We start from the raw sequence: 138,520 nt of genomic DNA on the forward strand, positions 1-138,520 counted from the left end.
GAGGGGGTACCCTAGTCCAGAGGTACCGACACACGTACATAGCCGTTGGGACCCCGACAGGTGGGCCCAGCATGGATGTATTAAATAACATAACACAGAGAGCATTATGGAGCTATGGTCAACGGAGATCTCATCCGGGATTCCTCGTGCTGCCGTCGTGGATTCTCTGACCGAGCGGATCTTCAAACCGGCGTGCTCGTCCCGTCTTGTCGGCGCGGTGCCTGTTGCTAGCGGAGCAGGATGCGGCACGCATACCAAACCGGCCGCGTAGCTTGCAGCGTAGATGACATAATGGGGTGAGCCATGCCGTCGCCTCCATTTAATGCGATGGACAGGTGCGCGCGCGCGGCGCCTGTGGCTGCACTGTGTGCCTCGGTAACGCGCGACCCGCTGTGCGGTCATTCGAGCTTACCTCGGTAACAGGCGAGCGACAGTGTTGTCTAGCAAAAGCTGCCGCGCGCGCAGCGCCGCCAAGGCACGTCTCAACCTACCGTATTTAATGCGGTAGGTGGGGGAGCTTCCAGTGGAAGGCTCGCGCCCGCGCCCGCGCTCGTGATGCGGGACACGTGGCGGTCCCGGACCTCCCCTGGCAGAGAGCTGGGCTCTGCGCGTTCCGGGGTCCGGATGGACACGTGGAGGTCCCGGACCCTCCCGCGGGGTCCGGGCCTCCGGCTGCTAGCACTTAGCGCTCCTTCTAGGGACACTTGGCGACGTCGGACCTGACCCCGAGGGGAGAGCGGTGAAAGGATCGATGGACCAAGAGGGGGGGTGAATTGGGCCTTTTTCAATTTCTAAAACACAATTAAGCAACCTTAACCTATGCAATGCTAGTAAGGCACCAATTCACCCACCGGATAACTAAGCTACCTACACAAGCTATGAGAGATAAAAACGAGAAGTAAAGCCTAGCAAGGTAGAGCTAAGTTATGATCTCTAAGTCAAGCACATGAATAAATTGCATGAAAAAAAATGCTTGAATAAAGAGAGTGGACAAGAGACGACCGGATTTTTTCCCTTGGTATCGATGTGTTGGCACACACCCCTAATCCACGTTGTGACACTCACAAAGAGTCTTGTCACCTCCCAAGTCACCGAGACGAGGGCGCTCACTAAGAGTCTCTGTTCACCATCCCGGCGTGGTGGAGATCAAGCCACGTACAATCTTCTTCTCCGGGCTCCCACAATCCTTGGCAAGCTCCGCGAGAAACACCTCGATCACCAAGATCGCCTAGGTGATGCCAATCACCAAGAGTAACAAGCTAAGGCCTTCACTTGAGCAAGAGCCGATCACCAAGAACGGATGCACACAAGCTTCTCTCTACTCAAGTCCTTAATCTTGCTTCTTGATTGATTGAATGAACAAGTATGCGAAAGATGAAGCTCAATGTGGCTCTTGACTATATTATGAGTGTTTGGATGTTGCCTGGTGTCAAGAGTGGCAAAATGACCCATTGGAGGGGTATATATAGGCAGCTCACACGAATAGAGCCGTTGGAGAAAAGCTGCCAGAAAACTGTGTAGCGCCGGTTAATCCGACGTCTCTCCAATAGCCAGCGTCGGTTTAACCGATGAATGTAAACTGCCTCTTCTGAAAACTAGCCGTTACAACTTGGGCAGATTAACCGACGTAGCATCGGTTTAACCGGTGAGTGTAGTTGTCCACTGATCAACTGAAAAACCAAGTCTCTGGACAACTGCACCGACGTTAACTCAAACCTATCGTCGGTTTAACCGGTGAGTACAACTTCTGAAATCCTTGGAAAAACCATCTCACTGGTCAATTGCACCGACGTCCCATTTCAAACAGCGTCGGTTTAACCGGTGTATAGAACTTGAAATCCCCTGGGAAAACCAACTCTGGACTAATGCACCGATGTTAAATTCAAACACGTCGGTTTAACCGATGTATTGACTTGTCCAGACTCTGCTGACTTTGTTTAACCGACGTATAGAAAATTGGAAGCGTCGGTTAAACCGGTGTTAAAGACTTTTTCTGATTTTGTCTTTTCTGATTTGAGTCTTGAATGAAATCCAAATATTCTTGAGATATAAGTTGAAAGCCACTTATTTGAACTTCTAGGAACCTGAGTGACCATGGTGTGCATCCATTTTTGATTGATCATGTCCATGCTCAAGTTACTTGACCTTAACCCCTCTTAATAGTGCGACCTCTACAAAACTATAAAACATATACTAACCTAAGTGTCCTTCTCAGCCTTATGACACTTAGGACTAGAAAGATCCTTAGTCTTGACATAATCTTGAGTTGAATATCGAGATCGCCTTTTTGAATAATGAAATTGAGGGGCCTCTTTTGACATATGACCAAATGAGCGATAATGATCTATTAAACTGCACAAACTCATTAGTCACAATAATGGTTGTCATTAATCACCGAAACATACCTTGAGGGCCTAGATGCTAACAATCTCCCCCTTTTTGGTGATTGATGACAACACAAACATAAATGACGAGAGAGCGAGAAAGATAAAACAAGATAAACACAAGCAAACTCGAAAGAGAACCAAAGAGCTCAACGGCTCAAACGAAATCCATAGATATGTCTCAAAGCATGGCATACTCAAGTGATAAATGTACATATCCATGAATTAACACCAAATGTGATACAAAGAATCAAAGTCCTGAAAAACTACGAGCTCTCTCTAACTTTACCCTCCCCCTGACTCCAACTCCCCCTGACTCTCTCCCCCTTTGGCAACAAAGCACAAAAAAGGCGAGCTACTGATCCGGCTGTCGTGGCACGGCAAGGAAGCGGTCCGGGTCGTCATCGTCGTCGTCGTCGGACGGTGAACCCTCGGTGACAGACGGGAGCTGCTGGTCAGAACTGCCTGCTGGATCTGAAGTGATTGGGGGTGTAGCTGTGGTAGAGGCTCTCATGCTAGCACTGCCTGGGAGAGGATCCGTAGATGTGGTAACCGGCTCAGCAGATGAAGTGTCAACATCTGACGTAGTGAGTGCTGAAGCTGCCGGCTGTGTCGACTGCTGAAGTAAGGACCCCTCTCCTCCTCCCCCTGAAAGTAGTGTCTGTGGAACGACGGGGAGAGCGACGGTCGACGGTGAGTCCTGGAAGAGTGTAGTCGCTGGCAGTGGCGAGAACAGTGGACGACTTGCAGACCCAAGTAGTGCAGACATCGAGAACGTGGTCTCCGGTGTCGCTGAGAGAGCAGGAGCTGCAGTAGTAACTGGAGGAGGAGCTGGTGTGACCGCAAGCTGAGGTGCTGCAACACCCTGAAGTCCTGACTGCTGCGGGGCGAGTCCGGTGTGAGAGTAAAGCTGTGAGATCATCCCGAACATTGCCATCATGCCCTGCTGCATCTGCTGGAACTGAGCGTCTGTCCTCTGAGAGACTCTGTCAATAAGCCCGACAAAACGCTCCTCGGTCGCAACCCGCTCTCGGGCGGCCTCCCTCTGTATAGCAGCAAGCTGAGCCTCATGGGCTCTCCTAGCCTCCTCCTGTGCAAGCCGGTCCTCTCTCTGTTGAGTCACGTGCTGCTGAAGAAGTGCGGTGAGATCGGACGGCTGAGACACCTGGGACTCAGAGACTGTAGCAGCAGCGGCTGACTCTGGGGCTGGCTCTCTGGACCCCCCTGCCTCGTGGTCGTGACTAGCTGGGGCTGCTGCAGGGAAGTACTCGACGTCCTCGGAGGAGTCTGACTCAAGCTCAGACCAGTGTATCTCATCATCTCCTCCGGGAAGCTGGGTCTCGGCAGCTAGCAGTGCCTCATCCTCCTGTGCCACTCGGGCCTGTGCCTCAGGCGACAACTGTGCCATGGCAGCTCTCTCTGCCTGTCTGCCCCTCCGCCGGTCCTGTGGTGCTGTTGGTCGGTACACAGGGAACCTGGGGGCCTCATCGTGACGGTAAGGAGCGCTGATGGGTGACTCTGCTGGCACAATCATAGAACATATATAGCTGATCCAGTGCGCATAGCGAAACTGTCACACCACATTCATCCCGTCGGTGATCACATCCTCTATCTCAGCCAGAATAAAGTCAACTATGTCAAACGGCTCGTGAGTGAGGATGTGTAGAAGCAGGAGCTGCTGCAGTCCTGTAAACCCCTCTGGGTAGCCACTCCTCGGTAGCAAAGTCCTCCAGAGTGCCATGTGTACTGCGTATGCCTCTGGGGTCAGCAGGCTGGGAACTCTGGCGTAGGAGGCAGGGAACGGCTGGCGGAAGCACTGAGAGATCGCCTCGTGAGAAGGTGCAATCCCGCCAATCATCGCCCTGCGGGGTGGGTCTGAGTCCCCGTAAACCATCTCGTGCAGAGAGACGTCAACCAAGTCAACTCCAAGTATCCCTGCTATAGTCGCCCTGGACAGACCAAAGACCTGGCCTCCAAACACGAAGTGTACTGCTCTGCGCTCTGGAGCTATCCAAGCTGTGGCATAGAACACTCTGACCCAGTCCTCGATAAATCTGTTCGGCTCTATCTGGAGTAACCTGGGCAGGCCTCTGAAGTGAGCGAAGTGCTCTCTGACGTCTGCTCCCCCTGCGGCTGTCCTCAGTGACACCCAGTCAAGCACTCTGTGTGGGAAGATCCTGTGGCCCCGCCTCTGGTAGGTCTCGTAGAAGCTGGCCTGAAGAAATGTCCAGAACCTACGATCGACCCTGCTGTCACGGGTCACGGGGAACCAGTCCTCCTCCTGAACACTCCACCTGAGCCTCTTGACCTTCGCCGCATTGGCCTTGGTCAAGTTCTGGAGCAGTACACCTGGCTCCAGACGCACAACAGTGTCCATACAGAACACTGCGCGCTCGGCCTCTAGGGCCTCGGCTCTACGAGCTGCTGCTGCTGCTGCTGCGGACGTACGAGGCTCCTGTGGCTGGTGACCTCCTCGCGTCCTCGGTCCAGTGCGACGCTCGGTCGCTGGAGAAGACTCTCCTGCTGGGGACGTCTGCCGAGTGCGGCCAGAACGTCATAGAGTCGGTGACTCCTGTGTGCCCTGCCCCTGTGACTGCTCAGACTGTGCTGCATCTGAATCTGAAGCTGAGTGATCTGACTCTGCAGCTGTCGGCTCCCCCTCAGACGTATCACCCTCAGTCTGCTGTGTAGTGGCCCTGGTGGCCTTGGCACCTCTGACTCGGCCCATACCTCGGCCTCTGCCCCTGCCCCTGGCTGGCGGACCCCTGATCGCGAACGGGCGAGCACGGCCTGACGCCTGCTCCTCGGCGGCCTTGGCCACCATCTCGACCCTCTCGGCCTCTCTCTCTGCGCGAGTCCGCTTGCGGACAGGCTTCTCCACAACCACCTCCTTCCCCTTCCTCTTTTCACGTCCCATCTCAACCAGGCAAAAACTCAAACACCTGGTGCGCAAGGCGTGAATGTGTACTGTGGCTGCGGCGAGTGGCGTGGAGGCGCGGCTGCAGCGTGTGGCGTGGATGCACGGCTTCGTGGGCGTCGGTCGTGGGCGGTGCTGGTGCACGGGCGGCGCAGGTGTACGGGCGGCACGCGGAGGCGGCGACTGCAGCGTGGATGAACGGGCGGCGCAGGCGAGACGGCTCTGGCGAGTGGCGCACGGCTGCGCACGGGAGTGCAGAGCGCGGCGGCTGCGGCGTGGCGGTGACGGCGTGAATCGGCGGCGGCGGTGGCGGCGTGAATCGGCGGCGGCGGCTCGAGTTGGGATGAATCGGGGGAAACAGAGGAAGAAAGAAACCGGCAGCGGGCATAAGACACATATATGACAGGTGGGTCCCGCGCTTTCCTTTAACACTGGTTGATCCGACGCTTAGGGTATGAACGCCGGTTGATTGCATCGGTGCAGTTCACCCGAGACTCCAGCAGAAATTAATCTGAACGCCGGTTGATCCGATGATTTGCAAATTGAACTCGCCGTTGAACGCTGCTAACACCGGTTGATTGATAGGTCAGATCTGTGTTACGTTCACCGGTTGATCCGATGCTCCGAAATTTGTATACGCCGGTTGAACGCCTGGTTTGACTGAGCTGAGGCTGAAACTTAGTAACGCCGGTTAAACCGATGGGTATAGATCTGTTCAGCGTCGGTTTAACCGATGAAGCCAAAAACCCCTCACTCTTCTATGCTAAGTCCAATAAACTTATAAAATTCAACTAAACTCAAGTTAATGGACTTGCATAGGCGACTTTACCCCTGAAAGCAAAATAGGAAAGCACACTTGCTTAAATAATTTTCTTTTTCAAACACAAGGAAAAGCCGCAAGAGAGACAAAGCGCCAAATAAAATGTATGAGCCATGTCATAGGAATATTGAAGATAGAAAGCTTCAAACTCATCATGACATTGCTCACTAGGCAATAATGCACCTAACACTTTGCTCTTTTCACTTTTCATGAATTAAGATCTTGTATATGAAACAAGTCTCATTTTCATCAAGTGATCTTCTTTGTGACCCTTACGCATGCAATGATAATGCAAACTACAACCACATGCGAAAGTAAAGTAATCATGAAGTGCACATCTATATGACAAGAAATGCATAACAAGAAATTAAATTCTACTTGTCAAGTTTGAACCCACGAGAAGCTTCTTCATGATGAGCCTTTCTACAAGCCTAGAGGAAAACAAGTGGACCACCACCTCTAGCTAAACCCTTACTCATCACTATCTTACCATGGTTAGACAAGTGTCCTATATGTATGCATTTTTCTATATGACAAGGCAACTTACATGACGTTTGCCGCATCTAACACATTAAGCTCATTCCTTAGCCTAACAAAGGTACTCTCGTCTAATGGTTTTGTGAAGATATCCGCCAATTGCTCCTCAGATCTCACACCTTGAAGAGATATGTCTCCTTTGGCTTCGTGATCACGCAAGAAATGATGGCGAATATCAATGTGCTTTGTGCGAGAGTGTTGAACCGGATTCTTGGCAATTTTTACGGCACTTTCATTGTCACAAAGGAGTGGGATCCTATCTAGTTTCACACCAAAGTCCAAAAGGGTTTGCTTCATATATAGGATTTGGGCACAACATGCACCGGCCGCTATATATTCTGCTTCCGCGGTGGACAAAGCCACGGAATTTTGCTTCTTACTCGACCAAGAAACTAGAGAACGCCCAAGCAAGTAGCAACCCCCGGAGGTACTCTTGCGATCCACACGGCTTCCGGCAAAATCCGAATCCGAGTATCCCAAGAGATCTAAGCTAGCGCCTTTGGGGTACCACAAGCCTATGCTAGGGGTGTGCTTGACATACCGAAGGATCCTATTCACAGCCGAGAGGTGTGATTCCTTTGGGTTTGCTTGAAAGCGGGCACACAAGCACACACTAAACATTATATCGGGCCTAGATGCGGTAAGGTAAAGCAAAGACCCTATCATAGAACGATAGAGGGATTGATCAATCGGTTTACCGTCCACATCCAAGTCGAGATGCCCATTAGTTGCCATGGGTGTCTTGATTGGCTTGCACTCATCCATCTTGAACTTCTTCAAGATATCTTTAGTATACTTTTCTTGATGGATGAATGTCCCTTCCTTCATTTGTTTGACTTGAAAACCAAGGAATAAGGTCAATTCGCCAATCATGGACATCTCGAATTCCCTAGACATCATGGTAGCAAACTCATGGCTTAGTAAATCATTAGTTGAGCCAAAGATAATATCGTCAACATAAATTTGACAAATGAAAAGATCCCCGTTGACGTCTTTTGTGAACAAAGTGGTGTCCACCCTCCCGATCTTGAAGCCTTGCATGATTAGGAAGTCACGAAGCCTCTCATACCAAGCCCTTGGAGCTTGTTTGAGCCCATAGAGTGCCTTGTGCAACCTATAAATATGGTTAGAATTCCTCGGATCTTCAAACCCGGGAGGTTGCTCAACATAAACAAGTTCATTAATAACGCCATTTAAGAAAGCACTTTTCACATCCATTTGATACAACTTAATGTTATGATGTGAAGAGTAAGCAAGAAGGATACGGATAGCTTCAAGTCTTGCGACCGGAGCAAAAGTTTCACCAAAATCCAAACCTTCGACTTGAGAGAACCCTTTTGCCGCAAGTCTTGCTTTGTTGCGTATCACCACCCCATGTTCATCTTGCTTGTTTTGAAAGACCCACTTTGTGCCGATGATGTTCTTGTCTTTCGGAGGAGCTTCGAGGACCCAAACTTCATTACGGGTGAAGTTGTTCAATTCTTCTTGCATGGCCATCACCCAATCCGAGTCCTCAAGCGCTTCCTCTATGCTAGTGGGTTCAATACAAGAAACAAACGAGTGATGTTCGCAAAATGAAGCATGCTTAGAGCGAGTTCTTACTCCCTTTGAAGGACTACCAATGATTTAACCAATTGGATGATCCTTGGAGATGCGACCATGCTTCACTAGCGGTACTTGCGTGGATGCTTATTGGGGTGGATCATGGGTGACTTGTGCTTGTGGTGGAACACTTTGCTCTTCTTGTTCTTGGACTTGGGGTGTTGGTGTTGGCACATCTTCTTGAGGTAGTGGATCATCTTTTTCTTGATCTTCATCCACTTGGGGCGCTGTAGAGGTGCTTGGTGTAGATGAGGAAGGTCCTCCCCCTTGATCATTTCCTTCATGCACCTCTTCTGGCTTGATATCCCCAATGGACATATTCTTCAAAGCTTCATCAATCTCTTCATCACCTACATTTTCATAGCCAACAACCTCCTCTTGGGAGCCATTAGATTCATCAAACTCCACATCACATGTTTCTTCAACTAACCCGGAGGTTTGATTGAATACTCTATATGCTTTGGAGTTTGATGCATAACCAAGAAAGAAACCTTCATCACATCTACTCTCAAACTTACCGAGCCTTTTCTTCTTATAGATGAAGCATTTGCAACCAAAGACTCGAAAGTAGGATATATTTGGTTTCTTCCCGGTGATGAGCTCATATGGAGTTTTCTTGAGGAGTCGGTGGGGATACACTCGGTTGGATGCATGACACGCCGTGTTGATTGCTTCCGCCCAAAACTTCTCGGATGTGCCATAATCATCCAACATTGCTCTTGCTAGGGTGATGAGTGTCTTGTTCTTTCTTTCCACTACTCCATTTTGTTGAGGCGTGTAGGTGGCGGAAAACTCATGCTTGATTCCCTCTTCATCGCACCATTCTTCAATCTTCATATTCTTGAACTCGGTGCCGTTGTCACTCCGGATCTTCACAATTGGGGAGTTGTACTCCCTTTGAGCTCTTCTTGCAAATGTCTTGAAGATTTCCGGAGTTTCACCCTTATCGCCTAGAAACATGACCCAAGTGTAACGTGAAAAATCATCAACGATTACTAGGCAATAGAGGTTACCACCAATGCTCTTGTATGTTGTTGGACCAAAGAGATCCATGTGTAGTAGCTCGAGCGGCTTGGAGGTAGACAACATCGTCTTGATGGGATGATGTATTGCAACTTGCTTCCCGGCTTGACATGCTTTGCATAACTTGTTCTTGTCAAAAGTGACGTCCTTCAAGCCGGTGATCATCCCTCTCTTGTGGGCTTTCTTAAGATTGCTCATGCCAATATGAGCAATTCTTCTATGCCAAAGCCACCCAAGAGACGACTTGGTGAAGAGGCATGTCATGGTGCTTGTTTGCTTTGAAGAGAAATCCACTAAATAGATGTTGCCATGCCTAAACCCTGTGAATACCATTGACTTGTCTTCTTCAAGAGTTACTACAACACCATTCTTGTCAAAAGTACACGTTAGTCTAAGATCACATAATTGAGCAATAGAAATAAGATTGAAACTAAGTGCTTCTACAAACAAGACATTAGAAATAAATAAATCTTTTGAAATTGCTATTCTACCCAAACCTAAAACTTTCCCCCTTGAGTTATCACCATAGGTGAAATGTTCATGATCGCCGGGGTCTTCAAGAGAGGTGAACATGCTATCATTGCCGGTCATGTGTTGAGAGCAACCGCTATCAAGTACCCAATGTTTTCCACCGGCTTTGTAGTTCACCTACACACATGAGAATTCACTTTTGAGTTTTAGGAACCCAAACAAGCTTTGGGCCTTGCACATGTGTGACAAGAGCTTTTGGGACCCAAAGTTGCTTGGGGAGCTTCTTCTTTGACTCCTTAGCAATTTTGCCAATGAAATTGGCCTTCACCTTGCCCTTCACTTTACTCAAGAGAAAATGGTTATTTTGAAACATTGATGAGTAATTCTTGGGTAATTTAGGAAGAGGACGTGATGGTAAAGTGCACTCCCTAGTGTGGTGCCCGGTGACTTGGCAATGTTGCCAATATGAACCAACTTCCTTGATGAAGCTAGTCTTGATCTCCGGAGAAGGAGTAGTGCCTTGACTTGGCTCCGGAAATGAACCAAGACCTCTTTTGCCATAGTCACGTGCATTGTTGAAGAGAATTTCCTTGTGGATGTATTCTCCTCTTGAGAGCTTCTCCACACTACTCTTGAGGCTTGCCACTTGATCCATCAATTCCTTTTCCCTAGAAGGAGCAAGCTTGGGCACAATATTAGTGGCATTAGCATTAATGAGTAGGTCATCACATGAAGTAGAAGCATTGACCTTTTCAATAGTTTCATGAGCAAAGTTCTCAAGACTTGGGTCAATTGCTTCATAGGCAAATTCAAGTTCTTGATACTTGTGAGCCAACTCCCTATGCTCTTGTTTGAGCTTTTTGTGGCTCTCTTCAACTTGCTTAGCAAGTACAAGTGACTCATTGTGCTTTTTAAGCAAGTCATTGTACTTACCAAGCAAGACGGAGTGGGCAAGCTCTAACTTGGCATGAGTGCTCTCAAGAATTTTGACTTTGCCCTTTTCCCTCTTGATGACGGATGTATACTCATTAATGAGGTTAGTGAATTCATAAGGATCAAGCTCTTCATCACTATCATCTTCACTATCTACCTCACATACCTTGGTGTTACCTTTTGCCATGAGGCACATAGGAGGCGGAGGTAGTGGTGGTTCTTCATTGGTGAGGGCGATGGTGACGATGTCTTCTTCATCACTTGAATCTTCGCTTGATGAGACATCGGTCACCCACTCTTTTTTTCCACCAAGAAGCTTCTCTTGGTGTGCCCTTTCTTCTTTGGGAAGAGCTTGATCTTCTTGTCATGGCTCTTCTTCTTCCCAAGTCTCTTGTTTTTGTTCTTCCTTTCTTCTTTTTCTTCATCATCGCTTGAATCATGGTGATGCTTGCTCTTGTTATCCTTGTTTCTTTTGTCCGGCTTGGGGCAATTTGGACGGATGTGACTTTTTTCTCCACAATTGTTGCAAATTTTGTTCTTTACATCCATTGGCCGGAACATTCCCTTTTTAGAGTCAAAGTTGAAACTCTTCTTATTGATCTTGTCATTCAAGCGTGTGAACTTTCTCATCATGAGAGCAAGTTCTCCATCATCTTTAACATCGGATGAGCTTTCATGATGATCATCTTCTTCATTGCTTGAGCTTGAATCTTGCTTGATCATCTTGAGCTTGCGGGATTTGTTTGCCTTGGTCTTTAGAGCAATTGATTTGCTTGAAGTTGGCTCTTTGGACATACCAAGGATACTCATTTCATGAGCGCGAATTTCGCCCATAAGTTCTCCCACTTCCATTGTGTCAAGATTCTCCTTTTGAAGCATAGTATTGATGATGTTATACTTGGGCTTCGGGAGGAGCATGAGAATCTTGCGATTGATGGAGGCACTGTCAATTTTGGATATTTCAAGTGCATTAATGTCCTTGATAATGACATTCAAGCGAGAATACATATCATTGCAATTTTCATGAGCTAGCATTTTAAAGGAATCATACTTAGCTCTAAACAAGTGATATTTTTGCTCATGAACTTTTGTGGAGCCTTCATGAATTTCAATTAGTTCTTTCCAAATATCACTTGCTAAGTCCATGCCATTTACTCTAGCAAAGACTTCCTCACTAATGGCTTCGAAAATTGCATTTCTAGCCTTTGCATTCCATTTTAATTGTTCCGTGGTGGGAGTTCTGGTGAACCCGGTCTTAGTTGCCAACCACACTTCGGGGGCAATCGCATCAAGGTATGCGGCTATACGAACTTTCCAATAAGCAAAGTTCTTGCCCTCGAAGTGAGGCGGCGAACCACCCATCTTGGCCATAGCTCTAGGCGGTGAGGCCTAATGATCCAAATGAGCAACGAGGCTCTGATACCAATTGAAAGGATCGATGGACCAAGAGGGGGGGTGAATTGGGCCTTTTTCAATTTCTAAAACACAATTAAGCAACCTTAACCTATGCAATGCTAGTAAGGCACCAATTCACCCACCGGATAACTAAGCTACCTACACAAGCTATGAGAGATAAAAACGAGAAGTAAAGCCTAGCAAGGTAGAGCTAAGTTATGATCTCTAAGTCAAGCACATGAATAAATTGCATGAAAGAAAATGCTTGAATAAAGAGAGTGGACAAGAGACGACCGGATTTTTTCCCGTGGTATCGATGTGTTGGCACACACCCCTAATCCACGTTGTGACACTCACAAAGAGTCTTGTCACCTCCCAAGTCACCGAGACGAGGGCGCTCACTAAGAGTCTCTGTTCACCATCCCGGCGTGGTGGAGATCAAGCCACGTACAATCTTCTTCTCCGGGCTCCCACAATCCTTGGCAAGCTCCGCGAGAAACACCTCGATCACCAAGATCGCCTAGGTGATGCCAATCACCAAGAGTAACAAGCTAAGGCCTTCACTTGAGCAAGAGCCGATCACCAAGAACGGATGCACACAAGCTTCTCTCTACTCAAGTCCTTAATCTTGCTTCTTGATTGATTGAATGAACAAGTATGCGAAAGATGAAGCTCAATGTGGCTCTTGACTATAGTATGAGTGTTTGGATGTTGTCTGGTGTCAAGAGTGGCAAAATGACCCATTGGAGGGGTATATATAGGCAGCTCACACGAATAGAGCCGTTGGAGAAAAGCTGCCAGAAAACTGCGTAGCGCCGGTTAATCCGATGTCCCTCCAATAGCCAGCGTCGGTTTAACCGATGAATGTAAACTGCCTCTTCTGAAAACTAGCCGTTACAACTTGGGCAGATTAACCGACGTAGCATCGGTTTAACCGGTGAGTGTAGTTGTCCACTGATCAACTGAAAAACCAAGTCTCTGGACAACTGCACCGACGTTAACTCAAACCTATCGTCGGTTTAACCGGTGAGTACAACTTCTGAAATCCTTGGAAAAACCATCTCACTGGTCAATTGCACCGACGTCCCATTTCAAACAGCGTCGGTTTAACCGGTGTATAGAACTTGAAATCCCCTGGAAAAACCAACTCTGGACTAATGCACCGATGTTAAATTCAAACACGTCGGTTTAACCGATGTATTGACTTGTCCAGACTCTGCTGACTTTGTTTAACCGACGTATAGAAAATTGGAAGCGTCGGTTAAACCGGTGTTAAAGACTTTTTCTGATTTTGTCTTTTCTGATTTGAGTCTTGAATGAAATCCAAATATTCTTGAGATATAAGTTGAAAGCCACTTATTTGAACTTCTAGGAACCTGAGTGACCATGGTGTGCATCCATTTTTGATTGATCATGTCCATGCTCAAGTTACTTGACCTTAACCCCTCTTAATAGTGCGACCTCTACAAAACTATAAAACCTATACTAACCTAAGTGTCCTTCTCAGCCTTATGACACTTAGGACTAGAAAGATCCTTAGTCTTGACATAATCTTGAGTTGAATATCGAGATCGCCTTTTTGAATAATGAAATTGAGGGGCCTCTTTTGACATATGACCAAATGAGTGATAATGATCTATTAAGCTACACAAACTCATTAGTCACAATAATGGTTGTCATTAATCACCGAAACATACCTTGAGGGCCTAGATGCTTACAAGCGGGTCTTTGGCCGTTGTCCCGCTAGTTGGATCTGGATCCTTAGGCCAGCTTTCCATCCTTTTAAGCGTTGTTGCAGTTAACCTCCCGTGTCCTCTACCTAGACACAGTAGGAGTGGGTACCCCAGTCACGGGGTACCGACAGTGGCCCCCAGGCCCACCTCGGGGGAGGTACGAACTCGCAGGTGGGGCCACTATCGTGACGTGTCTCCGTGCAACTTGGTTGCATCGGTATACTGCGATGCACAGTGGAAGTCTTGTCCTTTATTCTCCATCAATCGGTTTCTGCCTATTTGCGCCTCTACGGCTTACTGACCCATGGCCCCCACACGTAGTGGTGTACCTGGTCATGCGCATGTGCAGCCGGGGTAAATGGGATTTTACCCCAGCGCAGTTCCCGAAAAGATGGGTGAGGGCTGTGCGTTTCACGCACGCGTCTAATCGGATTCCATCTTGACCCCGCATCATGGCTCGTGCGACGGTTCAGTTCATGCCATCTTTCACCGCTACTGGCTACCCCTTTTCATGACAGGTGGCCCTAGGCCCCTCTAGTCATAGTCTGGGTCACCAGTGCTCGATGTGAGCGTAACCTGACGCTTTTGCGTGACGGTTCGGGGCCGCGTGGGAGAGCCAGGCCTTAATAAAGGACTCTGCCGCTGACCACGGTTACCTTTTCGCATTCGCCTTTCTCTCTCCAAGCCTTTGCGCCCCTTCGCCTTCGTGCTTCCCTATCCCCTGCATCCAGCACCATTGCGGCAATGGCGTCTCTTAGCCGCCCTCGCCATTTCCAGGCGGAGTGGGAACTGGAGCTGGTGCGCCGGGTCCTCGGGTGGACCTCCCCAGAGCTCGTCGAGCGCATACGAGCGGGCTCCGTGCCTCTCGGCAAGCTGCGCCATGGCGAGTTCGTTTTGTTCATCTCGTATGCGTCGGCCGGGCTCACACTACCGCTCTCCTCCTTCTTCCTGCTGCTGCTGGAGGGGTACGGGCTCCAACTCTAGCACCTCACCCCCCCCCACTCCATCCTCCAGGTGGCGATCTTCGTCCACCTGTGCGAGATGTTCGTGGGGGTGAGGCCCTGCCTCACTCTCTTCCGCAACTTCTTTGTCCTGGTGAAGTCCGGCAAGAGCAAGGATGAGATTGTGGTGTACTACTTCCAGACGAGGTCTGGATCGTCGACACCCTACCTCCATGCTCTCGCCAATGGCCCCACCTCCGACAGCAAGGATTGGAGGGCCAAGCCAATTCTGCCGACAGAGTTCGGCTCGGTCTTGGGCAAGATCAGGGAGCTGGTAGAGGGCGGCCTGTCCTCGATGCACGTGCTTAGGGATTTCCTGAAGCGCCGGATTGCCCCTCTGTAGCAGAGGCCGCGCCCCACCTGTAGCTACACCGGCCCCAACGATTGCGGCCGGGTACAGCACGGCGAGGATGCCGATCTGTCCCAGGAGGGCCTGGAGGTTCTGGTACAGGGGATGACCGGCGAAGGCTTCATCCCGGAGCACCTGATCCTCCCATCGGCCATCATCCCCCTTTGCGAGGACCAGAAGCTGAGGACGGCGGTGCTGGTGACCCTGCCGACCCTCGACGACATCGGGTTGGCGCCTCGGCAGCTGGGAGGTGACCCCGACCACGGGGTCCAAATTCCCGGCGTATCGGGGGACCGAACGCAATCCGGCGTCGCGAGCTCCGGCTCTTCAGACAAGGGGAAACAAGCTATGGACAGTGCATCTGCCCCGACTGGCTCCAGCCGGGCGATAGAGGAGGAAGGCATCGCAGGCTGCGCCGCAGTGACGGATCACTCGTCGGGGAACCCTCCGCGAAGCGCTAGAGGCTTGCGGAGGAGTCGGGCCAAGGCAGCTCCCGGGCACACAGCTCCCGGGTGCCCCCTGGTTCTGCAGGTTCGACGCCGCCGCCACCGTTGGGGCACGGTGTGACATCTCTGAGTTTTAAAATGCTAAGCAAGAGATATTAAATGTGGTTTCATGCTTAATAAACAAGAGAATTTCAATTTATGCATTTCTTTTTGGAAAATAACATATGTGTATGTATATGTATGTGTGTATATGTGCATAGGTCAGGAACCTCAAATAACTTTCAAACCAATGCAAATAGGCTTATGAAAATGAATAGACATGTTCACCATGAAAAGATTAGTAAATGTCTAGTTGATCTCTAGGGGTAAAAGTGGCAAAAATCACATGAAATGATAAGATATTTGAATTATAGTTTTCGAAAATTTAAAATAACTTTTAAACCATTGCTCGAATAAACTTTTTCTTGAAATAAAAGTTGTAGGATTTTAAATTCTCTACAACTTTCGTATTCAAAGTTTTCCATGTTTCAAAAGGAATTTTTGAGAAAAATTCGATTTTGAACCAGTTAATGTCTTTTTCTCTTTCTCTCTCTCTCTTCTCTCTCTCCCTCCCCTGTTCTGCGCCGCCGAGCCGAGACCGCCGTCCGAGTCAAGGCCGCCGACCACGTGCTGCGCCTTCGCCGCGCCCCGTCCTTGGCTCCTTCCGTAGCTTCTCGGCCTCTCCACGCGGCACTTTCCCCTGCGCGCACGTCGAGGAGGGTCGCCGAGGCGCCACGGCGACGCCGTGCCGAGCCGGCCGACCGTGCCTCGCCCCGTCTCGCGCCCTTGACCGCTCAAACCTTTCTCTCGAGCCCAGAGGCATCCTCATCGTTCCCTCCTCCACTCCGAGCCCGAGAGCCGAGCCCCTTGTGCCCTCTTTGCCGGGAACGGCCAGCGCCGCCCGCCATTAGCGCCGCCGCCTCCTAGGCCGCCGCTGAGCCCCTCCTCCGCCCTTCCTCGCGCCCATCCGACCCCGCAGCTAGCTCCCTCACCCTCCGCTGGTGCTCCCCGACCCACTCGCCGCCGCCCAGGCCCGTCGGACCACCGCCGCCGCCGCTCACCGCCACCGCCGGCCGCTGCTCTCCGCGGCGCCGCCCGCTCCGGCCATCCAAGCCCCAACCAAAGCCACCCCGAGGTAGAGCTCGCCCTCCTCTTGCTTTTCCCCCACCGGGCCCTCGCCGCCGACGACCCCAAGCGCCGGAATCCGGCCGCCCGACGCTCCCCTGCTCCAAGTCCGGCCAGGGGCCTCGTTTTGAAAAGGAACAAAAGTTACAGGGTGCTGTCTGCGAACTTAAGACTCATGGGAATAGTGCCTGTAGGGACTTCTTTGTTATTTCTAGCTGTAAAATTTGAAATTCAATATAAATTCGTAGAAAATTCGTAAAATAGTAAATCTAGTTGTTCTGGAATCCTTGTGAAAAGTTCTATGCAGTAGAATCAAAATATGATGGGTGTTTGTTGAAAATTGTTGCTGTACAAATTGATTTGTGTCACTAGGTACATAAAGACTAGTTGTTTTATCTTTTCCTTAACTATTGTTTGAAGCCATGTCTTGCTGTGAAATTTTTACGGTGAGATGTTCATGTTACTCTAGTGTTACTATAAAAATTTCGTGGTCAGTTCTCATGAGTAGATATTTATTTGATTTAATTCTTGTTTAGTAGACTTTAATTATGGTAAATAGTTTCTATTCATGATAAATCATTAAAATATTTCTGAGTGTTCTTTTTGAAAAGCATAACTTGTCCATGAAGTTTTAGAATCAGTTCATGAATATAACAGAAGCTAAAAATGAATCTTTTTAGATTGTTGTCAGTTTTGTTTATTTTATCAGAATTAATCCTTTAAAGAATAAATTCTGAAATTTTTACAGTAACTAATTTAGCTCTGTTTAGACCTACTGTTAAATTTCTAGATTCTTTTTTGCTCTGGTTTCACCTGTATAATTTAATCGTTTTTTAAGTATTATCTGAATACATTAATTGTTCTGAATTATTGGCTACAAGTTTTGGCATGGGATTTGTAGGATAGCTTGTTCTGTTTACCTTATTTTTGATATAATTTTTTCTGATTTTTATTACTGAATGTGTGTTGAGTTGTTTATTTATTAGCAAACCATGATTTACTTGTTATAGGAAACCACTTCAACTTGTTTGGTGAAGTAGTATAGTTCTTTTGTGTTGTTGATCAGGATGCCTTGAGTAGTTAGAATTATTAGTTAACTACTCTATAAACGATTGCCCATGTGATACGATTGTTTGCTATTTGTTAGACTATAACTTTATCGTGATATGAGTGTGTTTATAATACTGTTCTTGCATCACATATAGATACGACTACTCTCGCCGACGGTACGTACGAGCTGGTGCCTGAAGCGGAAGAAGGTCCCGGAGAAGCTCAAGTGAACTTTGTCGACGCCGTCGAGAAACTGAACCCGACTCCAGAAGCCTCGGAAACTAACTCAGTTCAAGAAGGCAAGCCCCGGAGCATGTCCTTCTATTTTAAATTTATGCAACTTATTATTGTTCCTATCTACTTGTGCATTTAAGTTATAGGAGTTGACTGGAACCTTAGTTGCATGATCCTAGGTACCGCTGCTTGAACACTAGTGTGTGTAGGTCGCTAGTTAGCTATGCTAATGGTTCGGTAGAAGTCGAGTGATTTCCGGTCACTCGCGAGAAAATATAGGAGTTGCATGTTTACTACTTGCTACAACTATAAGGTCTACGGGCGGGGTGGTGATACTTGGAATGACCCCGTCTGTTTAGTGAAAAGTGATAAGGCCGCAGTGTGTGGTAGTGGTGGTTAAGCATTTGAACGTACTAGACACATGCCGAGAATATGGTAATCGGTAAGCTTAAGTACTGGATTGAACCGAGGCCGGAACATACCTTCCCACTGTCTTGACATCGGTCTCATCTAGCTAATGACGGGTGCAGAGCCGGGCTCTGTAGTCGAGGGCGGTGAGCCTGTTCCGTGAAGCGGGAATTGAAGGGAAAAGTTGCATGTGTGACTCTGGGAATAACCACGTGATGTGTGTTTAGGTCTGCCTGGCCAGGTTAATAAATTCGATTCGAATCGTCCGTTTCTCACCGGTTATTGAGACTGCTTGACCCTTTTACCACATAGAGTAATAATTGGAATATGTGTGATGATGAATATTGTTGGATGATGAAAGATAATTGTTTTTCCACCATGTATGCTATTGGATAGATGCTAATGTAGAATGGTTAATTCAACTAGAACTTGCATGCAAAAGTCTGAAAATAAGGACTTACTCTTAGTGGCTTTTCAGCAAAAACAAACCCCCACAAGCCAAAAGTCTTGCATGTCTAGTTAGAGGGCTAAGTATACCCTCAGTCGGGTAAGCCTTGCTGAGTATTAGTATACTCAGCCTTGCTTGTGGCTCAATTTGTTTCAGGAGATACTTTGGAGGACATGTTTGCCAGTCTGACCTGGCCTTGCACTCTTCCGCCTTGTTGGTCCGTGGAGTGGGATACGTCCCCGGCCAACGATGACAAGAGCGAGTGATGTCACGAATCGGGCTTCATCGTGACACCCATATCGTCGGTAGATATCGTGTATCGTATCCGCTGCAATAAAGAACTCTGGTGTTTTCCCTTTTATGATGGCTTTATGAAAAGTACTTTGTTAAATTTGGAACTTGGTTTGTAATTCTACTATTATGTTAAACTCTGTGGTGTAATATATTGTGAGGTGTTGTAATCTCTGGACTCGCCTTCGCGTGAGTTATGCTGCTTTGTTTGATCCAGGTTTAAGTGGTTTCATCGGGATTTTACCCGACGGACTGCCGATGTGCTCCGTCTACTGTGCGAGTTAAACCTAATTGCCTTTGCAACGATGGTTAGCGCACTTAAGCCGGTTTATGTCGGGTGGTTCTGCCACACACGGTCGACCCCCGTAGCAGCAGCGGCATCGACAACAGCAGCCACAACAGCGGACGTCACCACCGCCACTGCCGCGCCATCAGCCACCAGCTTCATCACCGCGACTGCAGCAGCAGGCACCACCATTGCGCCAAGAGCCGTTGACGCCGCCACCGCAGCAGCAGCAGCCTCCGGTGCTGCCGCCGCCACAGCCAGCGCAACAAGCCCCACCACCACCGCAGCAGCCATCCAAGGAGCGGTCCCCGGGCTACTATGGGCGCTGGGAGACCGGAGGGCCAAAGTAAGTGTACCTTCCCCTTTATCTCTTTGACTTCTTGAGGCAAGTTTTTGGCTGTCTGGTCTTAGCTTTTTGTTTGTTTGTCAGGGTTCCATACCCGGTCCGCAAGTCCGCCGCCCCTGCTCCATCCGGTGCTGGCTCTGCGGTGGGTCCGGCTCCCAGCGGCAATACTCGGAGGACGCCGCTAGGAACCCGGTCCCCGCCGCTTCCAGAACGGCACCTCCTGCCCCAGAGGAGGCATCGAGGAAGCGCCCAGCGAGCGAGGCCACGGCAGCGGTGGCGTCAGGAACGGCGGGCGGTCCGGCACCAGTGGATGGGGCGCCGAGCGTTGCGGGGCCCGGCTCGGAGTCATTGGGCGCCGCGATCCCCGAGGTCCCAGCGGTGCCGGTCATGACTGCGGGTGCGGCGACACCATGAGCGGTTGCCCAGAGGCTCTAGAGGTGCCGGGTGCGTCGGCGGACGCGGAGGCCCCGGGCCTCAGCACCGTCGGGCGCTGCAACGAGTGCAGCGGTTCCCGAGGCTCTAGGGGCTTCCGGTGCAGCGGCGGATGCAGCGGCTTCCGCGCCGCCTAGCGCCATACCCGAGGCCCCTGGAGCGAGCTTTCCTGGGGGTCTGGCTCTTATGGATCCGGTGCCTGATGAAGGTGCGACCTCCTCCGACCCCCAGGACGCTGGGGAGGAGGAGCTGGAGGTCATCTGTGGCCTGGCACTCCTTCTAGACCCCACGCAAGCGAACAGGGTCCCTTTTCTCTGCGTGCTGCTCCAGCTTCATCGATCTGTGGAGGAAGCTGAGGCAGCGTTCCGGTGGGAGTGGGAGGTCCTTGAAGCTGAGCGCCAGTGACTTGGCGACTGGCATGTCCATTTAGAGAAGCGCACCAAGGCTGAAGCCTCCCGAGCGGCTTCTGAATGGTCTCAGCTGCTCGCCGACCACGAGGCCTACAAAAAGGACCTCCGGAAGGTGTTCGACCGGGAGGTTGTAGCTGCCAAGCGGGAGAACACCCTGAAGCCACGGGAGAAGGCCATCGCCAAGGAGGAGGCCCGCCTCGCGGGGTTGCGGTCTGAGCTCGAAGCCCGCGGCAAGGAACTTGAGGCGTCCTCCGAGTCCTTGCGTAAATGGCGGTAGGAGCTAGAGGAGACTGCCAGCAAGCAGACACTTGCTGAGGAGGACAATGAGGACGAAAAGAAGTCGCTCGCCAGGCGGGAATCCAACATCACCCGCATGGAGCATTCCCTCAAGCTAAGCCGCGAGACACTCAACGCCCGCCTGGAGATGTTGAAGAAGGAAGCGCGCTTGGAGGAGAAGACCCGCCAGGCGGAAGAGGCACATGCAGCGGCGGAGAAGCTGCGAATGGACCAACGTGTGGGGGTCCAAAGGATCGCCGACTGGGCGGGCGAAGCAAGCTTGGCCCTGGTGCAACTTGGAATGAGCCCCATCCAAGTGGCCGAGCCGCCGGCTTCGCATACCGACGCCCTTCCGGTGCTGGACTCTGCTGCGGAGCGGCTCCGGCGCTTGGACCAGGCTCTTGGGGCCCGCCTTGAAATCAAGGGCCGCGAGTTGTGCCGGGTTGTGGTGGAGCACGTTTTGACTTGCTTCCGGAGCCACGACCCGGCCGTCTCCTTGGCACCTGTTGTCGAGGGTCCGGTGGCGAATGTGGAGACCGCCGCCCGGGAGAGCGTCCAGGAGGTCGTCGGGATCGTTGCTGCTCGCTTCCAGCGGAGGGCTGCGGATGCCGAAGAGGAGAACCTGCAAGAAAACAGGGATCCGGCTAGGCCGCCGCAGCAGTAGTTGCCTTTTGTTTTTTGATTTTTTAATGTAAGAAAAAACATTGTAGAAATGTGAGTTGTAAATAAAGTTTCAACTTAGCTGCTTGTCTTCTGCTCTGGCTTGACGTATGCAACACCCGGGCGCCCTGGCCCCCTGGTAGGTAGGCTCAATTATTTGAGGCTGACTACACCCGAGCCGGTCTTGGCCTGCATACAACTGAAAGCAGATGCTCCGAGCCCTACGTACAGTTCAGAGCAGATTTAAGCATTGCACCCATGAGACCTACTTTGCCACACCCAGTTCGACGAGACATGCAACCGGACCTATCTTCCAGGATTAGGGAGCCAGCCCTTTCCACAGAATGAGGTCCGGACCTCTAGTTGCACAGTTCAGGTACTAGAGTACTTGTCGCAGGGTGGTGAAGTGCGTAGGCTTAGGGTACAGGACCAGGCTAAGCGGCTACACAGGGCTTCGGCTAGGGAAAAGAGCGTGGTGACGCTTTCCACCTCATGCGTCGCCAGCTTCTCGAGCATCTTCTCATCACGTACCCCATGATGGAAAGCAGTAATGATAGACGCATCGGAGATACGAGGAATAATGCTCTGTACCTTGGTGAAGCGCGAGATAAATGCCCGGAGCGTCTCTTCGGGTTTCTACCTCACTGCATGGAGGTGGGCCTCCACACTATGCTGCTGGTAAGCACTGGCGAAGTTCGCGGTGAACCTCGCACAGAACTCTTCCCAGGACTGAATCGACCCGTGGGTGAGGTTCATGAGCCAAGTGCAGGCTGGTCCGGTCAAGGCTATATGAAAGTAGCTCGCCATGACGGCGTCGTTGCTGCCAGCTGCTGTGATAGTGGTGACGTAAACCTACAAGAACTCCGACGGGTTAGTCGTACCGTCATACTTCTCCGGCAGGTGTGGGCGGAACTTGGATGGCCAGTCCACCGTGCGGAGATGATCTGCCAGCGCGGCGCAGCCCACCCCAGCCACCGGGGTGCCCGCTTGTGTCCGGGCATTCCCCGGGGATTTGGGTGCTGCTGCATCCAAGTCGACGTCGAGATTGCAGCCCTCGATGTTGAAATGACGCTCACGCGCCCTTTCCATGGAGACGCGGGCGTCCTCGCCCGCCCGCCTGCGGTTGAGCTCCGCCCGCAGATCTTCGGTCCGTGCACTCCTCACCGTGGGGGAGTGCACAGATGCCGACGCTCCGCCCTGGCGCCGCTGGTGGAGCACCAGCGCGTTGCCGGGGGGAGGCCGAGGCCCGGTCCTTGCTGAGCCGGGAGCGGCCTGAGCCAAGTGGAGGAGACGGTCAACATCGTCCCTCCACTGCCTCAGGGCATCGGGGGAAGCTGCAGCGGCCGGAGGGTTGCAGAGCAACTCTCAAGCTGCTGCCAGCGGGCCCGCTGGAAGCCGCCTGCGAGGGAGCCCTAGATGGTCGCCCGGAGGCGCGCTGACGCGCAGCGGGCGCTGATGCCTCATGTGGCCGTGCCACGGGCACTATCGTCCTTGGCACGGGGTGGCAGAGGCGTGCGACGCTGATGACGTCTCACCCTCCCTCATTTCCGCGTCGTCGCCGCGGACAGTGTGCTCGACCATGTAAACAATGGAGCCAAACGGAAGATCAGACGAATCTAGCTAAACCCCCCTACCTGGCGCGCCAAATATCGGAGGTAAACTCCAGTCGGGTGGCGTAATGCACCCGCCTAACCCTGAGAGGACGTAATGCACCCGTCTAACCCTGAGGGTGAGTAACTCGAGGTAGACAAAGAGTTTGTCTGATCAGCATATAAGAACACGAGGGAAAGACTCGAGGATTTAGAGTGGTTCGGACCACCGGAGCGTAACACCCTACGTCCACTTCTGTGTTGTATTGCTTGTGTTCCATGTATAAGCGTTGTCCGGGCGAGGAGTGAGAGGATAGATGTCCTAATCTTACGTGTGCTCTCCCTTTTATAGTCCAAAAGAAGCACGTACATAGCCGTTGGAACCCCGACAAGTGGGCCCAGCATGGATGTATTAAATAACATAACACACAAAAAGTCTCAACATAGAAACAAAAAGTCTATCATAGAAACAGTGACCTTGTAATGAACCTATAGTAAGATACCGAATCATTCAGAAAATAAGATACCAATTACTAAATCATTCATGAATTTTCTTACATTATGCAACATCATGCCACTCAACACGAGGACTGGCATTATCATGATGAACATAAACCCAATCATGAGGGCTAGTTCTTATACTTATCCAACTAGCTAAACCCTATAGTAATCGATCATGCCGTTTCTGGGGAATCTTTACTGAATTGCACCCATCAAATCTTACTACAATAATGGAAATTACAGGAAGAACAGAAAAAGAATCAAAGATGCACCATCACTACCCCAGCAATAGCGCAAACCAACTTAGTTCAGTTCAACAGAGAAGCTTGGGAGCTTCATAACTTTGGAGATGTGCTGTAATGTTTTCTCTCATTGCTTTGCCATTAGGATCCACCTGCTCACAGTTTTCTTCACTATAGCCAATATCATGATGGTTTGGAAGTTCAACAGTCGGAAGCAGTTCATCTTTGCAGTCTATAAGTATATTGTGAAGCAGGCAGCAAACAAGAATTATACTAGGCAACTTGTTCTTATCAGGCCTCCACATGACTTTGTGTAAGATCCTCCAGGATCCCTTCAGCCGTGTCAGTGCGTTCGTTCCAAGCAGCCCAGCAGCTTTTTGGCGAGCATTAAAGTTGAGCATTGGGACAGACAGATTTTTCCCTTCATATGGAGTCATAAGCCATGGGAGCAGAGGATAACATGAGTCACCAGCAATGTACTCCCTGATCTCTGCATTCTCTGCTGAAACTTTAACAGGGCCATTCAAACGGTTCCCAGCTTCACAGAGCTTGAAAAACCCAGAGCATTTCATCAGGCGTGAGAATGTCATGCTACCAGGCCAACCAGTAACAATATCAATAAACCTCATCTCATCATCAACAATCCCTTGCAGGAACATACTGTAGTTCTTGGCTGGATCACACCAATCTTCAGATGACTCAACAGCAGGAAGCGTCATGATTATGTGGGTGGCATCAACAGCACCACAACAATTCGGCAGGCCATAAACAGCCTCCAGCGTAGCTTTGATCTCCTCAATTCTCTCTTGGCCTGGCCAAGTCAGATGATACTGAGCCCTCTCTTCCATCGACTCAATAAACCTCCATGTCACTTGCGAAACAGTAGACTGCCCCACACCAAAAGCAGCTCCAACCGACACCTGTGAATCACCAGATGCCAGCCTCCTCATGGCGATTGCCACTTGCTTCTCCACACTGAGCAGCCTCCCCTCAATGTTGATCAGACCGGAGGGCGGCCTCGAGATCAAATCCTCCCTTACAATGGAGCAGATGTAGTCGAAAGTCTTCCTCGAAGTCCTGAAGAAGTGCCTGAATGCTTCCCCCTCATCTGAAGGGATAACTTGACCTGTCCAGCAGAACAAATCGAAACTTAATCACACACACAGCCAGGCAAGATTCTTTCATATCGTAACAGCATCACATTACAATTAAAAAGCTCACAATTTCGCACCAAATCAAGCTAAAAGATTCAGTTCTTCGTCGATACTAAGGCTGCCTACCCCCAAATCTTGGCACATTCACACAGATTGGCCTCCAATCATGGAAATCAAAAGCCGCTAAGGATTGAGTAAAATCCACCCGCCGAATCAACTGGCCCCCAAACGGATGGCCCTGAAGCGATTGGACCCACACCCGGCCATCGGGGAAAGCGGCATGCCCGGATGAGCAGGAGGCCGCGGCGGCCGCCGTGAAGCCCGTGCGGAGCGGCCGCCAGCGCAGATTTGGGGGAATGCAGCAACCATGGACGAGAATTCTCGGAAACGGCGCCGGTACGGGACAGGGGAAGGGGAGAATCGGGCGGCGCATGTATACCTGACTCGGCGTGTTTGTGGAGGAACGTGTACCACCACTCGGTGTCGAGGCCGCGGAGCTCCGGCGGGAGCGGCGGCGGCGCGCTCCGGGTCCTGGCGACCTTGAGCTTGCTGGAGTCCTTGGACTTGCGCTTCCCCTTCCCCTTCCCCTTCCCCTTCTTGGACTTCACCGGCGGCATCTTCCTCCCTCCCTCTTCTCACCCTTTCTTTCTCCGACTGCAGTCTGCGCTCGTCTCCTCCCGGCCTCGTTTTATCGTGCCCCTGCTCCGGATTACTTGGCAAGGTGAATCAGCGATTTTTTTCCTTAAAGAAAATCTTACAAATCACAAACTGACTGGCAGGTGGGACCATGGATTATGTAGACCCACTTGCCAGTGACTACATACATAAAATCCCCCATGTGCGCGTTATTTTTATTTTTAGAATTTTTTTGTATATGTAGTAATAACAATTATAATGAATGCTATTTTGCGTATATAGCACGCAACTTATAGCATGTTCGGCTGGAAAATTAGCGTCTGGGCTGAAGCTACCCTGAAATAGCCCAGCCACCTTTGCATCCAGCTGTAGGCTCCCAACCATCCGAAACATGCTATTATTCTATAGGACGCGTCGTTGAGTGAGATCCAACTGTCATGGCATCATCTACTAATTGGTAGTGCTCGCTAGTCCATCATTTGAATGGGTGAATGCGAACAAGCTGTTACGCCGGTATATGACTATAATGGTACTTGGCGTATACCTAGCACATATTGGTCATGCTGACTAAGTTATTATGGCGACACAGCTATAATGTCTCCTAACTATTGTGGCGTCATCGCTGTGACTGTACTTGCATTGGCGTAACCTCGTCGAGGCCCCACCTTCTCGCCGTAAAAGCCTTCTAAACTGGTCATATTTCTTACCAAACACCATATTTTCTACAGGAATTGCTGCCCCCTAACATATGTTTAAGCAAAATTTGGCTCAAAGGGAGGTGTTGGTCACCATGTATCCAATTGTTGTGATTTATCGCTTCAAATCTACAGTAATACTTTGCTACAAATCTAGGCTAATTTGGTCTTTGCATTGGGACATGTTAGTGGCCATTACCTGTTTGTCATGACCTCATCGCAGTAATGATGGATAGTATGCATCTAACCAAATTTGATCCGTGGGCCGCGTTGGTGACCTAGTTCAGTTGTCATAGCATCGTCGTCGTAACTTTCATATAGTATAAAGCATCTGAATGCACCAGCACCATTGACTTCCAGCTTTCATAGCATCTGCTGCACTGTTGGTCACTATCCATTGAGCGAGCAAGATGATCTAGATTCCAGGCCATGGGCTTTATTGTTGGGATATTGGCCAAGAACAAGGACTATTGTTCGCACATGAATGTAGTTTTTTAAAAATCTAAACTGTACTAGTTCAACATCTTAGAGTGAACAAGGTTGAAATGGTATACTAAAAAGTTTTTAATTAGGTTCTACATGGTGTTTAATCAAGTCTTCTAAAATGTTGAAAAGCGCAACTTTATACATCTCGTTGCATAATCAATTAATCGGTAGGCTTAAACGAATAAAGAAAAACCAAAAGAAGGAAAATAAACAAAAACGGAATTTCTATATAATAACCGTCAGGTATTATATGTTATTTTCAATCGTATATGAATAGACTGCTTTATGACTGGTGTTTTTCTTTTGACTTATTCTCTCTCTGCTGCTATCGTGGGCTTCTTTTTCTGATGCTTCTCCATTATTTGTTTTCATCTTCTGCTCGGCCCATTCCAGATTGCGGCCCATTTCTAACGGCAACATCTTTTTTTTTGCAAGACACTGCAGCATCTGACTGCATCTATAACTGCATTCGAGTACCAAGCAGAGACTGCTCAACATCATGATCACAAGTTATGATTCTAAAAAAAAAACTGCAAACAGAAATGAATAATATTGGTCTGCACAGGAACAGATCGTACGTCCTTTTGGATCAAAATTTCTCACGATGAGAGTAATAATTTGCCACTCAACAATCAGCATACAGGCTCTGCTAAAATTCAGGGCTTCATTTTCATCGATGCATCAGGTGAATTGCCGACGCTTTTGCTGAGGACCACCTCTTCATAGTGGTATTGGCTGATGCAGAATTCTCTCTCAGATCTGAAGATGAATCAGTAAAAGGATTGTTATAATCCAAGTAACAACGTCAAACCGTGTCATAAGTAGCATTCTTCAGGACAGGTTATTGTGTTGTGCAGCAGTAATAGGGCACATGTACTCGATGTAAAAAAGCATAATTCTGGGCCAGTTCAGAGGTATAATGTGTGATTATACATCACTACCCCCCAAAACACGCCTTGTACACCCGTTACTAATAATATAACTATGTCTCTATGTTGGGAGAAAGTCCAAAGGAATATGAATTATTAACCCGAATTGTATCCAGGGGCTGAATGATTAGCAGACAACCGTGGTGGCAATATCAATGGTCCATCTCCAGATCTCCTCACCAGGGATCCCGGAGACGAAAAACGTCACTGTTCAGAGAAAAATTCAGGGCCGGCAACAAATGACCGACAAAGATAGGGGGACCCCAGATCCACAATCTGTATATCAATGTAATGTCATGGTTCATGGACCACAAAAAAAGGGTCAGTGTTGAATCCATTTTCTGCATCCTGAGACTGCCTGGGATCAATTGGTGTTGCTCACAGCCACAGGCTCACAAGGTACCTGCTGCATATACTTTACAAGCTACTTGCTCCAAGCTGAAGCCTAAACTATTTGCAGGAATCATGTTGCATTCAGGCCAGATGAAAATGAAATGTTGTTGGAGTGGCTGGCGATAGACCATGAACAATGCGGATGGGGCCAAAGGCGTCGCTTTAGACTAAGTAGGTTGGCAATAAAATATGACCATGATCTTATCTTGTATCCTACTTCAAAAGAATTTCCATTATCTCTGAATAATAGTTACCATGGAACTAGTCTAAGTCACCTAAACCACTAGTCAGAGAATGCCACTAACAATGATTTCAGTGCTCACTAAAAACATACTAAATTCACCCAGCTTGAAATCTGAATGACCAAATAACTGAAATCATGCAAACCAAGGCAGGTACCGAAATTTAGCAATTCCAGGTAAATTAAGCATATAAAGAAGTATGAAATTTGATGTGCAGAGTGCAGATCATCAGGAATGAGAGATTTTTTTTTTACCTATGCAGCAAGAGAGGATCCTTACTGCACCCACCACCACCGCCATCTCCGGCGCCGGCGCGGCTCTCGACGACGCGGTCCTCGAATATGTGGGTCATCCTGGGATTGGCCCCTCGGGCGATGACGCAGGTGTAATCCTCCTCGGCCAGCTCCTCCACCTCGCTCCTCCGCGCCAGCCTCGCCGCTGCCGACGACAGCGGCGAGCGCTGCACCGGCGAGAGCAGCGCGAGCTGGGCATCCCTGTTCTTGACGCCGAACTCGATCGGCGAGCCCGGGAGGTCGCCGCCGCCGCCGGGCCCCTTACCGGGCGGCGGCGGCAGCTGCACCCTGAGCCGCATCCCGAGGAGCACCCTCCCGCTGTTGCGGTAGCCCCAGTCGTCGGCCTCGCCGGCGACGAGCACACCGGCGAGCCCGGCGGCCGGGCTGCCGATGCAGCCGCAGTGGGAGGAACCGGACCTGCCGGTGCCGCCGTTCCTCGCGGCAGAGCAAGTCAGGTTCTTGGATTGCTCGCGCATGGAGGTGGGGTTCATGGGGGCGTCCGGGGAGAAGAGGCCCGGGAGCGACCTTGTGGAGAGAAGCAGAGAGGCCGCCCTGCCGCCATCGGCGACCTTGGTGGTGGGAGGTGAGGGCGATACGGGGTCACCACACCCCATTGCCGCTGCAGCAACTCCTGACGTCGTCTTCTTCAGCATTCCAGTCAAGAACCCAATCCCCTAGTCCAATCCCAGCCTAACCGAACCCAATCCGTGCAAAGTAGCAAGATGACTGATTGAATCAATCCTAGATAAGTGAAGTGGACAAGAACAGGAGAAAGAGCTAAGCAGCTTGGTGTTGTTCAGTTGAGCGATTTGAGATGGTTTGGAAATTGGAGAATGGTGACAGAAGAATAGGGACTCAAGTCACTCAGGGAAAGGGGAAACAAGACCAAACAAGTGATCAGAAACAGCGAAACTGCACCCAGGTGTCAGCTAAACCAATCAAAATCAGCAAAATCAAGTGCAAGGATCCTAGAGCCATTCTTGGAACAGAAATCTGGAAACGAAATCCAGTGGGAATGGTGCGAGAAGATTGATCCCCAAATGATCCAGCTAGTATACAGCAACTCTGCTCTTTCTTCTGGTGGGCAGAATAATCAGATTGCTTCAGCGAACGAAGAACAGAACAAGGTTGTGGAGTTCAGTCAAGGGCGTGTCACACTCTGGTGTGGGCAGTGATGACGATGACGATGGTGTGCAGGCAAGGACCTATGGAAGCGTACGGGCTACCAGAAGGAGATTATGCAGCTCCCCGAAGGACGCCACCAGGATCCGAGGGCCTTATTTAAAGTCGCCCTTCTCAAAACTAGGCCATCCACACATTCTTTATTTGCATCCATGCCCAGCAACTTAATTACACATTTTTCATGAATGTAGTGATCACTTCCTCCTAGGTCTAGTGAAACTGTGGCCTAGAGGACCGTGGTAGTTTAGGGTTTGCTGTATCAGATCTGAGGTGTATCATCGTCTTCTATTCTTGATTTCTTCCCTATCTTCCAGGCAATCCAATGATCCTAGCACCAACATATGTTCAAGAAGGCGGTAGCCTATTGACTAGCGCCTAGAAAGGTTAAACATAGATGTTAGGTCTCAGTTTAGCGTTTAATCTTGATTAATTAAATGATGTTTAATAATGTTTTTATAACCTTGACACCAGTATTGGCCTCACGAGTCAAGACTAACATCCACTAGGCTATTTGTGGGCGCCTCAATGCTCTTCTAGTTCTTACAATTCCATCAACTTCTAAGCATTTCGACCATCACAATTTTTTTATAATAATATATATCATTTGGGGTATATCTCTTCCATATTTTATTGCGTGAATACCTAAAAGAAAATTATTGTACATGACACCTGGTCTATTCTAAATGTATCATGACGACGTCGCGCACTACTCAATCAAAAATGAGGAAACATTTGTACTGTGTCCGTAACTCAAGCCTTTAACGATGCAATTAGCGATCTTGGCCTGATTGACATCCCGCTCCTTGACCGCCTCTTCACCTGGTCCAACCACCGGGCTACCCCCACCCTGGCGCGTCTGGACCGCGTGTTCTACAACAACTCCATGAGCCTGGTTTTTCCGAACTCCTCGCTCACCTCCCTCCCCAAACCCACTTCTGATCACACACCAATCCTCCTCACGGTCAGCACCTCCATCCCCAAGCCCAACCTCTTCCGCTTCGAAAATGGATGGCTCAAGGACCGTGACTTCCTGCCCTCGATCCTCCCGGCCTGGCACGGGCACCTGCATGGTAATGCGGCAGGCGCCATGGCAGGTGCGCTGAAAAGCAGTACGGAGCGCGTCCAAGGTTTGGGCGCGGAGTAAGCATGCACCACCCTCTCTCCACCAAAATTGCAAGTTCGTCATCTATTTGTTTGATGTGCTTGAAGAAACCCGCGTCCTCTCCGCAGGGGAACAGCTGCTGCGACTTGAATGTCAGGAGAAGCTCGCCGCCTCCCTACGCGAACATGCTGCTTATTGGAAGCAGCGCGGCAAGTGGCGAGCTATACGGGAAGGCGACTCCAACACCCAGTTTTTCCATGCGCACGCCAGCCAGCGCTTGCGCCGGGGCGCTGGAGGTGGATGAGGCCATGGTCACGTCCCATGAAGCGAAGACGGCGGCACTGACAGCACATCTCCGGAACTTGCTCGGTGAGGAGCATGCTGCCGCCTGGGCTTTCTCCCTGGACAGTCTTTATGCGGCGGCTGCCACTGTCAACGGCGAGCCCCTCGTTGCGCGCTTCACCAAAGCAGAGGCGCGAGTGGCTGTGCGGGCAATGAACAGGAACAACTCACCTGGCCCGGACGGCTTCGGCCCCAGCTTCTATCTTGCAGCCTGGGATACTGTTGCTAGTTTAGTTATGGAGCTTGCACATGCCTTCCACTGGGGTGAGGCTGAGCTCGAGCGGCTGAACCGCGCCTTCATGGTCATGATCCCCAAGCACTGTGCTGCAACCAAAGCAGGGGATTTCCGCCCAATATGCCTATAGAACTGCTCACTGAAGATCGTGGCGAAGATGCTAACAACGAGATTGTAGGCTGAAATCCCAAAGATCATTGATGTTGACCAGACCGGTTTCATCAAAGGGCGGTCGATCTCAGAGAACTTCATATATGCCATGGAATTGGTCCAATGCTGCAACAAACAGAAGCTGCCTACGCTGGTTCTGAAACTTGACTTTGCCAAGGCGTTCAACTCTGTTAACTGGGACAGCTTGCAGCGGATCATGGTGACACGCAGTTTCCCGCAGCGCTGGTGTAGTTGGATCGCGACCCTGCTCTCCTCGTCCAAGTCGGCGGTGCTAGTCAATGGCACGCCGGGCCCCTTGTTCTCCTGCAAAAGAGGCGTCCGCCAGGGGGATCCTCTCTCCCCATACTTGTTCCTGATTGTGGCTGACGATCTGCAGCAAATGGTCAAACAGAATGCAGGGATCAGGCACCCGGCGGATGATAATCTCCCATGCCCGGTGTTGCAATACACTGATGACACTCTTGTGGTGCTGCAGTCTGACCCTGCAAGCGTGCGGCAGCTGAAGGAGGTCCTGGATGCTTTCTCGGCCGCTACTGGACTCAAGATCAACTACAACAAAAGCACAATTGTTCCCATGCATATCCCCCAAGGTGAGGTTGCTGTACTGGCCGGGGTCCTTGCCTTTCAGGTCGGCAGCTTCCCCCAAACCTACCTTGGCTTGCCTCTGTCCTGCGACAAGCTTCGACTCAATGCATTCGCTCCACTGATGAGCAAGGCAGATAGGTACTTGGCTGGTTGGCAGAGCACCCTGCTGAACCCGATGGGCCGTGCAATATTGGTCAACAGTGTGCTAGACAGCCAACTTATCTATGCAATGTCATCTCTCCTCCTCCCGCAAGGCACCCTGGACGCGCTGGATCGCAGGCGTCGACCTTTTCTGTGGTCAAGTGAGGAACATGTCTCAGGCGCGCTGAAAGCATCTAGGCCCCTAATTCGAGTTTTGGTAATTAATGACAACGGTCTGTGGATTAACGATTTCATTTGAGATAATGAGTATAGGTTGATCCACGGATGAAAGAGATTTGGTTGTGAACATATGGAGTTTTGGAGATGATGAGCAAAGTTCGGGCTCAAGGCAAAGGTATAAAATAGGGCTTTTGCGTTTTACCGGTCACAAGACGTTTAATAGATGAAAAGTGACCGGATTTGTTGGATAGATAGCCGTACTATCAAGAGGGGTTGTATACTCATGCTTGACGGGTCTCTAGTGCCATTTTGCTCAAAATGTCTAGTTGCATGCATGAGGGCTAACAACGTTTTGAAAAGATTTAAAAAAAGACTAAGTTTGAGAGCTGACTGTGTAACGGCGGACAGTCCGCACCCGAGGGGCGGACAGTCCGATCCCGTTCCAGAGAGCTTGCAGAGGCTTTGGTGGGTTGGTGGACAGTCCGGCCCAAGAGGGCGGACGGTCCGCCACTTTTATTCAGAACTTGTACCAGAAGGGGTGTCTCTCTGGTGGGCTTCAAAGTTGAACGGCGGACAGTCCGCCCATGGGGCGCAGACGGTCCGCTGGCTAATCTCAGTTTTGTACCAGAGAGGTTGTTTCTCTAGTTTGGGCTGAAAAGTGAACTGCGGACGGTCCGCTCATGAGGTGCGGACAGTCCGTAGGCTAACTTCAAAGTTGTTCCAGAGACGTTGTTGGTCTCTGGTGGTGTGGAACGCATAACTGCGGACGGTCCGCCCCTGGGGTGCGGACGGTCCGCCAGGGCTTAACGGCTAGTTCTGACACGCATTAAATGCACTCTGACTCACTGGTTTTTAACGGCGGACAGTCCGGTTTTTGAAATGCGGACGGTCCGCGATTTCGCAGAAAAGAGTGTAACGGCTAGTTTTTGGAGGGATGTCTATATATACCCATTGCCCGGCCTTTGGGAGGCTCCCTTGGCCATTTGGACTGCATACTTGACATCTTAGAGCTAAGACATCCCTCTCTCACACACACTTGCTTAGAGATTGCATTCTTGAGAGTGTGAGAGCTTCCTAGTGCATTGCATTAAGAGTTTGAGCTTTGTGGCATTAGGGAAACTTCAAGCAAGCGTCATCAACTTGTTACTCTTGGGAGTTGCCGTTCCCTAGACGGCTTGGAGAAGAGAATTTCGTGGAGCTCCTCCAAGGAGATTGTTGAGGAGCCCCGATTTCGGTTGTGAGAGGTCTTGTGCTCACCTCACCGGAGTGGTGAAGAGCAATCTAGTGGAATCGAGGTGTGGAGCGGTTCCTTGATTCAAGCCGGCTCAAGATCAAGAGGTTCTTGATAGAGGAGTGGTTGATTCTTGAAATCCACCTCAACATGGATTAGGGGTGACCGGCAAGTCATCGACACCACGGGATAAACTCTTGTGTCAAGCTTGGTTACTTCTCTTGCTCACTTTAATTCTTGTTTTACTTTGAGCAATCTACTTTACTAGAGCTTGTTTTGCATTTTGTCACCCTAGGCTGCAAACCCATCTAGAGATAGTAATAGCTTGACATAGGGCTTTCCTTTGTTACTAATTAAATTTCTCTAGTGTTGTTGGCTTTAGATTTTAAACCGCCTATTCACCCCCCTCTAGTCGGTGTTCTTGATCCTACACGCGCAGTGCCTGGTCTCCTGGGAGCTGGCTTGCCAACCAAAGAAGCGGGGAGAATTGGGGATAAAAGACCAAGCCATGCAGAACAAGTGCCTCCTCCTGAAGCTACTCCATCGCCTGCACAACCCTGGGGACTCTGCCTGGGTCCGCGGCAGGATTGACATTGTCTTGATGCGCGGCGAGCGTGCGGGCGCGCACTGGCATGATCTGGCATAATTTCTTCCGATGTACCGGGCTGTCACGGCTAGCGTTGTTGGGGACGGTGCGGCCACAAGCTTCTGGAGCGATAGATGGCTTCCGATTGGGCGCCTGGCAGAGCAGTTCCCTCTCCTCTTCTCCCATGCCTCCACTGCTGATGTCTCCGTGGCGAGCGTGCTGGGAGACAGGATCGAGCACTGCCTGGTCCCCCGGCTCACGACTGGAGCACGAGAGGAGCTCGCCGCTCTAAGGGATGTCCTGCGGTATGTGCAGCTGAGTGCGGCTGCCGACAGGCGAACCTCGCCACTCTCCGGCGAGGACTGCGGGATGCGTGCTGGTCCAATCTACCGACTCTCTATGCAAGCTACCGGAGCTAACTAGTGTGACTTTGCAAAATTTGTTTGGCGAAATCGTGCCCCGCTGCGGGTGCAATTCTTCGCGTGGCTACTGGCGCTGCCACTGCCGCGCAAACCTGCGGGCGAAAAACCTGCTGAAAGATGCCGCCTACGAGATTTGTGGTGTTGAAGACGAAGATTGCCAGCATCTTGATCCTCTCCTGCCCCTTCGCCAAACAGGCTTGGCAAGCGCTGGGCATGAACACTGCACATGGTGATGTTCTGAAGCTGTGGGCACTGCCGCGCCCGACTTCGATTCCGTCAAAGCATTATGATAGCTTCGTTCTTCTAATCTGCTGGAATATTTGGAAGCATAGGAATGATGTGATCTTCAACAGCCTCCCACCCTCACATGACTCTGGGACGCCTGCAGAAGTGAAGCCCGTGATTGGAGCTATAGATAGAAGAGGGAAGACTACATTGTGTGTGATGCCTGGTATGCTGTGTTCTCCAATATGTAAATGATAACTGTAGTCCTCTCCCCACATTTTTTCCTAACAATGCTTAAACTACTCTGTAATAGCTGTTTTGGCTTCCAAAAAGCATTTCAATGAAAATTCAGGTGGGGGACGCTCCCCCCACCTGGTGACCCTAAAAAAAAGAAATGGAAATATCATACTTCTCCGCAGGCTCTATTGCAAAATGGCCTCTTGTCACTTCTCAGCGATTACATGGAACGAAAGCTCCGGTCAATTTACGAGGACGTGGATGGATGGAGTGCAAGTAGAGGCAGAATAGAACCTGTGCCCACAGCTTCAGCACATCACCATGTACACACTCCTTTTCCATCTTTGCTTTACCATACTCCCTACCTGCGGGCCATCTCTTTGGTGGGGCCAGTGTATCATTGATACTGTAGTTTGCATCTATCGAGCGGGAGGGGGTTTCTGCAAGCAAGCTAAGGTCACATCGAGGTACGGTACCAAATGTGGTATATTACCGGTTCCTATTTTTAAATTTTTCCCCCAATTTTTTCTTAAAATACACGCACACTAATCTTACAAATACATGCAATCTTACTCCTATGAACACCTTTGAGAAACGGATCTGATAGACGTTTAACATTGATACAAAAGAAAGGAGCGCGTACTCCCGTGCTTGGAACCTTCAAAACCCAAAGAGTCGTAAAGATTTCAAAAGAAATAATTAACGATAACATGGAGCATGTTAGCATCTATAATACAACAAACTTAAGCTTAACTAATAACTTATACAAAGAGATAAAAAAAGTAAGAAAATTATAGCGGTGAGTAATGCTTGTCCAAATAATCCTTGAAATTATATATCCTTCTTTCTTTTGTTTCTTGTTTTAAGTGTTGTTTGAGCTCAATTTTTCTTAACTTTTATGGCAGCATGCTCGATACACTACGCTTCTGCTAGAATTTCTGACGACTCTAGCATGGGGTTTTTATGCTGCCAGCAGCATCTGTCTGACAGTCTGATGAGAGCTGCAAAAGCAAGCGAAGAAAGCAGCTCCCTGCTTCATCGTCCATGGCGGCCACGAAAAGAGGGAGGCCACGGCCGGTCGTGGCTCCACCCGCGACGCCGTCGACCGGTCTCCCCCGGCAAAAGCGGCGGCCGCGGCTGGACGCAACTTTTGATGGAGAAGAAGGGGGCGATTTGACGCGTCGGCGCCGGCCATCCGGCCATGATCTCTCCCCCGTGATCGACCTCAGCTCGCTCACTGCTGCTCCCTGTACTGGAGCTCTGGAATATTTAGGGCTCCATTATTGGATCGCCGCATAAATGTCCGGTTTCGCTTTGCAGCGACCCATGCGCCATGACAGGACCTTTCTCAAGGCCATATAATTCGATGAGAAATTATTGTTAAATAAACTAGTATCTCTATCCATTACCCAATAATGGAATGAATGAACAATATTTTCTCTTCACAAAATTTAATCAATTTAGTGAGGTTTATTTTGTTTTTTTTATTTGGGTTGAGAAAGTTAGCGGGAGCCAAAGGGGATAAGAAGCTCAACAATTGATTTGTTTACTGCAGACTACTCTGCTAATTAATTTGTGTTAGGAAATGGCTGTTTTTTTTTTTTTTGCCCCCCTCTTTTGTGTTTGTGTTCATGCCATGAGGCTTTGCTTTGCAGCAATCCGAAGGACATGACCCAAGGAAGGAAGCACAGGCACCATGCCTGATACACCACACGACGTGGACGGAGCAAGGCCATGAATCCAGTGAGGTGACAACTGCGCAGCAAATAATACACGGGGTATGGATGATGGATTAGGCTATTAGCTAGGGCCTACAGTTCTCCAGGGCAAAGGCCCACATAATGGATTGATCCATGTAGGTTCTTGGTCATCCATGTGGGTGAGAACAAGTCTAATGGAGCTAGTGGACAACGGGATCAACATCATAGACCTTGAAATGGAGGATTTCGACAGGTAATTTGGAGGAGTCATATATATACACTGCATGCTTCCTGCAAAATTTACTAGCTAGGTTTCAAATTTGTTACTCCTTGATCTTAATTTCGTTTTGTTTATTTGCTGACGCATCTCTAGCCACATAGTACCTTTGAACCAGTCTAATGGTGACATGCACATGCAGGCGAGACAAAATACGCGGTCTAGGTTGGGGTGTCATCTAAGAACAACTAGAATAAAATGTATTTGGATTGCGACAGTGCAAATAAGCCCATAATTATATTTTCGCCACCTTTCAACCATGACAGCGAAGGTCCTCAATTAAGTCGACGATCGTCTTATCTTGTACTACCCAATTTGATGTAGCTTTGCAATTTCCATTATGCGCATTATTTCTTCATTTGCCACTTGTCTGCTTTGATGTCGATTTGAAGGAAATCTCAGCAATATGTGTGTAGTAATTAGTAAACTAGTTGTACCATGGAGCAGTATCCAAATTAATCGCTATGATAAAATACTGTACATGAACAACTACGCAGTGGTGTGTCAAGTGTCACTCTCTAAAAGTTTCGAAAGTTTATTTTAATTTCTCTACATCCAGAGCAAACACACATGTCGTCTAAGTATCTAACCTAAGGGAACATAATGAAGTAGCGACACTTTTCAATATTAATAATCGGACGGCCAAACTCTTGATTATTATTGTTTTGGAGAAATTTAGAGCACTAATGGCCCATCTAAAATATATATAACTGGTACAACAATGATTCATGAGCAATGATGCATTTGGCCGGCGCACACAGAATGGAAGGGACCGTTTCAAAAGCCATGCACATAAAACCGAAACAACCATGTTTTTTAGAAAAGGAGAAACTGAGGAAGATGTCATCATCTTCACACTTGGGAATTGGCATGTACTCATCGCTCCAATCTGAGAGCCACCTAATCACAATCCCTTTTGTTTGATTAATGATAGCCCCTGCTGCCTCCTCTAACAACCTCACTGAAAGGAAACATGATCAATAAGGGGACCATGAGCTCATATGAAATTGACATGAAAAAACTGGTTAAACAAACATATACGTACGAATAACACCCAGTATGATTGCCAAGTACTCATAAATTCCATTAACTAGGTGATACTCCGCGCGTTGCTGCGGAAATTTTTTAAACAGAATTTTAAGTTGAAATTTGAAAATAGAAATACTAAGGTGATTGAATGGTAAAATTATTTTGATAATGACATTATATTTGAAAACATATTTATTTTGTTGAGAATGGCTCTTAAATAATTGATCCTCAGTGTAGAAATTTATAGTGTGGTACTCGTAAACACTAATAAGTTGCACACATGGATGATATTAGTCACATAAAATCTATGTAAGAAATAAATAGATAGTCTTAGTGGATGGTGATGTGGCGTATGCAGTGGATTCCTATATGATGTGGATAGCTTGGGCCGTGTTTGGTTTGGTTTACAGGTGAAAAAGTTTTGATGAAAACTTTTTGGTACTTTGACCACCAATTAAAGGTATTAAATAAAGTCTAATTACAAAATTAATTTCACAACTATGGTACTGTAGCAGTTACTCTAACTAATGAGGCTTTTGACCGTACGACCAGTGAATAGTTGAGCACGGTCACTGTAGCATCACTGTAGCTAATCAAGACGGAACTTGAGTTATTAGATTCGTCTCGAAAAATTACACTCATCCCTGAAAAAGTTTTGCAAATAGACTTCATTTAGTACTCCATGCGGACATTCGTCTTTTTGTGAAATTGTGATGTGACTTGTAACCAAACATGGCCTTGCATGTTGAGAGAAATAGAGTTAATGACTCTTAGTGGGGTGCATCTATATAGGTTATATAGATTCTTTACAACATTATCAGTAATGTTCACATTGATTTACTCATGTGTATTATGTATAGAATAAAGTAATGACGCATATCAAGCTATGGGTTACATTCACTAGATCAGTAATTTGGCTAGAGGGTTTGTGGATTGCTTTACGAGATGATCATTTCAGTGATGTCGCGTTGTTGTTGTATGCCACTATGCCGGGAATATGCCTTGGTTGATGCTGTGAGCAGAAGAACTTTATTTTAATGGACCAATTAAGAACGTCAAGAGTCAAGACTAAGAGATAGATGTAATATGGGTTATGCATATGTCCAGTGACACAAATTATTGTTCAAAATTATGCTGCTGTACAACCTTCTAACTATCTTCAATCTTATCACATCATTTGTGGTTTGTCCATGTTTGCTGAGGTCTGAATTATGTTAGGGCAGCTCCAACGGGTGACTTTTAAGCCGGCTCATAATTTTTTTTAATCGGGGAACTGTGCCACAAAATGAGGAGCCAATCGCGCCGCAGAGCGATAGTCTCGCTCAGAGCCCGAGGCGGCTCCCCCTCTCACGCACGGATATCCAAAGGTAATACAAGTATAGATGGCCAAATGGGCCGGCACGCACGACCCGACCCTAACCCTATGTAACACGACACGATTAGGCACGACTAATTAGTCGTGCCGTGCCGTGTCGGCACTTCGTGCCTGGGCGTTGACCCAGACACGACACGACTAAGAGTTAGTCGTGCCGTGCCGGCCCATCAACACGGCTAATCCATAGGGTTAGTGCCGACCCAGGCACTATCCATCAAGTAACATCTTCATCAGTTCTCAAAATCATGCCAAGTTCAAATTTTTTTAACCAAAACACACAGAACAACACACAGCACACAAAACACAGATTTTCAAAGTTTGAGTTGGTGCAATGGCTGCCTCATTGAAAACCTATCTAGGTAAAACTCACACCTCGTGAGAAACCCTAGATAGGAAAAGAGTACAGCCCAACTCAATCAAAGTTCATTATTACATAATTCAAATGTTCCAAGGTCCAAGTACACAAATACATAATCAGTTACACATTCTGACCATCAAGATACATCTCATCAAAAGCGGCTTCAAGTTCCTTGTCCTCCATAGAATGTTGTGCTCTTGCATCACCAGCCTCCCAGTCCTTGATGTAGGAAAGCATCTCCACCGTTTCTGGAGCCAATCGACGGCGACGCTCCTCGATGATCCTGCCAGTAAGACTGAATGCAGATTCTGAAGATATAGTAGACACAGGCACAGACAAAACATCTTTAGATAAGATGGAAAGAACTAGATATGTGTGTTTGTGGTCACGCCACCAATTTAAGATGTTGAAATCATCATCAAACATGTTAACATTGTCACTATCCAAGTAGGAAGATAGTTCAGAAGCAGTAGCAAAGGGCAGCACCACTTGTTGCTGCTTGCAACAATGCACTGGTAGAAGTTCTTCTAGGTAGAGAGGATGGAGTGGGTGAAGAGTTACCAAAACTGGATGAACCAGCACTAATAGAACCAGCACCATCATCACCAAAAATCTTACCCCAGGCAGTTTTTTTCTTACCAGAACTCACTGGTTGTGAAGGTCTTTGCATTCTCACTGCACCAAACTTCTCATCATATTTGTTAAACATGCTAGAAAGTTGAGCTCTTACCTCAGTTAAATAAGAAGAGTAATCAGTACCGGTGAGGTTAGATAGTACAACTAGAGCTTTGCTGAAACCCCTTACCTTAGCTCTAGGATCCATGATGAATGCAATTGAGTAAAGTATAGGTATGTCCCTCCAATACTTAAGAAATTTATCTTTCATAGGAACAACCACTGATCTAAGAATTGCATCATTTTCATATTTGTTTAGGTGTGCAGCAATCTCAATTATGTTATGCAATATTAATGGAGATGTAGGATCATATACAACAGACAGTGCACAAGTTGAATCATAGAAAAGCTCAAGAAATGTCAAGATGTGTTCAGCAATATACCAGTGGGACTCTGTCAGTAGCATAGGCTCACCTAGTTCCCTTGGGTAGTGTGTCTGGATAAACACACTGAAGCTCTGCTTATGAGGGATTACATGCTTAAGCATGATATAGGTAGAGTTCCACCTCACATCCATATCTAAATCAAACTTTTTTGGAAGCTCATTTACAGCAATGCAATAGGTTTTGTATGCTGCAATGCACTGGTTAGAAGAATTCGAGAAAGAAATTGCTGATCTAAATGATTCCAGGTAAGCAGATATCCTCTTCAAGCCAGACTTCACAATAAGATTAATTATGTGGCAAGCACATCTCTGATGCAAGAATAGAGTACCCACATAACCAGAAATTTGAGGAGATAAAATGTTCATAGCACTAGTATTAGCAGATGCATTGTCCAAAGTAACAAATACTACTTTTTCAGTTAAACCAAATTCTTCCAACACAGCAAGCACATGCTCAGCAATGTTATTACCATTGTGGGAAACATCAATGAGCCTCATCCCCAAGATTCGCTTCTCTAATTCTGTAACACCCGGTTTATAAAAGGACATAAACCGAACAATCATATACGTGCCAGGATCAAGTCACACGTATATACAACAGAATGAACAGTATATCACAGCACATATCACGTAAAAAGACATAATAAAGCGAATACGAATGTATTTATTATATTAATGACAAAAATATCTGATACAGCGGAAGCAAAGTACAAATACGATAAAAACTCTCCGAAGCTGAGCAGGGCGCCACAGGGACGTCGACTGGGAGACGAACGCCTAGAAGTCCTCGTAGTTCTGGTAGCGTTGAGCGAACTCCCTCGCGTCGGCAGGAACTGAGCAGCAGTAGCGTATCCGAGAGGAAAAAGTAGAGAAGAGGCAAGGGTGAGTACACAACTTGTACTCAACAAGTATAACACAAACCATGAGGCTCTAAAGTTGGCTGACTGACTGCATTAGCTTTTAATCTTGGCAAAATTTTATTAAAACTATTTACTACAAGTGGATGAATTACCATAAACCCAGTTACATAGTAATTAATCAGAATTAATCATGTTACTACTGAGAACCAAACCGAAACCACCAAGGTAACCCCGAGAGGCACCTCCCTTGTCGGAAGGAGATAACCCCACTAATCAAAAGGAGGATCTGGGCCGCTCATAACCGTGAGCACGGCTAGTATACCAGTTTTACACTCTGCATAGGTTGCACATCTTTACCCACAAGTCGTGAGCTACGCCAGTTGTTCATCACACTTCCTTAGGTGAGATGGCTAGCGACTCACTACGAGGCCTTTACAAAGAATCTCGTTGGTAAGGAGTAACCGCGAGGGTTGGATCGGCGACTATGGAGCAGGTCTAGTGGGCGTCATCGACGAGGCCACTCAGTACGAGGGACATAGAAGCTTACCACCCTTGCCCCGTCGGTAAGTTACTCCAAACCAAAAAGACCTAATTATTACGCCAAGACCGTCACATTCCAGTCTTGTGGTAGCGCTGTTGTCCCAGGTTCTCGCTCTATGAACCGGTCCTTATGGAGAGTGGCCAACCAGGCAGTAAGCACCGTGCTGGCCCCCTAAACCATGTTTCTAACAAAACCAATTTTAATGAGAAGTGAGCCACTCAAGCCACACAGAGGGCCACCCTCAGAATTAAGTTGCATATACCATTAATCAAATTAATTAAAAAGGACCATTAAGTGTTATAGCGCGGCACCTAGCACAACTAACCAAAATGCAACCCAAAGGATATATATATAAAGGATATAAAGTGGCTAGGAAAGTCCTTATAGGCATACAGTATTAAAATGCAGTATGAAAATGTATTTAAAGTGATAGGTGTTGTTCATGTTATACTTGCCTTCCTCGTACTGCTCCTGCTGCTCAAACTGCTCAGAAGATGGCTCCTGGTACTGGTACTGATGCTCCTCCGGTAGCTCAACGTCTACTCACGCACACGTGGCCAAAAACAAGTCCAGCACAATACATACAAGCAAACAAAAGCAAACACTAAGAAACAGTACAACAATACATGAAAACAGCATACAAAACTAGGCTAGAACTACTCTACGCGTTACAACGATCGCGTGGATATAAAGAACGCTTAAAACGGAGCTAAAACGCATATTCTAGGCTAAAAACAAGTTTCAGGGACTAAACTGCAAGAAAACTAAGGTTCCAGAGGGTTTTCTGCAAAAACAGAGGACTAAAATGTAATTAAACTAAAACTCTGGGGTCTAACATGCAAAACTGCCAAGGGTGGACGGCGGGTTCTAATTTAAAGAAACTCAGGGGGTTCGGTGGAAAATTTTGGGCCAAACTGCAATTACTTTTGAACTAACCGGACCGCGGGTTGATAAGGAAGAAAGATAGGGGCTCTTAAGCAAAATTAACAGGTCGAACCGGTACGTTTAGATCTGGGCGCTTGGATCCGGATCAGGTGGCTCAGATTTGATGGGCTTGGATCTAATCGTGGCCGTAAGATTCGGATCGGGCGGCTACAGGCAAAGGGAAGCGCGGGCGGCGGCAGGACTCGCCGGCGGCGCGCTCCCGCGGCGGCGCCCGACCGAAGAAAGCGTTCTGGGGTCTGCAGGGCTCCGCTTGGGCTGGGGTTTGGCCGTGGAGGGTGCTCGTGGCACGTGTAGTCCACCTGAGATGCGGGTTGGGTCTGGGGAGGTCCGGAGCACGGGGTTCAGCGGCCATGGCGGCTCTGGACGGTGAGACCTTGCCAGAGCAGGCGGTTTGGTGACTCCAGGGGGCTACGGCTACCAAATCTAGCGCGTAAAGAAAGGGCGGACCAGGATGTGGCTCACCGAGGGCGCGGGGCGGTCGGGTTCGCAGCGCAGGGGGGTTGCCGATGACGACTGGCGGCGGGGCGGAGGCCGTGCTCGCGGAAGGGGACGTCGAGGTGTGCTCCGGCGTCCTGGTGTCCTTGGATCGGTTCATGAAGACTCTACGAGGGCGAAAAGGGGGTCAGCAGGCACGGAGCGGCAACGGCGGCACGGGATTGCAGCAGCGGTCGAGCTCACCTGCGGCGCTGCACAAGAGAAATTCCCGTGCTGCAGGGCCTCGGAGTCGCGAGCAAGGGCTCGTTGTGCTTCGGGGCGTCGATGTGGGGCTAAGGCGGGGGTTTGTGGGGGCCGTGGTGCAGCGGAGCGGTGTAAGCACGGCGGCGCAGGAACTCCGCGCGGCAGAGCAAGGCGGGCGGTGCGAGCTAGGGTTTGGGGCGGCGGCTGCGATGGGGATGAGGTGCAGGGGGGCGCGGGCGATACTTATAAGGCGGCGGGGCGTCCTGGGCATGCGCGCCCGGGATGGAAAGGCCGGTGAAATCCTCGGCGAGGATCACGGCACTCGGTTGCGGGAGGGGGAAGAAGGAGCTGCCATGCGGGTCCGGGCTGTCAGCGAGACGGGGAGGGCGTCGCGCGCTGCGGAGCGGGGCGAGCGGGCTGAGCGGCGACGCGAGGTAGGCCGGGCTGCGGGGCGTGCGGAGTTGGGCCGCGCTGGCGCGAGCGCACACGCTGGGCCAAGGCGGGAGTTGCTGGGCCACAGGGTTGGGGAAAGGGAAGGGAAGGGCCCGCCGCGAAGGGAGAGGGAGGAGCTGGGCCGGAGTGTTGATGCGGGTGGAGCACGGGCCGGTTGACCAGAGAGAGGAGCGGGCGTGGCGAACGCGCTGGCTGACGAGGTGAGCAGGGCGTGAGGCTGACTCGTGGGCCTGCGGCCCGGAGAAGGGAATGCGCGGGCAAAACCGTGCCACAGGCAGGCGGGCCCGGGGAAACGGGGTGCGGGGCGCACATCTGTGGGAGGAGACTGTCGTGCGGGCCCAAGCCGGTCGGGTGTGCTGCACGCGCGGCCATGCAACGTGCGGGCGGAGGCTGTCCGCGAAGGCGAGTGCGGGACGCGGCGCTGCGCGGCTGAGCGGGTAAGGCACGGCTGACGCGTGGGGTCGTGCTGGCAGCAGGAGCGCGCGCGTACGTGGGCTGGGAAAGGCGTTGCAGCGCTGGGAACCGGAGGAAACGCAGCGCGTGGAGAGGAACGGGCTGGGCCGGCTTAGCTGGGCCTGGAGAGGAGGGAAAAGCTGGGCCCGCGTGGAAAAAAAGGGTTGGGCTTGAGTGAGAGAAGTGGGCCACGGGATTGGGTTTGAGTTTGGGTTTTGGGTTTTGGGTTTTCTTTCTCTTTCTATTTCTTTTCCTTTCTAATTCTAATTCTAATTCAAACTCAAGGCAAATGAATTCAAATTTGAATTTGAATTCACACAAGCACTCAACAAATAAAACAATGCTCTAGCATGATGCATCAACAAAAAATTAAACCTATGATAAATTTTAATTACTTGAGGATCAAAATTAGATTAAATGAAAGTCTGAACACAATAAACCTTAGAAATTTAATTGAAGCCAATTAAATTTATTATTAAATACTGAAATTTGAATTAGGGTGTTACAAATTCCCAGTGAAAGTGCATCTAGGCCCCTAGTGGGTTTTGGTGGATTGATTGACACCACGATTAATGGACTAATCATCTTGTTGAGTACATGAGCAGGAATTAATCATCATATCAGTCATCTATGTGAAGAGATGGATTAATGTTTAACAACAAAAGGCTCATACATCAAGATGTGTGCTATGCCATAATAAAATGAGACATTATTGACAAGCAAAGCAAGCATGGAAAGTAAAAAAGAGTATGGTTTAATTCATATGTGAGGACTCAAAGTCAAAGGTTTGCGGATGATCAAAATCAATTGAAGAAATGGTTTTCATTCTAATGGCACAAGTCAATGTAAGTTCAAGAGGGCTCTTGTGAATAAATGGATGAGATCGAGAGACGAGTTTCGAGAGACTACGCAAGCGACGGCTTGGCGTGAGCAAGGAAACCGATAATGATCAAGTCCAAGAATTCTAAAGAGACAAGGAGAATTTCATATTGAAAGGTGTCATTCAGTTTAGAAGAAAAAATGACCAGTGAATTAGAGATTGGATTTCATTATTGATTTAAATGTGATACAAGCATATATGAAGCTCTATGTGATGCAAGGATGAAGAGTTGGAATCCAGGATAGTGTTTCGAGGGACTAAGCTTGGAGAAGGGCAATTGGGTTGCGCCGAAGGACTAATGCTAGGGTGAAGAAATATTCTTTGGATTCAACTTGAGGAATCTTGGTCATGTATGGTGTTCATATTGGCAAAGTATCAAATCTTTCTTGAATCGTATTGTGAAGATGTGATTTGAACTAGAAGTGGATTTCATTCAAAGACAAAGGTTCAAGTCACTAGCTCAAGGTTGAAGTGCTCATTTCAAAGAGACAAAGATAGATGCTACTCTCAGAAGGACATATTGACAAAGTATGGCATTGTTAATATTGTTGAAGCTCAAGTGGTTGATAATACATTTAAATTTGATCTTGAGTTTAGGAATGTCGTACTATCAAGAGGGATGCATCACAAGGTGTTTTGACTATGTCTCAGTGCTCAAGTAACCCATGTGAGTTGTTGAGAGAGACAAAAGCCACACGTACACATTTCTTGGGTTTGTCAGAGCAAACCCGGTGGAACCGGTTTTTAGAAACTGGTGGGAATAGTTTTGTGTCAGCCGTCTCAACGGCTAGTTGTTTGAATTTCGGTGGCACCGGTTTTGGAAAACGGTGGCACCGATTTTTACTGGACCTGTAACGGCTAGTTTTTGGGAAGTCGTGTATTTATACCTCACGACCCCCCTCAGTGGCAGGCTGCTGTTTTTGAGGTTGCTGGTGTGTTTCCTTGCTAAGCCAAAGCCATTCTTGCTCTCCCCAACCCCTCTTTGTGAGGTTGCTTGATCTTGTGAGATCTTTGAGTTGTATAGTAGAGAGAGAAGCCAAAGTGAGCAGTTTGAGAGCACTCAAACCCCTTGAGCACTATTGGACATCATCAAGCCTGAGTGAAGTGTTTGTTACTCTTGGAGGTGTGCCTCCTAGACGGCTAGGTGTTTCCCGTGAGCTACCAAGGTGTGGTGAGTTGCGGGACAATTTGTGAAGGTCGTGCTTCACCTCCGAAAGGGAAGAAGCAAAACTAGTGGAAGTGGGGAAGTGGTCCGGTGAGACCCAACTCGGTGGAACGGGTTTGAAAAGACTCGTATCCTAAAGAGTTCCTCAACAGAGAGTAGGACTCACACGTGGTGAACATGGTGAATCCGAACTTCGGTGAAACAAATCTTGTGTCTCCTTGCTGGTTTGAGCTTCTTATGCATTCACTCATAAATTTGGTGAAGTTGCTCGTTTGTGTTGTATATGCTTTTTGAGTGCAGGTACTTGGAGATATATGCAATAAAGTCACTCTGATCATCATCTCAAAGTTTGGTTTGCAACTGAGTTAATTATCCTCACTTTTGGTTCAGAGGGGTTCACTGCTCAGAGTAAAACCGGTGGCACCGGTTTTGACTGGCAGTGAGTTTTAATCTGCTGCTTTAGTTGTAATTTTTCAGGTCACGCCTATTCAGTCCCCCTCTAGGCGATATCAAGATCCTTTCAATTGGTATCAGAGCTTTGGTTTCCGGATTGAAGCTTAACCGCTTGGAGAATCATGATGTCGACTTCATGTGAGGTAGAGTTTGAGCGTCTTGTAAGTAATGGCTCAAACTACTCTTCTTGGTCAGCTCACATACTTAATGTTTTAAGAACATGGGGTCCTTCCTTTGAGCGTGTTGTGGTTGCTAGCATTCTTCCTAAGGATTTTGATGGAGTGGACGAGTCCAACCTATCAAATGAAGAGGAGTGTGTGCACCATAATCGCATGGTTATTGATCTCTTGTCTAAAAATATGAGCAAGTTGATTTGGAGCTTCATCCTCAAGAAGCAAAGAATATCTCGAGATGCTCATCATATTTGGCGTGTTCTAGAAGACATGAGCAAACCAAAGTGATGATGAAGATAGTGATGATGAAGATAGTGACGATGAAGATCAAGAAGAAGAGGATGAGGCAGTGGAGGAATGATCTACATCAGAAACTTGCATACTTTCTCCACTGACTTCATCCAAGGAGCCGCTGAACAACAAGATTACACTCACTGACTCTGCCCAGGAAAACTCGGTGGTACCGGTTTTGACAGAGGGAATGCTGATGACCACTCTTCTATCGAAAGTTCAACATATCATCAGCCTAGTGAGGTATCTACTTCTCCTAGTCATTTCTTTCTAACTAATAACAATTCCAAGAGTCTTGTGACTAGAGGCAAAAAGAAGAAAGTTGGATTCAAATAAAACTTTTAACTAAATAAAAAAAAAGCCGAAAGATGGCATATGTTGTGTTTCATTTTGCTAAATGAAATACCTCGACTTTTTCAGAACAGGTCCGAGTCAAATAGCAATGACATATGCATTAGCATTACGTTCACTTGTGAGGTTTTCCTTCTTGAAGAACGTGGAGGAGAAAGGAATACCTGCAAAATAGAATAAACACATGGCACAGCTGGGTGCTAGAATAGTAGTTAATGAAACTGAAATATGCATGGGAGTAAGAACTCAGGAGTGTTTTCTGATTTGCAATGGCAATTAGGATATAACTATTAGCAATATACTTCTAAGTTCTAATCTGCATTCATATGCCTGCAGTGAACTAATTTGTATATCCAAAGCATATGAATATTCCAGTACTTCACTACTTCTGGCACTATAAGCTGCATTATCTCACAGGTTAGTACAGTTTAAACCATCTGTTTGCAATTCAAACTCCATTAGTCTCATTTGCTTACTGAAATTGAAGGGCACATCTGGATGATCAAACACAGGTCCTCAAACCAGTGGTGCTGCTAAAGAGCCTGGATAAGTAAAGCGACCCGAAAAGAGCTCATATAAATGATTCCATGCGGATCAGGCCAATCAAGTTTGATTTTACACTCATTAGCTATCTTAATGTACTAGAACTTACAATGTATTTTTTAATCGTTATGCCCTTTTGTAGACCTGTAGAACTTGAGACTTTGTGAACCTGAACAGTCTGTGCCCTTTTGTTAAGTCTAAACATGTGGACATGGAATGTATTTTTATGACATTTGAATAGAATGTTGCCTGTTAGAAATGGAGTACAGATATGTGTGCTAATATGCCATCATCTCTGTTATTATTATTTCAAATAAAAACGAAGTCGTCAGGAGGCATGTACGATGACACTAAGACGTCCCCTATGAACTATGAATCAAATATGAAGCACCAAATCATCAACCTTATTAGCTTTTAATATGTTATTAGCATCACTGCTTTTATTATATTATTGTAAGTTATTGCCTTCTCATGTTCCATATATATTGTTGCCTCCTTCGGTTCCATTTCTTATCTTGCCTCGCAGCCCTCGCTTAACTTTATTGTTTCTGATGTCCTGCAGCCAATCTCATGAGTCACTAGCAATTATATGTCTTCAAGAAAACACTAGCCGCTTTCAAAAAAAAAGAAAGAAAGAAAACACCAGCCTAACAATTACAGCTTAAAAAAAACATTGGCCCACCCAGATGGCGCGGCAACGCCGCTCCCAGAGTTCTAGTGTTTGCTAGATTGCAAGCAGAGATATATATTCCATATAATTACACTTCTAGTCACTTAAAAAAAATAACCACTCCTTCGGCCTGACTCACCCTTTCATCTAATCACCGAATGATTTGAACCTTGTTCCTACACGACCTGATCAAATTGATCAGGCGCCTCCAGATTGAGTCTCCACTATTGGTAAAGCGATCATACTCCCTTCGCCTAAAAGAGAAATTAATTTAGCGGCTCTTTCTGAAAGGCGTGAATGCAAATAAAAACATCCCCTGGATAAGCCAAAGGAAGTGAGATTGAAAAGTTTGATTTTGAGCTTGACAAGATGACTAAGAAAGACGAGAAAAATGTGCTGGAGCTCATCAAGAGAGTAAGAAAGCAAAGTGATGAGCTCACACGACAACAATCATCTCATGAGTCATTCAAGAAAGAATTGGAGAAACTCAAGGAAGGATATGCTTGTGTCACAAATACTTTTTCTTGTGTGACATCTTTGAAGGAAGAGAACCAACAGCTCAAGGATCAACTTGAGAAGATCTCTAGCAAATATGTGAACCTACAAGCCACTCACAAAGAACTTGAATGTTCTTACAAAAAGCTTGTGGAGTCACACACCCTGCTAGATGTGGCGAATGAGGTGATGGTAAACTCACTAAAATTTCCTAAACCTTTCTCTCACACTTGCACAAGCACACAAGTTAAAATTGATTCATCTTGTGCTAACTCGTGTGTTTCAAAAGACAAACTTTCTTGGTTTGATCAAGTTCTTGTAGAATCATGTGATGATCTCATTGCACATGAGAATGACAATCTGAAGCAAGAGGTAGAAAAGCTCAAGATGGACCTATCTAGACTTAAGGGCAAGAGCTTTGCACAATCTTCTCAAGATAACCGTGATGACATGGTGAAGAAGCTTGAGAAGGGATCAATATTGCAAAGCTCCTGCAACAATTCTACTAAGATAATCACAAGGCAAAAGCAAGATAACAAAAGGAGGAAGGTTGATTATATCAAGTGCTTCAAGTGCTCACATATGGGACATTATGCCTCCATGTGTTCATTCAAGGAACATGACAAGTCAAATCAATCAAAGAGATAGAGAAGTCTTGCTCAGAGAAGGTGCTTTGGTTGTCATGATAAAGGGCACAAAATTGAAGCATGTGTCAACCAATCTAGGTTGCACTCAGGAAAACCCGGTGGCACCAGTTTTGATAAACCAGTGGCACCGGTTTCTACTGAGAAATCTGAAATCAAGCTCAACAATGGTTTTCTGAAGGCTCAAGCTAAATTCAAAGAGAAGAAAGACTCTAGAAGCAAGATGAATGTCAATAGCAACTTCAAGCACAAGATTTGCTACACATGTCATCAAAAGGGATATCTTGGTAGGGATTGTCCGAATAGTAAGATCTCTAAGCTCAATCTTGCTCATAATGAAAATATTAAGCTTAGGATGAACTCGAATGACTCTTGTGCTGCCAAAATGGTTGTGATCCAAAGAACAAGCACAAAAACCATTTGGGTACCAAAGTCTTTGGTCACTAACCATGTAGGACCCAATACACGTTGGGTTCCAAAATGTGCCTAAAAGGACTTTGTAGGTACTTGGAGTTGCATTGGAAGCTTGGTTCACTTGAGAGAATATTTATCTTGCATCATCTACTTCTCAAGAGGGATTTCTTGATATCTTCTTATAAAATAATCAAGTGAAATCAATGAAAGAAATATTATCCAATGCTCACTCAGTGATAAGTACCTATCTCTCCAGCTGTCAATTCTCATGTGTTTGATGTGCTTCTGTAATAAACAAGCATGTGAGATAGATAAGCTATTCTTTCTCTCAAATAAGAAAATTTATATTTAATGCTATTCTATGCTACTAACCGCTTCATCAAGAAGCATTGAGATACTTATGGTTGCAAAATGACAAATGACAGAAAATGTGAAAGAAATAATCAAGACAAGAGTTACAAAAATATTATGCTCAGAAAATAGACAATTCTATGGAATTCCGGTGGCACCGGATTTAGAAACCGGTGGTACCGGTTTTGTAGACAAAACCAGAAGTCTCAATGATCAGTGTTCTAAAAAACATTTTTAAACATCGTTTAATCTTGATTAAACACTGAACGGTGGCCAAGCGTTGCGTTTAATCACAGTGTCGTTTAATCACAACACACGTTTAATCATGTTCAATCTACATTTAATCACAAAAAACTCTAAACCATAGGCAAGCGTTCGCCTAGCGTTTAGCATTTTTTAGAACCCTTGATGATCACTAGAGTATTCGGACTTATACCCAGAGTATCCGGATGTGGAATAAGTCTACAACATTTGTTACTCATATAACAAGGCACAGTGAGCAGTTCTTGACCTATTCCTCGATTGTCATAAATTTTTTTTGACCAAAATATGAAGTTAGCTACCCTTGTTCCTTATCTGTGTTAAAAGTGCATGTCTCAAGAGTCAAATCCTTGATGCACTTATTTAGGGGGAGCTCACTCTATATTTTGTGTCTCTTGGTACTAACATCTCTTGCAGGATCTCATATGTGTAGTTCAAGCATGTGGCGTCATAAAAGTACACTTAAACTCTACTTGAATAATTTGCAAGGCAAGAGTGGTTGGTTGTGAGCAGTTCTTGACCTATTCCTCAATTGTCATAATTTTTTTTGACCAAAATATGAAGTTAGCTACCCTTGTTCCTTATCTGTGTTAAAAGTGCATGTCTCAAGAGTCAAATCCTTGATGCACTTATTTAGGGGGAGCTCACTCTGTATTTTGTGTCTCTTGGTACTAACATCTCTTGCAGGATCTCATATGTGTAGTTCAAGCATGTGGCGTCATAAAAGTACACTTAAACTCTACTTGAATAATTTGCAAGGCAAGAGTGGTTGGTTGTGAGTATGCTACCTGACATCAAGGGTCATCAAAAATGAGACTAGAGTTTGTGCCACTAATGTCTGTCTAGTCTTGTCCTTTTTGAGTCTATGATTATATCAAAAAGAGAAAATGGACAAGATGTGTTTATTGCCATAACATGGGCACAAGTAAATAGTGTATTGTCTTCTATGTGAGGAAATCATTTATTCATGGCCAAGGTATGTTTTTGCAAAACTCTTGTAATTATTATTGCATCTAGGCCTTATTATTGCTAGTGTATGCATTTACTTGCTCTTTGTGTCATAGGATAGATTTTCAAAATTAACTAGCATGATAGGAAGTATGCTTATTGAAAAATCATTTGTTGTTGGTCCTTGTGGCCATGTTGATTCATTTGTGGTTATTGTTATCCTTGCTTGATTGCTGGCTAACTACAAATGGTGAAACTCCCTCTCTCAAGTCCATTAGAGCTATCCATCTCATCTCAAGGGCTAAAGTTTTGGAGCTTCTATCCCTATCTCAAACCTTATCCAAAATCTTTCAAAACTTCTCATCTGAGCCAAAGGATAGTGCAAATATGGATAAAAGGACATAAGAAGGAATCCAAAGGGAAAGGAGAGAGCCAGAAATGATTTATTGGACCAAGTCCACGGGTCAGTGAAATTCCGGTGGCACCGGTTTCTGAAAACCGGTGGCACCGGTTTCTGTCGGCAGAACAAGGATATACCCGTGACTTACCCCTTCACTTTTACATTTCACCCCTCTTCTTCCCCATGACTCAGCAAAGTAAAAGGAGAGGTGAAAGTGGCGATTCCATGGCAATTTGAGGATTCCACCATGGGATTCAAGGCTTGAGTAGAGATATCGTTTCTCCATTCCGGTGGAATCGGATTCCCCTCTGTTCTAGGGCTGCAGCAACTTCACCATGTCAGGAGGTACCCAAATCGATGTTCTTCCCCGATCTATCTATCTACGGCTTGTCTCTTGGATTCCTTTGGTAGAACATCGTAACTTAGCTTGTAGAAGCCGCTCCTTGCACTGGAATGAAGTTCCCTTGGGCAGCATTGTTGGGGCACCTGACCTAGGGTTTCTGTGCGGAAACCGGTGGCACCAGATTTCCCAAACCGGTGGTACCGGATTTTGCACAGACACACTGGTTCTTGGCACAAACTCGGTTCCAGAATTACAAATCAATTTTTCTATCATGGAATGTAGTGCCTAAAGTCATATCTCAATGTTTGTGTCACAGATCCAAGGAATGACAATGTTTATCGAAGAAGACCTTTTCACTCAAAGAATGCACAATTTGAGTTTAAAAGAATGGATGCAGCTAGCAGTGCACATGAGATTGAGCCAGCGCATCAAGGGGAACGAAGAAGGTCAAAGAGGACAGTAGGAAGAATCAGTCTCCCAAAAGGTGATATGCGCATTGATGACTCCGAGCCCGAGTCAACCTCTAGTGATGATGATGAGGAGAGTCCATATGAGAGGGGTCCCACTCCTCCAGACTCTCCTACTGCAGCTCAGCGAAAAAGAAAAGGCAAATCCATTCGCACAGAAAGTCATGAGAACAGTCAGGGCAAAGGTCAGAGTGACAGAGGAGATGATAAGGATGATGAGGAGGAGATTATTTCATCTTTAGGACCACAGCCGGTTCATAATGGTCCTCCCACTCACTACAGAAATGCACTTTGAGGCCTCCTTGGGCTCCAGAACATCGAGACTGTGTCAATTACAAAGCCACGGACATGACAAAGCAAGCAAGAATTGAAAGAGCAAAAAATCCTAAGGAGGTTGGTGGTTCTCGGTTGGACTACAGGTTTGGAACTGCATTTTATCAAGATTATTATGAGAGTGCCATCCTCAAGAAAGATGTCATTATTGCTCACTCACAATTTATTAATTGGAAATTCATGAAAGCATACAAAGACCCTAGGATTAGCGAAATAATCTGAGAATGCAAAAGAAAGAATATTTACAAAATCGTGGGCTTTGCCAAGTCTTGGAATAGTGAGGTGATCACACAATTTTATGCTACATGTTACTTCACCTCTAGGAATGATGAGAAGGTGGTGCATTGGATGACAGAGGGAAATTGGTATGGTATATCATATAGACAATTTGCCTCTCTTCTTGGGTTTGATCATGAGGATACAAATAGAGTCAAAATCCATATTAGTCCATACATGGAAAAGGACATAAAATTCATGTACATACCAGGCAAAAAACATCACTATGGGAGAGTTCAAGGCATGCTACCCTTCTATGCGTACTTGCATCGCATGTTTAGGAAGACACTTGCTCCTAGAGAGGGTGATCAATCAAACATATCCTTCTATGGCCGAGACTTGCTCAAATATATGAATCCTAGTGAGAGGGACTTTTGTGTGGTGGATTACATTTGGGAGGAAATGAAGACTATTTCTTGTTCTCTACAAAAGAGTTGTGGGTATGCTCCATATCTCATGCATATCATAGAAGCTGTCACAAACTCCACATTTGAATATGATCATGAGCATGAGCCCTTCCACATGAAGAATGATGCCAAAGGTCCATCCCTAGCTCAATTGCCAAACATACAAGCTAATGAAGAGGAAGAAAATACTTCCGAAGAGCCCACTGCAGCTGCTGCACCATCTATGGCAGCTAGGACAACGTCAGGTAGAGGCCGTGGACGTGGGCAACATGATGTGCACAAGCCCCCTTCTCCACTTAGAAAGATGTTCAACTTCTTGTGTGGGTCTTGTATGAATGCAAATGACATAGCCCACAAGGAAAGGCAAAAGAGGAAGAGGGACTCAAGAATGATTAGACAAATATATGAATATCCTTCTAATAGACCTCCTATTCCCCGTGCGGAGTCCGATGAAGAAGATAGTGAGCCGGAGAATTTTGCTCATATGTGGAATAGAACTCAAGTCGTGGATCAGGTCACTCAAAATGATTATTGGGATCAAGCCATTGGAAGCTCATATTATAATCATGTGTATGGTGGAATGCAAAGTGGCGGTGCTTCATTTTCTGAGACACCATTTATGGGCACACAATGGCAAGGCACTTCTTCTAGCATGCCACATGGAGATCCTAATGCACCTGGAGGTTCCGGTACTGATGGTAGTGATTTTTTTTGGGTGGATTATTTGGGGCGATAGATCCCTATGTTGGGATGTTTCCTCCTCCACCTCCGTTTAATCCTCCAAGTCAAGGCCAAGGCAATAGTGATGATGATGAGGAGTAGAAGCAGTGGAAGACTTCCCCCGGACCCTTTTGTGGTGATAGATGACAAAGGGGAAGAAGAGTGGATGATTAAAGCTCAGCTCAGTCCAGTGCAGTCTGTCTGGCAAATCCGGTGTCACTGGATTTCTAAAACCGGTGGCACCGGTTTTGGCTGTTGGATGCAACAGGCCTTTGTAATAAAATTTGAATCTTAGCTTCTTTGGACTTGGGATCTATTGTAATGAGTGCTACCATGTGTGTTGAACCTGTTTAATCTTATTAAGACTTGCTACCATGTGTGTTGAACCTGTTTAATCCTATTAAGACTCATTTTCATGTTAGTGTGATATTTTGGATGATGTATGCCTTTTGACAGTGTTGCATGGAAATTCCGGTGGCACTAGATTTGAAATTCGGAGGCACCGGGTTTGGTCTGCAGCACTGGTTTCTCTGACTTTCATTGTTGAAGTGATTTATTTAGTGCATGCATCACGTAATATTTGTTCACATAATTTTTTGCACCCCACGGATGCTGAGATTTAGGGGGAGCTCCATGTTTGTCATGTAAATGTGCATCTTGGCATTTGAGGCCAAAACTTGTTGAATTCGATTCAATGCACATGTTGAGGGGAGCTCTAACTAAATCTGAACTTTTAAAAGTTTTTATATATCTTTTGTAAACTTTAATCGCTGTTGTCATCAATCACCAAAATGGGGGAAATTGAAAGTGCATCTAGGCCCCTAGTGGGTTTTGATGGATTGATTGACACCACGATTAAGGGACTAATCATCTTGTTGAGTATATGAGCAGGAATTAATCATCATATCAGTCATCTATGTAAAGAGATGGATTAATGTTTAACAATAAAAGGCTCATACATCAAGATGTGTGCTATGCCATAATAAAATGAGATATTATTGACAAGCAAAGCAAGCATGGAAAGTAAAAAGGAGTATGGTTTAATTCATATGTGAGGACTCAAAGTCAAAGATTTGCGGATGATCAAAATCAATTGAAGAAATGGTTTTCATTCTAATGGCACAAGTCAATGTAAGTTCAAGATGGCTCTTGTGAATAAATGGATGAGATCGAGAGGCGAGTTTCAAGAGACTACGCAAGCGACGGCTTGGCGTGAGCAAGGAAACCGATAATGATCAAGTCCAAGAATTCTAAAGAGACAAGGAGAATTTCATATTGAAAGGTGTCATTCAGTTGAGAAGAAAAAGTGACCAGTGAATCAGAGATTGGATTTCATTATTGATTTAAATGTGATACAAGCATATATGAAGCTCTATGTGATGCAAGGATGAAGAGTTGGAATCCAGGATAGTGTTTCGAGGGACTAAGCTTGGAGAAGGGCAATTGGGTTGCGCCGAAGGACTAATGCTAGGGTGAAGAAATATTCTTTGGATTCAACTTGAGGAATCTTGGTCATGTATGGTGTTCATATTGGCAAAGTATCAAATCTTTCTTGAATTGTATTACGAAGATGTGATTTGAACTAGAAGTGGATTTCATTCAAAGACAAAGGTTCAAGTCACTAGCTCAAGGTTGAAGTGCTCATTTCAAAGAGACAAAGATAGATGCTACTCTCAGAAGGACATATTGACAAAGTATGGCATTGTTAATATTGTTGAAGCTCAAGTGGTTGATAATACATTTAAATTTGATCTTGAGTTTAGGAATGCCGTACTATCAAGAGGGATGCATCACAAGGTGTTTTGACTATGTCTCAGTGCTCAAGTAACCCATGTGAGTTGTTGAGAGACACAAAAGCCACACGTACATATTTTTTGGGTTTGTCAGAGCAAATCTGGTGGAACCGGTTTTTAGAAACCGGTGGGAATAGTTTTGTGTTAGCCGTCTCAACGGCTAGTTGTTTGAATTTCGGTGGCACCGGTTTTGGTAACCGGTGGCATCGGTTTTTACTGGATCTGTAATGGCTAGTTTTTGGGAAGTCGTGTATTTATACCTCACGACCCCCCTCAGTGGCAGGCTGCTGTTTCTGAGGTTGCTGGTGTGCTTCCTTGCTATTCCTTGCTAAGCCAAAGCCATTCTTGCTCTCCCCAACCCCTCTTTGTGAGGTTGCTTGATCTTGTGAGATCTTTGAGTTGGGTAGTAGAGAGAGAAGCCAAAGTGAGCAGTTTGAGAGCACTCAAACCCCTTGAGCACTGTTGGACATCATCAAGCCCGTGTGAAGTGTTTGTTACTCTTGGAGGTGTGCCTCCTAGACGGCTAGGTGTTGCCCGTAACCTACCAAGGTGTGGTGAGTTGCGGGACAATTTGTGAAGGTCGTGCTTCACCTCCGAAAGGGAAGAAGCAAAACTAGTGGAAGTGGGGAAGTGGTCCGGTGAGACCCGTCTCGGTGGAACGGGTTTGAAAAGACTCGTATCCTAAAGAGTTCCTCAATGGAGAGTAGGACTCACACGTGGTGAACGTGGTGAATCCGAACTTCGATGAAACAAATCTTGTGTCTCCTTGCTGGTTTGAGCTTCTTATGCATTCACTCGTAAATTTGGTGAAGTTGCTCGTTTGTATTGTATATGCTTTTTGAGTGCAGATACTTGGAGATATAGGCAATAAAGTCACTCTGATCATCATCTCCAAGTTTGGTTTGCAACTGAGTTAATTATCCTCACTTTTGGTTCAGAGGAGTTCACTGCTCAGAGTAAAACCGGTGGCACCGGTTTTGACTGGCAGTGAGTTTTAATCCGCTGCTTTAGTTGTAATTTTTTAGGTCACGCCTATTCACTCCCCCTCTAGGCGACATCAAGATCCTTTCAGCCAGTCAGTACTAAAAAAATGAGCAACCACACTAAGGTAATCTTCCTTAGCATTACCCGACCAAATGTCAGATGTGAAAGCAACAGAGGAAGTAGCTGCCAAAGTATCCATAACTTTACTACGGCAATCAGCATAGTACTTGGCAAGATCCCTAGTGGTGGTTTGCCATGAGACACTAGCAAACCGAGGGTTATGTGCAATTTTAATGTACTCTTCAAATATTTCAGAATCACCAAAACCCAGAGGAAGATCAAGTCTAGCAATCAAACGACAAAGCTGTGTACGTGCAACCTCAGGACTGTACTCCCAGTGTCCTAAAGTACCATTTGGGTTGAACTGTAGCAAGGACTGAGATGAATGACACTTTTGCATCTTAGCAGAACATGCTAAAAGATGACGCTTCAAAGTTCCAGTATCAAAAGTAGACAGAGCAGCATAGACCTTACCACAATGAATGCATTTAGCTTGGAATCGGATTCTCTTACCATTCACTACCTTGTAGATCTTCTCGTACTCATCCCAGACATCAGAGGTGCATGGCCGGTTCCTCTTGGCGCTGCCCTCGGCGTCCTACTCAGCACCGGCACCAGCACCAGCACCGGCACCGGAAGCATCACCATCAGCAACAAGATCGATAGGTGCATCAGCCATTTGGCCAAACAGTTCCTGCTGCCCCGCGAGCACGTCTTCTTCATCATCTCCAACCCCGCCCATCAACCGGATCTCGTCATTGCCGGTCATTTCCTCCATCGCCAGCGTCTAGTTCCTCAACGGCACTGATGAGAAAGAAATCGACAAGAAAATGCGAACAATCAGAACGAAATCAACAAAGAAAACAAAAAAGAAGAAGAAAGAGGAGCGTGAACAAACCTTTTGAGTCCGGAGCACCAGAGTCGCCAACGAGGTGGAGCAAGTCCAGAGCACCAGAGTCGCCATCGGGACCCAAGGCTCCGGCGCTCTGGTTCCTCGACGGACTAGGCCACTAGGGTTAGGGTTAGGGTTTCGGGACAGAGTGCCGAGCCGGAGAGGCGGGGATGAAGAGGAAGAGTCGTGTCGTGCCCGGGTGAAGGCCAGCGGCAGCGGATGACTGCCGGGCACCGGCCGGATAGGAGGAAGAGGTCTAGATCTAGAGGAAGAGAGTGGACAAGTAGAGGAGGTCAGCGAGGGAGGAGGAGACGAGATGGCCCGGGCTGCCGGTCATCGGTGCCCGCGGGCCGCGGCCGACGGCGTCGTGCCAGAGAAGAGGAAGTCGAGGAGCACCAGCGAGTCGAGGCGGCGGCGGCGCCGGCGGAAAACGAGCAAGAGGGGGAGACTGGAGAGGCGGAGGCGGGCGAGAGAGGGGGTAGGGTTTGCCCCCCACCCAGCGCCGCGATGCGTAATATACCCGGCGCCGGCGGCCCAACGGCTAGCGGGCCGCTCCAACGGCTAGCCGGGCCAGGCTCCTCCAACGGCTAATGGGTCTGGGTTGGGGGGTTCAAAAATTAGTCGGGTCGGATTGGGTTGAGCCCATTAGTCGTGTCGGGTCAGGGTCAACACTATGGGTCGGAGTCTCGACCCAGACCCAACGATAGGTCATGTCGGCCCTGACCCTATTGGTCATGGGCTGGGCTGGGTTAGGGTTGTGTTTTTTCGTGTCGTGTCTAGTGTGGCCCATTTAAACCAGCCCATTTGGCCATCTATAAATACGAGGCACTGTGCCGATCTTCAATTACTGTGGCTTATATGATTAGGCCAGTCTCAATGAGGTTTTCATAGAGAATTTCATGATATTAAATATCATCAATTTTGCTGACATGACAAGAAGAGAGAATGATGTGGTTTCATGAAATGTGAAGAGATTTTTATCACTATTAAACTCATTTGGCACAGATACTTAGTTCTCAGTCTATGTAACTGTATTTATAAAATTTCCACTCAGACCGGTCTTGGGCAGATTAATTGTCGAGGCAACACGTACGAAAAGGCCAATTACATTCGTGGACAGCCCATTGGCCCACGAGAATAGTACCAATCAATAGGCGCCGCGAAATTACATGCTGGCTAATCTTCCCACCGTGGGCTTCTCACCATTGCCCATTTTGTCCTTCCTTCTCACCAAATGACATAGCCCAAGGCCCACAGCTCAACAAAGCCCAGTTGCGTGATCCGCGACGGCGAACTGTCACTCCCGCCCCGCCGTGCGCGCTGCCGGTTACTAATTAAAGCGGCTCGCTCGAGGAAGCGGATCACAGCATGCACGCCGCGATCTGGCCGGTGGAAGGCGCGCGCTAGCCTCGGGTCGCCGCCGGCGGCCACAGTGACGCGATGAAGCTGATCTGCGGGCCATGGTGCGGCGGCGGCGGCGGCGGCAGCTCGGCCCTCACGGACGGGACGATGAGCGGCCGGCACGGCGCCACGGCCCGCGCGCTCCTCCCGTCGCTTGGCTCGCAGAGCGGGCGGCGGCCGCGGCTCCGGCGGTTCATCGTGTCCCCCTACGACCCGCGGTACCGGCTGTGGGAGCACTTCCTCGTCGTGCTGGTCCTCTACTCCGCGTGGGTGGCCCCCTTCGAGTTCGGTTTCGTCCCGGAGCCCGCCGGCGCGCTCGCCGCCGCCGACGACGCCGTGAACGCCGCGTTCGCCGTCGACATCGTGCTCACCTTCTTCGTGGCGTACACGGACCGGCGCACCTTCCTGCTCCAGGACGACCCCCGGCGGATCGCGTGGCGGTACGCCACCACCTGGCTCGCCCTCGACGTCGCCTCCACCATGCCCACCGAGCTCACCCGCCGGATCCTCCCGCCGCAGGCCAGGTCCTACAACTTCTTCGGCATGCTCCGGCTCTGGCGCCTCCACCGCGTCAGCACGCTCTTCACCGAGTACGTACGTGTCGACATTTATATGTTTTAAATAACCGGTTATAACCCACTAAACGCCGTGACAGCAGCCCTGCCGCTGAACGCCTTAACTGGCGATGGCGATCCTACTGCATACTGAATATTGATTTTGCTTCTTCGGCATACTGAACATTGATTTTGCTTCTTCGATCTCTAGGCTAGAGAAGGACAGGAAGTTCAGCTACTTCTGGGTTCGATGCACGAAGCTCATCTGCGTACGTGGTCAATCATTTAACTCCGGCATCCATGCATTATTCGATCTTCGTCTTCCAGTTGGTGGATTGGCTACTCGTTTTTGTTCAGAATTATTCAGAACCCATGGATGATCTGATCGTGCAGGTGACTCTGTTCGCCGTCCACTGCGCGGGGTGCTTCTACTACCTCCTGGCGGACCGGTACCCCGACCCGTCGCACACGTGGCTGAGCGCCTCCATCCCGGACTTCCACGGCACGAGCATCTGGCGGCGCTACGCCGCGTCCATGTACTGGTCCATCACCACCCTCACCACCGTCGGCTACGGCGACATGCACGCCGTCAACACCGGCGAGATGGTGTTCACCACCCTCTACATGCTCTTCAACCTCGGCCTCACCGCCTACCTCATCGGCAACATGACCAACCTTGTCGTCCACGGCACCGGCCGCACCCGGGCCTACCGCGACGCCGTCAAGGCCGCCACCGGCTTCGCCGCGCGCCACCAGCTGCCGGCGAGGCTGCGGCACCAGATGGTCTCCCACCTCAGCCTCAAGTTCAGGACCGACTCCGAGGGCCTCCAGCAGCAGGACACGCTCGCCGCGCTGCCCAAGGCCATCCGCTCCAGCATCTCCCACCACCTCTTCTTCGCCCTCGTCCACAGCGTCTACCTCTTCCAGGGCGTCTCCAACGACCTCATCTTCCAGCTGGTATGCTGCATGGTGTCCATGCATTTTACAGTAAATAATTTGTTTCCAGTTTAGTTAAATTTGCAAGCACAAGAATTAATTAATTAATTAATTTTTCACTACTGCTCTGTCTCAAGGTCTCTGAGATGAACGCCGAGTACTTCGCGCCCAGGGAGGACTTCATCCTGCAGAACGAGGCGCCCTCGGATTTCTACATTCTAGTCACTGGTAGTGTGGTAAAAAAAAGAGCACACACACTCCTTTCATCACGATTACAATTCGAGGAATAGATAGTTTATCCAGTAATAGTTAGCTAGCTAATGATCAGTGAGAAATAAAACAAGGAAATGGCAGTGACATGTGCAAGTGATGCATTGGCAGGAGCTGATAGAGCTCCAGAACGGTGCAGAGCGGGCAAGTCCTTTCTCCATGTTGTGCTCGTTCCATAGCACATTCTTTCAGAGGCTGGGTGGGGTGATCTTGGCGTGTGTGATCTGCAGCTGGTTGGCACGTCCAGGGCGGGCGATGTCGTGGGCGAGATCGGGGTCCTGTGCTACAGGCCCCAGCTCTTCACGGCAAGAACAAGCTCCCTGAGCCAGCTCCTGCGTATGGAACGGACCGCCTTCCTCAGGATTGTTCAGGCCAATGTTGGGGACGGCGTCATAATCATCAACAACCTGATCCAGGTCAGTCTGTTGACTGTTCACCTTCACAACACCTCCAAAATTTGAAAAAACAGAGAGAGTGAGAGATAAAAAAAAAAGACTCTGAATGTCCATTTCCAGATTGTGGTGTGTGCTGTTCGATTTCAAGCTTTGGATTTTGAACTGCTTTTTGCTCTGACGAGCTTTTGAATGAATTCCAATGGCATTGTGTTGCTGTTGCCCTACTCGATCACAGTACCTCAAGGAGAAGAAGGAGAGCGGCGCGGTCGCCGGAGTCGCCGAGGAGATCGAGTACATGATGGCCCGGGGTCAGCTGGAGCTCCCTGTCACGCTCTGCTACGCCGCAACCAAAGGAGATGACTTCCTGTTGCATCAGCTCCTCAAGCGTGGCGTCGACCCAAACGAGTCAGATAACTCCTGGCATACAGCACTGGTAAATAAATCTTAAGATTCAAGACTAAATTTTACCGTCTTAAAGCAAAGTCCCTTTTGATGCTTATTTACTGTCTGAAACTCTGAATCGCAAATTTACATCGCTAGCTGTTCTTGGTTTGAACAGCACATTGCAGCTTCCTCTGGACACGAGCAGTGCGTCAGGCTTCTGCTAGAGCACGGCGCCGACGCTAACGCAAGGGACGCGCATGGGCGAGTGCCCCTGTGGGAGGCCCTGTCACGGGGGCACCACGCCGCCGCGCGGCTGCTGGCGGACGCCGGCGCGGACCTGTCCTCCGGCGACGCGGCGCTCTACGCCCGCGCGGCCGTCGAGGCCGGCGACGCCGCGCTGCTCGAGGACGCCGCGCGCCACGGCGCGGACGTGGCGGCGGCGTGCTGGGACGACGGCGCCACCGCGCTCCACCGCGCCGTCCTCCAGGGGAGCGCCGGGATGGTCGGGGCCCTGCTTGAGCGCGGCGCCGACCCGGACAGGGCGGACGGCGCCGGCCGGACCCCGCGGGCCTTGGCCGACGAGCTCGGCCACGGCGACGTGCTGGAGCTGTTCAGCCGGTGGCGGCGGAAGGTGGCCGAAGGTCCGGAGCAGCAGGGCCCGGCGACAGGTCACGGCGGCGGGCTAGTGGCTCAGAAGGTCGCGAGGTTCCAGAGCGCGCCGCCGGCGAGGGTCCCGCCGTGCGACAACGCCGCCGGCTCGTCGCCGTCGCCGCCGCTGCTGTCGAGGCAGAGCACTCCCCGGCGGATGGTCAGCCTGCGGAACTCCCTCTTCGGCGTCCTCTCGTCGTCGCACGTGAACCGGCACGACGGCGGCGGCGGCGGCGGCGGTCTCAGCCGCCATGAGAGGCACACGCACAGCAGCTCGCGTGTCAGGGTGACCATCTCCTGCCCCGAGCAGGGTAGCAGCGCGAGGAAGCTGGTGTTCATGCCGGAGACGGTGGCGGAGCTCCTGGAGGAAGGCGGGAGCACGTTCGGGTTCGCTCCGACGAGGGCGGTGACGACTGACGGCGCCGAGGTTGACGACCCGAGGCTCGTCAGAGACGGCGATTGTCTCCTCCTAGTCACCGACCAATGGGTGCCTGACATTGGCATCATGGGTAGGTATCAATAATTAATAGTAAGAGTAGTGAGAACATGTTAGAGCTGCATCCTGGATAGTGTTGAAGGCGAGTTATACTTCTATGATTTTGAAAAGAAAATAGAGCTGAAAATGATTCTCTGAGAACTCATTAGCTATTGTTTTGTTCAACTTAATGACCACGTAGGTGTAGTATTGTAGTGTCTCCCCTGGCAAAAAAAAAAAAAAACTGCCAAACACGTAAGAGATACCCGAAGATACTGTGTGACCTTGGGCATCAATCATTTATTTATCTCAATACGACAGTGTTAAAAGAAAGAATCACATTTGCAAAGATGATTTAAAAATTACCACATTAATCAGAAAAAAGAAGAATATATACCATCAGATTTTATTAAGATCTAAAGGTATAGAATCTAAAGAGTCCAGCATACCAAATACGATTAATAAATATATATTCAAAATTCAAAAAGAAGAGAAGAGGCTAGCGATTTTTTAAACATTATTTTCTAATCAAATTACTTCGAACATTGTTGAGAAGAGAAGACGCTTGCAATCATGTAAATATTATTTTCTAATCAGATTACTTCCTATCTCGAGGAGAGATAGACCAAGATATGACCGGCCGTTATTATTTTTATCCTTATCACACGCTATTATCTTGGTACGCTTCAATAGTGCCATCAGAACTGCAAGGAAAGACAAGATAAAATAGTAATTTTTATCTTTATCACCCGTTATTTACTTAATAATGGTTTGTGGTATATCTTTTGCCATATTTTTGGGGGAAAAAAGAGGCTACTACAAGTTTTTGCAGATGTAACACTACTGCAAGGAAAGTGTGGAGCAGTATAAGCTAGGGGACGTAACAGTACCATTGCAAGGAAAGTGATGGTAATGGAGTTATGGTACGGTCTTGGCAACAGTACCATCGATTTAGGAAATCTCGTTATGGGTACAAGCCCAATGTAATGGGATAGGTGGCCAACCACAACACTGATGCAAAGATTTTGTGCTATAGGTTGACCCAAGAATTCCTTATTACAGTATAACGTGGCAGAGGTAGGTAGGTGCATAGCCCATATGATGCTGAAAGTCAGTGCGTGTCCATAACGGCCGGTCACCATTTGATTCCTTAAACGTGGAGGAGGAAACCAATCAAAGAAATGATTTATTGGTGACGAACCCTTCCTACCTGAGCTGAACCGTCGCCGTCATTTTAGCACTTTGACAAACAAGTTTAAAGTTTAGTTACGGTAGTTATGCTACCGTCACCAACTTCTTTCTGATCAACCAACACAACGCCACCTTACAAGTCCACAAGCAACCACGACATTCCCTGACCTCATGCATCATGCATCCAATAATCCCCCTTCTCCTATCCTGCTATATAAACACGAGCACATCTTCTTCAACAACACATCGCATCATCACAACTGCAAGTACAAGCAGCAGCCACGTACTCATCGATCACTCCTAGCAAGCACATTAATCGCGTTCCGTTGAGACCCGTACGAGCAAGGCAGCTGCGAGGAATCGATCGATCGAGATGGCGGGTCTGATGAGGCTGCTCGCCGTGGGCGTGGCCGTGGCGGCGCTGCTGGCCTCGCCGGCGCCGGTGGCGGTGTCTGGGCAGCCGGTGGCCGGGCCGCTGTCGTGCACGGCGTCGCTGGTCTCCAGCTTCGCGCCGTGCCTCAACTTCATCATCAACAGCACGGCCTCCCCGACGGCCGACTGCTGCCGCTCCCTGGGGGCGCTGATGAAGGCGAGCACCGGCTGCGCCTGCCTCATCCTCACCGGCAGCGTGCCGCTCGGCGTGCCCGTCAACCGGACCATGGCCGTCACGCTGCCCAGGGCCTGCAACAACGCCTCCGTCCCCCTGCAGTGCCAAGGTAAATCCACCCATTCACCCATCAGTCGAGCTCTAGGTAGCATTCATGGCAGTAATTGTGTGAAGACACGCTGAAGAGATGCTAATCCGGTGATCTTTGCAGACGCGACGACGTCGGCTCAGACCCCGGCTCCGGGTCCCGTGGCGGACGCGCCTGCTCCCTCCTCATTGGCCCCGCTGCGTAAGAAACTGATCGAAGAACCTTGCGAAGTTAAAACTTGTGTTGCTGAATGCTGACGAGACATTTCTTCGTTTTCTCTTTTGGAATTTTACTGATGAACATCGTGGTTTCCTTCAAACTCTGCAGCGCCCATGACGACGGCGCCGGTGGCAACGCCAGTGCCTGAAGCGCCGGCGCCGGCGACGGCGACGGCGACGCCTGCGTTGGAGCCGACGAACACGCCGCCGATCAGCCAGGGGCAGACGAGGCCGACGGTTGTGCCCAGCAGCTCTGCCTGGAGGAGGCCGAGCGGCGCCCACGGGTCCGTTGCGCTGCTGCTTGCAGTTGCTGGAGCCGCCCTGGTGTGAGATGTGTGATCCCCTAGCAGTGGTTAGTTGAATAAGCGTTGGAATTTATTTGGTGGAGTGTTTTGGACTTTTGGTGATTTTTTTTAGCAGCAGCACTGCAGCAGTTTGGTACACGGATTGTATTAATATGTTCATTTAGCGATTTGGAGTTCTGAACGCACCACCTGCTTGTAATTAGTTTGTTCTTTCAGGTTACGTTGATTGAGAATTGATGGCATGATTAGTATGGTGCAACGTATTTTCGCGTGTTGTCAAAAGGAAAAAGTCTAAATTACTCCCTCAACTATAGCCAAAGTCTGGATAACCTCCTAAACTATAATTTGGTCCAATTTACCCCCTAAACTATGCCATTTAATTAGTTCATTCTACCCCATAATACAATATATTCTTTTTGTTTCTCCATACACAAGTTGAATTTTAACCTCAAATTTTGCAGGGTGGGAGTGGACATCAGGATGCATATTTTAGAAAAAATTTATAATTTTTCAACTTTATTTTTCATATAATTTTGAAATCCAATATTTAATTTTTGTTAAATATTCTAACATATCACAATAATGATAAAAAATTATGATATATTTTCTAACATGTGTTATGATGTGTACTATCATCTTGTAAAAATTCAACTTAAAACTCCACCTATACATGGAGAAATGAAAAAAATAAATTATGTTAGGGGGTAATTTGAACCAAAGAACATAATTTGGGGGGTAAAATAAACCAAACGATAGTTTAGGGGTTATTCAGACTTTGGCTATAGTTGAGGGTAGTAATTTAGACTTTTTCTTTGTCAAAATTTATTTTATTTTATTAGGGAAAATAAGGTGATGGCTTATTATATCATTATTATCTAGTAACCACACACGAGGATAGTGTTGTTATCATTTTTTTTTCCAAAATTTGTTAAACTTGGTTTCCAAAAGGAAAAAGTCTAGTTTCCCTCCCTCAACTATCGCAAAGTTTGATTTTCATTCCTCAACTACAAAACCGGATATCTAGCCTCCCCCAACTATCAAAAGCATTTATTTTATCTCCCTCGGCGGTTTCACAAGCGGTTTTTTCATTTTTTTTCATAGATTTTCTTTCTTATCTCTTTTTTCACTCAATTGAGGTAGCAAACATGGATAAAAAATTATGAAAATTAGCATAGTCGTAGAGGAGAGTACAGAGAACCCAATTTCACAACATTGTGAAGTTGAAACTAAAAAAAGAAATTTTACATTTTCTAAAAAAAAGTATTCAAACTTCACTAAATTTTGAAAGCAGCAAGATGAGCTCTATCTTTGACAAAATTTGAACTGTACTGTGTGATACATATTAGAGATGCATCATTAAGGAATGTCGTGTGTATAGGTTCTATAGCAAAATTTTAAGTTTCTTAGGAAGGGCCAAATTTGATCCTTTTTATTTTTCTTAGAATTTAAAATTTACTCAAGCAGTTGTATATTTGAATTATACATATGAAAATTCTTGAGTAGATTTTAAATTATGTGAAAACATGATAAATTTTAAATTTTGCTATAGAATCTATACTCACAAAAGTTCCCTAATGATGTACTAATATATGTCGCATAGTTCGAATTTTGTCAAAAATTCATAGAATTGGATTCTATGTACTCTCATCTATCACTATGCCAATTTTCATGATTTTTGAACCACGTTTGTTACCTCAATTAAGTGGAAAAAGAGAGAAGGAAAAAAACTATAAAAATGCAAATAAATGCTTGTAAAACTGTTGAGGGAGGTAAAATATACAATTTTGATAGTTGAGGGAGACTAGATACCTGGTTTTGTAGTTAGGAGATGAAAATCAGACTTTCGTGGTAGTTGAAGGACGCAAAGTAGACCTTTTCTTTTCCAAAACCATTGGAAGGTTGTTTCATAAAATTTTCAACTGTGTTTAAACATTGTTGATAAGTATTCAAAAAGTATTGAACCGGAAGACTAGGCATAGCTCGGATGGTTAGCCGAGATAGTCAATTGTTATTGTTGTGATTATCATTGGTGCTTGCCAAACTAATAAACCATACTTCCTTCATCCTGAAATGTATGTCATTCTAGAGTTTTTAGGACATATTAAGGAGATAGAGAAAAGATGCATGTACCCCTCAATAATATACTTTTTAGTTGTAATTGTCTCATTCAATCACAGGAAGCTAGGCAGTCACACAGAAAACAAAGCATACTTGAAAGCTTATATTCTTTGTTATCCAACCAACATTAATTAGTTTACAAACATTAATTATACAGTTTACAGAGAGAATTCTGCGGACCCGCCAGATGACTTCCGCCAAACGAAAAGCCTGGCGCTTCACAGTGGCTAAACAAAAAGCTTGGCGCTTCACAGTGGCGCCAGATGACCCCTCCAAACAAAAAGCATTGAAAACACCAAAATAAAAAATTTGGAGCCAAAACCTTGCGCCTGCACATGAACCGTCCAGCAGCTCCCCTTAAAATGATATACATTTTGAGAACGGAGGGAGTAGCATGTTGTTGTCATTTTTTCCAAGACACGCTACATACGTACTCCCTCCATCCAAGTATGATAGATATATTTGCACATGGCACAATGACCAAGAGCACCAAGTGTGCTTATCAATCTCATAAATGCAACATAGACTTTTTGTTGGTCCTCCAATGTTTTAATTGGGAACTCCTCGTTTCTAGTGTTATTTATTGTCACAACCCATGATAATAGCAAATATAGCTATCATTTTTGAATATTTAAAGTTTTGAAATATAGCTATCAAAAATGGATGGAGGGAATAAATGCTTATATGCGCACACAGAGCCAACTCTAGACCCATGCGGTGGAGGCGACCGCTGGGCGGGGCAACTTCCAATCTCTGCGTCTCTTCCTGTCTGCTGTCGCCCCGACCCCCTGTTCCCTGTGATTTGTGTCTCTGTCCATGGGCAAAGGGAACAGGTTCTCAGAAAAAGGAAAAAGAGAAAACATGATGATCAATTATTTGAATCTCAAAATTAAAACTATTGAGAATTTGTTTGAGGATAACTATGTTGCAACAAAGATTGAATGACTTAGCTATTTTATTTGCAGCATCGAGAAAGATATCTGAAACAACATTGATTTAGAGATCATTCTTAATAAGAATTTTGCATCAAGAAATGCCTGAAGAAGTTTTTTTTTGTGAATGACTGAAATATTATTGTTGAGGAGTCATGGGGCTTAGTTATTATTTGAGGTAATCATACTCATATTATTCTCCATTCTTTAGTTTGTGTTATATACATTGTTCTTCAAGAATTAGATATATGTCAATATATCATTAGTATTATTATCTCCTTTACCATGTTACAAAATAAAAAAATTAGCCTAAAGGGTCCATAAAGTCTGTTTCGCTCGGGGTACTCAGAATCATAGAGTGGGTCCTGCGCGCACGTATACTCCTATGGTTGCACACACATGCACACCCTAGTCCCACGAAAGTTTTTTACTCCATATCTTTTTTTCTTTCTGGTCACTTGAAGTCCCTCCTGTCACAAATTTAAAGTAAAAGTGTCCAAGAAATAAAACCTTTAATTTTATAAATTAATTTCTGTATTTTGATTGACCTTCCTAAGATTCTATAGGTTATAGTACATTTTTACTAGTGATTAGTGATCGAGATAATGTGTTATGCTGACGGGGGTAGTAATGTCAAAACAAGCTCTTTTGCTTTCGCAAAAAAAAAAGCTCTTTTGCAACACGAGGAAATATATTGGTGCACAAATTCAAGAATACTTCACGACATGACGCGCACGACGTTCAAACTCTCAGTGTTCGCCACACGTGTCCTCACAAAGAAGAACGACAAAAAAAAACCTTGCAGATACACGGCCGGAGGGCGGCGGACATCGCATGATTCGGTGACGAACCCTTGCCTACCCGTCCGCCGCTCTGAAACCATCCTCGAAGATGCCATGCGACACTTGAACACTGACGACGAACAGAGAAGAGGTTAGCTGAGGTAGTTACGCTACCATAACCGATTCCCTAACTACCTACACTGCAAAACGTTCCAACGATGCACCTCTTAAACGCGAGCACATTCCCGGCTCCAATCAACGACGCATCACCATTCGCAAGGCCATCCAAAGCTACCTTTGCATCACGATCGATCGAGCTGTGAGGTCAGGGCGGCCAGAGGAGGCGGCTAGCTACTAGCTCATCGGAGGATCGATGGGGCTAAAGCTGCTGAACCTGATCATCGGGCTATTCGCGGTGGTGGCGGCGCTGGCGGCGCCGGCGTCGGGGCAGGGCGGGGCGGCGTCGTGCACGGCGTCGCTGGTCACGAGCTTCACCCCCTGCCTCAACTTCCTCACCAACAGCACCAACGGCGGCTCGGCGCCGACGCAGGACTGCTGCCGGTCCCTGGCGGCGCTGGTGAACGCGAGCACCGGCTGCGCGTGTCTCATCCTCACCGGCAACGTGCCGCTCGGCGTGCCCGTCAACCGGACGCTCGCCGTCTCGCTGCCCAAGGCCTGCCGCTCCGCCGCCGTCCCGCTGCAGTGCCGAGGTAGATGACAGATCGCTAGCTAGCTGCGATTGTTGCAGGGCAGGGTCACGATCACGAGATGCTAGCTAATCCAATCCGTGTGCTTGATGCAGACACGTCGGCTCAGATCCCAGCTCCTGGCCCCGCCGCCGCCGGCGCGCCCTCCGCCTCCTTGCCGCCGCTGCGTAAGAATCTCACTGAAATAAAATCCTTTGGCTTTTACCATCATTTTCCCATGGCGGTTTCACTGATGAACACCATATGATCCTGTTCCAATCTGCAGCGCCAGCGTCGCCCGCAACGCCGGAGCCTGAAGCGCCGGTGCCGCCGGTGGTGGATCCGGCCGGGACGGCGCCGGTCAGCCAGCAGGGGCAGACGAGGCCGGCGCTGCTGCCCAGCTCCGCCCAGAGAGCGAGCGATCACGCCCCCGCTGCGGCTGCGCTCGTGCTGCTGCTCGCCGTTGGAGCCGCTGCGCTGGTGTGATCGGATTGGCAGCAGATGGCGTCGGTTGCCTTGGTGGGGGTGTGTTTAATTTGTACTTGAGCTTGTTCAGTTGCAGACTTGCAGAGTGGTAGAGAGACTAGACAGATTCGTGTCAGTATTGGTTTGTGAGTGATTTGTCAGGAGCATTGCGATGGCTGGACATGTAATTAGTGGTGCATTCTTTCAGGCTTCTTTAAATTTCTGAGCATGAGTTGGACGATGCTGACGTTGCAGTTTTTTTTCTCGAATATGCGCAGCGTATCATTGTATTAAGACGAAGAAGAAATTGGTACGGTGTTCGGTTACAACTCAAATAGAATGGACTCCAGATGGACACAAGCCAGCAAGCCAGCTAAACACAATCTAAAAGATAAACTCCCACATAAACTACTCACATCATGTACAATCTAAACGACTGGCTTTAAGCGTAGTTCTCAGTCAACACTCCATCCCACGAAGGGAGATCTCTTACTCTTACTCTTGTTCTTCGACATCAGAAACAGATCCTGCAATGCGTCCACGTGGGCTTGTTTCAATGGCTTCAGTAGAGAATGAGCAGAGCAGAATCATTGCTCGCAGAAATTCAGTCAGTCAGCGGGGCAGATCCGGCAAATGTTGCTCCACTTCCGTGCTGCTATCTTTCACACCCTTTGCAGCCCATTGGATCATCCTCTACGGCTCTACCCAACACTGTATTACAAAATTTCCCCCCTTAAAATATTTGGAAAATATGCGAAAAACCCTGTTTTATAAATAAATAAATCCGCAAAATACACTACAAGAATTTGTTGAAAATTCTTAGGGGTTTGATGATGAACTGTTCCTACTCTTTTCATTCCCATTTTCGTGTGGCTTGCGCATTCTGATGTCAAGTCTCCCCGGGGCAACCAAGGCGAGAGCATGCGTGGCGCTCTGATGATTTGCATCCACTTTGGTCGGTGGAGCAACTGAATGTCAGGACACGGGAGATGTTTCTTAGGTCAGTTCTAATACAGACTCTACTATGAAAGTCTAAGTATATTTATAGTACTCTATTGATAGCTTTTTTGCTGATGTGGCATCTTAATTATTGAAGAGACAAGAAAAAAAACAAGATTTGATTTCTAGATAAGACATCAAGTCTATGCGCCCTTCAATGCCCAAGAAACCAGAGAGACTTGTATTGTGGAGAGAGTGTGGAGTCCATAAATCTTATGATAAAAAAATAAAATAAATAATTTTATATATAGAAAATATTATTACACACTTTGCATTGGGAAATAAAGTTTCTTGTGATGAAGTCTTTAAGACTTAAGACTCTACGAGTGGAGTCTGCATTATGACTGCCCTTAGTGTATCTTAACTATGATACTAGTGGACTGAGCAGTGCAGAATCATTGTCTGCAAAAAAATTCAGTCAGTCAGCTGGATAGGGATGTCATCTACTCACCTCTTACAGTCAGCTGTTGGCTCAAGAAATTGTCATTACGTGGGTGGTTGCAATCTTCCTAAACAGTAGAAGCAACAACAGAGGACACATTGGTGTTTTTGTTTTGTTTGAAAATAACACATTGGTGGTTGAATTGGCAACAATTTTGCAAGCACATGGACAAGCGAATACGAGCACTCCATCAACCAGCCGACCAGTTTTAACTACTACGCAACGACTTTTGACTGAATGACGATGAGGAGGAAGAGAAAGAGGCGTCCGACTAGCAGAAAACGAGCAAGTCGTGAGCAAAAGGAGGTTCCTTTTGGCAGTCAGTTTCCAGCCCTGCATCCTTTTTTTTTAAATAATAGCCCTGTTATTTACTATTTATTTACCTAAGCTGTTTTTTACCATATTGCAGCGCCATATATTCTTTTGACTTCCCATGAGGCTGCTTGTTACGTAGAACACCATGTATCTGCTCCGTGCATCACATTTCAAATATGATTGCACACTAAGTGTGAGAGTATACTTAACATAAATAAAGAACATACATGTGTTTCTGATCTGATTTCTTTGCACGCATCTTGTATCTCTCAATGGCCTTTTGCTAAACTCACCGGATGACCACGTCCCAAGTCTTCGACATCTTTAGCTTCTGTTGGAACATCCAGATGTTGGCGCCACCTCCTCTGTTCTATTTTTTGGCATTGTCATCTAGGTCTTTTAGAGGTAGCTAGGACAGATGTTATTCCTTCTATCTAACGACAACAATGAACTACGATTTTATTATCATGCATTTTGTCTTTATAATATCATTCCTCATTTTGGACATCTAGAATTTTTAATTTATTTTTTTACTAATCATATTTGTTATGGACTCTTTGGTCATATCCTATTTTTTCTATTTTAAAATTCTGAGATAGCTCTTTAGTAATAATATTTATCTCTATAATATCTAATAACAACAGTAAGCTACAATCTTAATATCATATGTTTTATCTTTATAATATCATTCCTCATATTAGGCATCTAGATATTTTTAATTTCGAATTTATTTTTTACTAATCATATTTGGTATGGACTCTTTGGTCATATTCTAGTTTTTCATATTTTAAACAGAAATTAGCTCTTTAATAATAGTATTTGATATGGACTTTTGTGTTAGTTTAGTCCTAATTTTTCCTCTTTTTTAATTTCGAAAATAGCTATTATGAAGAATTTTTTATTTTGAATTTATTTTTTTACTACTGGTATGTGGTATGGACTCTTTGGTCATATCCAAGTTTTTCCTATTTTAAAATTCCGAAATTAGCTCTTTAGTAATAATATCTGATATGAATTGTTGAGTTAGTTTATTTCTAATTTTTTCTATTTTTTAATTTCGAAATTAGCTATTTAGTAATAGTATTTGATATGGACTCTCTTGACTTAGTTTAGACCGTTAGATCTTCATTAAATCCAACGGTCTAAATTCTTCACATTTTTATATTAACGTGAGAATTTCTAGACCCTCTCGGTGAACGTGGTGGCTTCTTTTAACACTCCTTTAATAATATACCTATTTTAAAATTCCGAAATTAGCTCTTTAGTAATAATATCTGATATGAATTGTTGAGTTAGTTTATTTCTAATTTTTTCTATTTTTTATTTTCGAAATTAGCTATTTAGTAATAGTATTTGATATGGACTCTCTTGACTTAGTTTAGACTGTTAGATCTTCATAAAATCCAACGGTCTAAATTCTTCACATTTTTAGATTAACGTGGGAATTTCTAGACCCTCTCGGCGAACGTGGTGGCTTCTTTTAACACTCCTTTAATAATATAATAGATAGCCCTGCATCCATTTCGTGTGCAGCTTCCCGAATCACCGGTGCCTTCTAATGTTTGTTTTTGAAAAAAAAATCTCTCTTTCTTTTTGTGTGAAGAGCTGGGATGATAAAGAAAACAAATGATTGGCTTTGCAAGTCCAAAGTTCATGGTGTATCTGTTTGTTTAACCGAAAAGAATGTGGTTTCACTCTTTTATTTTTCTTTTCTTTTCTTTTCTTTTCGGTTCTATAAGAAAAGTCCATGCCAATTGTTGTCCCACAAAAGAAGGACCTGCAGAAGTTCAATCAAAGCACTTGCTCTTCACGGAACTGATGTCTAGAAGAAACACGGCGTAGTGACACGCGTGGATACCGTTGCTAGCGCCTTCCAACACGGCTGTTGCAGTGTTGCGTTTGCAGAGAGATCAGCGGCGTCTGGGTCTGAATGCCTGATTAGTCTGATTTCGGAAACGGCGATGAAGCTTCAAACAGCAGACAAGAAGACTAGTACCGTTCTGAATTCTGGAATTCTCAACTCTCAGGTGTTGGTGGCTGCTGGCTGCTGGATACTACTAACAAACAACTCGTGTGCGAAAATGATTTTCCATTGCAGGAGTAGGAAAGTTCAGGTCAACAGTGCGTAACCACCCTGTCGTCGTCTTCCTCACCCACCTCCATTCAGGCATTCACACCCCGCTCGAAACCACCTATAAAACCATTCACAATCCACAAGGTCCTCTCAGACCACCGAGCTGAAACCAGAGAGGAAGGTAGCGTGAGGCGGCAGCAAGGCAAGAACCAAGAAGGGAGCCAAGAAAGAGGAGGAGAAGAAATGGCGGCAAGTTCGGCTGCCACCCTCACGGCGGCGGCGGCGGTGACGGTCGCGATCCTCCTCCTGGCCGGCGGCGCGTCGGCGCAGTCGCCGTCGCCGCCGTCGCCGTCGAGCCAGTGCACGTCGGCGCTGGTGAGCCTGTCGCCGTGCCTGAACTACATCTCCGGGAACGAGTCGTCGGCGCCGGCGCCGTGCTGCGCGCAGCTGGGCAAGGTGGTGCGGTCGGAGCCGCAGTGCCTGTGCGTGGCGCTGGCCGCGGACCCGGCGGCGCTGGGGCTCAGCGTCAACCGCACCCGCGCGCTGGGCCTCCCCGCCGCGTGCAACCTCACGACGCCCGATGTCAGCAGCTGCAAGGGCGCCGGCGCCGGCGGCGGGGCGGCGCCGACGACTGCGCCCGCGGGACAGGCGGCGCCGGGCGGCGCGGGGTCCAAGACGACGCCGGCGACGGGGTCCGTGCCAGGCGCCGCCGCCGCGTCGCTGCGGGGGTCGCCCGGCGCCAGGCTGGTCGCGGCCTTCGTCGCCGTGGCCGTCCTCGCCGCCGCCGCCGCGTGATCGCGCGTAGGAGTCGAGATGGATTTGAGGTGGCTAGGCTAGCCGGAGTAGCCTTTTTATCGATTTTTTTTTTGTGGTTTGTTGATCCGTGAGAGAGAGCTTACAATTCTTCCACAATCCACTTGATTCGTCACCGCATTGCTTGTGATTTGTGAATAATAATAATAATAATAATAATAATAATAATAATAATAATAAAGGTGTGCCTGGCCTGTCTGGATTGTTCGCCATTTTCTTTCTTCATTCATCGATTGGATAGGATCATAGGTGTATGTTGTACGTAATCCAGAGTGGATGGAGCGGTTGCACCGGCCACGAGGACCGAACGTGGAAAAAAGCGAGACGCGCAAAAGAGAGGGAAAAAATTTGGGCCTGACGGCCCGTAGAGCCCCTCTAAGCAAGCACTGTGATGGGCTCGCTAAGCATCCCATGCACGAGCAGTAGCCTGCCTTGTGATTTCTCAAGGCATGGCGTTGGAAGCATGCGTCGCTTCGGGGATGGTGCTTTAAGCTGTAAGTAAGCCCGATTGCTTACACATATTATTTTTATAATAGGTGGAGAGATTTTGTGCATGCAAAAGAGAACAGGAATGATCATGTCAATGATGTGACCCACATACATGTAAATTTTAAATTAAAAAAGTTATAAGTATTAAACGGTGTATCCAAATTAAATTTGAATTGTACCATTCCTTTCTTATGACAAGATCTTCAAAACAAGATCACACTACCTATATTTTGCACGATATTTTGAAAAAGTATTTTTTACAATTCTTGATAATTGATTTGGGCAACTGGGAACAAATATTTTAGCAACACGAACAAATAATTATTTCTACTAACAAAAAGTTAAACATAGCGAACAAATAATAGTATACTTTGCTAAAAAATATTACACATAGCGAACATTTAATTGTATATGATAAACAATGAAAAATGAATATCACGAACAAGTGAGTCAACATCACGAAACAATTTAATCTACAAGAAGAACAAATAATTTGACATTGCGAACAAATTAGCTATACACAGACAAATAATTATTCGCTATGTGCCTGCTATATAGTATGTTTCAATAAGTTACCGAATCACCGAATAAGGACTAAGAGCACTACGAATCATCCTCAAATTATGCTATAATATCAGCAACAATCAGCTAGTGGACCACTCTAAGTGGTATATGAGCTATGTGTCAAAAAACAAAAAGAAACAAAGAAATATATTGATGAAGGTACTACTTCTCAATGGCATGTATAGGTAATATTTCTCACACGTCTTATTAAGTTTGAGGAAAAAAGGCAATAACTAGAAAAGAACTGACCAAGTGAGGAGTGTTATGACGCCACTAGTACTGTCATGCATGCCTAATTATGATCTCAAATAAACCTTTGAATATTTTTTATACAAGATAATTGCCTTTAATAACCCACAAATATTCAATGAGAAGATGAAAAATAAAGAATACTATGTATATGCATATTAGGATTATTTCCATATCAGAGGACCAGGATAGACATATTATGGAAGAATTATCTACATTTAGATTAGAAATAAAATAAAGAAGGTAGAAAGAAAAACTAAAGCTTAGCATGCATGCATTATGCGTAGCGCAGCCAAACTACAACAATCTACAAGCTGCAGAAATATAGTCATATGACGTATATTGAAATGGATTGCAAGCTGGACTGTCAGAAATTTATCTAGCCGGTTTTCCATAGTGGTGGTCTATCTAAAAGTTGTTTGGTTTCGGGGGATAAACTTTATACTATATCACATTAAAAAAATCTTAGCATTTAGAAGTATTAAATAAAATTTAAGTACAAAACTAATTGCAGAACTTTGAGGCTAAAATGCGAGACAAATTTAATAAGGTATACTAATTTATAATTAACGAATGATTACTGTAGCATTACTGTAGTAAATTATGAATTAATTAAACTCATTATATTCATCTCGTGAATTTGCACTCATCTGTCAAAAAAAAATATAAATAATTTTATTTGATACTTCTAAATAATTACTGTTGCAAAATCATGGATGAAGTAGGCTCATTAGATTCGTCTCGCGATTTACAACTCATCCGTGTAAAAAGTTTTATAAATAGACTTCATTTAATCTTTCATGTATGTGTCCAAATATTCGATGTGATGTTTTTATGTGTAAAAATTTGGATCTAAACAGCGCCATAGTCGCAGCGGATGCAGATGCAGCTGCAGCCGTGCCATCCGATCCGTCGCGTCATCCATCGATCATCAGCCCAGCAGACGCAAGGGGTCGTGGACAGAGACAAGCTGGGAGTTGACACGCGCGCAGCAACACAGGCAGGAGGCCTCGGCAGCATGGCCACCTCTGTCTGTCCCACGCAGCGGCAGCCGGCAGACGACGGCCATGGCATAAATCCATGCATCATCCACCTCGCAGTCGCAGGCCGGACTGCCTGCCCGTGGCCGAGCACCACGCACGTGGCACGTGGACCAGCTACTGAGATAGTTAGATATTATCTGTTACGAAAAACTACCACCAAGCGGGGATAGCTCAGTTGGGAGAGCGTCAGACTGAAGATCTGAAGGTCGCGTGTTCGATCCACGCTCACCGCATCACTACTATCTTTCTTTTTTTTACGTATTATTTTTGCCGTCCATCATCATTCCTCTGTTACGTATTATTTTTGCCGTCCATCATCATTCCTAAACAGAGGAAGCAGAGAGAGGATTGATGCGTTTCTCATCTCGTCGCCATCTGCAACCTGTAAGCTAAGCCCACGGCCACAGATCCCTGCTCCTGCTCCTGTTACCCCGTGCTCTCCAATCTCCATGCCTGCTGACACCACCCGGCCTGTTCATCTCCACATCTCGAGCACCTCACCCAATAAAGAAAAAACAGCTTCAGACCCCTGCCCTGACCTGAGAGCTTCGACGACCTGCCCATGCCCGGCTGCCCCCTCGCTGCAGCAGCGGCAGGCTTTGCAGAGCTCGCCCAGCCTCCCTGCATCCACCGCCCAGCAACAGCAACCAGCAAGTCCCACAAGCATAGCACTTGTACACTTCTAGAGTACACTGCCGAACCCTCGCAATGGTGCCGGTGTCTGCCTGTTTGCAACACTGACGCAACGAACGGACATTGATCGTATCGATTTTATCAGAGATCAGTGATCACAAGAAGTTTCTGTCTGTACAACCCTAAAACAAAACAAAGCAAGCTGTCAGAGAGACTGTAAGAACGAGAACAGAGGAAACAAAAGCCAAGTGCCAAGAAACTGTCAGATGCTTTGCTCGGAGGAGTGCTCGTACTTGTGGCTGGATGGAATTCATGGGGCCGTGACTGTTGCTCTCTCTCCCTTTCGTCCACCGGCCATTGGCTTTACCTGCTTTATCTTTTACTTGCACCGCACTGTTGGGTTTGGTCGCCGTCGCCGTCGCCGTCGTCCGGAACAGCAGCCAAGAGCGACTCCTGCTTTTGCTTTTCTGCAGGAGAGGCAAGGCAAGGCCGGCCGGTTGCTGCTGCTCGGCGCAGAACGGCATCGACCCAGCACAGGAGATTTCTGGAAACTTGCTAGGGAAATTAAAGTCGTAATCTGCAGATCACAGTAAACAATCCTAGCTCAAGATTACGACTTTTACCTCTCACTGGGAGGGCCAGCTGAGGCAGGCCACATCTACAAGTTCACATGCACCACGAGCAGCCCCTGGTTGACTCAGCATTTATTTTTTAATCAGAGGTTGACTCCACATTGAACTAGGCAAGGCTTCATGTGCAGGGCAGAGGATCAATGCGAAACGATGGCCAGCAAGGCGTCAAAACTCCAAGCCACAGCTGATCTGAACCTGAATTTGGAATGGTTGGGGAGGCGTCAGCAAATTCAAAGCTAAATTTCCAGTGCCATGGCAACGGTTTGCATGTGGCTCCACTCAGCTACACATATAAAAGTGGGAGGGCAATCAGTTGTGTTCCTAAAAACAAGTTCAGACAATATCATAGACGTGCAGAGGTGTGTCATTATCTCCATGATTTTTAGACATATGGACATCAACGGGAGCTTAAGTAACCTGGCACACATAGATTCAAGAACCACGGTACATGCATACAGTACACATGAGATTGAGATGGTATGGACCAGAGCATTCAAGAAGCATTGCACACAGCGAAGCCTTCGTTCATGGATTAGCATCGCACACAGCAAAGCCTTCGTTCATGGATTTCTCTTCAAAAAAAGAAAAAAAAAACTTCATGGATTGGAGAAGCATCATGGAGGCACCAAGCCAATCCTTTTGCCACACACAGACACATCAATGAGTGCAGCAAATGCATGCCTCGCTGACCTGCTCTCAAGCACAACAGAAAAGGCATGCACATGATTGTTGTGGCCATGCAAAACCACTCCCACACCCCCACATCATTCCTCCCTCAAGCTTAGGGACAATTATAACCTAAAGCTAATTCCGCTGCCTTAAAACAATTCACAGCTTGCATGGGATACACTTGTGAGTTTTGCAAAGTTTCTACCCTCAAAATAAGAAAAGGAAGAAGGTAAGACAGTAACATTTGGTATTTGTTGACACTACAAGGTCTGACTGAAAAAAAAAAGAAGAGGACGAAACAAGTTGAACCGAATATTTTGCTAGGAGGAACTAAGAGCCTAAAGTTGGATGTACTGTATAGTTAGTGGCATGGGCTTGATTCTTTTCCAACAACACATTCGTCATCTTCCAGTGGCAAGCAGCAAAATCGCCCAATGTCCTGCAACAACACAACTAAAACATCATTAACCCCTTTAGCAACAAAAAAAAACATATTTCACTAAACCGGTTTTCATTGAATAAAAGATGATGTTGTCACATGGTTGAGAAACTGTACCTTTTATGTTAGTATTTGCACATTCTTTCTTCAGTATCTGTCATCAAAAACGCCAAACAATGAGAACATTAGTTTCCAGTCCATAACGATTGATTTCCAAATTTTTTATGCTAAGCATGTCTCAAGTTGGCAAACAGATCGTCAAAGGTGAATTATTTAAGCATACTCACACTGATCGTCTAGTGAGCTGAATCTGGAACCCTACATATAGAACATTTGACCAGCCTCCTAACCTGCATGAAGCACCAAGAAGAGTAAATAAACAGAGAAATACAAATACAAGTCAACCCCTTGCCAAAGAGGGGGAAAATGAATGCAAAGTCAACAAGGCACAGATATGCATTTCTACACCTCAATGCAACCTGGACATTCAAAAGTGCAAGGTGTAGTATCATTGTGAACTTTTCAGTGGCCAAGAGAAGTTTGCTGACCTTACATCATGCTATAAGTCAACTCAGTAAAGTTTTATTTCTCTGTAGCTCTGAGAATGTGGCAAGAGTTCTTCCACCTCAATTCTAGAATTGAAATAGCCCATGTTTCTCCTCCTATGGTGTACAATGTCAACCTCTGCCAAGAAAATACTGTACACCTGCCTGTGGTCGGAGAAACGAGACTCTCCGCGAACATAAGACAGCTGATTGAGGCCATTACCATACCAGAGAATGCGATCACACCTGCTAGTTCATAAGCAAGTTATAAGGGATAAGGTCTTCAGGAAAAGGAACACAGAAAAATATGTCTTATCACGTTTTATTAGCTAAAGAAAACTACCATGCTGGTGTTCTCCTCTTTTCTTTGGGGTGCATGCCCTCTCCGGCGTACCGATCCGAGTTAAATGAATATTTGTATGTGGGAGGAAAATAGATCCTCCCTTCTTTCCAACCCTGGAAAACTCGTCCATACCTTTTCTGCATGCGGAGCTGTTTCAAAGAGGTAAACTCTGTCACAGCCTTCATAATGCCAAAAAGAATAAAGGGGCAAATAGAAGGGATAACAACTTAGAATACATTTTCAATCCTTTATTGTGAAACAGATCCATGTTCCAATTTTATCAATTGCTAAACTATATTTTAGAACCTCTATGAACAGCCATTTGCAGTAAAAGTGAAATGATATTATTGAAAGAGGATAACAAATTACCTGATCTTTCTCCAATAATTGTTTCCAGTTATGCATTTCCACAAGAGCTTTTGCCGAACAGTACGACAGGGCAATCCGATAATTCAAATCCCCAAGCCAAATAATACGACTGCAATTTGTAAAGTAGGTGCATAAACAGTTAAAAACAACTCTGCACTGATTTCTATGCAAATCTGCCGAACAGCACAAATAAAGCCTTACTCATGCTCAAGAATTGTTTCAGGTGACTTAACATCACCGGCACCACGAACCGGTGGGAACCTGGTCTTCTTTAAAATTTCCAGAACATCAGAATTCCTGCGCAGTTCATCGCCTTCCTTTTCCCCTGAGGTCAAATGACAACAGATGAAGCAGAAGCTTGTCTGGTGCAAAGACATGCTTATTGAAATCGAACCCTGCAATAAAAGCGAGAACCTTACTACACGAAACTTAGGACATTGACAAAGACCAAAATGTTTTAATGAGGGATATCTGCTTGCTTATTCACTACATGCTACCTTATTTCCAAGATAACCCATCAATCCTCTGCCGACACAAGAAACTTTCAAGTTTCTCACATCATCTCTTATTTCATTGCGTACCCAAACTGTGAGAAATATGCCAACCATTTGTTTGCTGGCAACCAAACAATACCTGAAGCACCACATGCATCTTCAATGAGTTAGTTCACATAAACTTGAAGAAGCATAAATGTGTGGTACAAATTAAATGCCTTATTAAGTAATAAGTATTCACAGTACCTAGGGCTGCTTGATTGCTCATCATTTTGTTCAGAAGGTGCAGATGCAGTGTAGCTATGCAGGAACGGCGAAAATTGTGCAGCATCACTCACTTCCATATTTATGTTCTCCTCAACAGGCGATCCAGGGCATTGCAAATTTCCATCAAAATCACTAGGTCTGCCTCCCAAGTTGACTGGATCACAAATGCTAAACCTGCGATCCAGCCTTGGTTGCGGGAACATGTAGTCCCCATCCATTCTTAAACTACGGCTGAGGTTGTGGAACGAGCGGCGGTGGAAGAAAGGAAAATTATCCTGCCTTCTCGCAGATCCCTCAAAATCAGCATCTAATTCTACAACTGGATCCAGGACCGGTGAAGGGGTATGATAGCCACCGCAACCACTGGCTCTTGGATTCTTGTTCAGTGTCTGCCTGATAAGGGACACCCATTTCTTGGCTGGAAGGTTATCTTCAGTGCCAAGAACATTTCCAGCATTCAAGGGGACAATCTCCTGAAACCTGCCAAAGATTGAAATATCAAATTAACTGAAAAGGCCCAAATTGACCACTGTCCGAATCAAGAGAGAAATCGACAGGAAAGGCCACCTGGAACATACCCTAGTACATAAATATCAGCAGGAGGAGAAGTATGAAGCCATTCATCTAAATTCAGCCCCCTTGGTGGTGATTTACCACCGACATTCCACGTTGCCGCAAAGATCCTACATGCAAATGGACCGAATGATGGATCAGATTACCTGTAGCATACTGTTGTGCAGTCAAATTGCATGAACTATCTAACAGCAATATGGACAATGATTAAAGGACAGAATATTCTGTCCAGTCTACTAAACTGATTTTTTTTAATTATAAAAAAGACATGATGGCCTTAGAAGATAATCACGCATGGTGAATCAATGGCACCTGTAATCTTGAACTTCAGTCAGGCGTGCTATATCGAAATTATTCTTGCCTCGGCGAGTGCGTTCGGCACTCTGCTTGGACGATGACCGGTCTACAGACCCACAAGGAACAACATGCGAGCACAATCATTTAACATGGCAGAACAAAGGAGCTGATGCAGAACAAAGATTGAAAGTAGCTTAACAAAGTGGAACTGAAGAGCAGCCAGCAGCTGTGGTGGGGAACGAAAGCTGCATCTCTGGTGCTGCGGGAACAGAGAGAGGGGTGTGGACGTATGGTCCAGATGGTTCATTGCACAACATACCAGTTCTGCTTTTCTTGGCCATGCTTGCACTTGCTTCCCCGGAGGAGCAGCTGGGCCTCCATGATCCACTACCTCCATCCCTTCCTAGAATGGATCAAGTGGGCAGTTGAGCACAAAAGAACCCAAGGAACCAAACACAAAGCAAAAGGTGCTTGCTTTGCTTGTGATCTTTGATGAAATCTCTATCAGATTCAGCTAGAAAGTTGACATATACACAAGAAAAGAATGGAATAAATATGAGGAACACACGGACACGAGTCACTGCAGCCAACATCAGCCAAATATTTCTGCAGGATTTGTGGCAAAAAGGCTGTTGGTTGGCTGGGGCCTCTACAGGGCTTGTGCAGTTGTGCATGACTAGATCGAAACTGGAAACTGGAATGCACTAGCAGATACTATCCAAGTAGGAACTAAGGAAGATGTATTTGACAGGGACATCCCACTTGGTTGCTCATCTACCCTTGAATCAACACTGGGAATCTAATGTGCATAACTACAAACACATCAGGGTGTTAGGATAACCCCAACCTCAGGCAATGGACTTCCTTGGGTCAGGCAAGTTATTTCCCCAAACCAAACAGCAGCGGCAAAGGTAGGTAAAGGATGCATGCCATTTGGGGGACTGGGATGGGGCTCTCATAATCAAAAAAAAATGCAGAGACATAAACAAAATAACAAATGATCCTAACAACGAATGGGCGGCAATTACTCATGTCCGAACAGCCAAAACGACGCATTAATCATACCCTGGCCGGCGTCAGAATCAGCATGGAAGTCCTGCGCCTTGGGCCGGATGTTGAACCACTTCCTCACGAGAGACTTGGACCATGAAAGCTACACACATGAAAAAAAAAGGAAGAGGGAAAGATGAGCAGCAGATCACAAAATGGAAAGAACACCTCCAACCTGAGAAAAATACAGCTCGAATGGAGCACAACAAGACGGAAAGCGATCTATCCGATCAAAAAAAAAACATTGAACTACCTTGCTCTTCTTGGCGCTCTCCTCTGTCATTGTGTCATAGCTCCCGCTCTGCAGGCCGCAGGCAGCAAGAGGGGTCTGCCACCCCGCCGCCGCCGCCCCCAAGCCGTGATCCTTGCAGCAGGAGACCTGAAATCCGGGATCCAATCCTCAATAGAGGCGGGGCTTCCAACAGGGATCCTCGGATATCTGACCAAATTAGCCACGGACAAGGTCCAACCAACCAACCCAGCCGGCGGCCGACCGCCACGAGCCGCGCCAAGATTGGATTTTCTTTTTCCGGCGGCGGAATCACCAACCCTGCAACCAGTGGGAGCTCAAAGAACAACCCGAGAATCTCCCCCGCCCGCAGTGCAGCCGCCGGCGCCGCCGCCTTAGTCCTTAGCCTCTAGTAGGACGCAGGAGCTGGGATTCGCCAGTACCGAAGGCCTACTACTTGTAGCCAAGTAGGAGTACTGAGATGCTAGATACAATGGGAGCTGGGAGCTAGGACAAGGGGGTGGCAGAGGGAGGGAGGACGACAAGGGGAGAGGAGAGCGAACGGAATGCTTGTGCGCAGATGAGAGAAAAAGGGGTGGTGGAAGAGAGAGAAAGCTAGGTGAGGTTCTTGTTTGTGTGTGCTCTCTCTCTCCTTTTGGAGCTCTTTTATTTTCTCTCTCTCTATTCTGTTGCTCTCTCCCTCGCCAACAGCTCGCGCTGGCTGCTTTGCTTTGGCCGCCCCTCTCCGCTAGCTTTTCTCGACCTTGTCGCCCAAATCCAGGAGGAAGGGAGGAAAAGGGAAGAAGTAGAGGACGAGGCAAGGCAAAGCTGCGGGTGGTGGTGGTGAACAGGTGAAGCAGAAGGAACAGGGAGCACAAATGGCAGTGGACTCGAGGGGTGTGGGCAAAGCAGTTTGCTGGCCGACTCGAGGGCAATATGGGAATGGAGTTAAAATAGCTGGCCAATTTTTGGGATTTCTTTGTATGCCATTTGCGGAAAAATAAAAGGAATTTTTGCAAACATATGCCGTTCTTGTTTAAAGAGGGAAGGTCGTTAAAACGAATTGAAGTGACTGTGTGTGAGGGAGAGGAGAGAGAGGGAAACGGAAAAGGAATGGATGTTGAACCAGACCAACAGCGTGGTAACGGATCATGGTTCCAGTGTGATCTCTTCATAATTTAATTTGGCTTTTATATATTTTTATTTTTTAGCTTGAAATTGAATAAAATTAGAACTCATTTCTTATAGGATCTGTTCTTTAAATTATCTAGGCTAAATTTTAAGACCCTTTACCCTCTACATACAATAGCTGAATAATCTTTTTTGGTGGATGGTTTATATTTTCTTTTCCATGCTACTACCCGAAGAAATCAAACGACAAACGGCCATGTATGCGTAGTGCCATCCGTATTTCCGACGACTAAGATGAGTGGACCAAAAAGTTTTGAAAGAAAAAATGCTACCTGGAGTCCTGAACAATACTGCATCTCCTCTACGTTCCCTTGAGGATTTTAGCTAGAGATGGACACAGCCTTGAAGCTAGGCTTGAGCTACTATCATCTGCTAGGGGTACCTGTACAGTAGGACCGGATCGAGACGACTGCCGGAGCAGCCAGTAGGGTACACTGGGACTCTGGGAGCGGCTGGTGATACAGTAATTGTGGCGTGTGTCTGAGTCCAAGCTACATTGGATAATCGCCATCCTAATCCCCTGACTCCTGTGGTGGCCAAGGAAGAACAGTGAAGGAAAGGACACGGCGAAAACGGCTGTAGCTTGCCGGCGCCGGCTACCATCGAATCGAGCAGTGGCGGAGCTACGGGTTGCTGTTGGGGTCCGCTGACCCCGACGAAATTCCAATAATTCTATGTAGAGCTACTGTTTATTACTGTTTTTATTGTTGACCCGTCCTAAAATGACGACGACCCGGTGGCCGTAATTTCTGACTTCGCCCCTAGAATCGAGAGATGGAGTAATTTCGGAAATTAAATTAATCTCGGCCATAGAGCATTGACCAGCATGCATCAGGTCGCTCATCAAAAATAATTTTAAGTAAATTGTTTTTTACTACTTTAAATGTATAGTATTTGTGATCTATAAACATACACCGTACTTTACACATACACAAAATCGAAATACTGGTACCTAGTCAAAAACAACGTATAATTTGAAACGGAGAAAACCTAGTAAAAAATAATGTATAATTTGAAATGGAGAAAATACGTATGCACGTACATACTAGACATAGGATACAGTCGAGTTCGTGTCGGTCGCTGTCGATCCATGTCTAGTACGGATGCGGCGATGGAGATCGATTACGGTCCCCTACTACGCACTGTGGAAAAGGAACTAATGTATGAACCCAATTATCAGGAGCAACAACTACAACAGACACACGGCATGGGCTTATTATTGGGCTTGTTTCGTTCCCTGCCCGAATCTCCATGCAACAGAGTATGATTCAGACAGGGCCACAGGGGACACGAGCCATCGATCGACTGCGGACCTGTTTGTTTGGTTTGGAGTAGCATAAGTAGTATAAAAATTTTGACAAATAATTAGGATTACTAAATAAAAGCAATTTACAAAACTAACTCCACAACCCTGCGCTACTTCGCGAGACGAATCTAATGAGGCCTCTGACCGCGCGATTAGAGGATGGTTACTGTAGCATCATTGTAGCCAATCATCGATTAATTACTATCATTAGATTCGTCGTGAAAAGTTACACCCATCCCTGAAAATGTTTTGCAAATAAATTTCGTTTATTATTCTATACTCATCCCTGAAAAGGTTTTGCAAATAAATTTCATTTATTTTTCTATGAGATTTTTTCTCGGAAATCATGTGCAACAGGTGTGATGGGAAACAAGGGCCTGCGCTCACGGGAATTTTTATACATATAATAATTGAACTCCAAGCTAGCAGACAGCATGCATGAGGACACATGCCCATACGAGGATACCAAGGCAGTGGTGACCATTTGTCGCATCCATCCATCCAATGGCATGCGTCCAGCGTGTAGATCCAACCCAGACGATCTCCCTGCCATGGTCGCCCACAGCACTGTGCCTGTGCCTACGTCCACGGGCTGTGTGGAGCGTATAAATCCTTGGCACTCGTGTCATCGCTTGTTAACTTAATCCCTGATGAGCTCCAGTTTAGGATCTCGCTCTGGGACTGAGAGGCTTGCTGCTTTTGCTATAAGATACTGGATCCCATCTGCCTCCAAAGTACGTTTGCATTTGTGTCATCACTAACCTAATGCAGCAATATGGCTGCTTATTAGTAATTAGCATCAGCCTCCACCACCGTGATGCATCTCGCCATTGGTCCACGTGTGCCGCCGAGGCATCGGAGCCCGTGCTAATGTAAGGAGGATCGGATCGTGACACTTGTGCCATTGTTTCCTTTATTCGGAAGGGTTTCGAGATATTCTGTCTTAGTCGTCGAAAGGCTGAATCTTGATTCGTAGTTGCATTGCTTAGTTAATTGAGGTAATTAACACTCTGAGCTAATCATCGGCTCGACTTTTCCAAAAGGGTGATAAAATCCTGGATCCGCCACTCGAGGGCGGGGCTTTTCCGCTTTGTAGGGGGCGGAAATGGTGTATACGATGATGACCGATGGAGCGACGACGACCGCCTTGAGCAAGGTTAATTACAAGCACCAATGATCACTTGCTTGTTACTAAGTGTGGTCCTATTCTCACCAAGCAAGCATGCGTGCATGACCTATGTATTTGAGCTGCTGCTACCAGGAGTTCGTTGAGAATGTTGGTATAGGCGCAGGGCAGGTATGCCGGTCAAGAAAGATATAATGGTGTTGCATTGTGTCATCAACAAGAGTAATTTGGAGGCTTGGAGCCAGAGCATGGCCTGGTTGTGTGCAGAGAACTGGGTATAAATCTAATTAAGGAATCACGTTAACAAAATGTCCTTTTTACCATCCTGATGTTATCATTTTTGAAAATTGCTTAATCACCCACGAGTGTTTTTGAAGAGTAAATTAAGAGACACCAACTCTGGATTTTTTTTAAACAGTGGTGTATTGCGCATCTGGGTATTAGAAACCCTCGATAACACTCGGCTCTTTTATCAATATAAAGTTGTATGTGATTCGAGCAGCGGATTTCGATGTTGGATGGCTGAAAAAAAGTCAGATGTAGGAGCTTTGAAGTCATTTAGTTTTTTTAAGGTCTACAGCTCAAATTAGGCTCCCCTAGAAATTTTACAATGATTGACAAAATAGAAGCCATCCATCTGATAAAATTATACGGTGGTGAAAGTATGAAGTATCCAGAAGTACCTAGGGTAAAGTACCCGGTACTTCCAAAATGTGGTACCGAGTACTGATTTAATTTAATTTTCATATATCAACGGTCAGGAAAAAATCAATATAAGTACCCGAAAGTACCTTTTGGTACTCTACAATCATTGTAAAAGAGCTCAAAAAAATATAAGAAAAACATGAAAAAAATCAAAGTAGAGAAAAAAGTATCATTACCACTATATCACTAGACGTCAGCATGACAACCTGAGAGTTGAGGCAAACATAGCTGAAAACCGTGCCCTTTGCAGTTTGCAATGTCCAAAAATTTCCAAGGAAAAACAGCACCACAGTGGCACATCACCGTCCCCATTATTTCATCATGTGCCCCCACAGCTCCATGTTTCCGGCATGGATAACTGGATAGCTAGCTAGAGCCTGATCTCTATCAATCCATGGACAGAGACTTTTGGCTGGACACTAGTGAACACTGAACACCACTGTTCCATTGGCAGCGACGTCTGAACTTGCAAGATCGAAGTGCCCTTCGCACGTACGCCCCGTTTTGTAGTTTTCTTCGGGGGTTTCAATTCGTTCTTGTTGAGCACTTGAGCCCCATATCCGTCCTGGTGGTCTCTTGCACTCTCATGACCATGACGGCAGTGGAGTTATTCCGACGAAAGGAAAAGGTTGGAGAAGGGGGGATACGCACAGCACACAAGTTGCCCTAGAAATTAAAGTGTAGAGGATGGGATCCAACAACAGCTGAATGGTGGGGCCAAGGTCCAAGTAGAGACTAGTAGAAAGTTCAGGCTACAGCAATCCACTGGAAGTGACCTCTCTCATCAGAATTTGCAATTTTTGGATGCTGATAAAGCCATCTCTATATGTTCTGGAGCTTGCTGGCCCAAGAATAAACAAGCATCATCTAAACGGAACTGAGTCTTTTGTTCTTGGAGGAACAAATTGAGGAGGTGCAGAGAACTACTAAACATGCGAAAGTGGCACACGCCTTTGGATTTTGTTGTGCTACCTAATGATGCTGTTAAGTTCTAATGATTGATGCATGCCTTCTTAAGAGCATTATATTGAAGAAGCCTTCTCTAGTACACACCATTATCAATAGGGAACTCGAAACATTGAAGCAAGCAAAGCTTGTTGACATGATGCACGCTACCCGTGCATGATGTGTGCATGCAGCTTTACGGGATCTAAGGGGACAACATCCATGAACAATGGCGCCAATCATTCCAGCACACACATTTTTGGAATGCCCATATTCATTATATGCATTGTACTCTGTCTAGTATTATTAGTTGCTGTTTTTTGTTTGTTTGTTGATACTTTGGTTTGGTTCTTCTTCGTTCTTCTGGATGTGAACTGAAAAGACTAGCTATATCCACACAGAGGCTTTTGCAAGCACTGACACATTCTTCTTGGACGGTTTGGATATTTTGATCGATCTGCTTATCTTGAAGGAGCGCTCGATCAAACAGCACAGCCTTATGAACAAAGAGGCCTTATCCCCATTTGGCTTTTGAGAGGGCCATGAGCCCATGATGTTCATTCCAGCCGTCCGATCTGACCATCCAAACAAGAAGCAGAGTGCCGCTAATTTGTTAACTTCTTTCGATGTCCAATGAGTCTGCAGAATGTATAGTTTAACCAAGCAATGCTTGGAGTCATTTACATGCATCATGCAGAATTTTAGACTTGGGCAAAGTACGTGGCTTGGATCTTCCTTTGGATGGATGCAAATGGAGCAGATTATCTAGGGAAGCTTTTGTCTCCATCCTTTTGGACGATTCGGATACATTGATCTGCTCATCTTGAATGGGCATCAAGAGATTCGCTTCCTGCCTTGTGATCCAAGCAGAGACCTGAATTTTTGTTGGTGTTCTCATGGAGCCTGATAAAAGGCATGCAGTCAAACATCTCTCCATTGTCGAGACTCGTGTTAGCTAGCTGAATGCAGCGGCAGCTGCTGTCTACTTTGCTTTTACCTTGATCTTTTTACCCTCCGTGACTGTTTGACTGCACTGCATCAAACAGCCCGACGAATAACTATACTGACCCGTGCATTTAGCTGAATCAAAACTATAATCATTATACGGAGTCTTCTCCCTCCGTCCCTGCTCTGCTCTGCTCTGTTCGCTGTGCTGTGGCTGGTGGCTGGTGCTGATTTATTGTGAGAGAAAAATACTGCTGACTGGTGCTGGTTTGGTGTGAAAGAAAAACACTGTTAGCTGGATGCAGCGAACAAAGTGATGCAAATCTCTCTTCCTAAGGAGTCAAACAATTTCAAATTTGAGATAAAAATATTATAATTATTTATATTACAAAATAAGTTTCATAAGATTAATCATGTAATATATTTTCATACTAAATCTATTTTAAGACATAAATGTCAGTAACTTTTTTATATAAATCTAGTTAAATTTGAAAGTGTTTAATTTTTTGGGAAGTGAGAGTTGCATTTTTTTTTGGACGGAGGGAGTACAATAATATATGTTGATTAATTGTGAAGTATAGACTTGGTTCCCAAATTCTCAAAGCAGCCTGTTGACGCTGAATCGGGGTCTCCAGGATCCCTGGAATAGAAGCCACATCTACTTTCTAATATTTGAGCCCATATTTTCTTATGCTATTTGAGTGGTTGATCATACATACATACAGTTTGGCCCATACGAGAAAGCCCATATAAATTTTTCATGCACTGGGCCGACCACATAGCTAAACCCAGAGAGGTTTGGGCCACGAGCACAGCAGGGAACAGGCCCAGGCCCATGGTTAAGGAGGAGGCAGGAACCGCGCGCCCTCCGATATCAAACGGACGGTGCCGATCGCGGCTAGTCTAGGCCACGTGCTATATAAAACCAGCTCGAGCCTTTCGCCGCCGCCGCCGACTTGCAGAAACCCTAGAGACCGCTCGAGGCCGCCGCCGCCGCCGCTCCGCTCCGCTCTTCTTCTCCGGCTCCCTCCCTCCCGGATCAAGGTAATGCCTCGTGAGCCGAATCCTCTCTTGCTGGATCTCTCAACGATAGTGTGTTCCTGCTCCGTAGCTCTGGGGCCTGTTGCTGTCGCTGTTTGGGGCAGGGTGCGTGTTTTGTGGATGCCGCTACGTCGTCTCGTAGATATTGTTCTGCTAAAAAAAATACTAGCCATTATATCGTGGTGCTATGCTGGTTTTGTTTGAATCAGATGTAATTTCTTGGCGCTGTGCTCTGGTATCGCCGAATTAGATGAATCCCACGGACCACTTCGGACATGCCTGGAACTCTTTGCTAGCTTAGGTCTCTAGGAAAGCTTAGTCAAGATTTGTTCTGGTTCTAAAGCATGAACGTTGATTTAGTGTTTTGCGGTGGGCATTTACCAACTAGTTTGGTTGTCTCACTTGAGGTATCAAGGATATCCTTTATGATCTTGTGTTCTGGTTGCATTGCGCTCTGCACATTGACACATCCAGTTACATAGTTAGCATGTATTCATGCGTCAGTTTTTTTTTTAATTCAGATGATAGATTCATATCTGTGTTAAATTGATTTTAGGTTGATTTGCTTTAAGTACATGACTGAGTTGTTTTATTACTTCAACAAATAACGAACTTGGGGCCTAACTGTTACCGTCGTTAATGGTTTGAGCAGGATGAAGTTTGTTGCTGCCTATCTGCTTGCTGTCCTCGCTGGCAACCCCAGCCCCTCTGCAAAGGATCTATCGTCTATTCTGGAATCAGGTAAGCTGTCTTAATGACTGCTGCTTCAAGGAGAGAAACAGATCCTGTGTATTTCTAACTATTAATTCCCCTTGGTTTTATGAAAAAACATTATTATTCCTTGAATTTAGTATTTCCCCCAACGGGGTTGTTTATATTGATTGGCATTTTAACAATTTTAAGTGATGTTCATGTAACTTTGTATTTGTTCGTTCCACATGTTTCATTTGTCCCAGAAGCATCTAATCCTACTGTTTCTATTATCTTTCATATGTTGCAGTTGGCTGTGAAATTGACAATGAAAAGATGGAGCTGCTGCTGTCCCAACTGAGTGGCAAGGACATTACCGAGCTCATTGCTGCCGGCAGGGAGAAGTTTGCTTCGGTTCCATGCGGTGGTGGTGGTGTGGCTGTGGCAGCAGCTGCCCCTGCTGCTGGTGGAGCTGCTCCTGCAGCTGAGGCCAAGAAAGAAGAGAAGGTCGAGGAGAAGGAAGAGAGTGATGATGTAAGATTACTGACCTTGCCTCTGATTCCCATTTGTCATTTTCTATTCCCTATTGCGATGAAGACCTCATGCTACTAGATTTTTTTATTATTCGTGATTATCGATATACCACTTAAAGTGCTCTTATGCCACCTCACTTGAATGTCATATGGCCATGCCAGTTCTTTTCTATCATTTTTATTCCTTCATTGATGTTGAACTAAGTCAAGAAAATAACTATTTTGAGTGTCTATTTGCAGGACATGGGCTTCAGCCTCTTCGACTAAGCTGTGTGGTCATCAGAGTTGTCTTTTTGGCAGGAAAACCAGAGTCGCCATGTTTTGACTTTTACTTTGTTTTATGTTGCGAAGCACCTGAAAAGATTGCTACTGCCTTGATATGTAGTATTTCAGCCGTAGGTTGCTAGGCTGGTTGGTGTTTACTGGTGAACCAGAGTTTATGCATCATATATTGAGAATCGGTTACCCAATTCATTGCTGTTCTCTACTGTGTTGCTCTACGGCGAATCCGCCTCGCATTGATTCTTAATCTGCTTAATGTCCGAATAGCAGTAGCCTCTTTCATTGCAGATCATAATCGGAATTGTGATAGTCGTCAGCCATAGTGTGTATTCATCACTGTGACCACTCGGATACAGACTGGACCGAGCATCCTGCCCTTGCCACGTAAATGGATGCTTGATTCATCGTATGCCCCTGGATGCTGTGCCTAAGCCTCACCAAGCGTTTTGCTCGGCAAATGCTCCTTGCACAGGAGAGAGATCATCTGCAGAAACTCGATTTAGGCGATACTGCATTTTGGTGACTGAAAACTGTGAAGAAGATTATTTTAGAAGATCAATCTTTTGGGGGAAAATGTTATGAAAGTGGATTCATAGAAGATAAAAATAGCTCCAAGCTAGGCACCAGAATATAAAAGCATGATTTCTAGAAAAAGAAAAGATATGAAATTAGTTTCATGCATTCCGGAGCTAAACAAATTTCTATGAATTTTCTAAGATTAACCAGATTTTTTCTAATGTGTAACTTTTTCTAAGAAAAAATAAAAATATTTAGATAGCTTCTTTTCCATGCAGTCCATTTGATCCCTACAGTTCACCCATTGGCCCAACTTCATTCAATGTGGCCCACATAAGAAACACGTCTGGGAGCTTTCTGCATCATCCAGGGCCCATATCAAATCTTGCAGTGGGCCGCCCACAAGCTACCCTAGGGGAGAAAACTGCGCCTTCCGATGTCAAATGGACGGTGCAGATCGCAGCTCGTGTCCCGGGCACGTGCTATATAAAACCAGCCCAGCCGTTCCCCCGCCGCCGCCTCGCCAACCAAGAGACGGCTCGACGACTCCCGCAGCCGCTCATCTCCTCCTCGGGCTCCCTCGGGCGAAGCCCAATAGTGGCCCGTGGGTGCCCAGCCACCCCAAAATTCTTGAAATCCTTTATAGTATGTAGATCTCGGCCCTATTGACACCCCCTTCGGCCCAACACGAGGCACCCCCACGCCCTCCATCCTCAGGCCCAGAAAGTCAAAGGCCCACTGCCAGCCCACGCTACGACAGCACGTTAGCTTTCGACGGAAGACTCACACCGCCGCCCTCACGCCCGCGACTCTATGCCTCCCCGTCGCCCGCCCTTTTGTTGTCGCTAGTCGAAACGATCGATCCTACCATGGCCTCGCCTGCCAGACGCCATCGCCCATCGCCCAAACGCCTGCGATTCCACGACTCGAGCGACCACGCGCCCACGCCGCCACCGGCCGCCCCTGTCCCTGTCTCCCGGCGTCTGCGGCCCGCCTCGAACTCTCGATCTCGTCGTCTGCTCTCTGTTTAACTGACGGCGTCTGGCGTCTCCAGTGACCATCTCTCTGGATTGTGAAAGGCAACGTCAGTTAAGCACCTCTTCCGACGTCAGTTAAGCAGAGATCATCAGAGGCACCTCAAGAACCGTCGTCGCTGCTCTCTGTTTGCTGACTGCTGCCCGTGTCTTTCTCCAGACTCTAGGTGCGTAGCGTAGCAGCATATGTATTTTGTATTAACTATTTTGTTTATTGTTTAGGTAATTAGGTATCCATTTTATCATTTTTTATCTGTATCATGTGAATCCATTTTGGTTATGCAAATGAATATATTATAGGTTATTATGGAGAGATATTTTAGACAGAAAGCTAGCTGTCCGGCTGAAGATGAAATCAATTGGGATGACCCCGGTTTTAAAGAAAGAAATTGATTCTAATCATCCTAACCTTAGAGAAAAGGTGAGGAAAAAAAATATTTGGAGAATGGACCTTGTCAACCTCGCACAATAGATTTCTCTTTGCAAAAGGTTGGAGACAAAGAGAAGCAAAGAAGATTTATTGGAGAATGGTTTGATGAGTTTGGCCCTTGGTTTGAATATAGTGAGAAAAAGCATAAAGCATATTTGTTCGCTAAATAATTGACCTATTTGTTCTTTTTTTCTTTTAGGTTGGATCATATATTTTGCTATATGGAAATTCTTTTGTCAACGTTTCGGGCTTTTGGCTAAAGTGATCAATGTCGTGTTCCTTTATTTACTTTGTTATACATGGCGACTGTTGGTAAGTGTTGTTGCCCTATCCTCTACCTATTTGTGTGTATATAATGTATTGACTAGTGACTAAAATTACATTGACATTATTGAAGTTCAATTTTGATGTTAAAAATTGCGGATTAGTTATACTATGAGAGTATGAGTCACTATATCTTGATGAAGTTGTGTGCCCACGCCACACGGCACCCCCCCACCCATTAGCTCTAACTCCGCCCCCTGCCCTCCCTCCCTCCCGGATCCAGGTAGTGCATCGCGAGCCAATTCTGTCTTGCTAGATCTCTTCCCGCCTCGTTCTCTTCTCGACGATGGATTGATGTCGCCGTTAGGCTTGAAGTTGCTGCTGCTGGGCCTGGCGCAAATTGCGTATTTTGTTGATGTCGCCACGTCGAGTGGATGTTGTTCTGCTGAAATGTACGAGTCACGCTAGGTTCTTACTGTGCCTGTTCGGAAGAGGGCCGATATCCTTGCGCTAGGTTCTGGTATTGTGCATTGGATGAATCGTTTGACCCATTTTTAACATGCATAGAGTTGATTATTGGCCTAGATCGGTCTTGACGAATGCTTGGTTAAGCTTGGCGTTGGCTCGTGTTCTGCAGTTGGCATTCACCAACAACTGGTTTGGTTGTTTGAATTGAGGTTCCAAGGACTGTCATATGTTCCTATATTCTGGTTACAACTTACATTGTGACCTGCAGCTCGACACCTTCACTTCATGATTAGCATGTATTCAAGCTTGAATTTTTTATACAGATATATGATAGTTTCATGGTTCGGTGCTAATTTAAGTTTTAGGATGATTTGATTTAAATATTTGATGTGGTTGTTTTATCGTGCCACTTCATGTAGTCAAATCATCTAACTAAAACTGGTACCTAACTGTCATGATTGTTCATGCTTTGAGCAGGATGAAGTTTGTTGCTACCTACGTTCTTGCTGTCCTTGCTGGCAACCCCAGCCCCTCTGCAGAGGACTTGTCGTCTATTCTGGAATCAGGTAAGCTGAGACATCCAATGGATTTTTGAAGTATCAGTATGCTTGCTTTTATGATAAAAACATGCCTGCTTCTACTTCTGGAATATAGGATCCCCCCCCCTCCTAATGTGTTGTTTATGATTATGTGAAAATTTAACCAGTGTCTCCATAAATTGCATTGGTGGTTTATTTCATCATAATGATGATCCAGTATTGCATACGCATGTATTTGTTGCACGCAAATCATGTGCTGCAGTAGCATCTAATCCTATAATTACTATCCTTACGTATGTCGCAGTTGGCTGTGAAATTGATAATGAAAAGATGGAGCTCCTGCTGTCCCAGCTGAGTGGCAAGGACATTACGGAGCTCATTGCTGCGGGTAGGGAGAAGTTTGCTTCCGTCCCATGCGGCGGCGGCGGTGTGGCTGTTGCGGCAGCTGCCCCAGCTGCTGGTGGTGCTGCTCCTGCAGCTGAGGCGAAGAAGGAAGAGAAGGTGGAGGAGAAGGAAGAAAGTGATGATGTAAGATCACTGCCCTTGCCCTTGATTCTCAGTTGTTTTGTGCATTTTTTACAAAGATCCTGTGGTCCTTAGTTTTTTTTAATTATACTAACAGGCTAGATACCACTTTCGGTGATCCTATGCCATGTCACTTGAATTTCATGTTGCTATGCCGTTCATTTTTGTCCTTTCATTTTTTTAATATAAATCCAAAATAAAAAAGCTTAACTGTTTTGAATGTGTATTTGCAGGACATGGGCTTCAGCCTCTTCGACTAGGCTTTTGCAGTCATCAGAGCTGTCATTTTTTGTTAGGAAAACCCAGAGTCGTGCTGTTTGGATTTGAACCTTGCTTTATTTTGCAAATCACTGGAGAGGCTGCTGCTGTCTTGCAATATATGAAGTAATTCAGCTGTAGGTTGCTATGCTGGTTGGGGTTTACTGGTGAACCAGAGTTTTCCCTATCGCATGTATCTGATGAATTGGTTGCCCCCCAAAAAAAAAATTCTTTGTTCTCTATTTTTGGTCCAATATCTGTTACAATGAATGATCCTTACGACTGGTAGCCTTAGTACTTGTGATGAGTAATTATAGCCTGTCTGGGCCTGTCTGAGCCTGTCTTGGGCAGCAACGTGTTCTCTTGTTATGATGATGTGCTTTACCTATGCTTGTGGAAGGTTGCATTTCTCTTGTATTTCTCGTCAGTTGTACTATCAGATTATCTTGTATTGCATCGGATGCTGGTTATGGATGGTTATTGGGCTGGCACTGGACGGTGGTAAAGAACTCTATAGTTTATCCTTAACCTGAACTGCCCAGACGCAAATCCATCTTGAGTCATGGCTGGCTTGGAGTCGCCATTCGCTGTGGGCCCAGCACGTTGATTGGGGGCCGTACGCGTCTGGGCTCGAAGGCCCAACAGCCGTGCATTGACCGTCCTTAGCTGGGCTGAAGAGGTGGAGGAGTTGTGTTTGGGCAGCCCATGCCGGCACACGGCCGCAAATATTAAGAGTCATGTGTGACTGACGATTAAATTATCACACATGGTGCAATAACTATACTTTTGTTATTGCTAGAATAATTAGAAAGTTATTTCGGAATAAATTTTTTTGTTCTGAAATAAATTAAAACATAGATCAATTTGTTGTACCAGTTTAGATAAAAATAAAATATGAAGTGAGAGAAATTTGCAATACCACTTTCGGATTGTTTTTTTTGTTGGGCTATGCCAGGAGGAGACGGCTTTGTTGGGTGGTGGCTCGGCGGCACGCGGCCGGCAATCGTTCACTGGCAGCGGGGGCAGGCAGAGCAGGTGCCGCGGCGCATGGAAGTGCGCGCTGAGGCTGGCGACTGGCAGGCTGCAGTGGAGAGGGGGACAAAAGCCACTTTGGCTTTGGTCAGAGAAAACAATCCGCGTTTCGGTTTCGGCGGCGAATGCACGATGCCCTCTCTCTTCTCTCTCTCCCTGGGATTCCTTTCTCTTTTCTGCTTGTTTCTCTTCCGTCTTCTTCCAAACGTTCCTTCCTTGCCTCGTCTCGTGCTCTGCTGACGCTCTCTCCCTCCCTTCACTTTGGCAGTTTTGGCGCCACTGGTCGTTCGCTCGCTCGTTGTCCAAAGTCAAATGATCCGCCGTCCGCGCCACGCAAGCTCGCGACTCCGGCCACATGCATCCGGATCCAAAATCCAACGACAGTAATACGGTCGAGGGGGATCCGATAATCCAAGATGGCTGTGCGGATGCGTGTCAGAAGAAGCGAGCAGCGCAGCGATACTATTTGCCCCCACCTGCAATGGCAATTGAAGGATCACGTGATGTACGCACGCGCCCAGCCCTTGCTGAAGCTGCGCGGATAATGAATGGTGGCCTGGTACGGTGGACGGAGGAGGGAGTACACCGGCGGCGCCGTCCCCTCGCCCGCGGCTCCGGGCTCCGATTTGGTTGGGGGCCGGGCGCAGCATCAGGTCGCTAGGGACTCCACTCCACCACGGTGCAGGTAGTGGTACTAGCAGCTGGCAGCGCGGCGAGGCAAGACAGCGCACGGTGCCGCCGTGATTGCGTTCCGCTAGTACTCCGTCCGATCCACCACCAGCAGCAGCTCTGAACCGATCGACCCACGGCATGCAGGCAGGAGAGTAAACTACGGTCGTCTAGAACCGACCGGCAAGTAACTCCACTCCTAGTACAACAAGGGTGTAGTGTTGGTGGTAGCTGTACTAGACTACCTGTACCGCACTGTCAGCCGCGCAACGATCACTGCCTCACTGGTCACTCCGTGGATCGCCGTCCGTCACGGGATGTACGCCCCCGCTCGACTGCGCAGGTGGCACCACAGGGCCCTGACAACAAAGCGCAGCAGCTATCCGGGTCGGGCCTTGTGCCGGCTGCCGCTGCAGAGCATCGATGGTTCCTGGCGGCGCGGGAGAGCCAGAAAAATTAAAATTGGCGGGCGGCCGGCCGGGGGAAAAGACATGGAGTATCAGCGGGGAGCCACGTCCGGGTGCGGCGACGACGGGGTCACTTTCACCTCGCGCGCGGCGCGCCTCCGCTGTGCTGCGCCTGTGCGGTAGTAGAGCGCTAGCCGCTAGTACTCGTACCCGTCGGCAGGCAGCCCTGCCCGCTGCCTGGCTACCGTCCGTAGCTCTCAACCGCATGGAGCGTCGTCCTCTGTCGCCGCTGCCGTCATGTCAGCCCGCCGCCGTGCCAGCGTCCTTCATCGCGGATCACGAGGCGGATCGCGCGCCGAGGGCCGGCGGCTGGCGATGGCCACACGCGCCGCGGGCACTGGAGATCCACCCCCCCGCGCACCGTGCCCAGGACGCCGCGGGGCAGGTACTGCGCCCCGGGGCCCACGAGCCAGCGGGATAAGGGTACCTGTCGACGGGGGTTGTTGGGACGGACGGTTTGAACGTGGTTAGCGCCGGATTGGAAAGGAATTACCGCGGCCGACCCAGAATTAACCGCGCCAGCGCGGGAGCGTTTCATAGGCTAATCAATCATAGCCTGCTTTCCGATAAGTTGTACTAGATCTTAGCTTATTTATAGAAATATTGTGTGAAGTGTAATTGGGTGCGTGTAGTGTGCGTCTAAATATGAGTTCAGCTACAACAACTTATACTCGTATAGGCCCTCTAAAAAATAATCATAGTATGCTTTCCTCACCGCGGGGTCGTTATTATCGAGGGCATAATGGGGTAACAGTAATTACTCCACTCAAACACTCCAGATAAGTAGTCAGCAACCGCTCTACTGGTCTCCGTGAGCCACGCAGGGCAAAGGGTGGGCCCGCTGTCAGGACCGGAGCACCAAGGAAAAAAAAGGGTCTGTTTGGTTTCTCCAGCACGAATTTTTTTACATGCATAGAGTACTAAATGAAGTCTATTTGCAAAATCTTTTCAGCGACGGGTGCATTTTTTCGCGACGAATCTAATGACGTTAATTAATCGATGATTGGCTACAGTGATGTTATAGTAACCATCCTCAAATCACGTGGTCAAAAGTCTCATTGGATTCTTCAGGGTTCCTAGCGCAGAGGTTTTGGAGTTAGTTTTATAAACTGTCATTATTTAGTACCCTAATTATTGGTTAAAGTTGCTACACCTAGCGTACAGGGCGAAAGACGGGGAATATATCAAGAGTTGAATATACACGTGCAATAAGAGCGGCAATCAGTAAATTGCATTGGGTGAATAGCTTGGGTAATTAGTTAGCACCAAAGGCAGTATGCTCCTCGATAGCGAGGAGTTTGACGATGACATCGTGAATCTTAAATCTATCGACCCCAACTATAACCTGGTTCGGAATAACGGCTAAGATCTACTCTACATTTTGAGTAAATCATACATGCTAAATAATTCTCTTACGCTTTCGTCCTCGCTTCGCGCAAAAGGTTCGAACCGGAGTTATTAACTTCCCAGGGACCGGCTATTTAAACTGGTTCGGCTCCCTTCCCGTTTCCAGTATGGACTAAAGCGCCACTGCGGCGCGGCGCTACAGTAGCGACATGCTACAGTACCCCCGCGGCCCACTTTCCCATGGGCTGTGACAATCGGTCCGGGATAACGGCTAAGATCTAACCTACACTTTGAGTAAACCACACCTGTGAAATAACTCTCTCGCACTTTCGTCCTCGCTTCGCGCAAAAGGTTCGAACCGGAGTTATTAGCTTCCCAGGGACCAGCTACTTAAACTGGTTCGGCTCCCTTCCCGTTTCCAGTATGGGACTAAAGCACCACTGTGCCGCGATGCTACAGTAGCGACATGCTACAGTAATCCGCGCGGCCCACTGGCTCATGGCTGTGACAAATCACCCCGTTAGTATTCGACGTCCTCGTCGAACCAGTTTACTCATATGGGACAAAAGGAGCAGGATCTCCTCTCTTGGGCCACGTTCCATACGTCTAGTGCTAACGATCCCATGTGACACGTCCGTGAGTTCACTGTCAGCAGGCCATGTGTGTCTGTCCACATGCTGTTGGCATCTATGTTTCCATGTGCCGACGTGCTCATGTACGCACACTTCTGCCCGTACGTTACGTGAAACCAGAATATGACTCTCGTACCCTGTACCAACTCCGAAATCTTCCGGCTGCCCCCGTACGTACGAAGCTCGCCAAGGTCAGTGCTCATGCCGATGCTGTGTACGCATTCGCTGCGAGAGGAACACGAGACCCATGCGTGCATGCAGATGCTGTCCCCCCCCCACCCCCACATGTCAGATCAACCTCGCTCGGCCGCGCACGCATCCGGCATCCATCCATTTCCGGGGGCCGCTGTCGACCTGCCGTCGTGCCATCAGCCCGCGTCCTTCATCGCGGATCACGGGGCGGATTGCGCGCTGGGTAAATGCGCGCGCGCCCCGCGGGCGGGGCCACACCACGCGGCGGGCACAGGAGATCCCCCCAGGACGCCGGGGCCGTTACCTACTCCTACGGGGTGCAGGCGGCAGGTGAGGAAGAGGTCGCGGGGCCCAGGAGCCAGCGGTTTGAACGTGGTTAGCGCCGGATTGCAAAGGAATTATCGGGGCCGACACGGGATTGATTAACCGCGCCCGCGCGGGAGCGGTTAGGCTATCACGACTCACGAGGGCATCATTACATCAATGAGGGTAACATTAACTCCACAGGTCTCCGTGGGCCACGCAGGGCTAGGACGGGCCCGCCGTCAGGAGGAGAGTGGACGAGCTGAGGGCCCACTGTCAGGACCGGAGCGCCGAGCGCCACCCGGAGGCCCGGCACCCGAGACAAGACAAGCAAAGGCTACAGCCACGAGAGAAAATAAATACCCCTATAAATAAATAAATAAATAAGTCAATAAAGGCCGGAGGGCGAAAAGGGAGCCGAGGAGGCGCTCCCCAACCGGTTTCCCGCCCTCGCGCTGCTTGAAAAAATTGCCCCCCGGGCCCACACCCGTCGTCTCCGGCTCCGCGCCTGTCTGTGCTATAGAATAATAGAAACGGACGCCGCGACAAGGCCCCCCGTCCCCGCGCCCTCCCCTGCCTCTCCGCTCCCGCTCGGGCACATCGCGCCACCGCAGCGGCGCCGGAGATGGACACGCCCGACCGCGCCGCCGCGCAGCCGCCGCCGGCCTCGCGCGCCGAGGTGACCGCCCGCACCCTCCTCCTCCTCTTCCTCCCCGTCTCTCCGCCTTTCCCTCCCCCGCTGCAAGGCTGCCCGCCTCCTCGCACGGGACCCGGGGGTCAGGGGAGCACCCCGCCAGGCCGCCACACTCCCTCCACCGCTGCTCCGGCCTCTCCCTCACCCTCGGGCTTCCCGCGGCGGAGGCCGAGACCGGGCCCCAACCGCCGCCGGCCCGTGCCGCGCGTCAGCGAAGCAGGGGAGCTTTTGCAGCTGGAGGGACGCGCTTCTCCGGCCTCGCCGGGAACCGCCCTTCTCCGGGACAAATTTTGCATCGAGCAAGCAAAGCGAACCCCGTGCTCGGCCGCCGCTCTTCCTCCCCCTGCTGCTACCAACTACCCACTGCGCGCGTCCTCTGCGGCGGCGGTTCCTCGGCCGACCCCGCGTGCACGCTGGGCCGCGGGAGCCGCGGAGCGCTCCAGATCTGCCCGCCTGCTGCCACAAGCGCCTCCTGCTCGCGCAACCATATCACTCAGTGTTCAGGGCATCCGCAGACCGCAGCTAGTGCCCAGTAGATCCCTGCGAATATACCTGCTGCCTCCCCTGCAAACTGCCAGCGCCTCCTGCAGGGCCAGATCCATTCCGCGCCAGGCTTTGACCCGGGATTTTTCTCTATTGATTACTGCAGCTACTTGTATCCCGGCCCGTTTTAGAACACCATTTTTTCGCACATGGTTCCTGCCTTGCTCAAGCTGCATGTATGGCTCCAGTCGTAATTAACTACTAGTAATATTATACCGGAGCTTCTCCTCTGCGCTGGATGGATGAATATGCAAGTGCAAGTCATTCTGCACCCAGAGAATCTATCTATTTTCTAATTTGTGCGCGACCAGGTCCAGGGCACTAGAAAAAATTTGGCGCCTTGTTGGTTTGTGCTCGATGCTCATAACCCAGTAAGTATTTTGCTACTTTCTTTGTGCAGGACTCGCCGGTTTTCAGCTTCATCAACAACCTGTCTCCCATTGAGCCGCTCAAGTCCGCTTACAACGCGAACAGCCTCCAGGGGTACCAGTCCATCAACATAACCTCCATTTCTTCCATCTTCACTTCCCCGCACGACAACGCGCACAAGGAAACAAGGCTCGCAAAGTAAGTTCCATGCATCTTCCTTTCAGGCACATACGCTGGTGTTATTATGCGAGAGAGAGAAAAAAAACTTAAACTCGCGTCAGAATAAGGTGATTCTGATGCTGTATTTTGGCCCTTTGCAGGAGCTCCCTCGGTGAAATTTCTGAAAGTGAGGCCTGTGCTGATGGCAGCAAAACAAACAAGCCAGCTAAGTCTTCAAATGCTGTCAGGTTGTTTGCCTGTGCTAGCACTGTCACTCGAGAAACCCGCACAGTTACATGTTCGGATGCGGCTGATCCTCCAACTGGGCCATGCGATTTGGCTCACCCTGCTCGATTCGATAATGGCAGTCCAGACCATAACACCACTCCTTGCCATGGTGTCAGATCAGACCTTAAGCAGGACAAGTGTCGGAAACTAGACGTTGTCCAGACCGTTAAAAATACAGTGGAGAAACGGAAATGCTTGTTCTCCACTGAAATCCAGCTCCTGGATGGTGGCCAGCCTGTGAATGGCAGTGATGACGTCTTGGGATGTCAATGGTCGGACTTAGTCTCCACAACCTCGGGTGAGCTTTTGGCCTTTGACTCCACGATGGATGACCATCACAGAGGAATGCATCTCGCAGCTAAAAATGCAGAATCTTGTGGATACTTGCTGTCGAAACTTACAGGAGGTGGTGAAATCTCGGACAGAGCACATCCTAGTGCATCTGGTCAAGTATACTATCAAGAACTCGTGATGGGAGAAGATCAGACAGAAAATCCTCAAATATTTCAGGATGGTCAGCAAGCCATCTCAACAGAAGAAATTCAGGATAACATTTATGAAGAGAATGGATGTATTCCATTAGACTACAAGGTACTAGCACACAGTTTATGTTGACCTACCATTTTCATGTGTTAATTAAAATGTTGCCGGTGTCTATTTAAAAAAATTGTTGCCCATGCTCCTTAGTACTGTATGGAGATATCTATGCTACCATAATACCCTCTCATTTGTTTTGTTCCTGTTGACATGTTCAGGTGGAAAGCCAACAACGTGGCATACGAAGACGCTGCCTGGTATTTGAGGCAGCTGGGTTCTCAAATACTGTTGTGCAGAAAGAGACGGTTGAGAGTCTCTCTGTCTCAACATGTAAAGGCAAGAGCCATGTACAAACCCAGCCACGTGGGTTGCGCGGTATAGGTCTACATTTAAATGCCCTTGCATTAACACCAAAAGGCAAAATGGCCAATCAGGATCCTATGGCTTCTGGTTTGCATCCATCATCAGGATCTGAAAAGGATGCACATGGCAAGTTTCTCTCAGCAGGAGAGAATTTTCCAAACTCTGGCGGTGACCTGTTAGAATTTCCCATGGATGATTGTTCAGCTGGAAGTTTTCCTGTAAATGATCATGTTTCAAGTCAAAGCGTCAGTCCTCAAAAGAAGAGGTTTGTTTGCGCTTCTGATTTCTTTTGGATGGTTGCAACATAATTACTACTATGTTTCAGTACACTTAACTGCTAACTGTATGGTTGAAATGCAGGCGTAAAACAGATAATAATGGTGATGATGGTGAGGCATGCAAGCGGTGCAGCTGTAAGAAGTCAAAGTGCCTGAAACTGTATGTGTTCTTCGCACATTATTAACATTATGTGAAACTCTTATGTGAATGTAGTTACATGAAGGGGCTCATTCTGAAATTTTTGGGCTTGTAGGTGCAAAGTGAATGTATGTTACGTTATTCTAATTTTTTTTTTGTTCATTGTTGTCATGTGCAGGTATTGTGAGTGTTTTGCTGCCGGTGTTTACTGCTCTGAACCTTGTTCGTGTCAAGGATGTTTGAACAAACCCATACATGAGGAAATTGTTCTCTCCACTCGGAAGCAGATAGAGTTTCGTAATCCGCTAGCATTTGCTCCAAAAGTGATTCGTATGTCTGACGCTGGTCCGGAAACTGGGGTAGGTGTTCTGTTGGACATTCAGATATAACTTCTGTTAGTCATTACTCACAAACATGTGATGCTTAAGTTCTATAATAAATTGCAGGAAGATCCTAACAGCACCCCAGCGTCAGCTCGTCATAAGAGAGGATGCAATTGCAAGAAGTCAAGCTGTCTCAAGAAATACTGTGAATGCTATCAGGTACTTAACGTTTCTCTGGAAACTTGTATTGCACATGTTGCTATCTGAAATTGTACGTGGTGCAAGTTACTTATGCTTTAAATGTTTGATTAAATAAAAGGGAGGTGTTGGATGCTCTAGCAACTGCAGATGTGAGAGTTGCAAAAACACTTTCGGCAGAAGAGATGGTGAGCACTTTTGTGGTTTGTACAATCGCGCTATACTTGTTCCTTTTTCATACTAACAAACATTTTTTCTGGAAATTTGCACAAATGCTGTTGTTTCCTGCTAAAAAATATTCCTCATATTGAACGGCAATAAAATTATTCGATAACCTTGCTTATGTTTCTTTGTTTAACAGTTCACCACTGTAATTTATAAGTAGGACATTCGAATTGTTCTGCTAGTTCTGTTCCTTAAAATGGTCACGTAATAGTTAAGTTGAAAAACTCAAACCTGAACGTGTGGGGGTTTTTGACATAAAATAAAAGTGCATCTGATTGAAAGAGCATTCTTGTCTTTGCAGTCTTTAGTTGTTCCACTTTTCTGAATAATCAACTTTTGTTTCCAGGAGGGTGGATATATGCTACGTTTGCTTATTTCTTCTCTCAACCATACCATTCTAAATCCTAAATATAGATTACCCAACACAACCACAATATTCTGAATCCTGAAATGAACAATGCGCCATGTTTTTTAAGTTATTCATCTGAATATTAATGTTTTGTCGTCATGTGCTGCATCAGCTGACACTGAACTCACTGAAGAACTGAAACAAGAAGGTGAACAAACAGAAAATTGTGGAAAAGAGAAGGAGAATGATCAACAAAAGGCAAATGTACAGAACGAAGATCATCCCCTCCTTGAGCTTGTTCCAATAACACCTCCTTTTGATCTTTCCAGGTTTGCTTATTACATATTCATCTCCTTGAACAAGCTTCATATCTTTGCTTCTGCATTCTATCAACTAATAAGTGAGAAATCTCTTCCAGTTCTCTGCTTAAACTGCCAAATTTCTCAAGTGCAAAGCCACCAAGACCTTCCAAAGCTCGCAGTGGGAACTCCCGTTCGTCTGCTTCAAAAGCTACTGCAACATTGCAGTCTTCTAAATCATCCAAGGTTGATGGTAGTGTTATCGATGAGGAGATGCCAGATATTCTAAAAGAAGCTGATTCTCCTAACAACTGTGTCAAGTCTACTTCACCCAATGGAAAACGAGTCTCGCCACCGCATAATGCGCTTAGTATTTCCCCGAACCGGAAAGGTGGTAGGAAATTAATATTGAAGTCAATTCCCTCATTTCCATCACTTATGGGAGAGTCAAACAGTGGTTCTACGATGAACGATACTGATAACACATTCAGCACATCGCCTCTCGTTTTAGGTAAGCACTGTTTTTGCATGTGTAGATAGCACTATAAAGTACTTATCTTGAAATCAATGACAGCACCTCATTCATATTCTTGTCCGCTTAACCAGGACCATCTTAAAGCTGTGAAGTCGACTACGGGACCGGAGTACGACTTGTAGTCCGAATATGTGCCTCACATCCTACAGCTGCAGCAAGGCTCGAGGTACTGTCAGAGAATAGTAACTTAGATTTAAGATGTAGTGATCTGTATTTGTAAAATAGGTAGCCTATCAATAATCTGTATGTAAGATGCTGTGTCGCTTGTAGCTGTTATTTTTATTGAATTGTAGTAACACTATAAATGACCTCTTGAGGAGGGGTTCCACAAATTCCATTCCATGTTTCTCGTCGCAAACTCTCATCAGGTCTGAAGCCAACCCCTATTGCTGAACAAAACCGAACTCTTCATCCGACAGCTCATGTATGAGCGCGACATCTGTTTAACCTGGGCAGCGTTTGAGGTTGGTCATGTATCTCTTTCCTGCAAGCATGTGCCTTCCTAATCCCATTGATGTATAAAGCTATGGGTGATACTCTGAACTGTCTTTAGAATAGTTGCAATGGGCGTTGAGATGTCAGGCTCGCCCTTCCTGAACTGGTACTACCAGAGTTACAGCTGCTGCACTGCCTGCATCTGCATCCATGCCCCACGAAATTCAGAGCACCCAGCTGAGTGGGGGTTGCTGGAAGCCTGCCTCCCAATCATACATCTCCAATGGAATGCAACTAACATTTATAGAACGGTTACCAAATGGCAGATGATAGTTGAAGAGAGAACTTGCAAAGGCACCAACCATCAGTACATGTCTGCTGAAGGGCTGCAATGTGTCTGAAGAATTGTGGGTTGGAGTTGCTGATAGGCCATTGTCAGTCCCGTGTATCATGCCTCTGCCAATTAGACAGTGCATTAGGCCTACCTGCTAGCCTGTCTGCCTTGCATGATTGGATACCACAACGAATAAAGCCATACACGTATATATATCATGTATGATATACAAATATTTGCATATATATTATATATGATAAAGATGATTGTGGTAGGCACCTCCCTCCCTACCTGCCAAAACTGATGGCTCAAAACAGGACGGGTGCCAACAGTGATCCATCATCCTGACTTGGCATCTTGTTTAATGTCAAGTAGCAGGCAGTTAGGCAATGACATAACACAAGGCAACAAGTACCAACGCGTCCAAGAAAGATGCATGATGGCATGGCGGCCCCAGGGGGCAGAGAGCAAAGGTTCGCTTGCCACGCTCATCAGAGCTGGTCACCTTCATGGCTTCATGGGTCATGGACTCGTCTTCTTCCTCCTCCACCCAACGGCCTCACCGTTTGTCCCAGTCCTCGCCCCAATTTGATTCCCGCCAGCCTGTCGCGCAACAGGCCGGCCGGCCGGCCGCCCGGATTTGAGCAAATTCAGACGGCAACCGCTCTGAACCTTCTTCCTCAATCCTCATCGTCACCCCGGGGCCGGGGCCCCTGCATGCCCATGCACGTTGCCGTCAGGATCTCCCCTTCAGCGCCGCCGTCGCCGTCGGTGGGTCGCCGTCGCCGGAAACCATCTCACTCCCGCCGCCGTGTTACATTCGGCACTGATCTATAAGTAAACCCTTACCTATGAAAGTAGTGCTGCTGCAGTTGCAAAAAATCTCTCTACATTTTTTCTTCAATCCAAGCAGTTGCAAAAAATCTCTCTACATTTTTTCTTCAATCCAAATTTTTATAAGTGTCCATATATAATTATATATATAAATATGTATATAAAATATATGTAAATATGTGTCCTGTTTGATCAGGGTGGGCTGGTGGGCGGTGTGTGTGACAAGGACATTGGCATCTAAATACGCAGCAGTTGAACAGTAATCTGAATGAAGAGTTACCAGTGTATGTAAGCTGGAGCCAGCCAGGGTGATGTGCACATGTGGAGGGAGGGAGGAAGGTTGGGACTTCTCCTCTTTGCAGCTGGAGGCCATGGATGGATGGGCATCTTCTGCTTTTATTTAATGGCAGCAGTCCTTGTTTGACCCCATCCTAATCAGGATGTGCAGGCCTCTCATTCCTCTCTCTCCATTTGGTGGCCCTGACCTGGATTATTCCTACTTTGTTTAGTTGATGATAATGTTAGAAGAGTATTAATGTTTGTTCTTGCTAGCACCTTTCCCATGGTTAGCAACTTATTTTTTTAGCCATGGGCTGGTTGATTTGGTGGCTGTGGCATCATGCTATGCTCCCTTCCAAGCCAAGGCATAAAAGTGAAGAAATTTTAGAGGTAGTATTTGTATGAGGAACAAGTACAGAGATTATTACTGGTTAGTGGGTAATTAAATTAACACCGTAAAAATCAATGCACTATCATGTCTCTCTACAGTTCCAACATATACCACTCCTGTGAAAAGAAAGAGAAAAGAAGAAGAGGAAAAAAAATTACAGTGTACAATATATACGGCCGTTTCTGTTTACCAATTTTACCCTCCTCCAGACCTCCACTCACATGTCACATCCCAAGCCACGGATTTTACAAGTCGCGGTCGCGGCGGCGCGGCCGGCCGGCGCCAGCTGTCTGTCTCTCTCCCTCCGTCGGCGCTGGCCGCCTAGTAGTGCGGCGGGCCGAAGCAGCCGTGCTCGTCGCAGCGCGGCGGCGGGCGGTGCAGGAAGGCGAGGCACTGGTCGCCGGGGCGCTGGTCGGGGCGGCCGGCGATGCAGTTCTGGCGGTCGTCGATGCGGCGGATGTCGAGGCAGCGCTGCGGCTCGGTGCAGAAGAAGTTGTACGAGTAGGTGAAGTTGCGGAGGCTGGGCAGCGCGCAGATGCCCTCCGGGATGTGGCCCCAGAGCTCGTTGTGCGCGACGTCGAGCTGCTCGAGCTTGTGCATGCCGGCCATGGACTCCGGCAGCATCCCCTGGAGCTGGTTGGAGCTGAGGTCCAGCACGGTGAGCTCGCGGAGCCAGCCGACCTCCTGCGGGATGCAGGAGCGGAGGCCGGCGTTGAGGACGACGAGCTCGTTGAGCGTGCCGGCCATGCGCCCCACGCTCTGCGGGATGCAGCCGCGCAGGCGCAGGTTGGCGAGCACCACCACCGACGCCGGCGAGTTGCCGAGGTTCTCCGGCAGCTCGAAGTCGAAGTGGTTGTCGTTGAGGAAGAGCGCGTCGAGCGGCTTGTCGAAGATGGCCGGCGGCACGGGCCCGCAGAGGTTGTTGAACCGGAGGTCGACGTACTTGACGTTGGGCAGGCAGAGGATGTGCTGCGGGAACCCGCCGGAGAGGCGGTTGTTGCTGACGTCGAGCTCGTGGAGGAGGCGGAGCTTGGGCAGCGACTCCGGCAGGCCGCCGGCGAAGCGGTTGGAGTTGAGGTGCAGCAGCGCGAGGTCCGAGAGCAGGCCGAGCTCCTCCGGGAAGGTCCCCGCCAGGTCGCCGTGGTTGAGGTCCAGCCCGGCGACGGTGAGCGCGTGCGGGTCGTCCGGCGCCGCCGCGCAGAAGACGCCGAAGTAGGCGCACACGTCGGGGCCGCACCACCCGCGCGTCAGGTTCTTGGGGTCCTCCGTGATGGCGCGCTTCAGCGCCTGCAGAGCCACGTACGCCCGCTGCAGTCGCGGGTTGTTCGCCGCCGTCTGCTTCCCCGGCGCCGGCTGCTGCCCGGAGACCGCCGCCGCCGCCGACAGGACCAGGGCCAGGACCACCGCCGCCGCCGCCGGCAACGTCTTCTTCTTCACCATCCCGTGCATTGCCATTTGCCGAGCTCTCTCGCGATCTGCAGCCAGCCGTGTGATCGATCGTTTGCGCTGATGATGCCGGCTGGGTGAATCGGGGCTTGGGTTTATATACACAAGACGACGGTTCGTGTTTGGGGAGTCGCGCACACGCTTTCGGCTAGCTTCGTGTATGCGCGTTCGAATTCTTTTCTCTCATATTCTGGGGGTTCCGTCTGCAAGGTTGACTGCGCATTTAAATTTCAGCTTTTGAGTTTTGTAATGAGGTGGTAGTTTTCGGCTGAATTTTGTACGAATTCTTTTCGGGTGGAAGTTTGGTGCTTTGTGATTGGTTCGTTGTCATGGGTGTCTTGGTCGAGCTGATGGCCTTATCTTGGGGGATTTGGACGGCTGCTGTTGTAGGCAGCAGCTGCCTAGTAGTGTAGGGGTCATGTGGTTAGTTATGATTAAGCATATGATTATGTATAAACTCTTTGGACGTTCAATAAGTGTATGTCGTTCATCTTCAAAAAAAAAAAAAGCTTCTGTTGGTACGCGGTCGTTTTCGTGAATTTTGTTTATAGCTACTAGTCTTGTAACCACCTGCAAATGATGGTGTGGTTTGTTGTAAACAAAACAACGCGGTTGGTTGTGAGGATGATCGGATGATGTGTGTGGGTCCTAAATCATTAGTGTCCTAGAGTTGCCCAATGGTGTTTCCTTGTTTTGGATTTCGAGGAATTGATGCTACGACCGTGTGAGAATGACGCGCGGTTTTCTCATACTTTTAGGAGCGAGTGGTGAAAGTTTCATTTTCCGCTATTTTCCGAGTGTGGACTGCCAAAGCGTGATGATCGCAGATGATGAAATGAAACTAATTGTGATCCTTGTGGAAAAGATTGTACTATGCCATTGAGTAAAAGTCCATGTTACCAACTAGTATTTTTTTAAAAAAAGAAAAGAAAACAAATTAGATTGTTTGTTACCTGACTATTAGGACTAACTTGTTTCCTATTCATCTCGATCATAATTGCTCTCTCCTCCGACGAAACCATGATGAAACTCCCAACGGCATATTTTCTACTTACTCCCTCCGTCCCAAAAAGAATATAAATCTCATTTTTCGAGAAGTCAAATATTTTTAAGTTTGACCAAATTTATACAAAATAGTATTAATATTTGTGTTACAATATAAATATTTTTAGATTAATTATGTAATATATTTCTATACTATATCTATACGAAGACACAAATATTAGTAATTTTTTGAGTACATTTGGTCAAAGTTAAAATAGTTTGACTCCTCAGAAAATGAGATTTACATTTTTTTTTTGGAACGGAGGGAGTATATGGCCTACAACTGGCAGCAGGCAGAGGATGCTGATTTGACAAAAATGCAGTTGGTGCGATGATGATGATGAATCGCCATATTAAAATGTTTTAACCCATCATCTTAGAATTTCCGGTGTAACCAATCGGTGCACGCATCTCGAAAACCGCCATACTATTTTCTCTTTTCCTTATGCCAAGAAACTAATTCGTAATGTCAGTAGATAATGGCAGATTTTTTTTTCTGAAACACGGTGCACAGACAGACGCTCACGTATGATGGGAAGAACAAAATATCTTGTACTATACAGTGCGCGTGATGAACCAAATCCAAGTGGCATCCCCTCTTTCCCCTTCTCAGTCAGACCAACTGATTACTGCCTGAGCACTAACACTAAGCAATTCCATTCCACCACCCCTTTAACAATCTGCCAACTTGACACCAAGCAATGCCTCTCCTTTGAAAGAAGGAAGAGAAAAAAAAGAGTGATGAAAACTTTCCGGGTCCCTGTCCATTCAGGGGTTGTTTGGTTTCAGGGGCTAAAATTTAGTCTATGTCACATTAAAGAAAATTTTAGGCCTTGTTTAGTTCTCAAAAAAATTCTACAGTATTCGTCACATCAAATGTTCAGATACATGCATGAAGAATTAAATGCAGTTGAAAAAATAACTAATTACACAGTCTATTTGATTAGCACGAGATGAATCTTTTAAACCTAATTAGTTTATAATTCGACATTATTTGTCAAGTAACAACAAAATGTGCTACAGTACCAAAACCAACAATTTTTCACCAACTAAACAGGGCCTTAGTATTTAGAAGTATTAAATAAAAGTTAATTATAAAACTAACTGCAGAACTCTAGGGCTAAATTGCGAGACGAATCTAATGAGGTATACTAATCCATTATTAGCAGATGGTTACTGTAGCATCACTGTAGCAAATGACCATCATTAGATTCGTCTCGCGAATTAGCACACAGCTGTCAAAAAATTTTTATAAATAAATTATATTTAATACTCTAAAATAGTAAGGTTTATTTTAATATAACAGGGATTTAAAAAAAATCCCTGAAATCAAACACCACCTTATCCTGCCCAAAAGCCGAGAACAAACCAAAGGTTAGAGATGTGAGCCCCTCTCCCTTTGCATCTCCTCTCCTCCTAGAGTCCTAGTGCATCCAGCTTGTGCTCGTGAGTTCAGAGCAGGGGTTGTTCTTTCTGCTTGGCGCTACCGCCATTCTTTCCCTGGTTTGTTCAGAGCAGCGACGCGGTTCCTGGGCTCTGCTGTTGGGGATCCCTACTCTACTCCACCAGCAAGCCTCTGCTTTGATGGATGCTTCCGGCAGCTTTGCTAGTTTGAACAGCACAAAGGCACCGCCCGTCGCCGTCGCCGTCGCGTACGCTGTGGGCACCAGACCCTGATTCCTTACCTTCTGGACGTTTCAATTCAGTCCAGGGACACGGCCTCGTCAATGGACGTCGTCCAGTATCAGAAAAAAAGGGGGACGTCGTCCCACTCCCATGGCAGCATTTTTAAACTGCAGCCGTAACTTCACTGCAAAAACTTGTTCAGAAGGGGAAAAAAAACTTCACTGCAAAACCATTTTCAGTGAGTGTCACCTCCCCTGTTTGTGTTTGGATCGCAGGAATTTCAGATAAACGAGTGTGAATCTTGTACGAGTGGATGAACAAATCAATCTCTAGGGAACTCCGTGTCACTAGACAAACTGCTTCAGAATCAATCGAGTCATCTGATGTGATCCACCACTCTTCTCCGTCTTGTTTTTCACATGGCCTGCTCGCCGCAGCCGCACGTTGCCCTCGGTGGTCGTCTCTCACCTGACGCTCGCTGCTGCCGGCCGGCCTTCCTGCCCGCCTCCATCGGCAGGTCCACCCGGCGGCGACCTGCGTTGCGTGAGCCGTCCGGCGACCTCCCCGTCCGTCCCCACATGCCAGACCCGGGCGGCGGCGGCGGTCGCTGACAGGCGACGACGGCTAACCAGCGCTGAAACCGCGTTGCAGCAGATCCGTGGCCTGACGGAACACGTCAGGGTCAGTCGATCTCTGAACTGAACCTGAACACTGAACGTCTTTGCTTGCTAGCTAGAGAAAGGCTGGCACCCACAAGCGCTTGCATTGACCAGCAAGCTTAGGCTAGGCGACCAAACAAATCCAAAGGGACAAAAGTAAACAGAAATTTGACCAAACGGGATGATTAAAAGTGCAGAACTCGTGCCAACAACTGTCTCTTTGGTGCTGCAATTGTGCCATTAACTGCGTTCGGCAGGCTGGAGCTGGAGGCTGGAGCTGGAATAGTGTGAGAGAAAAAATACTGTTACCTGGCTGGTGGCTGAAGAACAGTGCTGGAGCGATATGAGAGAGAAATACTGTAGGGCTGGAGCTGGAGCCGAACACGGTGATTGATGTTGGTGTCAGAAGGACTGATTAGGTTTTTTTTTCTTTCTTTGATGAAGCGAAGGACTGATCATTAGTTGGCTCGCGGCAGCGGTTTCAGTAGTGGTTTGTGTGGCTGTCATCAAAGGGATTAGTGCTTGGTGGAGAGAGAGGACTAGGAGGAGTATTGTATTGCTGTGATGAGCTAGCAGATTGGTGCGGTGGGTGCGCCTGCGCCACCCGCCGCCGTCCGGTCGGTCTCCGGCCATCCCTCCGCCGTTTCTCCTCTCCTGACTGTGGCGTGTGCGCTAGCTGCAGCACACTCTCTGTAGTCTGTACCAGGTTCCTGTGCGTACGTCTAGGGATGGATCTAAACATCTGAATTCTTAGAACAAATTTGATATTTTAAAATAGATATGCTTAAAATTTTATGCTAATCTTTTTTTATAATATCAAGCATATTATTACACATAAGAATAAAATTTTGTATAAATTTTTTAATGTATTATTTGCTCCCTACAATTAAAAAGGTGAAAAAAGATTCGTATCCGTATCCGATCCGTATTCGAATTTTTATATCTATTATTTGAGAATATATATGATAAATTTGAGGTTTAGTTTTTTTGAATCTTTACAAGATCAATGTTAAGTACAAGACTATGAATTTACATAGTAAATTCTACATCTTATTTGTTCATAATCGAAGAAAAATGACAAAAAATCTGACATTCGAATAGACATCCGAATCCATCCTTACGTACGTCCAGGCCAGCTCCGGTGCTCATGGGTTTGCCACGTCATCCGCCGCTTTATCTGCGCCACGCCACGTGTACCACGGAGAACGAATTGGAAAGACCAGCACAGGCCGGCCGCTGTTTCTTTGTTTCTTTCTTTTCTCTCTAGAAGGGAATCGGAAACAGATGCCACATTATTGGCCATGGTACACCATGGGCCGCTGCTGAAGTTTTTTTTTCTTTGCGAGGCGATGCTGGAGTCGCATGCTCACTAGTGTTGTTTGTCAGTGAGATGGCTGCTGGTTGTTTGTGTCAGACTCGCCCTCTAGTGTTTGTGCCTACATGCACTTGCTGTCTCATCTTGTGCTGGTTTAGCTCAGTTTCAAGTGTCATTTCCATCTTTTATTTGGGTCCACCATCCTTTCTTTGATCGGCTGTCTAAAAACTGGCCATTTCTTAGCGCCAAAAGCCCAAAACTGACCAGAGAAAATAAGGTGCAGGTCAAGTTTCTTCAATGTCACATACTACTGAGCATAGCTCATATGGTTAGGGATCTTTATTTTATTTCAGTGGTAAAACGGCGTACCCATGAGAAGACTACTTCAATGCATAAGAGCCAAGCTGATCTTTTATTATATTATTAGTTGAAACTTCCTTGGGCAGAGCTGGGACTTGGGCCCTGCCATTTTTGGGCAGTCCGTGGCACGATCATTTGGGATGACCCAAAGCAGGGCACGAACGAAATATTTTGGGCCGTACCGGCACGACACGAACACGAGGGCCGTGCCGTGCCTAGGATCTCAGCACGACGGGCTGTATAGCACGACCCGCATTTTGGGCCGTGCTTGGGTCGGCACGACACGAAAACAGCCCATCGACCAGTACATAGCCCTTGTTCTATTATGACAGTTAATCTTCCTTTCTAATTAACAACAATCATGAAAGGTAACTGACTGACGCTGTGGTGTGAGTCTTTTTTTCCTCGGCGTCTAGGGTTTCCCCAGGCGACTCGAGGCGATTATTGCCGGGCACCGTCGTTTCCACCGTTTTCTCTCCCTCCCTTCCCTTTCTCCGGATCTGCACCTCCGAGTGCTGGATCTCCCAACTCCCCACGCCATCGAGTCCCCATATTCTGCGTTTCACAGCCGTAAAACATACACTGCTGGCCTAGGGTTTAGTGGTGGCGGTAACACTTTGTTTGCGCCGCGGCGTCTGGTGCAGGGTTTCTGGTGAAAGGAGATGGAGAGTGTGGAAGGTTTGATGAAGAACTTGCAATTGTCGGATGCAGAAAAGAGGGGCTTGAAGATCGGATCTACGGGGAGGAAGGCGGAGGCAAGAGGCGGTGCGGCACAGGCGCTGGGAAAGGTGTTGTCGGAGAAGATGATCCATACTGAAACTGTGGAGCAGGCTCTGGGCAGGGTTTGGTGCCCCATCAAGGGGATCGAGTGCAAACCCTTGGGTGATAACAAATTTCTCATTACCTTCTTGCAAGATTCTAGGAAAAGGAAGGCTTTGGATGAGGGACCATGGATGATTTCAAAAGAGTTGCTGGTAGTGGCAGATGTGGATTGAAGGAAAACCCTAGATGAGATTGAGTTTATTTCAGTGCCAACTTGGGTGAGAATCTCAAACCTCCCTATTGGCATGATGAATAAGGAAGCAGGGAAGACCATCGGAGAAGCGGTGGGGAAGTTTATGTTACTGGATCTGGAGGATGGTAAAGTGCCGATCCGGCGTTTTCTGAGGGTGCGTGTTAGGCTGGATATCCGCAAGCCTCTTATGCGAGGTGTTTCAATTCAGGAGGATGACGGTGCGCCGGCTCGCTGGTGTCCTTTAGCTTATAAGTATCTTCCAGATTTTTGCTATGTGTGTGGCATTATCGGCCATACCGAGAGGGTGTGCTCTATCAAGTTGAAGGAAGGGGACGCCCCACAATTTGACAAGTTGCTGAGGTACTTGCTGGTGAGAGGGAGATCTGATTTTGATGGGCAAAAGCATGCGGAGTGGGGTAGAGGAGGGGGAGGGAAGTCTGGATTGAGTTGGGGGCGTGGATCGTCTGGATCGGGTGGAAAATGGAGGCTTGATGGCTCGTGAAGTGATGGTCCGTCATGGAGAAAGGACAGTACGGATGCAGGGATGCTGAAGGATAGAAAAGCAGGTGAAGAGGATGAAGTGACTAGCCCGCTGAAAGCTGGTGTCAACAACACTGTCCTTGATGACGGGCATGGCAATGGTGCAAAAAAGGCGCTGACTTTTGGCAGCGATCCAGGCACCAAATTGGCGCATAGTGTGGAAGTGAAGTCTGGGGAGCTTGGGGGAAATGTGGTGGGGGCTGATCCAGAACTAAATTCTAAAGGAGACGGGGTAGGGGAGAAAGATGTGAACAGTAGCATGCAGCCCATGCATGTTGATCAAGCAGGGGTGGAGAAGGGGTCGGGGGTGGTGATTGTGAAGGATGCTTTAGGGAAGGTGAAAGTTTCTCCAGCAAAGAATAGCCGCAAAATGTATAACAAAAAGCCGAGGCAGGTGGTGGTGGAGGCGGCAAACCAGTCCTCCCCTATGAAGGAGGGGAAGAAGAGGGGGTTAAAATAGGAGGAATCGGTGCCGATGGAGGGTGTAAAGAGGAGCAGGGTGTCGAAGCAGGTTGGGGAGGTTGCTGCAAACACAAACATGAAGGCGGGACTGCCGGAGCAGTCCTGTAAGGACCAATGAATCTCATAGCTTGGAATTGCCAGGGCTTGGGGAACGCCTCGGCAATTCCTGGCCTTCTGGGTCTCCAGAAGGAGGAGGAGCCGGACATTCTCTTTCTGTCTGAAACGAAGATGGACAGAAGGCGAATTGAGGGAGTGCGGTGGAAGCTAGGTTTAACGAACTTGGTGGTGAAAGATTGCAAGGGGCAGAGTGGCGGGCTTGTGATCTTTTGGAGGAAAGAAATTAATCTGCATCTTCGGGGGGTGTCCCGCTTTTACATCGATGCGGATGTGGTGGAGGTTGATGGTTTTGTTTGGCGGTTCACAGGTTTCTATGGTGAGCCGAAAACCGATCGGAAGGAATATTCCTGGAGGGCAATGAGGGCTTTGAATGCTGCCAGGAGGGGCCATGGCTATGTGTTGGCGACTTTAACGAGGTGCTGTTGGGGTGTGAGAAGGAAGGTGGTCAGGCAAAACCTCATATTTGTATGGATCGGTTCCGGTAGGCCTTGGAGGACTGTTCACTTATAGATCTTGGCTTCATGGGTGACCCCTTCACATGGCGAAATAATAGTCACAATAGTGATAATTATATTCGGGAGCGCCTGGATCGAGCTGTTGCTGATGATGATTGGTGTGCTCGTTTTCCTAATTTTTGAGTCATCAATGGGGATCCTCACCACTCTGACCACCGACCCATAATTGTTGTGATTAATGATGATGCTGGTGGTTGACCGAAGGCGGGGGGCCAAATGTTCAGGTTTGAAGCTGGGTGGATTCAGGAGGATAATTGCCGGATGATTGTGCAAAACGCGTGGAATCTGACGGTTGAGGCCAGGTCGGGCAGTGTGGTTGAAGCTGTCTGGGAGGTGGGAGCTGAACTGTGGGATTGGAGTAGGAATATTCTTGGAGATTTGGAGAAAAGAATAAAAAGGGTGAAGAGGGATTTGGAGGCGTGTCGGAGAAGAAGCATTGATGCTCAGAGTGTCGGTCGGGAGGCAATTCTCAAGTATAAGCTGGAGAAGCTAGAAAACAAAAAAGAAGAGCGCATGCACACTAGCTGCAGAAGGGAGATAGAAACACAAAGTTTTTCCATGGGTATGCCTCAGAAAGGAGAAGGAGAAATAGAATTAGAAAATTGGTGAGGGATGACGGGGTGGTAGTGGAGGAGGAAGGGGAGTTGCAGGCTCTTATCACTAACTTTTACAAAGATTTATTTTGCAGCCGTGCAGGTAGTCGTTACGATGAGTTGCTCTCGTGTGTTCATCCGAGAGTTACAAATGAGATGAATCAGCACTTGATGCGGGATTTTTCTGATGAGGACATTAAATCAGCCCTTGACAGTATGGGTGATCTAAAAGCTCCGGGAGTGGATGGGATGCCGGCCCTTTTCTATAAACAGTATTGGGATATTGGGTGCTGACATCACTAAAGAAGTTAAGAACTTGCTGATGGGAGGTGCCATGCCAGAGGGATGGAATGATACAATGGTGGTGCTGATTCCCAAAGTTCCTAGCCCGGAGCGGCTGAAGGATCTCAGACCGATAAGCTTGTGCAATGTGGTTTACAAAATTGTGTCTAAGGTATTGTCAAACCGTCTGAAGTCTATTCTCCCTGATATTATCTCATTGAACCAGAGTGCCTTTGTACCAGGCCACATGATCACTGATAATGTGCTGCTAGCATATGAACTGACCCATTTCATGCAGAACAAGCGTGGGGGGGGGGGGGGGGGGAGAGCTTTGCGGCAGTTAAACTTGATATGAGCAAAGCTTATGACCGTGTGGAATGGTGTTTTTTGGAGATGATGTTGAAGCAGATGGGTTTTTGTGAGGACTGGGTGAAGGTAATCATGCAATGTGTCACCACGGTCAAATATCGTATTAAGGTGAATGGTGGTCTCACTGAGGAAATAGTATTGGAGCGTGGGCTTCGGCAAGGGGACCCTCTTTCACCGTATTTGTTCCTGCTTTGCGCTGAAGCCTTTTCTTGTCTACTCCAGGCGGCTGAGGAGGATGGTGAACTGATGGGAGTAAAGGTTTGCCAGGATGCTCCGAGCATTAGTCATCTTTTGTTTGCAGACGATTCCTTGCTACTCCTGAAAACTGATGATCAGAGTGCAAATCGTGTGCAGCATATTCTTTCATTGTATGAAGATTGCTCGGGGCAGATTATTAACAAGGAAAAGTCCTCAATAATGTTTAGTAAAAATGCTAGAAGTGCAGAGAAGCAGCAAATGATGACAGCCTTGGGAATAAACGTGGAAGCTCGCACCGAGAAATATTTGGGGCTGCCGGTGTATATGGGCAGATCAAAAGAGAAAACATTTGCATATCTAAAGGATGTGGCACAAGCCATCTCGAGTTATGCCATGTCTTGTTTTGATTTGACAAAATCACTGTGTGATGATATTATGACAATGATATGCCGTTTCTGGTGGGCACAACAGGATCAGGAGAATAAAATGCATTGGCTGTCCAAAGAGAAATTATGTACAAGAAAGGAGAATGGTGGGCTTGGGTTCAGGGACTTGCACCTGTTTAATCCGGCTATGCTTGCTCGACAGGGTTGGAGACTGATAATTAGTCCGGAGTCTTTGTGTGCTCAGGTACTACGAGCTAAATATTTCCCTGATGGAAATCTGATGGGAGCTAAGGAGAAACCTGGAATTTCTTACTCTTGGCGCAGCATTGTCCGTGGTGTGCAGGCTTTAAAGGAGGGACTAATCTGGAGAGTCGGGGATGGAACGCAGATCGATATTTGGTCTGATCCGTGGATACCTGATGGCATTACTAGAAGACCGATCACACCACGTGGTCATACTCTTTTGCGCCGGGTTTCGGAATTGATTGATCTAGTAAGTGGCGACTGGGATAGGGCACTAATCCGGTCAGTGTTTTGGGAGGATGTGGCTCACATACTGTGTATCCCTATTAAACAAGGCATGGAGGACCTGCTGGCTTGGCATTATGACAAGAAGGGTGTTTTCTCAGTGAAATCAGCGTATCATGTGTTGGATGATGGCAGGACACATGATAGAATTCGCCAGTAGGGGGAGAGCAGTTCAAGATCACGGCCGTCACAGCCCTTGAGTCTAATTGGAAGAGAATTTGGCAGCTGAAATGCCCATTATATGCCACTTTTTCTGGAGGTTTACACACAATAGTTTGCCTTTGAGAATGAACATTGCTAGAAGAGGTATGGTGATTGACATGAGATGCCCTGTCTGTTGGAGGCTAGATGAGGATGGAGGACATTGTTTCTTGAAATGCAAGTACATCAAGGCATGCTGGAGAGCTATGAACTTCGAGGACATCAGACTCAACCTGTGTTCTCTGTCAGATGCGAAACAGGTCGCGGATTGCATCCTATCTCAGAAGGAAGAAAAGAAGCCAATGATCATTGGCCTGCTGTGGTCATGGTGGGATGCGCGGGACAAAGCTAATGTTGGGGAGCAGTTGAGATCCACGGATGAGGTGTTGTGGAAGGCGCGTTTGGCTAACGTGCACACTGAAACTGAACCTGGGAGGGATGCTGCACCGGTATCAAGAGGTCCGGAACGAAGATGGGACCCTCCTCCGGGTTGTGTTTGGAAGATTAATATAGATGGTGCTTTCTGCGAGGCAAATAAGAAAGGTGCTTGGGGCTTTGTGGTGCGGGACTCGGAAGGCATAGCATCCATGGCAGGGGCGGGATGTATCGAAGTCGTAGCAGATGCTCTTTGTGCTGAGGCCCACGCTTGTGTCGAGGCTCTAATTGCTGCAGCAGATGTGGGAATGCAAAGCATTATGCTGGAATCGGACTCACTTGTTTTGGTGAAGGCGCTACAGTTGACGGAGAGTGATCAAGCGCTGGGTGGTGTGTTATTCAGAGAAGCAAAATTTCTTATGTCAACTTTGTTTAATTCTGCTAGTGTGAGACATGTACCCCGTTCTTGTAAGGGAAAATTGTTTCTATAGCATTGAAAGATCACAAGAATTGGAAAATACCATCAAAAGAACTATGCTATGTAAAATACCATTCAAAGATGCAAACATTACCGGAAGTAGCATTCCATCACGTTCCATCACATTTGGAGCTAACGACGTCCATCTGAAACCGCTGGGAGCTAGGGACGTAAGCTCCTTCTTCCTCCTCCATCCATCTACTGCACGTGAACAAGAAGAGCCGGCGACATGATGAGCAGAGCAACGGCGGTGCTGCTAATGGCTCTGTGCGCGACCATGCATGCTGTCGAGGTTTAGGATCGCTGCCGTGCAGCCGCAGCCGCGCCGTGAGGCGCCGGGAACCTCGCCGCGCTGCAGGATTCTCGGCGGGCCTCGACGCCGCGCGCCGCCAACGCGTCCGAGGCAGTAAAAGTTGCTCTCCGCCTCTGCTTGGTTTGTCAACGATTGATTCCAGCCTGTCGTTCTCGTGCCCGTGTCCATTCGTGCATCGTGAGAATCACTTACCTGGGCATCTGTATATGGTGCACATATAGGGTGTGCACATATGCATTTCGGCCAGCTTCGAGAGCTCTGTCACGTTTTAGCCGATGGATCAACTTCCTGGCTTCCTTCGTTCCAAGTCAAGGACCAAGTCACAGGCAATAAGGTAATAAGGATCTCATCCGCGAATGGGATAACTAGGCGGCTGCCGTCATGTCTGCTGATAGAGCTCATCGGGAGGCGGGAGCAAAGGTCAGTTTCAGGAGGTTAACAATGGCCTCAATATATCAGTCGTCGGAGCAACCGCAGAGTGCAACAGGGAAGCACCGGGGATTCTGGACTACAGGGTGACTGGGCTACAGCAAAAATGGATCGCGCCGGAGAGATTAACTGATTATAGATTAAGCACCCGGAGCCCCGCGAGGCCGGCGAGCGACGCGGCCAGCTGCCCCGCAGCGTCCGGTTGGGCAGCGCGAGCCTGACGATGGCGACGACCTACGTTGCCAGATACTCCAGAGGAGGTGCGAATTACGTATCCGATACGTATCACATATCGATACGCGGTGGATACGCGACATATACGTATCGGAGAAGTATCTGTAAAAAAATAAATGAAACATAAATCGGATACTTATTTGGGTACGTATCGGATACTCCGTGGAACGTATCGCAGAGAGAGAGAGCAGATGATCTGCTTCCGATCGACCGATTCAGAGAAAGAGAAGGTTATATGAAATGTTTGATGGTTTCTTAGGCTGGACTTTCTTAGTTTCTTTTTTTTCTTTTCCTACCATTAATATGCATTAATATTTATTTTATAAAAAATTACTAAAACGTATCCGTGTATCGGGTTTTTTGACAAAATGACGTATCCCCATATCCGTATCGGTCCGATACCGATACATGTATCCATATCCGTGCTGCATAGACGATGACTGCCGCCGCGCCCTCCTCAGCCTCGCCGCACGTCACCCTGGGCCAGCCGCAGCACGCGTTGTTGGACGCGTTGGCGCCTTGGCGGCGGTCGGCCAGCCGCCAGCCGTCAACCGCGGCGTCGAGGCCCGCCGAGAACCTGCGCAGTGCGGCGAGGTCACCGCCACCGCATGGTTGTGGCTGCACGGCGGCGCCGATCCTGGACCGCGATAGCACGGTCGCGCACAGAGGCACTAGCAGCACCACCGCTGCTCTGCTCGCCATGTCGCCGGCTCTTCTTATTCACGAGCGATGGTGGAGGAAGAAGGAGCGTACGTACGCCCTGGCCTCCAGCGGGTGGAGATGGACGCCGTTAGCTCCGAATGTGACGGAATGTGATGGAATGCTACTTTCGGTTAACCGTTTGTATCTTTGAATGGTATTTTACGTGACATAACTCTTTTGATGGTATTTTCCAATTCTTGTGACCTTTCAATGCTATAGAGCCAATTTTCCCTTCTTGTAACTTTGCTGCTCATGAATTGGCCAAGCTTGGCCGGTGTCGGGACCCAGAACATCCAATTGTTTGGATGGATCCCCTCCCTGAAAGTGTAAACATTATTGTGGCTCGCGATCTGGCTGAGCCGCGGGTTCTTGAATAAAGCAGCAAGGTTTACGTTTCAAAAAAAACAACAATCATGAAAAAAATATTATTCATTCAAGAAAATCATGTAATTTTCATACCATCGATAATTTATGTGCTTTCTAATTACAATAGTAATATTTCTATATCGATGCATATAAATTAAATTGCAAGTATTCGGAGGGCCGTGCTTGGGCTAGCACCGGCGTGCCATGGGTCGTGCTTGGGCTTGATAATAGACTGTTCGTGCCAACACGGCATGGCACGATGTGCCGATCGTGCCTAAAAATCTAGACACGACATGGCACGAGGCACGAGAGGGCCGGGCCGGGCCGGCACGGCACAACCCAAGTCCCAGCTCTAGGCAAGACACACTATTCTCGTTGTTCCAATCTAAAATGAAAAACACAACAGTTTTCAACCTGAGTTTCCGCAATTTAGTTAATCCTGATTATGCATTGTACATGTTGTTCGCGTACACAACCGTTTAGCCTGCATGTACACGTTACCTAGTGGCTTACCATCTCCGTTTAATCAGCTATTTGTCCCGTTTAATCACCGTTTATTCTGTTTAAAATAGTCATTTAGCCTGAATAAATAGCTAAACGGTAGTTTATCGTTTAGTTCGTTTAGACGTTTAGGGTACCACTGATTGTACAACATGTTTAGTAGCCAAACGACTGTTCTCCTTACCAAAAATGAAAAAAAAGGAAGATCGTCACAAGAATCCTCCAGATCCAGCCGAATTGTTCCTGAGATCTAGTTCACCATGGACAGTTGGGCACGAACTCTGTTCAGAAGAAACAAAAGGTTCCCCTCTCCCTCGTGCCCTGCCGGGCTGCCGGTTGCCGGCCGGAGGAAACCTCACGTCGTGCCACCGGCCGGCCGGCCGTCGATCCACCGGAGCTGACACCATTGCTGACCTTTTGCTGTCCGCTTGGTTGGTAGCGCGTCTGGCTCATCATCACATGATCTGCCACATGACACCACCGATCCGATCCGTCCATGGTCCCATCCATTGCATCGCTCCCTGTTTGTTGCCATGCGAGTGAGTTGAAGGGACGGCCAGGATTCGCCGGATCACGAAGGGTGCCAGCTGACCGGTGACATGCGTGACTCGTGCACCATTGTGTGTCTGTGCATCCTCGGCCGGACATCGTAGCATGGATGCAACCGTGCACGATCCGCTGATCGGGCGCCGGCCGGCCGGTCACGCGTCAGTTTCCGGCGATGCGCCGGTGATCTTTTTTGTTTTTCTTCCTCACTCTATCTCCCTACTAGCTTTGGGATAATGTAGGAGGTCATCGTCGGCGAGGGATCGTCGGATGCTGGCGTTGGTAAAAAAGTAAAATTCCAAGCTAGGGACTTTCTTTTCAGAAAAAAATGTAAGGACTAGCAAAAAACATCACAAATCACCTGACAGTTGCCTAGAGTCAGCTAGAAAGTAGCTATGATAGCTATATAGGAGTATGTGTGATGGCCAAATAAGAGAATTATGATCAGTGATTGAGACTAACTTACCATTTGGGCATTTCATTTTAACCTATGCAATATTTGAACATTTAGGAGGGTTATAATAAGTTGGACGTACCATTCTCTTAGAACTAGAGAGTAGCTAGGTCGTCGAAAACTTGAGAAATCACCTGACAGTTTCCTAGAGTCAGCTAGAAAGTACTAGCTATATGATAGCAGCTGCGCGCCAAACAAAAGTTTTAACTGAACTCATCACATCGAATCTTTAAACATATGCATGGAGTATTAAATGCAGTTGAAAAAAAATAACTAGTTATACAGTTTAACTGTAAATGACGAGACGAATCTTTTAAGCCTAATTAGTCCATGATTGGATATCAATTACCAAATAATAACGAAAGTGCTACAGTTGCTGAACCCAAAAATACTAAACAAGGCCAAATTGTTCGAGAAAGGAAAACTAATTCTCCCGACCATCACTGTACTGCAACAGTGCATCAACTGCTGCTGTGCAGAACAAGAATTTCACGACACATCACACATGCATGACTTGACAAATGACAACGCCCATGCATAAGTACTGTTTTCATGCGTTTGGTAACACGTCAAATTTTCGTCCCAGTCTGGTCTCGTCACCGGCCTCTCCAAAAAGACAGCGTGCATGTTTCTATGGCATGCATAGAATTATTTGGGAGGAGGTAATTTTCTCAAGTTGGTAAATTTTCTCTTTTCCACAGTCGATGAAGATGGACCGTTGGATTTGCATCCAACAAACCTCAGTCGTTCTTCTTCCTCCCATCTCCAACCCAAGATTTTCCTCTTTAAATTGGCAGAAAAAAACTCCTGATATCAAACCCCACACCATGTTTCTTCATTGGGTGTAGGCGTGTAGCTCTGAAATTAAAGCTCGCAGTTGGCGAGTAGAACCATGCAGAACTACAATGATCACGTGTACACTTCCGATCACTATAAAGGCCCTGTTCAGATATAAAAAAAATTCTACAGTGTCCGTCACATCGAATGTTCGGACATATGTATGGAGCATTTATACAGTCTAATTGATTAGCACGAGATGAATCTTTTAAGCCTAATTAGTTCATAATTAGATATTATTTATCAAATAACAACGAAATGTACTACAGTACCAAAACCAACAACTTTTCACCAACTAAATAGGGTCTGCAGATGAATTTGTTTTCGCTAACTCGTTTCCTATTCATCTCGGTCATAATTGCTTTCTCCTCGGACAAAACCATGGTGAACCAAATCCGAGGGCATCTATTCATTGCAGATCGCGATCATTGGAACTCATTCAATCGCAACTGCGCTTCCTCCGCCTTCTTCCTCCAGTCCGCCGTCCGCTCCTCGCCTTCTCCCACCTCCCCGGCTTCGGCGATTCCGCTGCCATCCTCCATCACCGTCATGCTAATCTTTCTCGTGGTCGCGCTGTCTTCTCCTCGCTCCGCCGCCGGCTAGCACCCACCGTGGGTCCTACCCGGCCCAAACGGTGGCGTTCCCGCAACGCCTCGCTCTTCGTGGGCCAACCCGCCACCACCGTCGGGCCGCCGCCGGTGCCCCCGCCTCTAGGGCTGCCGGTCATGGAAGCCCCAGCAACCTGAACTCTAGGGTCCGCCGCCGCCCTCCACCACCCCTGCTGCCGGTGACTTGGCTGGGGGCCGCTCCGCCCCTCCATCTCCCCTGGCTCCGACCACTGCTAACATCAATGGAGAAGATGAACAGGAGCGATTGCGCCCTTCGCGATAGGTCGGATTCCACACACGTGATGAATAGCTTTGGCCCCCAAATTCAGGCGACATATTTTCTCCTTGCATGGCCTACAACTTGCAAGCAGAGGATGGCGATTTGACAAAAAAATGCAGTTGGTGCGATGACGATGAATCACCAAAAATTAAAATGTTTTGACCCATCATCAATATTTTCTCTTTGTTTTCTTATGCCAAGAAACTAATTCACAATGTCGGTAGAAAATGGCACACCCACGTTTCTCTCGGCCCTTTTAAAGTAATTATCTCTTCTTTCCTTGGCTCGTTTTTTTCTCTCTAGAAGTTCTAGAAGTTCCCTACATGACATCTTAACTTTCTTTCTTCCATTATTTGGCTCATCCGTTAGCTTCTTTGTGCAGTGAACTTCCTAAGTAAACAGGTCAGATTATTTAGAAAAGGAAAAAGTCCAATTTTAACCATCCAACTATTGTCCGAGTTCGATTTTGGCCATCCAACTTCAAAACCGGGTATCCTTGACCATCCAACTCTCAAAACTAGTCAGATTTGGCCATCCTGGTGATTTTGGGTGTGGTTTTGCTGATGTGGACGCCACGTGACGGTGGAACCCCTCTGTGAGCCCTCCTCTCCCCCTTCCCTCTTTTTTCTTTCCTCTCTCCTCTCCCTCTCGTCTCACCCTGCGCCGACCACCGCCCTCCCCCGCGCGCCTCTCCAGCTCGCCAGGCCGGCGGTGTTGGCCCGTGGCGGAGCTCGAGCGGTGCAGGCAGGGCAGGCAGCGAGGAGGGCTGACAGGTGGGTCCCACCGCCATGTGGCGTCGACATCAGGAAAACCGCACTCAAAACCACTAGGATGGCCAAATCTGACCGGTTTTGAGAGTTGGATGGTCAAGGATACCCGGTTTGGGAGTTGGATGACCAAAATCAAACTCGGACAATAGTTGGATGGCAAAAAATAAATTTTTTCTTTTAGAAAAAGACCAAAATACCCCTAGACAAAGGATTGGGTTGAAACCTGGTCTGTTCTCCCCTCCGGCCCTCCCCCACTCTATTCCTCCAAGCACCCGTAACGCACGGGGGGCACGTCGAGGGCCCACCGGCGTCAAGTACGCCGCGCTGGACTCACCTCTTGATGATAAGTCTGCTTCGGCAGTGCCAGCTCGATTAGGCCACCGTTGCCTCTTATATTTCGTAATGTTCTATGGCCCAAAAGGCTATTTGTATTCTCCTCTTTTCCTTCTAATAACAAATTTCTCTTTTTTTGTGAGGATTTCAATAATAACAAAATTCAAATTCAAGGGACTTCTATCTTTTGTCGTCGGTTTTTAAAAATTGTTGTATGCTTCTATTACCTCACTGAACAATATCCAAAATCAGTGGCAGAGCTCCCCATGTGGTAGGTTGGGGCAGCTGCCCCACCTACTGCCTGAGTCGCACCACTAAGATCCTGTCTTCCTGCCTTCCGGCGAGGTGGTGAGCGATGGAGCGGTGACGCTGTGCTCCACCTAAATTTTTATTCGAGCTCTGCCACTTCCCAAAAGGGCCATTTAAATAGCTCATATACTTTCTCAAATAAAAAAAAGAAATGTCACGAGGAGTGTCAGAATGTGCCTACTGGGCGAATTTTGCTCGACAGACGTGGACAAGTGTGAACGTACGGCGATTTTTTTATTCTAATTGTTCCTCATTTGTTGTTAAACTTCGAATCGGATAATAAAAGATCTCCATGGCATCAAATTAACACGCGTCATTAGGGAAGCGAAGTTTGCTTGCAGCTTACTGCCAGTCGGACGCGTTTTGTACTTCAATTTGGTGGCATCACAGATGATGGCTAGAACAACCAGAGAACATCTGACCCCCAGACTCTGCTGCTGACCTCTGTCACTAACATCTTATCGCGTACTGACATCTCCGAGGCTGCGTTCACTTCCCCCAAACTTTTCAAATTTTCCATTACATCGAAATCATATCGAAACATTAAATATAGTAAATGATCCATGCATGGAATAGTAAATAAAAAACTAATTGCATAGTTTTGATGTACGTTGCGAGACAAATTTATTGAGCCTAGTTAGCCTATAATAGGGCAATATTTACCACAAACAAACGAAAAATGCTACAGTGTACTTGTGATATTTTCTACCAGATTTTGGCGGATCTAAACACACCCTGATTTGTAAAAGTACTAGAAAAGCGAGATATCTGCTGCAAGGTGAGTCTGCGATGCCACCAAAGTTTCTGTCACGGCCATCATCGTAATCAGTCGGGGTTGTGCTGTTTCCTCTGTGATTGTAATCAGAACTGCATGGCGTCGCTGTGGAGCATGCTGGGGCAGGCGGCGAGCGTGATGCAGGTGGCCGGCGTCGACGGGTTCGGGATAGCGTCGATGATCGCCACGACGGCGCGCGCGGCGAGCCGCAACAAGGATCTGTGCTAGCTGCTCGCGAACAAAGTCGAGGTCGTCGGCGACCTGCTCAGGGAGCTGCAGATCCCGGAGCTGAGGCGGCACCGGTCGACGCGGCGGCCGCTGGACGAGCTGCGCAGGGCGCTGTTCTGCGCGTACATGCTCGTCTGGTCCTGCGGCCAGCAGCAGCGGAACACGAGCCAGATCTACCAGCTGTGGAAGAGCGCCGACATGGCCTCGATGCTCCGGCAGGCCCAAGACGAGATCGACGGCTACATCATCCTCATCCCCATGATCACTGCCGTCGCCTCCCTCAGAGCCTGGGTATCTTCTCTTCTGCATCTCTACTATCAATTCTCCATCGGATTTCACTACACGCTCTATTCTGCTGGCTGTGGCTAGTATTTGTTATGTTAATTTGAAACCGTCAAAAATTCGCTTCACATATTTAGTTAGACAATGAAATGTAGTACACTGAAGTGAACAGGTTTATACTCTGTTCTCATTGACTCCTTTTCACCAAGGTTAGCATTGGCCTGTTTTCCTTTTGCAAGAACTAGCAGTACACATTTTCCTTTTTCATGTGAACGTCTTAATTATTTCTCAGCTAACAGGGTACTCAGGAGGTTCAAGACAGCGTGACAAATGATCCGGCACCAGCATTAAGGTCGTTCAAACTTTGTCTTTTCATTAGCTGCATGCATATAGTTTATTTTGGGATGACCTCACTTAGAGCTTGTACTGAAAACTTGCGGGCCTCACTTATCTATTGAAGAAGTTACCGAATCGCCCACACATGAGATGGAACGACTGCCAATAGGTCGCTTTGCAATGATTCCAATTTGTTGCACCTTGCACTATGTTTTAGCTCAAGAATTCACACTTTGCACCACCTTTTTTTTTTTTTTGCCTTGAGTGACCTTGGGCCCATAAGTGAGTCACATATATAGACAACCCAAAGGTTGCCACTGTTAAGCAATTTGATGCAATTGCACCCAGCTGAGTCCTGAGTGGGTACAAGACCTGATGCAGTAGCAACATTAGAAGATGGTGTAAAAGAGTAGCTGATGAACTGATTTTTTTTTAAGAAAGTAGCTCATGAACTAGCGGAGCTAAAGAACGATGCATTGTGTACTGACCAATTTGAAGAAAGTTTGATGTCTCCCGCCAAATTTTGCCTATATTTTAACTTTGGCAATCAATATAATTTTTATGAACATTTTTACTCGGTTTCTGAATATGGTGCAGCTAGAATAGCCTTCAAAAGTAGTTCCATGTGTTACAACTTCACTAATTATATTTTCATCCATTCTACGCTAATAATATAGTTAAAGAGGTTATGCTGGCATCCGCGCGAATGTCCCAAATGATGCGATTTTGTTACGCAAAGAGTACTAATTAGTTGTTTTACCATCATGCCAGTTTGAAATGTTACAAGTAAAATACTGTCAAAAGATATATTTTTTTAGCATCACTCCGTTAGGTTTAGCAAAATATTAAAACACTATTTCATGATTAAAGTTCCATTCGGAGATCCTGCAGAAACTCCAATTATTCATGATTAAGTGGTTTGATCTGATGAATGTAGAACATGAACATGTGGGGGACCTGGTGTCGATGATTGAGCAAAGCGCAGGCACCGCACGCCACAACAGAAATCAGTGCCAGCAACTCGCGCGGCAAGCCCGAATCGCCGGCGGCGGTCAGCTAGTAGGGGGGTTGCTCGATGCGCAGGCAATGGAGGGCCTGGAAGAAACTCTCTTCCGTGCATACATGCTCGTTTGTTTCTGCGGCCAGTACAGCAGAAGCCAGCTCCGCCAAATGTTCACGGGAGCAGATGTGGACTCTGTGTTTCGGCTGGCACAAGACGAGATCATCAGCAGCCGAATCAACCTCATGGTCTCTTCCAGATAATCCTTTTGCTCTCTACCCTTTTTTTCAATTCAACAATTTTGAGCAGTCTGTTTTCTTCACATGATTTTGGGCAGTCTTTGTCAGTACATAGATAGTCGTCAGACATTGTTCTAGTGGGTGGGGCCAAACTAGGAATTATTGTTTTAGAAACTTTTTTTTACAATGGTTGCAAAAATATGAGAGCCGTCCATTCAAAGCAATCGGACGGTCCAAAGATAGAAAATACATATATATAGGTGCCTAAAAAAATTACCAAGAGGTACCCAAATTGGGACCAAATCCAATTTAATTGTTTTTTCGTAATTAAGAAAGGGTATACAGATAATTTCACGTGGTTATTTGGTATGATGCCCAGGGGCCTATCGCGCATGCTCACGCCGCTCAACCGAAGGTCGTTGTTATCATGGCCGGCGACCACGCGCCGTCCTACCTCGTCAGCGCCATTGCCAAGCCGCTCCACGCCGCCCCCGGCACAGGCGACGCTGAGGCAGAGGGCGTGTAATACCCTATATTTTACGAGTTATTAAGTATCTGTAAGAGATATAACGTAAGCTAAATTAACACTTGAGCTTCATAGGTTTTAGGTAAGCTAAGCGAGAAGTTCAACATGTCTTCAACGTGCTTAATTTGGCGAGCATTGCTAAATTTTTATTATCATAGCTATCATAATAATGCATGTATATGTTGCTTAATTAAATATTGTAAACTGGTCGGCCATAATGTGGAGGTGGCCTAGGAATCGTTAAAACGTTCATGCTGGACGGCATCCATTTACTTGTATTGTTGGGTAGAGAATTTTTTGGAGCAGATTTGTCTTACTGTGGGCCCCACAATGAAGGTGTGGATATCAGTCTTCTTGCACGTACGTGTATAGCTTAATTGCGAGCATTGTGGGGCCCACAGTAAGATAATAAAAAGAAAATTACCTGAGTACGTATATGCCGAGTGCTACTGCTCGAAGTAATTAAGCTAAACATCTATATAGTGTTAATCTAAATATATGATTATAGTATGAAGAGGGCCTATGATGTGCATAAATAAACTAAGGAAAAAGAGTGAATAATAAGAACATCAGGCAGTGCAAGCATTTTTGCAAAATGATCGAGACTCGCAGGATCTAAACCATTCACGCACACAATCCGGCGGCTGGAAAAGTGGGCGACGTGGCCACGCTCCCCGATCAGCTTTTGGACCCAGGTTTCGTGTTATAAGATAAGATAAGATAACATTAGATTCCCACTCGTTTATCTGAAATTCCTGCCATCCAAACACAAACAGGGAGGTGACAATCACTGAAAATGGTTTTACATGAAGCCTCTTTTTTTTCTAAACCAGTTTTTAGGGTCTGCTTGATATTCGGGTATCTAACCTTTAGTTCCATTAAATTAGATGTTTAGATATCAATTAAAAGTATTAAATATAGCCTAATTACAAAACTAATTGCATAAATGAAAGTTAATTCACCAGAAAAATTCATTAAAACTAATTAATTCATCATTAGCATATGTTTACTGTAGTATAACATGGTCAAATTATAAACAAATTAGGTTTAATGGATTCCTCTCACAAGTTAGCTTTTATCTGTGCAATTAATTTTATAATTAGTAGTCTACATTTAGCACTCATATTAGTGTCCAAATATCCCATGTGACATGGACAAATTTACTCGAGATGATCCAAAATTTACAATGCTGCCATGGGAAGACGTCCCCCTTTTTCCATGATACAGGTCATTGACGAGGCCGTGTCCATGGACTGAATTGAAACGTCCAGAAGGGACGGGGCACGGGAGCCTCAAAGGAATCTGGGGCTGGTCCCCACAGCGTCCGCGACGGCGACGGCCGGCGCATTTATGCTGTTCAAACTGGCAAAGCTAGCGGAAGCATCCATTTTTTTCGGCGAACGTGCCTGTGAGCGCGTGCTAGCACGTATTTTATTAAGAATAAAACAATTCGATCGTTACAAATTTTAATAGACATAGACTATTAAAATAAAAATAGAGCACTAACAAATAAGTGACAGAGGATCCTAGAAACAACAAATAAAAACAGCAAGAATAGCATAGAGGAGCCACCTGAACCTACCAACCAAACCATGACCAAATGATTGAATCTGCTAAGAAAAACTACAATATCAAGGGCGCAAAGGTCTACGGCACAACTAAGGTGGCAAAGCATCCACCTGATCGACCAACTATGGCGGTAAAGCATCCGCCTAAAGTGAACTCCAACCAACACGACGCCAGCAGCAAAGCATCCGCCAGAGCAGAACAGCGGCAAAGCATCCACCGGACGACGACCAAAGCACCCCGAACGATGCAGACAAAGCAGCACGAAGGCAGATCCAGAAGCAGCAACTCTCTGAGAAGAGCCGGTGACCACCACCAGTGAAGCTTCCAAAACGATGCCTCCAGGAAGGGAGCGACGCCACAAGCGTCGTCATCGTCCGACCAATATGGTCAAGGTTTTCACCCAGAAAACTCACCGGAGATAAGGGAACAGAGGGGAAAGAATGACGCCTTCAAGAAGGTAAATGGTGCTCGAGGGCGTCGCCGTCATTGGTCCATAGGCAGACCAAGGCTTTCGCCTCCCCCTGTTCCCAACCCAAAGCCAAAGGCCGACACGATCACAGGTCCTGGTCACCGAGGCGCTGAAGAACTGCCCCACAGGCTGAGTGGCCGCGGACACGACCACCAGCACCAGAAGCGGCAGCGGTGGCATGGTCACAAGCCCCCCAGCCACCGAGGGCACCACGCCCACCCAAGCTGCCGGCGCACAGCATAACGTGGCAGACGGCCACGGGCCACAGCCCCCAGTGGCGGCGGCGGCGTAGCCACAGGCCCCCCGGCCGCGGAGGGCACAACGCCTCACTGCGAGCGGTGGAAGCTGTGGCCCCTAGCCATTGGGGAGGACGCGCTCCGCTAGCACCGGAGAGGGCCGCCGGCAGCCCAGAGCGCCCGAGTGGGCATGAACGCCACGACCGGCGGGTGGCGGCAGATCCGCCCGGAGGGTCCACGGATCCGGCGAGAAGAATGCCGGATCCAGCCCCGGTGGCCGGCGGCGGCGAAGTAGCGGCGAGGACAATAGGCTAGGAAGGGGAAGACGGGGGAAGAAAGAAAGGAGGGCGAGCTGAGCCGACTTCGGCTCAGTTCGAGCACCACCGCCGCCGCCCAAATGGTCACCGGCGGCGGCGGCGTCCACCGGAGGCGGTAGGTGGAGACGAGTGTACGGTGGCGCGGGTGTCGCCCCCGTGCCGCCTGGGAGAGAGGGGGGGCACCGGAAGCATACATCAAAGCAGAGGCAAGGTTCCTGCTGGTGGAACCGCGTCGCTGCTTTAAACAAACCAGGGAAAGAAGCTGGAGCCACTAGGAACCTTTGGTTTGTTCTTCGGACCCGAAAAGTTTTCATCACTTTTTTTTCCTTTCGCCCATTCTTTCCTTCGGAGGAGAAGGCATTGCTTGGTGTCAAGTTGGCAGATTGTATAGGGGTGGTGGAATGGAATTGCTTGGTCCAGCTGCCTCCCTTAGTGCTCAGGCAGTAATCATTTGGTCTGATTGAGAAGGGGAAAGAGGGGATGCCACTTTGATTAGGCCTCGTTTAGATGCATGCTGTAAAGTTTTTGAAAGAAAATCTTTTTATATTTAAAGTATTAAGTATAGACTAATTACAAAACTCGTATGTAAATAACGAGACGGATTTAATGAGCCTAAGTAATTCGTCATTAGCACATGTTTATTGTAGCAATTTAGTGTCTAATCATGGCCTAATTAGGCTCATTACATTCGTCTTGTAATTTACAAACAAACTACGCAATTAGTTTTTTATTTCGTTTAGATTTAATACTCTATGCATGTAAGATTCTAATTGGATGGGATGGTTTCGAAATTTTGAATTTTGCAAGATCATGCACAGTGTATACAAAATATTTTGTTTTTCCTAGTCTGCATCCATACGTGAGCACCCGTGTCTGTACTGTATTTCAGAAAAAAAAAACCACGAATCAGAGAGAAACGGGAATTTTTCTCTAATGACAATTGAACATCAGCAAAGCTGCTGTTACAGCGAGACATTTTGACTCCATTAACATTAGAATATCAACAGAACAAAGTATTCCACAACATAAATTACAAAAGGGACAATTAGCACATCACCACCAACCGAAACATGCAGGGATCAACAGCATTACTCAGCGCACATTATGAATTCTGATAGACATAAAGGTCTAAACAACCAGCAAATCACTTGTAATCTAAAAGAGCCACTAGCAAACAAAATGAAGAACAATCACAATCGCTGAGGAAACAAGTCAGTTACTGTTATTTGCCAGAGACCTCCTGTCAGTATTGTTAAAAAAGCTGAAAGACTGAAAAACAACAAAATGCAAGATAGGGTCATAGGGTAACACATAACATTGTACTGGGCACAAGCACAATAGATGCAAGAGGAGCCCCCAACCTTTTTTTATTGGTAAAAACAGAAAAACTGAAGCTCAGTGGACACCGTGTTTAACAGGTATGACAAAAACTAGTTTATAAACATGCAATACATCAGAGCTAAACTGAAGTAACATGGCAACTTCCCCAATTCCACAATAGAATCAGTAAATCAGCTATTGCTTGAAGCAACTGAATCAGCCAGTGGCACCTACGACTACGATCCTCGAGGGCTCAAGCCCCCAACCGCCACTTTCGTTTCTTCCCCCATGTAGGCTTCGTTCTGGAGCAGTAAATCAGCCCTTTGTTCCAGAAATAGCGGTAGCAGCAGGTGACGAGGTGGTGGACAATGCTGTGCGGGCTGGGCGGGGGGCTCTCGACAATGTCTCCGTCGCACGCCGGCGACAAGGCGCCATTGCTGAGGCTGTACTGCATCAGGCGATCCCCTTCTATGCTGTCGCAGAGAACGATGGAGTTCCCGGAGACGGAAGGCAGACCCTTGGAGGAGACGGCCAGGCTGCACATGCCAAAGAAGAGGCAGTTGTCGCCGATGCTCGTCATCAATGGAGCAGCGGCTGGCTCTCCTAGCAGGAGGTCGGCAAGCCTGACAACCACAAGGCGCGAACGGGACATGTCGATGCTGCCGACCACCAAGATCTCCGAGTCACATTCCACAAGCTGCGGCAGGATCATCAGCTTGGATGGAACCGTGGCGATCACCTGTGGTGGTTGGAGTGAAGAAGAGGATGATGAGCCATCGTCCTCAACCTCAAGCGGCGGTGGAGGTTCCAGGCGCAAGATGCTACAGGCTGCCATGGAACCACAGCGTCCTGGCCACGCGGTCCGTGCTCCAGGCCGTGAGCTCCCACCTCCGGTCGCCGGGGGACGCGTGGGCGAATTGGCAGATGTGCTCGTGCGTCTGCACGACCGTGACCGTGCTGGGCGGAGACCCTGCCAAATTACTGCACCATGTGCTCGTCGTCGGCGTCGAGGCGCGGCCGGTGGCCCGTGAGGCGGTCGAGCTGCGGGATGAGGGACGTCAGCGGCGGGAGCTCGCAGAGGTCACCGGTGAAGGGGTGGAGGAGGCGGACGGCGGCGTCCGCGTCGCGCTGTAGGAGGAGGAGGCCCTCGGGGGAGTCAAAGACGCAGTGGTCGGCGAGCAGCGGGAGGCGGACGGCCACGAAGGCGCCCTTGCCGCGGTTGAAGAAGCGGCCGCGGCCGCGGAGCCTGGCGTGGCCCGGGTGCAGGCCGTGGCCCTCGAGGAGCATCGTCCACCACCGCGGGTGGAAGCGGGGGTCCGACATGCCGTGGCCGCGCGGATCCGCCGTGCAGGAGCGCCAGTGGCGGCACACGGCGCAGAAGCGGACATAGTCGAGCAGGTCGCCGGCGAGCACGAGCTCCGCGACGCGCGACACCAGGTCCTCGGGCATCGACGGCCAGGGCGAGGAGGCCGCGGCGCCGGCGGCGCGATGACGCTTGGTGCTGAGCTCGCCGGGAGGCGCGGCTGGCGAGCCGACTGCCTCCGCCGGCCGAGGGCGCCGCCTGCTACCCATCGACGGC

The 138,520-nt window shown here is 47.3% G+C and overlaps 13 protein-coding genes, 2 long non-coding RNA genes and 1 other non-coding gene across 19 annotated transcripts in view; 10 read left to right on the top strand and 6 right to left on the bottom strand.

Moving 5' to 3' along the window:
- Nucleotides 1-23,714: 23,714 nt before the first annotated feature.
- Nucleotides 23,715-25,765, bottom strand: LOC120663409 (protein ANTAGONIST OF LIKE HETEROCHROMATIN PROTEIN 1-like). Its single transcript, XM_039942218.1, has 2 exons — nucleotides 25,542-25,765; nucleotides 23,715-25,074 (listed from the first exon to the last, which is right to left on the bottom strand). The coding sequence occupies exons 1-2, from the start codon at nucleotides 25,717-25,719 to the stop codon at nucleotides 24,020-24,022; spliced, it is 1,233 nt and encodes a 410-aa protein (XP_039798152.1). The 5' UTR covers nucleotides 25,720-25,765; the 3' UTR covers nucleotides 23,715-24,019.
- Nucleotides 25,766-27,141: 1,376 nt separating this feature from the next.
- On the bottom strand, nucleotides 27,142-30,044 carry LOC120663419 (FCS-Like Zinc finger 8-like). The gene is made up of 2 exons (XM_039942229.1): nucleotides 28,738-30,044; nucleotides 27,142-27,678 (listed from the first exon to the last, which is right to left on the bottom strand). Exons 1-2 carry the CDS (start codon nucleotides 29,427-29,429, stop codon nucleotides 27,576-27,578), a joined length of 795 nt encoding a protein of 264 aa, XP_039798163.1. The 5' UTR covers nucleotides 29,430-30,044; the 3' UTR covers nucleotides 27,142-27,575.
- A 10,230-nt stretch (nucleotides 30,045-40,274) lies between these two features.
- Nucleotides 40,275-41,712, bottom strand: LOC120694993 (zinc finger BED domain-containing protein RICESLEEPER 1-like). The gene is made up of 2 exons (XM_039978325.1): nucleotides 40,716-41,712; nucleotides 40,275-40,462 (listed from the first exon to the last, which is right to left on the bottom strand). The coding sequence occupies exons 1-2, from the start codon at nucleotides 41,710-41,712 to the stop codon at nucleotides 40,275-40,277; spliced, it is 1,185 nt and encodes a 394-aa protein (XP_039834259.1).
- Nucleotides 41,713-48,680: 6,968 nt separating this feature from the next.
- LOC120695867 lies at nucleotides 48,681-49,268 on the top strand. Its single transcript, XR_005683931.1, has 2 exons — nucleotides 48,681-48,874; nucleotides 48,945-49,268. It is a non-coding gene; the product is annotated as an uncharacterized LOC120695867 (long non-coding RNA).
- An 11,630-nt stretch (nucleotides 49,269-60,898) lies between these two features.
- LOC120694994 (potassium channel AKT3-like) lies at nucleotides 60,899-64,675 on the top strand. The gene is made up of 8 exons (XM_039978326.1): nucleotides 60,899-61,449; nucleotides 61,625-61,682; nucleotides 61,807-62,370; nucleotides 62,487-62,585; nucleotides 62,731-62,763; nucleotides 62,850-63,035; nucleotides 63,250-63,447; nucleotides 63,574-64,675. Exons 1-8 carry the CDS (start codon nucleotides 60,899-60,901, stop codon nucleotides 64,567-64,569), a joined length of 2,685 nt encoding a protein of 894 aa, XP_039834260.1. The 3' UTR covers nucleotides 64,570-64,675.
- A 1,266-nt stretch (nucleotides 64,676-65,941) lies between these two features.
- LOC120663426 (non-specific lipid transfer protein GPI-anchored 20-like) lies at nucleotides 65,942-67,189 on the top strand. The gene is made up of 3 exons (XM_039942242.1): nucleotides 65,942-66,428; nucleotides 66,531-66,608; nucleotides 66,735-67,189. Exons 1-3 carry the CDS (start codon nucleotides 66,086-66,088, stop codon nucleotides 66,953-66,955), a joined length of 642 nt encoding a protein of 213 aa, XP_039798176.1. The 5' UTR covers nucleotides 65,942-66,085; the 3' UTR covers nucleotides 66,956-67,189.
- Nucleotides 67,190-70,994: 3,805 nt separating this feature from the next.
- On the top strand, nucleotides 70,995-72,170 carry LOC120663435 (non-specific lipid transfer protein GPI-anchored 20-like). Its single transcript, XM_039942252.1, has 3 exons — nucleotides 70,995-71,472; nucleotides 71,565-71,636; nucleotides 71,735-72,170. The coding sequence occupies exons 1-3, from the start codon at nucleotides 71,136-71,138 to the stop codon at nucleotides 71,932-71,934; spliced, it is 609 nt and encodes a 202-aa protein (XP_039798186.1). The 5' UTR covers nucleotides 70,995-71,135; the 3' UTR covers nucleotides 71,935-72,170.
- A 3,548-nt stretch (nucleotides 72,171-75,718) lies between these two features.
- LOC120695868 (non-specific lipid transfer protein GPI-anchored 5-like) lies at nucleotides 75,719-76,768 on the top strand. Its single transcript, XM_039979082.1, has one exon. The coding sequence runs from the start codon at nucleotides 75,987-75,989 to the stop codon at nucleotides 76,536-76,538; it is 552 nt and encodes a 183-aa protein (XP_039835016.1). The 5' UTR covers nucleotides 75,719-75,986; the 3' UTR covers nucleotides 76,539-76,768.
- Nucleotides 76,769-79,061: 2,293 nt separating this feature from the next.
- On the top strand, nucleotides 79,062-79,134 carry TRNAF-GAA. The gene has a single exon. It is a non-coding gene; the product is annotated as a tRNA-Phe (tRNA).
- A 1,649-nt stretch (nucleotides 79,135-80,783) lies between these two features.
- On the bottom strand, nucleotides 80,784-86,318 carry LOC120663444 (type I inositol polyphosphate 5-phosphatase 4-like). The gene is made up of 14 exons (XM_039942263.1): nucleotides 85,466-86,318; nucleotides 85,228-85,315; nucleotides 84,482-84,565; nucleotides 84,178-84,268; nucleotides 83,871-83,975; nucleotides 83,272-83,772; nucleotides 83,029-83,164; nucleotides 82,733-82,926; nucleotides 82,532-82,640; nucleotides 82,163-82,311; nucleotides 81,823-82,065; nucleotides 81,562-81,624; nucleotides 81,392-81,428; nucleotides 80,784-81,274 (listed from the first exon to the last, which is right to left on the bottom strand). Exons 1-11 carry the CDS (start codon nucleotides 85,493-85,495, stop codon nucleotides 81,846-81,848), a joined length of 1,707 nt encoding a protein of 568 aa, XP_039798197.1. The 5' UTR covers nucleotides 85,496-86,318; the 3' UTR covers nucleotides 80,784-81,274; nucleotides 81,392-81,428; nucleotides 81,562-81,624; nucleotides 81,823-81,845.
- A 6,282-nt stretch (nucleotides 86,319-92,600) lies between these two features.
- LOC120663451 (60S acidic ribosomal protein P2A-like) lies at nucleotides 92,601-94,410 on the top strand. The gene is made up of 4 exons (XM_039942272.1): nucleotides 92,601-92,703; nucleotides 93,353-93,441; nucleotides 93,701-93,924; nucleotides 94,164-94,410. Exons 2-4 carry the CDS (start codon nucleotides 93,354-93,356, stop codon nucleotides 94,188-94,190), a joined length of 339 nt encoding a protein of 112 aa, XP_039798206.1. The 5' UTR covers nucleotides 92,601-92,703; nucleotide 93,353; the 3' UTR covers nucleotides 94,191-94,410.
- Nucleotides 94,411-96,717: 2,307 nt separating this feature from the next.
- Nucleotides 96,718-98,593, top strand: LOC120695869 (60S acidic ribosomal protein P2A-like). The gene is made up of 4 exons (XM_039979083.1): nucleotides 96,718-96,732; nucleotides 97,395-97,483; nucleotides 97,761-97,984; nucleotides 98,215-98,593. Exons 2-4 carry the CDS (start codon nucleotides 97,396-97,398, stop codon nucleotides 98,239-98,241), a joined length of 339 nt encoding a protein of 112 aa, XP_039835017.1. The 5' UTR covers nucleotides 96,718-96,732; nucleotide 97,395; the 3' UTR covers nucleotides 98,242-98,593.
- Nucleotides 98,594-103,427: 4,834 nt separating this feature from the next.
- On the top strand, nucleotides 103,428-108,538 carry LOC120663459 (protein tesmin/TSO1-like CXC 3). 2 transcript variants are annotated; one of them, XM_039942283.1, is made up of 11 exons: nucleotides 103,428-103,560; nucleotides 104,519-104,685; nucleotides 104,808-105,525; nucleotides 105,690-106,099; nucleotides 106,195-106,272; nucleotides 106,430-106,610; nucleotides 106,698-106,793; nucleotides 106,894-106,975; nucleotides 107,519-107,675; nucleotides 107,765-108,156; nucleotides 108,252-108,538. In XM_039942283.1, the coding sequence occupies exons 1-11, from the start codon at nucleotides 103,507-103,509 to the stop codon at nucleotides 108,260-108,262; spliced, it is 2,346 nt and encodes a 781-aa protein (XP_039798217.1). In that variant the 5' UTR covers nucleotides 103,428-103,506; the 3' UTR covers nucleotides 108,263-108,538. The 2 variants fall into 2 exon arrangements, with proteins under 2 accessions (XP_039798217.1, XP_039798223.1); XM_039942289.1 differs by having other exon boundaries at nucleotides 103,429-103,560; nucleotides 106,894-106,960.
- A 1,898-nt stretch (nucleotides 108,539-110,436) lies between these two features.
- Nucleotides 110,437-112,066, bottom strand: LOC120663475 (leucine-rich repeat extensin-like protein 4). The gene has a single exon (XM_039942299.1). The coding sequence runs from the start codon at nucleotides 111,906-111,908 to the stop codon at nucleotides 110,775-110,777; it is 1,134 nt and encodes a 377-aa protein (XP_039798233.1). The 5' UTR covers nucleotides 111,909-112,066; the 3' UTR covers nucleotides 110,437-110,774.
- An 18,313-nt stretch (nucleotides 112,067-130,379) lies between these two features.
- On the top strand, nucleotides 130,380-133,289 carry LOC120663482. 2 transcript variants are annotated; one of them, XR_005670522.1, is made up of 5 exons: nucleotides 130,380-130,422; nucleotides 130,510-130,938; nucleotides 131,229-131,281; nucleotides 132,203-132,513; nucleotides 132,884-133,289. It is a non-coding gene; the product is annotated as an uncharacterized LOC120663482 (long non-coding RNA). The 2 variants fall into 2 exon arrangements; XR_005670520.1 differs by having other exon boundaries at nucleotides 130,386-130,938.
- Nucleotides 133,290-136,969: 3,680 nt separating this feature from the next.
- LOC120663490 overlaps nucleotides 136,970-138,520 on the bottom strand; it is a 6,525-nt gene continuing 4,974 nt past the window's right edge. The window contains exon 6 of one of the 2 annotated variants that reach the window (XM_039942331.1): nucleotides 136,970-138,520. This exon is cut by the window's right edge and continues 608 nt beyond it. In XM_039942331.1, coding sequence (XP_039798265.1) covers nucleotides 137,920-138,513 — 594 coding nt within the window. In that variant the 5' untranslated portion in view covers nucleotides 138,514-138,520 and the 3' untranslated portion in view covers nucleotides 136,970-137,919. The other variant, XM_039942322.1, reaches the window with a different exon arrangement.

The sequence above is a fragment of the Panicum virgatum genome, chromosome 2K (genome assembly GCF_016808335.1).
Source record: "Panicum virgatum strain AP13 chromosome 2K, P.virgatum_v5, whole genome shotgun sequence".
Lineage (NCBI taxonomy): Eukaryota > Viridiplantae > Streptophyta > Magnoliopsida > Poales > Poaceae > Panicum > Panicum virgatum.

Coding starts and splice junctions, on each gene's coding strand:
- LOC120663409 (XM_039942218.1), bottom strand. CDS start 25,719: ATGCCGCCGGTGAAGTCCAAGAAGGGGAAGGGGAAGGGGAAGGGGAAG. Junction 25,075..25,541: donor CCACAAACACGCCGAGTCAG/GTATACATGCGC, acceptor TCTGCTGGACAG/GTCAAGTTATCCCTTCAGAT.
- LOC120663419 (XM_039942229.1), bottom strand. CDS start 29,429: ATGCTGAAGAAGACGACGTCAGGAGTTGCTGCAGCGGCAATGGGGTGT. Junction 27,679..28,737: donor GATCCTCTCTTGCTGCATAG/GTAAAAAAAAAA, acceptor ATTCATCTTCAG/ATCTGAGAGAGAATTCTGCA.
- LOC120694993 (XM_039978325.1), bottom strand. CDS start 41,712: ATGAGGCTCATTGATGTTTCCCACAATGGTAATAACATTGCTGAGCAT. Junction 40,463..40,715: donor TGCTGGTTCATCCAGTTTTG/GTAACTCTTCAC, acceptor CTATATCTTCAG/AATCTGCATTCAGTCTTACT.
- LOC120694994 (XM_039978326.1), top strand. CDS start 60,899: ATGAAGCTGATCTGCGGGCCATGGTGCGGCGGCGGCGGCGGCGGCAGC. Junction 61,450..61,624: donor GTCAGCACGCTCTTCACCGA/GTACGTACGTGT, acceptor TTCGATCTCTAG/GCTAGAGAAGGACAGGAAGT. Junction 63,036..63,249: donor TCATCAACAACCTGATCCAG/GTCAGTCTGTTG, acceptor ACTCGATCACAG/TACCTCAAGGAGAAGAAGGA.
- LOC120663426 (XM_039942242.1), top strand. CDS start 66,086: ATGGCGGGTCTGATGAGGCTGCTCGCCGTGGGCGTGGCCGTGGCGGCG. Junction 66,429..66,530: donor CGTCCCCCTGCAGTGCCAAG/GTAAATCCACCC, acceptor TGATCTTTGCAG/ACGCGACGACGTCGGCTCAG. Junction 66,609..66,734: donor CTCCTCATTGGCCCCGCTGC/GTAAGAAACTGA, acceptor CAAACTCTGCAG/CGCCCATGACGACGGCGCCG.
- LOC120663435 (XM_039942252.1), top strand. CDS start 71,136: ATGGGGCTAAAGCTGCTGAACCTGATCATCGGGCTATTCGCGGTGGTG. Junction 71,473..71,564: donor CGTCCCGCTGCAGTGCCGAG/GTAGATGACAGA, acceptor TGCTTGATGCAG/ACACGTCGGCTCAGATCCCA. Junction 71,637..71,734: donor CGCCTCCTTGCCGCCGCTGC/GTAAGAATCTCA, acceptor TCCAATCTGCAG/CGCCAGCGTCGCCCGCAACG.
- LOC120695868 (XM_039979082.1), top strand. CDS start 75,987: ATGGCGGCAAGTTCGGCTGCCACCCTCACGGCGGCGGCGGCGGTGACG.
- LOC120663444 (XM_039942263.1), bottom strand. CDS start 85,495: ATGACAGAGGAGAGCGCCAAGAAGAGCAAG. Junction 85,316..85,465: donor AGAGCGCCAAGAAGAGCAAG/GTAGTTCAATGT, acceptor TCATGTGTGTAG/CTTTCATGGTCCAAGTCTCT. Junction 84,269..84,481: donor GGCCAAGAAAAGCAGAACTG/GTATGTTGTGCA, acceptor GTGGGTCTGTAG/ACCGGTCATCGTCCAAGCAG.
- LOC120663451 (XM_039942272.1), top strand. CDS start 93,354: ATGAAGTTTGTTGCTGCCTATCTGCTTGCTGTCCTCGCTGGCAACCCC. Junction 93,442..93,700: donor ATCGTCTATTCTGGAATCAG/GTAAGCTGTCTT, acceptor CATATGTTGCAG/TTGGCTGTGAAATTGACAAT. Junction 93,925..94,163: donor AGAAGGAAGAGAGTGATGAT/GTAAGATTACTG, acceptor GTCTATTTGCAG/GACATGGGCTTCAGCCTCTT.
- LOC120695869 (XM_039979083.1), top strand. CDS start 97,396: ATGAAGTTTGTTGCTACCTACGTTCTTGCTGTCCTTGCTGGCAACCCC. Junction 97,484..97,760: donor GTCGTCTATTCTGGAATCAG/GTAAGCTGAGAC, acceptor CGTATGTCGCAG/TTGGCTGTGAAATTGATAAT. Junction 97,985..98,214: donor AGAAGGAAGAAAGTGATGAT/GTAAGATCACTG, acceptor GTGTATTTGCAG/GACATGGGCTTCAGCCTCTT.
- LOC120663459 (XM_039942283.1), top strand. CDS start 103,507: ATGGACACGCCCGACCGCGCCGCCGCGCAGCCGCCGCCGGCCTCGCGC. Junction 103,561..104,518: donor CGCCGGCCTCGCGCGCCGAG/GTGACCGCCCGC, acceptor TTCTTTGTGCAG/GACTCGCCGGTTTTCAGCTT. Junction 105,526..105,689: donor GTATTCCATTAGACTACAAG/GTACTAGCACAC, acceptor TGACATGTTCAG/GTGGAAAGCCAACAACGTGG.
- LOC120663475 (XM_039942299.1), bottom strand. CDS start 111,908: ATGGCAATGCACGGGATGGTGAAGAAGAAGACGTTGCCGGCGGCGGCG.